This window comes from Euwallacea similis, chromosome 7 (assembly GCF_039881205.1).
Source record: "Euwallacea similis isolate ESF13 chromosome 7, ESF131.1, whole genome shotgun sequence".
Classification (NCBI taxonomy): domain Eukaryota; kingdom Metazoa; phylum Arthropoda; class Insecta; order Coleoptera; family Curculionidae; genus Euwallacea; species Euwallacea similis.
In genome coordinates, this window is record NC_089615.1 from 96008 (window position 1) to 224826 (window position 128819).

The window sequence follows — 128819 nt, forward strand, 5'->3', positions numbered from 1 at the left end:
AATGATTGCGTACCTATACAGGCATGCTTTGATCATTATGTTTTGTTCTAAGTTAGCTTGAGGATGTGTGTATATTAGGAAGATGTGGATAAGGTTGTTTTGGTAAGGTATAGTAAAGTGAAGGCATTCATTTAAAGGATTGTTCAACGCTGGGAGATTTGTTTTTCCTAATTTAACGTTTGGTTTGAGTAATACTGTAGCCCCTCCTCTGGCTTTGCCAATTGCATCGCCATATCTGCAGATATACTGCTAGTCTCTGTAAGTCGATGTCTGTCCTGGTTTAGTTTTGGTTTTTACAAATATAGAGTAGTCAGTATTGTTTCGTTTTATGTAATTATATATAAGGTGTTTTTTCCTATTTAGTCCGCTAATATTAGTTTTAAGTTAAATGTTCTGTATTCGTGGTTGTTTGTTTAAGTTGGTCAAAAGGTTCTGTAGGGGAATTTTTATTGAGACAAAGCATGTCAAACATTATTATATAAATGTGGTTCCCAAAGAAATACACATAGATGTCATTGTTGAAATCTTCAATAAATTGTTTCCGTAATTTTTTGAGCAGCTCCTCTCTGTTGGTGTTGCTTATCTTGTTCAGTTGATTTTTATATTTATTTACAATGTAATCGTGTGTAGTTTTAGGAGAGTGGATTCTGTAGTCTGTCGTAATAGCCTGTGACACCTTGGCTGTTCTCCTATTCAGGCATTTTACTCTAACATTAGGTAGGTGCTATTGTCTTTTAGCATTTCATGCTCTAGGCCGCATAATCGTTTGAGTTGCAACTGGCACATTTGATTGAAAGAGGTGAGGTATATTTGACTGTAAAGTGACTTCCCTAGCATTTACCGCATTGTATTGGTTTTTTGTAGTCTTCTGATCGGTGGTTGAATACGTTATATTTGCTACAGGGTACTGGAAGTTTAGTTTCAACAATACTGAATATGCGTTCCAGAAAGTGTACTGTCCTGTCATTAATAAGTTTTTCATATGTGGTATGGTCTCCGGTAATAAAGCGTATTACTAACGTGAGCACTCCTCGTTGTCGGGATATAATTCTTTTGCACAATCTTATTTCCAATTTGCTTTTCTTTAGATATTCCAGGAACATTTCTTCTGTGATGTCACTGTAGCCTGTAGCCACTACCAAGTATGACGACGTGATGTTGCGATTATTGTTCGGTGAATATGTTGATGTGGTGTTAGTTTTTTTCCCTTTTGTATATTATGATTACGCCCTGTTGTTTGAGAAGATTTAGTGCATTTGTTGCATTGTGCTTATCATTCATTTTAATTAGGAAGTATATATCTTGTTTTATAATTATATCTTTGTTGCTTTTGTTGATTTTTTCCCATTTGATTGCCAATTAGACCCTGATCAATGTCGGTGATGAGAAGGTACAAAATGTCACTTCAAACATTGGATAATTTGCCATCAAATGCTTATCCCATCTGCCCTGGTATTACTCGCCTTTAGCTTTTTCATATTTAGCCTATGATATGATCTACAAATATATTTGAAGCAATCGACATCTTTGTTCAAAGCCTTAACAAATTGTTTCATTAGTCATAACTTGATGTGAAGCGGTGGCAAAATTATTTTTCCCCGGTTTACTGATGGTTCGTTTATGACATTCGCTATTCCTACAGTCATGTTTTGTTTTATTGGCCAATTAATCCTATTCCAATAATCTTGTTTCGCCCTACTATCCCACAAGTAGATAAAACAAAGTGTTGCGTCACGGAACATTTCCTTCTGTAGTACTTCTGTGGGCCGATAGTGTGATCGCAGGGGGGCTGTTGATATTCTGTTTTAGACCCCTTAATGCTGTCTTTTTTTTGCTCTTGCGTGTCCTATCGTCCTTTTCTTCCTTTAATGCTTCTCATGGTTTTCAACTTCACTTCTACTTGGTCACTCGTCCACGTTACTTCTCGATAACGACTAATGTTGTCAATCACTTGTGCTGCTCCAACCTAGCTAATAGTACAGCGTCGTTGCTTGTCTACGTAATCTTCATGATTATTGAAGAGAGAGAACCCTCCTTTCGACCCGTGCTCCGACTTATCCAATTAAGGGTAAGTCCAAATCAGACTAATTAGCGAAACCGGTTAAGATTTATATCTATGATCATCAGGATCCAGAGTGGAATCTTAAGAGCCGGTGCTTCTGTCTCTAGCAGTCTGTCGGTACAACGACGCGGGTATTTGATACACCTACTTTGCTGTTCAAGCAAGAAATTCAACATTTTCAGATCCACACAAATAAAAAACTGATGCTCATTATAGCAGAGTTTCTGCAATAATGAATAATGTTTCCATATTCTTCTTTATGTTTCGTTGAGTGGGCGATAGGAATCGAAGCATATTGGTTACCATTGTGCAGCAAAAAACACTTCAAGCTTCTACTGGAACTATCTATGAATAGTCGCCAATCATCTGGGACAAATCGCTCATCCAAAATTACAAGTTTCTATGTTATAAAAATGAAAAAAATGGTTTTTGTATTATTACAAGATTGTATGTTCCTAAGGTATACTTAGAACTTTGTTTCGTATAAATATAATGCTTACAAAAAATACTAGAAGGAAAAAACCAAAAGTGTATGTTATCTTATAACTTTTGTCTGCCATTACAAAGGTATATGTATGTTCATGGATAGACATAGAACCCTATACAATTTTGTTACACTAGGTTATTGCACAAACTAATAATACAGAGTTCTATGTTACAACATACATCTTTGTAATATTGTTATAGAACTGGGAGGGAAAAATTTTATAGGTTATGCTGCTATATTACTGTCTCTGTCTATATTACAATCTCAAACAAGTTACAGACAATGCGTAAAAAGTAATTATTGAACTGACGTATGCTTAACGAATGCGATTATTAATAACTGTTATTACCGGAAAATGGAATCTAGTGATACCAGCAGCTGTTATGATGGATACGACTCCAATAAAGATAAATAATATATTCCGGAATTAACCCTAGGGAAAAAAAGGTAAGTTAAAAGGGTAATTTTTATAAATTTTCGTTTTATATATATTTTAAATACAATTATAAAACTTTTTATTTACAGGACATTCATTAAAATTAGAGGAAAATATATCAATTTATTTTGCGTCTTACCTCATCAATCCAGTGCTTCTAACTCCGCCCCGATTTGGGGGTGGATGGGGAGGATCAAAAAGTACGCACACATGATGCTGAGTGTACAAAGAAAAGCGCTGCTGAGGGTCATCTGTGCGTATCGTACTGTATCCTACGAAGGAGTGCAAGTCCTAGCGGGCATTCCTCCCCTCGACCTATTACTGGAAGAAAGGATGCAACTCAGCGCTCTTCCAAGGGTCACAGGGGAGGATAGAAAAGCCACCAGAAAAGAAACCATTCGGAAATGGCAGGAACGCTGGACGAACCTGGAAGAAAAGAGTCAGTGGACTAAGAAATTAATCCCTGATCTTGACATCTGGGTCTCGTGTAAACACAAGCGCTTGAATTATTACCTAACTCAGGCACTGAGCGGGCACGGAAGTTTTAGAGCTTTCACGCACCGCATTGGAAAAACGGAGCCGGAATGCAGTACTTGCGGAGTCGAGGACACCGCAGAACACTGCATTTTTCGATGTTCCGTTTTCAATACTCTGAGACACGAGTTGCGAACGTGCGTGAACGCACTAACTCCGAAGAATTTAATCGAGGCAATGCTCGAATCGAAAGAAAAATGGAATAAATGCAGCCACGCCATTTCCGAAATTGTCAAAGAAAAAGAGAGGATGGAACGCGCCTCCCGTGTAGCTTAGTCCTTTGATGGTACTCGGAAAAGCGTAAATCTAAAGGATAAAGAGGGAAAATATCTTCCGCCCTCTTTCAAGAATAAAAAAATAGATTGAAAAATAGACTTATTACAAAATTTCACCGTAAAAACATATGCAACCAAATTGATCAGATAAAAGGGTTTCATTTGCGAATTCTTTTGACATTAATCCAGGCATCGTACAATTGTGGTTGACGATAAAAAAAAAAAAAATTTCTGGCTCTGATGGACGGAAGAACTTGCAAAAAATAAGAGGGGACAGTAAAATGAAATCGCTTTTTTTCGTTTTCTCTCCGTCGAAAAAAAAAATGTTTTTCAAGCTATCGTGTCGGGAAAAAAAAATCGTAAAACACCGAAACCTCCGCCATCATCGACGTTTTATCCCTCGGGAAAGTTCCGGGTCGGCGTAGGGTACGTGGAAATTTCGAGGTTTTTAAGTGGGTAGGCGCAGTAGGCGAATCCCACACTATCCAGCCGTCGAAACAACAGGCTGGATGTCTTTTGAAGATTTTTCCTCGATAAAAAAAAAAAAAAAGAAAAAAAAAGTGCTTCTAACTTAGATGATGACATACCTCCGGCAAAAATCTTAAAACGACAGGATGGAATTACATATATGGTCACTTCCATGATTTTTGTTATTTCTTAATGGCGCATCTTGTACGACGTAGCTGAATCTAGCTCAGCAGTTTCTTTAATTATAAATATTAGATCGCCCAGATGCAAATTAGTCATTAAATTTACTTCAGTGTACTCACTTCAATTTATGTAATAAAGTTTTTTAAAAAGCAAATTTGCATAAAACCAAATCTAACTATGGGTATAGAGGAAATGAGAAAGAGTACGAAGGCCCCGGATGTGAAGAATACAATGTCTCTGGTTAAATAATCACAATAACATTCGAATTCTTCAGAACATAGATATTTCAAAACCATGTTGTAATACATTCATAGACGCTGTGTTTTGTGAGTAGAAAGAAAATGAAAAGTTTAAAACATAGAATGACATTGATATCAATTATAATAGAGGAAGAGATTTAACAGAACAAAGCGCAGTAAAGATAATTGAAATTCTACAAGAAGAGAAGCCTCAGCGTAAAAAAGATGGACTGCGAAGAGCCACCCAAAAAACAAGCTAAAAAGTTAGTTACATGATCGGGATGAGTTTATCTGTACTAGATGTCTCACCCCAAATACAAGGGAGGCAGAGTTAAAAGACAATGCTAACAGTTGATTTGTATGTTTTTATACCTTAAATGATTTTACTAAGGATCAAAGCTTATACTGCTGTGAACGGTCACAAGAAAGGCGCTTGGTGCTAGATTATACTCTAAGTTTATTAAACAAAACGATATACATACACTGCACATTTAAACTAAATTTCTAAAATAGTACTACGCTACTGCGAAAAAAAAACAAGTGACCACCGATTACTAAAACTCTTCGAAATTTTCGGCTTTTGTTAAGTTTTGAGAGAATCGTTATCTATTAGTGGTAAAGGCGAGTAATTGAGACCTTACTAGGGTTGTCAACCAAGAACGAGCAAGTGTGAGAGAGATCTGTTTTGTGTTTTTGAAGAGGCTCAGGTCGTCTGCCCTTTTTTCTTCCCACTGTGTCATCATAAAGAGAAAATTAATTACTAATTTATTTTTTCTAAGCAATAAATTAGTCTCATTGGTTATCTATACTGTAAATGGCATTGGGGTTATTTTCTTTGAACAAATAGATTTATATCACCTATAGACAATGTTGAGTGTTTTTCCAACACTAATAAAGGAATGAAACCCGAAAATGTGGAAAAGTAATCTTAGAAAAGAATGTTATGATCGGGGACAAGAGTATATTTCAGTTCAGAAAAAATTAGTTCATGTAAGGGAAATAAAAATTAAAAGAGGTTGAGTCCATGGATGCAGTTTGAAATGCGCTCGAAAAGTGAGTAATGAGCAGAGAGAAAATTTTCTCCGACTACTACAAATTAAGCGCACAAGAAATGAAATTGTTTATCTTAAATATAACATCAATGATTGTTCCCGAAAGGTGTAGGAAAGGAAATGCTTCTGTTGGATACCCATCCAAACCACCTGTTATACCTTATTCGAATCTAACCGATAACCAACATTCATAAATCGCTCAACTTGTGGGACATTTTGGTTTTACTGTGAAAACAAATAGGTAAAAATATTCTCAAGCACTCTTAACTCACCGTGACTCTGTCGCCACTTGTCAGTCGTTATCAGTAATTTGGCCCTTTGCAGAGTCGCATGTGTTAAGACGTTAATTGAAAAAACCTTTTAAGGTCTGTTTCTTTTCATTTAATCTAAAAATCACAAATTCGTGGGAAGCTACCAAATCTGTGTTCTGATTGATCAATCAGAACAAAATGGGCAAATACTAAATTCTGTTTATTTTCCCTGTTTTCCTTTTTTGATAGATTTAGAGTGGAACTCGAGATGTAAACTTAGATTGAGTATTCCTCCAAAATCGAACAATACCTTGACTTGATATTCGAACGCCTCATGTACAGATAGTCATCATTCCTTCTAATTATAGACTTTGTTGACGTTAACGGTAGTGTTTTTTCTAAACCATCATCCTGATTTTTCGTAGCGGTATCCACGTATAAAATAGTACCTGGTGTCAGAACGTCTTTCCCTGAAGACTCCAACACTTCTAGTAATTCTAGGAAAAACAACTGTTTGAAATATTTTTTTATTGTGGAAAACGACAAGATCCAGGTGTGTAAATTGTTCTATAGCGGAACTTTGTCTATAAGTCTACACTGTTCATAAGAATAAAACAATTTCGAATACATCACGATCAAAAAAACAGGGTAATCGTAAAAAAGTCCACTGTTAAGGCTTATGTAGAGGATAGAATGTCCAATAATTGATTTAATCTATCAGTTCGATAAGTTGTATTCTGCATAAACCTAGAATTAAATCTGTGATTAATATGTAAGGAACCCGTGTGCTACACCTATGAATATTGCACTTTTTTTTGCCACTTTGCCCGTATGACCAGATGTTGGTACGCATTTCGTTTGAACTTAAACTAACTGTGTAATAAAACTTCTCGTCGATCTTTTGTGTGTATTAGAAGTTAGACACGTTCTCGATTCTGGTCTTAACCGCCCTCCAATAAAACCCAATTATATTGTTAAAGTTAGACAAGTTACAAGGACAGATCTAGAAGAAGTGCCGATGATGACTTCCTGGTTTTTGGTACATCTATGTACGCTTATCACTAACTTTAGTATTTAAGATTTTGCAAGAAGAAAAATCGATCTCTTCTTGTGCGTCTCCGTCGACTCTTAACTCCGTACCTTGTACGTTACTCGCACGCGAATACCTTACTCACGGTTCCTATACACGGTTAACTAGTACACTAGTAAGTTATCATGGAAAATTGTTGCTCCTTTGCTAAATTGCACGGATTTGTTGGTGAACAATTAACCTTAGTTACAGTTAAAAGGGTTTTTTTGTTTTCTTCATTTGCACGAACACGGTGTCTCCGAGACCGCGAACTCAGAGTGGTCCTTCACAAGCATCCAGTCCATTGCTAACTAGACGTATCAAGAATTAGGCCACGTTTAATCAACATCTTGGCACCACGAATTCACAAATAAACAGTTTACTTCTGGTGAGAATGCAAAACTCGTAAAGGAACATATTAACATGTTTCCTAAAATTCAATCGCATTATTGTCGAGAGAAAATGAACAAAGAGTACCTGAAAGGGAACTTATCAATACAAAAATGTATGACTTATACAAAATTTTCGTCCGAAAAAGAATGTGTTACTGTCAAATTTTGTATATATAGAAACATTTTTTGTAAAGAATTTAATATAAGTATTAACAAACCTAAGAAAGATCGTTGTGACTTATATGTTCAATATTTTATATATTTCAATATTATACTTCATGTCATTCACGGTGAGTGTCCTATTAAAAGTTTACGGGGTTGTAATATAGCTAATCTGAAATTTTGGATACCAATGTAATGGAATTTGATCTATTCAATTAAAATGTTGGTATCATTGCGACGTTGCCAGATGTATGTATAACTGAACACAACTTTGTTATTTTAAATGGGACAGACAGTATTTTATTAAATTTTCGAATTGCCCAAAAGATTTAAACCCCAGTTTATGCACCATATGCCATAGCTATGATGAACCGTTGTCAAAATAAAGATTTTTTTTGGCTGATTTGGCAACAAATAGCTCTAAATTAAAAAGTACATATCTTTTTAACTATCATAGCTAGAGCGCTGAAATTTGAGCTACAGACTCTTATTAGTTATTTTTATTTTGTAGCATTATAAATTTTTTGTATTTACATACAGGGCGTGGAAAAATTAATGCGATATCGGAACGATATAAATGTGAGTGTTAAATCATAATCTTAAATAGAACATTCTATATTTTTGGATGGCATATGAAAGATCAATAAATTCTCTATCGAAAATTATTATACATCGATACAGTTATTTTCAGTCGTTTTTGAGATATTTGCAAAAACTAGAGTTTTTGAGAGTAAAAGGTACCAATTATTAGTTGATTTTATTAGGAGGAGGCTATAGGTTACTATGGAAGCATTATAAATAAGCAATTGATTTTTTGCAATATTCTCCATATTATTAATTAAGCATTGGATTAGAAATTTCTTGAGATTAGAAATGATTTTTGAATATTCAAATAGTGATATATTAAATTTATTTTACATTCACGGTGAGTGCGACAGATTGACGTTAAGAACATGTAGAAAATTTAATGAAAAATATCCCTACTTGCCTCCAATGATGGAAAAAAAATTCCGAAGATTTGAAAAGAATTTTCGCGAATATAGTTGCATTCATTCCCAAAGAAAACTACCAACACCAGTTACCAATTCTGAAGAGAATAAGACCAACGTGCTCGCGTATTTTCAGACTTTTTCACATGCGTCAATATCATCTGCACAAAGAGATTTGGGAATTTCCTACTTCACCGTGAATGACTCTGTATACAGAGATTAATATAAAAAGAAAGGACAAGAATATATCGAAAGAGCTTAACAATGAATATAAGAAACACCTTACAGAGAAAAAAGCTATGAGCGAAGAAAGAAAAAAGGATGGAGAAGGTGACATTCCAGTGCTATGCTTCGATCTTGAAAACGTATTAAGTTGCTCTAAAGCTGAAATATTTTTTTTTACAAGTCGAAACTTAATGTTTACAACATGACGGCTCATCTATTTAAAACGAAGGAGATATACTGCACTGTTTGGTCGGAGATTTTAAGAGGAAAAACCAGTAATGATATTGCATGCGCCATATACAAAATATTAACTCGTGTCCTGCAGGAATACCCTAATATCGAAGAATTCATTCTCTGGAGCGACAGCTGTGTGCCTCAAAAAAAAAAAATAATTTGGATCAGTTTTGCAATGGCTCATCTTATGCAAAGTTTTCGAATGTTAAAAAAATTACCATGAGGTTTTTGTACCTCGACATTCCTGCACTCAGGAAGTGGATACCGTTTACAACATCGTTGAAACATATTTAATGAAATCGCAATATTTTCACCATTGTCCTTCTGAAGACTGTTGGTTAAGGTGAAGACGCGAAAACCGTATAAAATAATTCAAATGACGGCAGATGATTTTTTAAATTTTAATTCACATTCCGTGAAAATGAATTATAAAGAAGTACCTTTTTCCAAAATAGCATGCTTGGAGATTTCAAAATGTTTTTTTCAAATAAAATATAAAATGTCTTTCCTCAAACTCAACTTTAAGTTAGTTAATTTAAGACCCAGAAGAAACGTTAGAGCCACACACGATACTGCTGACCAAAATAATGATGAAATTTTCTTGTAGTTCTAAAAAAGGATATAACAGAAACTGTATTGCCTCAAAATAAGATTGACGCCCTACGATCAATGGTTCGATGGATGCCGGAAGTTGATACACAATATTATAAAGCTATACTTCTTCAAAATAATATATCCAAGAAGAAAAAAATAAACTAGGTATACTTCAGCACCGATGAAGAATTTTTGTTCAGTTTTGTTTTTTTTTTAACTATAATATTACTTTAGTTAAATTTTCTGTTTTGTGCTATTTTTTCGCATTTTTATCTTATTTTTTTATAATTTACACAGCAACAAAGTTATATGATATTCATATTTGAAAAATAAAGTTTTTGTTGGGAATATCAAAGTTATAAGTCGTTTCTTATCTTTGAAAATACGTATAACCATGATATACTTTTTCATTTTTTAGTGCGTCAACTTGTTATTCAGATTCATTAGAATAAAATAGCATCAAAGTTTTACAGATAAAAAGTTAATTTATAAAAAATACTGATGCCAATATTTTAAAATCAGTTTATCTCAATTCACATCTTATGTTACTTAGAACATTATAATTTTGGATGAGCGAAATTGCATTACCATTTGACAAAAAAGTCCAGGAATGTTGTTACAATAAACAAGTTATTCATCTTCATTGAAATAAGAAACAAGTTCCACCTCACGTTTTCTATAAATTGTTATTCTTATATTTGGCTTTAGATTGTTCTTTTCTTTTTACCTGGATGCTAGAAGTTCAGATGCTTGCTTAGATAGGCCAAGGTTCCGTATTAGGTCATTCAGTTCTTTCTGGGAAAACTGCTGCTGTTTTGAAGGTATTACTTCATATTCACCGCTATTACTAAGTCCTGGTACTCAATTTCTTGTCTTTTGATAGCGGAAAATAAAGCAATATGACATATGCTGGTATCTCTTCGCTATGTGGTACACATCTCCTTGTCTATTCTAACGCAGGATATTCTCATTTGTGTTTGTTGTATCTATTAAAACCTTTTACATTAACGAAACAAAAATAACAATCGTCGTGGTGGTTTTTCGGTTCTCTTCAAACCGTTGGCCCACAAAATTTTAAACTTTTCCGTTTTTGATTTGTCTATTGCCGTAAACATTCGACACAAATTTTGCACATTATATGGGGAGCCCAGAATTTGTCTTAATCTCCAAGCACTACGTCAAAATAAGCTCGATAGGTTTGTCTCACAAAATCATTGATATTCTTTCTGTTTCTTTACAGTGTATTCACCACAAATGTAGCAAAAGATATTGGGATTGTTAAAACAGTTTCTTCGTGAAGAACTCATTTCTGTAAAATACGGGCGCAATTTTTTAAATTAAATTATATGCATGTAGAAGCAAGTAAACAATACTAGAATTGTCGAGAAAAGTAGTTTTCGCATGTATTCTCTTATGAGATCACTTGTTATGGCTAAATTTCTTTAAAATTTATGATATCTACTATCTCAAAAACTAAAGACAATTTGGAACAAAAACTTTTATTTTATAAATCTGCAGACCTGAATTACCCTAAATTCATTTAAAAATACTTGGCAACATTTTTTTTAATTTTGTCGAGCGGTGTTATCCATGAATAGCGAATGTTCATTATTTAGATAGTCTGTCATAAGAATGAATAGGATTTTTTCCGTATGTCCAGTCCCAGATAGCTCGTGATTAGATGATCCTGTATACACGATTATCTTTAACGCAGTACCATTTGATTCACACAGTTGATAAAGTTTGATACCATTTGTGCCTTTTTCCATTCACGTACTGGCAAAAGCTTAATAGGCCTAGCCACAAAACCATGGACTCATCATTGGATAATTCTCTTTTTGGATAATAAATCTCATTTATTTTATTGTTAAAAGCGTCTACAAGACGTTTAATTTTCCCATACTGAGTCCGAGACTCTTGATTATTTCTGTCTCCAAACTGCAAGGTTCTTAAAATAATAAAAAAACAATTACGGTTCATAAAAAAAGAAAAACACTGAAAATTAAACATATAATGTTTCTTCCAATAGTTGTTTATTCTGTTCAATTTTATTATTCGCATGTGAAATAGTAGTTCTAAAAATTTCCTCATTTCCGTAGGTGTAATATCAATCCATCGCGCAATTCTTGGTTCTTCTCCGTCACTCAGTGCAATAAGGTCAATTGCATGATTGTTTACTCGGGTGCAGAGCATATCAATCCATTCGTCTGTCACTAAAAGATTAAAATAATCTATAGGTTCTGCAGAATTGTTCACATCTACCAGCAAACCTGCTTGCATCGTAAACGGATATGCTCGAGATGGAACCTCAGCATTGCTCCAGTCTGCCAAGTCAGCATCATTTGAATCATGTTGCCGTAATCCTAAAGGTAAAGATGATGGAGAAGGGGATTGAAGTGTTGGAGTATGAAGTCGTAAATCAGTTTCCTGTTTTTGATCTGATTCGTTTCAATCGCTCTGAATGTATGGTAATCAGGATCATCCTCACTATCATTTGCAAACGGATCTTCTTTATCTGAGTCTTCTAAAAACTTTAATAACTTTTCATCAGTTAACCCTCGTTTAAATTCATCATATTTAATTCTTTTAGATAGCCCTGGATTATCTCCTATTTTCTGTAAACGTAAATTGAAAATTATTTCTTTATATATGAAACTAAAATATGACTATATAAAAGTTACAACTCACCTTTTTCTAAAAGCAGAAAACAATTTACCAGTATCGCGGCTGTAAAGTGTAATTCAGTTCGGTAACCGTAAAAGTCTTAAGAGAATTTTTTAAGTAGATCAATTATATAGCCTAGAGACGGGGAAAGACCCTATTTATTTCAATAAATGGGAACTTACTATTTGACTTTTCTTGTAAATAATATTCCTTAACTTTAGTAATTTTCGCGGGCAGTTTTTTTTCTTTTTTTGAAAATTTTGGGGGGCAAGGCATATTCAAAACACCAGAAAAACAATTTAGAAGATTCTTTTAAATCAAAACTATAAGTTGATACACCATACCACTACAAATCGTCAGATTACACTGGCATACCAATCTAAATTTATATTAAGTAACATAGAAAAAGGAACGCCCAGATATAATGATCAGATTAACTTTCTTTTGTATAGTTTTATTATTGCTGCTAATTTATAGAATTGATGAAAAAATTAAAGGTTTTATGCAGGAGCTTAGTTGTTGGAGCTAATAATGTATGAATTCACCTCAATTTTGTACCCATTCATTTAGTCCCTTCGGCATTGATTTGATCAAATAATCGATTTCCTTCTGAGGCAATTCATTCCATGCTATCTGGATCTGATGCATTAGTGCTTCCATGGTCAATAACTGTACTGGCAACGATCTCAATCATCGACCCATCATATCCCATACATGTTTAATGGGCGATAAGTCGGAGGACCTTAGGGGCCATGGCAATAATCAAACTTGACGTTCCTCCAAATGATGTAAGGAAACCCTGGCGACATGTGGACGTGCATTGTTTAGTTGGGAAACAAGGACTTCAAGAGTTCTTAGATAAGGTAGCAAATAAGGATCTACGACTTCTCGAATATAGCGTTGGGCTGTCATACTACCTCATATGAAGACTAGAGGTGACCTGCTTCCATAAGAAATAGCACCCCAAAACCATAATTCCCACAGTGCAGTGAACGTGCCTCTTGACAAAAAACTCGGAATTACGGTTTTCTCCACGACGTTTTCTAACCCTAGTGCGACCATCATGACCACCTACATAAAATCGAAATTCGTCACTAAACACTACATTATTCCCCTGAACATTCCAATGCAGTTGTTCTCTGCACCATTCTAGATGGGGTTGACGGTGATGTCTCGTCAAAAGTAGGGCTAAATGTGGTCTAAAAGAAAAAAGTCCAAAGGATCTTATTCTGCGATAGACCGTTCGCGTGTGAATCACCTTTTTATACATATGAAACCACTGATTAGTAACGACGTTTGTAGTGACAAAGCGGTCTCTTATTGCTAGCAACCATAAATAACGATCTTGACGTTCTGTCCTTCTTGCACGGTGTTCTGTACCCTTAGTTCGTCGTTGGCGCTCTTTTATGAACCATGCATGACAACATTTTGTTATTGTGTGCACCGATCTGTGTAGTCTTCAGGCCATTTTCCGAATTGCCAATCCAACCTGTCTCATACGGACTATTCGACCTCTTTCAAATTCAGAAACTTGATGAAAATTAATATATCTTCGTATGGAAGGCATAATAATACTTCGATAAAAATTGAAAAATAAAACACTACAGATTACCAAATAACGCTAAATGAGTGTAAATTATATACTAAATGTATACTAATGCAGACTAACTTATTTTTGTAACAAAATAATACCTGCAAGAAAAACTGCTCCGATATGGTTCAAATTTTCATCATTTTTTTAGGAGTCTTAAAGAATGTCTACACAAATAATTGTTGAAATTAGAAGTCATATACTAGATGATCATTTTTTTATGTCACTTAACATATTTATCATTATATTTCAAATAGACAAGATCGCCTGTCAGACGTTCTAGGCAATGAATGTGTAAGTAAATTTGTATGTACTATATACATTTCAGGGACTCCTTTGTCTGGCGACGTATTATGTGAAAAAGCCAAATTCTTTCATTGCTAATTACTACCTCAAAATGAAAATATTAATGCAAATTCTGGATGACTTCAAAATTTTAAAGACATATTTGGTATCAGACAATTAAGCATTGTGGAGAATCGCTTTCTAGCAACGTTGACGCAGTAGAACCATTGAAGGCGAAACTAGTGCATAAAATTAATGAATTGAATCTTACGTTGAATCAATTTTACAATGCAGATAAAAATGTTTTGTTTTGGACATTACTACCCCACAAAACGTTGGCTCATGGCAGCGAAAAATCTACGCCTGGGTGAAAAATTTGTAAAGAGAGAATAACGTTTATGCCTTGCGCTAATACTTCAGATAGTCACAAAATAAAATTATTTATGATTGGAAAAATAAATAATTCTAGAGCCTTCCCAAACTTTGTTCCACAATTTGTTATAAAGGTAAAAAAAAGGTTGGATGACAAAAAATATTTTTCGTGAATGGTTTCATACTGAATTTGTGCCCTTAGTGGAAAAAAAATGAACTGAGTTAAATTTATCTTAAAAAGCAATTTTGATTTTAGATAACATTCCAGGGATCATCCCAATGATTTAGTGAGCAATGAGAAAAATATAGCTGTTATGTACATACTTCCTAATTGCACGCCCTTAATCCAGTCTATGGATCAACATGTAATCCAAGCCGGTAAGATCCAGAATCGAAAAAAATTGTTTAAAACCGTCGTAGATTCGGAAACCGATATTCCCACAACACTGAAAAATATTAGTTTGAAGAATGTGGTTTATTCACTAGATGAAACTTGACATCCTGTTAGCACTAAGTTGTTGAAAAAGTCATGGAAGAGGTTGCTACCGTAGCTTGAAAATGAATCTTCTAATGAAAAAGATAAGATACCTTTGTCGTTTTTGGCAAAGAGACTGAAATCATTTCGGACTGAAATAAATGACACAGACAACTTAAGTAAGCAAATCAGTGAAGAAAAACTTTCAACTGAAGAGCTAGAAGAATGGGCAACAGGAAGGAATGAAACCCAAATTTTTTTGAGAGATACTGATATGATCAATAAAATTGAAATAGGTTCAAAAGAAGATGAAGGATCCAACTCAAATGAAGAAGACATTCATTCAAATGTTAAACACAGTGAAGCGATTTCATCTTTTAATACTTGCATAAAATGGACAATTGAAAAAATGTGGCATCACATCAAGTATTTTTGCTCTGTAACCTTCGCAACAAAGCTATCCATAAGTAGACGATTTCAAAGAAGCAAAAATCTTGTTGGGAATTTCCCAATATAAAAATACCCCAAATGAATTATTGGACCCAAGCAATTCGACAGTAAAAATAAAAAATACACCGACCGATGTTCAATCGACCATTACGTGCCGAACTACAGATACAGTCATAAGACCCGACCATTTGTGTCACTGCATTTCGGGCTTATGACTAAAAAAGAGCGGTCATAAACCATATTGGAATTTCCGATCTCTCGTTGTAAAAAGAAGCTGAAGGTGGCAACGGGTGTAGTTGGAAAAGAGGGTCGAAGGTCCTAAGTCTCCCACCAGGAAAAGAGGGGGTGTCCCTTTTGAAGGGCTCGGAAGTCTGCATCCAAACGCACTCTAAAAAGAAAGCTCTCCAAGAAAAGTCACAAAGAACTTATTTCGCGATATACACCACAATACCAGATCTCGTGCAACCCGTGCTTAGTTTTGTGATTACGATTCTTGTTCTCTTCTCTGTCTCTGTATTAGAACTATCATGTAGGTAAATGTAGTGTTTATTAGTGCGACAGTGTTTCATTTACTCTTGAGACCTTTGAACCCCATCAATTCATGACGGTAAACCGTCTGGTCCTTCGATAAAAAAGACATCACACTAGCGTAAGTGAATTACTTCGTTGGTGCTTAGTGAAGCAGTCACTACTATTAGGCAGGATCTCAGGAAGCCCGTGGCCTATATAAATCTATAACAGATTTCTTTTCGGTTTTGTAAAATTACTTACAAACGTTATTTATCTTAAGAAAATTGTTAAATAAAATGTCTAAATGGCCGTGATTTTTGTTCGGGGATAGGGGTCTCGTTCCTTGATTGGCGCGAGTGACCACTCTCGTGAATATTGTACGTGATTGCGGGACTCATGGGTAGTAACACTCGTGAACACTTTGACTACACGTTTACTGCACTAATTACGTTAATACGATACGAAACAAAGCATTAAGATTATAAATGTAGGTTTATGCCCGGAGTGTTACAATAGTTACAAGTCGGAAGCAGGACGCGACAGCATTGACGGCAATGAGGTACCGATACGAGAGTCATGTAAAGAGAGCGACTCCCGCCATCCGAAGCTCTTAAGTACTATTCCTAAGAGGCCACCCTCATAGGCATACCCCTGGTTAGAAAGGGCAGTAGTCGGCTCTTGGCCATCTATCATGTTAACACGTAACGTCTCACAACACCATGGACCAAAAAGAAACGTACTTGAGCGTGGACATGGAGACTTATGTGGCAGCAGCATGTAACAAAAGAAGAAAAAAGGCAAGAATGACAAGGGCAAAATATCCTATAATAAGTAGGAAGTCGAAACTGCCTCTGAAGAAAAAGATCACGCTCATCAAAACAGTCATTCAACCATAGCTAACATATGCACCAACGGCATGGGGTTATGCAGCTAGGATGTATTTAAAGAGTCTTTAGACAGTAGAAAACATTGCTCCGAGAACGACTCTGGGCACTCCTTGGTACGTTAGCGACGAAATCATAAAAGAGATCTCAACCACAGACCAATGACTGACGACATCAAAGGCCATACAATCAAGACGTTCCAAGTAATCGAGGAACATCCAAATGAGTTGATCAGAAAGGCAACAGACTACGGTCCGGAAAATGCCATTCTCTACAAAAGACCTAGGCATCAATTGCTGGATAACGGATGAGAAATGGGATCTACCGACATAGGACCAAACAAGTCAAAAGACTTGGAAGAAAAGGAAGACAAATTGCCAAGGAACCATTGCAATGATGAAAGGGAGAACCTTCTGGTATTTCAGACTTATTATCGCAAACAAGTAACTTAAAAGAAACAAAGCTGACGACAAAAGAAGCGCCCAGAAGGGTAGAAGAGGGAAGAAGATTCCTGTCGGTGGGGTGACTGAAACCATAGTTCCAGGAGATAACTCAATCTCCCGTGAAAGGCAAGAAGGAGGCCTAGACCGATAAGAAAGTAAAAAACGATAGTCCCGCTTTACTCTGTTATCTGAAGACAAACACAAAAGTGGCCTAAAAGCACGATAGAGGATTTCGAGCCCGTGCCCGAAATCCTTTACAAACAGAGTTTTTTTAGTAGGTGAAACCCTACATAAACTGGTAGTACGGGTTCCATTATCGTTTTACCGACAGGATTTTTCCTCCAAAGTCGCATCCCCCCCCAAAAAAATACAAGGGGCTATTCTTGGTTTGATTATTCGCTGGCGACTCAAAAACCGTGTCTGCATTCGCAAATTCATAATCCTTTTTCCTGAACTATGACTTCTTTGATAGATATAAGTACCACCCTATATCTACGCTAGTATCAAAACCTGATACTACAATAATAGTCACCAAGCTGAAACTCCGTATAAATTGTAATCTTAAAAAAGACTGACTTAAAATTACAAAAAACTTATACCAATTCAAAAAATGTAAATAATTTTCGATCGACTATTAACATTCACAATAAAAAATAATTATTACTGAATATATATTTAAATTATTTTTTGGTAATACCCAAACTTGCTTAACTTATGCTTGCATAAAAAATGTTTGAAGTAAAAGTTATTTGTCTCTGTCAGAAACATTTGAATTTATAATAGAAACTATACATTGCCAGTACGAAAAATAAAGATCACCTTCAAATAACCTAGAAAACGCTGTTTAAATAAAAAAATGAAAATTGCTATTTTGTCATCCCTAAAAAAAGTAAATAACCTTAAATTGAACGTTTGATTTAAAAATACGCCGTTGTTGAGAATTTATAGTGTCTCAAGATACATTGGCCGCACTGTATATGTATGTAGAATTTCAATCTGCATGAGTTATATCTACTTATATGGGAGATCACTTTTTAAAAACAAAAATTCCGAATTTAATCACTTTCAACTATTTATTTCGACAATACTGTACTAGCACTAAAGACCGGACTAACAGCGGTATAATAATAACAGTAATAATCCTGTTTACAATAGTCCTATCGCTATTTATAATTAAAATATGCTATGGTCAGCAGGAGCGATGTTGGCGTCGTGGGCTTAGAGGACTTCATGGAACTTCATGATGTAATTTATGTAATTATAGGTAGATTAACTGGAGTTACTTGACGTGCTCATTATATGTGTGGATTAGTAATTCTTCCTTGAAACAGAACTAGAGGTACAATGTTTTCATCTCCCTTTCCATGTAATGGGACCAGAATAACTTCTCGAATTTTTAGAATTGCAATAAATGGATGATCGCTTATGAATTCTTTTGTCGTTCTTCTTCCGGCAGATGTTAGTTGTACAAACGATGCTGAAATAGAGAAATGCAATAATTATAATCTAAAATCGTACCAAATGTATAAAACAAACGTCATCTCTAAAGATTGGCATTTTTATTAAGACTTTAACAAGTTTAGGTATAATTAAAAGATTCGTAATCTGGTAAATTGTGAAAAAAGTATTGAACACTACTCGAAAGCAAGATATTACTCCGCGAAATTAAGATTAACATTGGTAGATTAACTAGAGCTATCTGACATGCTGAACAAAATCATTATAGTATGTGTGGCTTCGTAATTCTTCCTTGAAATAGTACCAGCGGCTCAATGTACCCGTCTCCTTCTTTGTCTAATGAGTTTAGAGTAACTTCTCGTAATATCAGTAGTGCAATGAATGGATGATCGCCGATGAATTTTTTTAATGTTACTGACACGTAGCTACACTCCAAAGCCACGATCGCTGAAATAGGAGATTTTAATAATTACAGTACAAAACCTTAATGCTTTTAATAATTGTCTCTTATATTTGGTTATAGGGAAATTTGATCTTCATTGGCGGGCGGGTTCACAGGTAAAAATCATATGAATCAGAACTGAACAAACATGAATAATCAAAATGTACGTTAAGAATGACAAACATTCAAATCATAGTAAAACTAAAATTATGCCGTGGAAAAGTCGGAGGATCTGCTAATTAAGAGTCTATTATGGTTGATTATTTAACTTTAAATGACATTACTAACAGGACTTTATAAGAATGACAAATTCATTATTTTGATGAATACTGGTATGTTTTGTTTATACAGGATGACCCGCCGAAATTTTCTGTCTTAAGATATAGAAAACACAAAGACACTTGAATCTGTCAATTTTCATTTTAAGGGACTCCCTTATTTTTAATTTTAGGTAATCAGTTTTTGATAAGTTAAGGTTTAAAAATGATGTTATTTAAGAATGTAACAAAATCAACACGGAATGTTTTTATAAATAAGTCGCGAAATGCGGCTTAAACTATTATTTCTAACTAAACATTAAGAATTTTAACTAATCCAGTACTTTATTTACTTCTGTAAACTCTATCGTTTTATTCGAAAATGGTTTATACTATTCAAGAAAAAATTGAAATGATTTTGCTTCTTTTTCGAAACAATGATTGTGCCAGAGAATCTACAAATTCATTTAATAAATAACATTCTTATAAAGACGAATCCCACACTTGCGTGCGCAGTCTGGTTACAAAATTTTGAGAAACTAGATCTGTAGAAAACAAAAAAAAGTTGTGCAAAATCCAATAAGAACCGGAGCAGTTGAAATAGCTGTTGTCTGAAAACAATCAGACATTTTCAGGAATGCCAAATATTGGCAATAAACTATGCCGAAAGGGTATCATAAACCTGGGAACCTTCCCATAATGGTGTTCCCTGAAGCAATTTATTGCCGATAGATAAAAAATATACTGCCAAAATTTCCCAAGAATCCCACTGCAGTACATTTGTGATATTGGCTGCAATTGGTCATAGTTATAGAGAAAGTTGTACACTCTGGGGATTTCAAAGAAAAAAGAAAAAAAAAACCTGACTAGAGGCAGACAAAGGATCAATTCCTGGTACAGCGGAGGACGTCCAATTTCAGTAATTGAAAAGGGTCGTTACCGTGCAACATGGGAAGGGTAGTGGGAACTCACTGTTGAGTCTTCCACCCACTTCTTCGCCAGTTCACTCTTGACCTCATCAGAGATTAGAAAGTGGCAAAAATTCTAAAATAACCTTTGAAATCATCATATACCAATCACTTGTAAAACACATTTAAGCTAAGAGCTTTTGTTAATATACATTCACAAAAAGTCAAACAAGCAATTAGTTCAATTCAGTTTCTCCCGGTCTGACAAAAACGACAGTGGTCCTTCGGTAACAAAAAGTTTAGAACCAGCCGCGGAAGCAGAACCCACTAATTCTAACATTGTCCAGGGGAGTGACAGAATTTCCCCCAAGACAGCTGTTTTAGAACACATCATGATGAACCCCACTCTACGCAATAGAAGAAAATTAGATGTATAGATTACTTGGTGTACAATCATCTAGAGGATATTAACCATCCCATAAATCCCCATAAATTTCACCCTTATAAAATTAAGTTAATTCAGGAACTCAACAAAGACGATAATAATCGATGTTTGGAATTTTGTAAGATCATTAATCAATTAATTATTAACAATCAAGAATGTCTGAAACATTTATTTTTCTGATGACTGTTCCTTCTTCTTAAATAGCGAAGTTAACCGCCGTAACTGCGATTTTTGGTCGTCCAACAATCCAAGCCTGTTTCGTGAAGTTCAAACCCAACATCCAGAAAAACTAAACGTTTGGCTAGGAATTTTTGGGGATCCTATCATTGGCCCATTGTTTTTACCTGGAAATCTGAACGGAGAAATTTATTTGGATTTATTAAAAAATACTACTAATTCACCATTAATACAAATAATTGAACAAAATATAATAATTGTCACCATGTCGAAGACATCATTTTTCAACAAGATGGGGCTCCTTCGCATTACCAGGTCCCTGTAAGGTAATTTTTAGACGAAAAATTCCTTCAACGATGGATTCGGAGAAGAGGACCTACTGAATGGCCTGCACGTTTCCCAGATTTGTCTCTGTTGGCTTTTTTTATAGGGCTATTTAAAGTAAAAAATTTATGCGACACAACCTGAATACACCGAAACTTGAGAGCACTTTAAACAATATCTCTTCTACTGTATGGGTGTCATTTTCAAAATGTAGTAAATTGAAATAATTGGTAAATAAAATTGATAACATCGCCTTCAAATCTTAATTTCTCAAAAATTGATAATCCAAAATTGACAAATTAGATAGTTTTGAAAATGTAATTGAATGCCCTCTAAATGATGTATAACATGATACCTCTTTCCATTTAAGATTTTTATGGTGAAAGTCACCCCCTCTTAGAGGTTGAACCTGTGAAAATGATTGTACCAAAAAAATATGACTCCCGAATTTAAAATTGACGGCTCCGAGTGTTTTCGTGTTTTCTATATCATAAGATAGAAAGCTTCGGCGAGCCACTCTGTATAATTCTCGATGATATTACATTACACACAAATTCATGACATACCGTAATTTCGATGCCTAACAAGAAAATGTTACGCACCGGTGTTGCGATATAATGTTTCATCGCATGTCTGTACACGCCTTTGCACGTTCTGCCTTAACCTTCGTTTCAGCTCCATTAACTCTTCCTACGACATACACGTGACAACATACGCACTAACACAGAACAAGTTAAGAGGGTTCATGGGGATGGATACCTACCAATTAATGATTTCGTGTTCGATATGAAATATAGTATTTTTTACTGTTGTAGAAAAAATAACTTTTATTTGCTTAGATAATCTCTTTATTCGTGCAAAGATATATACAGAGGCATACCTATTATGTTTAATTAAAATCTTTAAACACTTGGTTTCGACACTCTGCCTTGAAACAACGGTAGACCCTGGAAGTTAATTCTGGCCTGTCTTTCTTCATCTACAACTGATCCTTGGCCCTTCAGAATCACAACGAATGGATGATCTGCAATGAATTCTCCTGGTGGTAATGGGAGCGGCATGCTGAATGCCTGTATTATAAGCCCTGAAAATCGGTTTCAATCCAGTAGGTACAAAAGAAAACATTAAAACAGTTAATTAATTTAAGAAATAAAAATTGATAATCACGTGATACACCACATCCCAATTGTTGCCAATATGATTGAATAGGAAGCCAACAAAATATCAATTTTCGTAGACGGTGTAATCATCTGTTTAAAACTTAACTAGCTCAGAGATTAGCGACTATGCACTTAATGTTGGCACTAAACATACAAAACTTAAACAAGACTCGAAGCACATTGGTAAACAAAGACGATCAATATTTTCCAAAAATGTTTGTTACATTTTCAGTTACGATTAATATAAAGAAATGGCAGTAATTAAATAAATATAAAAAGCCCGTATTCTTGAAGGTCCTGTGCTATTCGAAGAACATCTTCGTTTTATAAATACATACTACCAATTTTGTTGAATTCATATGGTCAAATCAAAATAACGAACTAAAAGTGTTGGGATCCCGTATCGAATCGAGTAGGAAGCAACTTCAAAAGAAATTTTTGCGGAATATTGTTAATATTCTGTAATACTTTTCAATAATGTTATTAAAAAGAAAATATGTAACTTCGAGTTCTATTATAGTTAAAATTACAGCAATATTATCGGTAATACTTGTACAGTTAGTTCCGGTTAGCACATTCTCGATGATATCACTGTCACTAGACTATATGCCACTAACCCGAACCGACAGAGTAAGATTGAAAGACTGAAACCTATCACAACCTGAAAGAGTATTCTAAAACCTGAAACAACAAACTTTTAAACCGATAGAAGACTAATCGCAACCTCTGATACATGAAATGTTCAGCAGCAGCAAATAGGCAAATTCTGATGGAGTGGATCCAACAAAAGAGGAGTAATGAAATCGGATTTACGTTGTCAATATGATACAAACTGGCTTAAAGAAATCCCAAATAAAGAGATTCAACATATTGTTTTGATGAAAAATATTGATTTATTAAATATATCGATATTTATTGCGTACATAAAAATGAAAACAAAGTGTCAAAATAGTTACAGCTACCTGATTCGTAATGATGCAACTTTACATTATATTAAACTTTTTATTAAACTCATACATAAATTTGTATAGAAGTAGACATTTCAAAAAGGTATACTACTCACGTACACCTTTTCACAAAAAAAATACTCTTACGTAACTAATAATGTAATTTATAAACAATTTTTTCTATTCTAATTTTAGGTTTAATAGCTTTTTAAACATTAAACTTAGACATGGGTAATTTATTCAGTTATCTTTGGCTTTTAGTTTGATGCCACATTGTTGATCTTACTCAATTTAGCTATAAACAATGTGTTTGAGAGCCTGTCCCTTCTTCTCTCATTCATTCTTTCATGAGACTGGATCAGAAAAATGCAGGGATGGTCGACTGTAAATATTTCTTGTCTATGCATCCTTATAGCTCCAGATCGCGCATAGATCACAAACTCTATTAGAAAATGTTTTGTATAAATCTTTGCTCTTGCACACACCGCCTAGTGCTTTTTTAGATACACCGGTTAGGAAGAAAATTACTTAAGTACCAATATTTTGACACGCTGCAGGCGAATTCCCCCGACAAATAGTGAATAAGGTAGTTAAATTTCAGGAAATCTGTGTAATATACCGGATGTCCCATCACTATGTCGATATTTCTTTCAGTGTTAGAGATAGAGCAAAATAAACTGCAACGCATATTTTCTAACTGAAGGAAAATACATATATAGGATATTACGAAAAAGTATGACGACTCTATTTTTTATTTAATTAGATATTTATGAAATAATTAAATGTAAATCGTTGCATTTTTAACAGTGTAAGAGGCTATAATTTGCAAACTATGTATATACAGGATTCGTCATATATATACAGTATCAGTCATAAACTTTGCTTCATATGAGAAATGTTTTTACTTGTGAATTTGGGTAATCTTTGCCTTCGGGTTGAACTTCACAAATGTTGAGAATTGATATATAAATTGAAAAACAAATGACGTCTATAACTGTGAAATTTCAATTTTTTTCAAAAACATTCAAAATTTTTTAAAATCACAAAGAAAAATATTTTCTAACCAAATGCCAATTTTTAACTTTCTCGGATGACTTTCATTAAAAAATTTTTTTGTATTTCTGAATTTCCGAGGTATTTAAATCGGTCGACAACCTTGTAAGCATACAGTATATAAAAGTAATTGTCTAAATAAATATTCAGTAGTTCAATTTATAATAAATACATCTTTTTAAAGAAAATTAAAAATTCATTTAAGACGCCACGTACAATATCGGACAAAATTAATTTGACTAAGAAAAATTTTCTGAAACTTCTTATCTATGAGCTCCTTGTTAAAATGTATTTACGTATCTTGTACATAAATAACAATAGAATGTTTCGAATAAAAAAGTACGTTGTTAGGTTTGGTCCAATAAATATTATTTGCAAATGTTTAAAAGTCCACAAGTCAAAATGTGTAACAAAATTAAATTGACCATTTTAGTTTTCCCATATTTTCTTAAAATTCGCTATCGAAAAATTGCGCGTGAATTTTACACGGTCTTTAAAATGTCTAGTGGAAAACATTTTTCTGTAGATCTCAAAGAAAAAATTATTGAAGATTCAAATTATAACGCCGGAAGAAGTCAAAAATTAATAAGTGAACAATTCAATGTGTTGAAACAAGTTGTTTCACTTATTATTAAAAAATTTAAGCTTCATGATTGTGTAGTGAACCTAAAACGGAGTGGACAAACAAAAAAAACTACAAAAAGGATGGATCGTCGAATAAAAAAATTGAGCCAGTAAAATCCATGGTTATCAGCATCCCAAATTTCAGCCGAATTAGTGAACTCTAATGTGTCATCCAGAACAATTCAGCGACGGTTGGTAGAAGCTGGCCTTCCAGGAAAAAGGCCAGTAAAAAACCATTACTATCCAAGAAAAATAGGCAAACAAGGATAGTATTTGCTGCAATATTCAAATTGGAAAACGGAGGACTGGAAGAAAATTTTATTTAGCGAAGGATGATCAACGAATCAACGAATAATGAATCAAAATTTAATTTATTTGGAATTAATGGCTCAAGATTTGTTCATCGTCCAGCTAACCAAAGATTACATCCCAAGTATGTTTCGACCACAATAAAACATGGAGGAGGGAACATAATGGTATGGGGCTGTTTTTTCGGATTCGACGTAGGTCTTATTCAGAAAATAGACGGAAATATGGATCGATTTCTTTATTGCAATATATTGGAAAATGTGATGTTTCCGTATGCAAAGTGGGAAATGCCTCTTAAATTTATTTTCCAGCACGATAATGACCCGAAACATATCGCCAAATTAGGTAAGAAATGGTTTGTTGACCACAAAATTAATGTTTTAACTTGGTCTGCTCAATCCCCGGATCTCAATCCAATAGAAAACCTTTGGGAAATAGTAGAGAAGAAAATTCGAATAAAAACCATCACTAACAAAGATCAGTTATTCGCAGAAATACTTCTAACTAAATTGGAACTTAATGGATAGTGAAACAATTTGGAATCTCATTTCGTCCATGCCAAAAAGGTGTCAAGAAATTATTAAAAACAAAGGTTATTGGACAAAATACTAAAATAATGATATGTATACAGGGTGTCCTCGAATTGCGTGGCCAAAATGATACCGCAAATTATTTAAGTAAAAATAAGTCGATTTAACTAAATTTGCCTCAGTCCAAAAGTTGATAATTACGGAGTTACAGGGTGTTAAACTTGAAAAAATAAATCGCATTTTCTTTAATATCTTTCGATTTCTTTGAGCTAATTTCACGAAACTTCATATCTGAGGGTGTTTTAAAATGACAAATTCAAATTTATTAACCATTTAGTTGTATTTTCTAGAGGGCACCACAAGCGACCATTAGGACACATTTAAACCTCTGTAACTTTTTTGTGCCATAGTGTATGTCATTTTGACATTAAAAAATCTTTTTTCCTATCTTTTATACTTAGAAAAGGTATACTTTATTGAAGTCGCTAGAAGCAACGGTTTCTGAGAAAACCGCATGTAAATCTGATGATGCATGTAACTTAACTTAAAATTATTTCTCGTTCAAAAAAAAGTGTTCAAGTTTTTTAAAAACAATTATTACTAAAGATAAAATATAAATAATAATTAACAAAGAATCAAAAAATTTTGAACATTTACTGTGATAGCAAATTAAATGAAAAAAAAATGAAATCAAAAACTTATATAAGTTAATTTAATTAATTAGTTAATTTTATTCCTCCTTGTTCCTCCTTGTGTGGACAAAAGTATGGAATATCATAGATTTAAATTTATTTTGCATTTAGTATTCAGTATTGAGTGTTACAGTTCGAAAAAATTTGAAGCCGCAATGGTTAAAAAAAATATCTTTCGGAAGATCTTCGACCACAAATAGTGGAGATGTCAAATAACAGAGCTAATCAGAAGGACATCGCAAAGACATTTAATGTGAGCCAGGGGTGTGTATCGAAAATTTTGAGGAAGTTTAGGGTATTCAACGCCGTAAAAAATCATCCGAAAACAGGACGTCCCAGAAAAACAACAGCCCATACAAACCAACGTATTAAAATTATGTCCTCTAAAGATCCTGAAAAATCATAGCGCTTAATAAAGGAAGAAATTACAACTAATAGTGGTATTGAAATTAGTGATTGTACTATGAGGCGTCGTCTATGTGATACTGGATTGTTTGGACGATTGGCAGTGAAGAAACCATTAATTTCCAAAAAAAAACCGGAAAGCCAGAATTAAGTTTGCACGCTCACATCTGTTTTGGACACCCGAAAAATGGAATACCGTCCTTTTCAGTGACGAAACCAAAATCAAACTGTTTGATTCGAATGGAAAAACTTATGTTCGGCGACCAATAGGGAAGAAATTTGATCCCAAGTACCAAAAGCCCATTGTTAAACATGGCGGTCAGAGTTTAATGGTGTGGGGATCTTTTTCGAGATTTGGAGTTGGCCTGTTAGGCAAAATTGATGGAATAATGGATCGGTTTTTATACAAAAATATCCTAGAGCAGCATATGCATCCATTTGCCGAGGAAGAAATGCCACTGGTATGGCGGTTCCAACAGGATAATGATCCTAAACATTCTTCACGGTTGATTAAAAATTGGTTTATTGAAAACCAGATAGATGTTATAAAATGGCCTTCACAATCTCCTGATTTAAATCCCATCGAACATCTGTTGAACCATTTGAAACGAAAAATTAGACAAAGACACGTGTCAAATACTGAAGAATTGTGGAGGATCATACAAGAAGAATGGAAAAACATTTCTTCCTCAACGTGCCAGAATCTAATTGATTCAATGCAGTGTCGATGTCAGGCTGTCCTAGATGCTAAGGGGTATGCCACAAAATATTGAGTTTACTTAAAATGGCAGACTCCATACCATGATATAAAAAATATTCCATACTTTTGTTCAAGTGTAATTTTTCATTTTCATTTTTCTAAAAACTTTTTAATAAATATTTTATCAAATTAAAATAATATTCCATACTTATGGCCACCACTGTATATCCCTTAAACTATAAAAAAATATTCGTGAAAAAATTTCCATTTTTTATGCAACTAAGATAAGTTTACTAGCATGGAGTACACCTGTACTCTTGTTAGTATTCAACAACATCTATCTTTTACGATGCCATATGCTACCAATAGAGGCACACATGTACCCGTGTTATTGCAATATTGGTGATTCTCTATAAGCCTTGGTGGCGAGGCCGGGGGTTCCCGATTTCATATACATATCAAGGCTTTTTTTCGCTAGTGAGTCAGTGTATTTTCAATTTTCTCTGCACTTGCAAGCATATTTGAAAAAAATGAGTGAAGCAGTAAGATTTCGTAATGCAAATAAACTGACCGAACAAGAATTATTAGTAATTCTAGAAACAGACGATTTTGATGCCGATTGTGATAATGTTGAATTAGAAAATGACATAGAGAACATAGATATCATTGAAAAAGAGGAGGAGATTATTGATATTATAGCCGTCATAAACGAAGAATCTCAGGATAAATCCGAAGATCAAGGTGACCAAATACCATATTATATCTCCAAGGACAATACTCAGTGGGCAAAAATCCCTTTTAGAAATATAAGAAGAGGCAATTGTAATATCATAAAAAAAAAAGGATTGACGACATACAATTAAAATTTTACAAATATAAAAGAAGCTTTTGTGTTATTTTTTTCACAAGAGATAACGGACATAATTTTGACACAATCAAATAAAAGAGCTCAAGAAATTTATACAAAAGGAGGAAAAACATTCAATCATATAATAAAAGAAGAATTAAAGGCCTTTCTAGGCCTACTAATTATATTTGGAGCTTTGCATTCCAATAAAGAGCCAATATATGTATTATGGGCTCAAAATGTATCTTTATGCCGTTTTATAGTTTCTGCTGCAATGTCTCGAAATAGATTTCAACAAATTATGACTTTCCTGCGATTTGATGATGTGGCAACTAGAGAAGAAAGAAAAATAAGTGATAAAATGGTTGCAATCAAAGAAATATTTGAGATATTTGTATCAAATTGTAAGAAATCATACAATCCCTACGAACACTTATGCGTTGATGAGCAGTTAGTTCCATTTCGAAGTGGAGCCCCTTTTAGAGTATATATGAAAAGTAAGCCTCACAAGTATGGCTTGAAAATCTGGGCTCTAACTGATTGCGAAACTGCATATACCATAAATATGCAATTATATTTAGGTAAAGTATTCCTTAGAAATTTTTATCCTTTTTTTCAATATACTACATTATTTCTTTAGGTAAAGAAGGAAATAAACCAGAAAAGGGGCAGGACCAACGGGTAGTTTTAGATTTAGTAAATCACTTGTCTTCAAGATACGGAATAACGATTGATAACTTCTTCGCGAGCCTGGAGCTAGGTGACAAACTCTTAACACAAAATATGACGTTATGTGGCACCTTGCGTCGCAATAAACCCTATAATCCACAAGAATTTCTGCGGGCTGGATCTGAGAAGACATATTCCAGTATGTTTGGTTTCATGGAAGACAAAACCATTGTTTAATATGTTCCGAAAAAGAATTCTGCTGTGATTCTCTTATCAACGGAACATAGAGATGACCATATAGGTGGAGAAGATGTTGACTACTATCAACCACATATAATCTTACATTATAATAAAATAAAAGGTGCGGTGGACACAACAGAGAAACTCGCTAAGGAGTTCACTACACAAAGAAAAACGAATAGGTGGCCAATGGCAATATTCTACCAGATTCTAGATATAGCTGCTCTAAATTGTTTCAAAGTATGGATGACAAAACATCCTTATTGGAACTCGAAGAAACTTGACAACAGAAGACTATTTTTATTAGAACTAGGGGAATGCTTGGGTCAAAAAAATATAAAGAGGCGATACCAAAATGAGAAGAAATTTCAAACCCGAATTAAACAGCATATGCTTTCAGTTTTGTCAGAATTATAAAATACTACTCCAATAACATAAGATGAAACTCCGACTACCTCAAAATCTAAAAGATGTTATTTGTGTACCAGAGAAAAGGACAGGAAATCTCGTAAATCATGTACCTAATGTAATCAGTTTGTTTGCGCAAGTCACTCAAGAAACAAAATAATTTGCTATAAGTGTGATAGTAATATGCACATGGAAGATAATTAATTAAAACGGTTACATATTTAAATCTAGAATACATAATTTCTGTTACTTATAGCAACAAATAGATATGAATTTTTCGTTTTGTATGTTTTTTATACTCTTCGAAATTGTCCAAATAACATTTATATTACCATATTTTATGATTTAATAATTAAATATATAAAAAATTGCGGGGTGTATTTGTACCCCACATGATAATATTTATAACTTTGTCATATCGGAGCTATGAAGGTTCATTCACGACATAGAACAGCTCGTTTGCAGTGGGCTAGGAAACATCGACATTGGATTTTATGGCAATGGCGATATGTGCTATTCACTGATGAAACAAGATTTGGATTAGTAAGCGATGACAATTGTCAAAGAGTATGGAGAGGTTCAGGAAGTCAAGAAAGATTAAACTTTCCACTTGAAGTTGCTCCATATAATTGTGGGACGGTAATGTTTTGGGGTGGAATAATGTTCAATCATCGAACTGCATTAATTCCCATAAATCAACACATGACGAGTCAAGTTTACTTGGAAAGTGTGATTAGGCCCATTATCTATCCCCTACGCGACGAATTCGGTGCCAACTTTATTTTTATGGATGACAATGCGAGACCACATCGTGCAAGAAGAGTCTAAGAGGAACTTGAACAAAGGCAAATTACCCGGTTACCTTAATCAGCCAACTCCCCTGATATGAATCCAATCGAAAACATGTGGGATTTTGTTGCTAGAGAAATTCGTAGACGAATTCATCCATCACAAAATGCTAATGAGTTAGCTACGGCCGCACAAGAAGAGTAGAACAACATCCCTCAAGAAATTGTAAACACGTTGATTGTATCAATGCATAGGCGCCTCGCCTCAATGCATTATTTAATAATAGAGGTCATACTGGTTATTAAATTGTCAATTGTTCCTTATTGGCCCTTAAAAATTAAGAATTGACTGTAATGAAATATCCATTTAAAATACACAATTCCACAAAATATTGTTTTTTAAATACCCTGAAAATTATCCGTTAAAAATTAAAAATTCTTGAAATATAACAGAGATTCCTAAAAATTACTAAACATTTTAAGGTTTACGAATATGTACAAAATATATAGGAGGTCCAAGACTTTTGACGGTGTGTGTACACTTTATGGTATCAGTGCGACGAAGCACCTATTCATAATTCTAGGTGGGTTAAAGAACGTCTTCTAAAAATGTCCTGAGACAGAGTAATTAGACGCAACATAGAGCAACTCTGACCACCTAGATTACTTATTTTTATTTAGTATATAGTTTTTTTATGGGGGTTTTTAAATCAAAACGCTTATTCACAAAAACTTTTTCGCAATGTCGATCGTTTTGACAGAGTTATTTGAGAATGTATTTTAAACATAAGTTCACAAGCCATTAAGAATTTATTGAAGGAGATTACAATTTGTGTTGAACGTGATGAAGGGCACACAGAAAAATAATTTAATTAATAGTTATTAATAGTCCGCTATTATGTTCATGCTGTATTGGCAAACATTAATACCATCTTTAAAAATAGTAATTTTCAATTGCTTTGTTTTAATTTTTAAATATTATTTTAACTAATGAATACTCATTCAGACAATTAAATTTATATATTATAAGTATTTTTACAAAATTGTTGACCCATTTAAATACCTGGGAAATGCAGAACTACAAAAAATGTTTTAAAATTAAAGTTGTCCGGGAAAGTTATAAATTGGCGTATGGGTAGAAAATCAAATACTAAGAAACTTTTTTCTTCGTAATTTTTCACAATTTTGAGAAATAATGACAGATTTTGAATGTTTTCGAAAAAAATTGCGATTTGACAGTTATAGAAAATCATTTGTTTTTCGATATGTATGTCAGTTCTCGTTATTATTTGTGATGAACAACCCAAAGGCAAACTCAAAACTTATCCAAATCTATAAGTAAAAAAATTTACCATATGATGCGAACTTTATAGGTGTCACTGTATATTGAATAATGGCAATAACTTATTAAATAATTTTGCTATAAAAAAATGTTTAAAGTAAAACTTACATAACTCATTTATTTAGACTTTTTGATAATCTTGCACTTTATTTTTATTACCCTATAATATTCTAACGAAGTTCAACATTAATTTTTTAAATATGGCCCTCTATTTCCAACTTATTTTGTGGAATCTATACTTAATAGCGCATAGAGGCATATCAAATTTTATTGGGTTAAATCAGAAAAATTTCGAAAAAAAAATTATTTTTCTTATTTTATTCAAAAAAATTCAATTCGGATAAAAATACCCTTTGTATTTTTTAAACGTCAAGTAAATAGCATTCTGGAAATTCCAATTTTTAGTTAAAAAAAATACGGTATCCATTTTTCACTTCCTATCGGGTTTATCACTTTAATTTAATACATACATTTGTGTGTACTAAAAATGATGCATTTAATGAAAAAAGAAAGAATTGATTTGTTAATAATGGTTGAATATGGTAGTCGAAAAAGGACCCGAGAAGAAATTGTTTCACTCTTTGATAAAGTGTATCCGAGTGGACCGCCCATAATACAATCCTCTGTGTCAAAAGTATAAAAACAAATACATGCACACTGGGAGTGTCCGAGACAAGCAAAACGGGAATAACGAGACGAGCGAAATCTACTACAGTCGGTATTATCGCACTAGCTATCCTACTAGCTGTTGAAGACAACCCTAAAAAATCTTGCCGCGATTTAGACGCAGACCATTCAATATCCAAAGTGTTGATACGCAGGATTCTAAAAAAAGAAAAACTTCATCCCTACAAGGTTCATTTAATACTAGAATTTAGCAAGGATGATTTTGATAGAAGAATTCAATTTAAGAAATTGTGACATGACTTTCTGAAGAAAACCCTAATTTTACAGACAAAATTTTATTCTCAGATGAGCCATATTTAATTTACACGGGACTTTAAATAAGCATAATTATTGCCGTTATTAATCTTGACGTAACTTTCAGTGGATGGCAGAAATCAATACACAAAGACTTCAAAAAATAGATCTGTTGGCGGATATCGTAAGCAATAATTTAATTAGTCCTTTTTTCATAGATGGTAATTTAACTACTATAAGATATCTCCAATTATTCGAATAACAAATTGTATCAATATTACGATATATTTACGGCAACGATATTAATAAAATATGGCTCCATCAAGACGGAGCACCTCCTCATTTTGGTTTAAAAGTTAGGAACTTTTTAAATCTGAACATTCCAAATAAATGCAGTGATCATCGAGGTGAAATAGAGTGGTCATTTCGGTCCCCTGATTTAACTCTTTACGACTTTTCTTTTCGGGGTATTTAAAAACTCAAGTTTATAAGGATCGGCCAAATAAGGTAGATGACTTGAGGGTTCCTATTGTTGGTATAATGGAAACAATCCAACAAGACACCTATATTCAAGTAAGGTCATTCATGCAAAAAATAGCACTGGGTTTAGATAACAATGGAAAAGATTTTAAGCAAATGCTGTGAAAATTAAATAACAATTAATTTTTGTAAGCAGTAATTTGTTATTTTGCTTTACTGGTCAAATAATAATATTTCGAGTTAAATAACGAAAATATATTAATTTTCTCTTCAAATTTTTCTTATCTAACTTCAATAATTTGACATATCTGTATGTGCAAATATGAATAGATTTCATAAAACAAGTCGAAAATAGAGGGTCACATTTGAAAAACTAAAGTTGGACTTCCTTGGAATGTTATGGGATAAAAAAAAACTTCAAGGTCATAAAAAAAAGTGACAAAAAACTAACCTTGTAACTTTTACTTAAAATATTTTTTGATAGCAAAATTATTAAAAAAGTTATTGCTATTATTCCATATACAAGGTAATTCAAATTCCCTGCTCACCATTGAAATATCAAAAAATTATAAAAGCTACGACGACATTTGGTATAAAGTTACGCATCTTAAAGCTTTGTTAAATGCCGTTTTAAAATTAGTAAAATTCCGATTACTTCCGAAGATAATCGAAAAAAACTAAATTACTACAAATGGTTTTTTTTAGTTATTTGAAGATATTTTTTTAATGAATTTCTCTTCCGCATGATTACTTTTGCTTCTTTATAAGGTGATATTAGATTTTAAATTCAACATTTTGGAATTTGGAAACTATCAACTTTAATTTTTGTAATAAGGATCTGTTTTTTTATTGTATTGTTAGAAAGCCTTAGATTTTCTGAATTAAATAATGTGTTACACTTTTAATAAATAAAATAATAAAACACTACTCAGACATACATATGCACGTGTTACCATGGAAACAACAAACTAAGTGTCCATAAGACATCAGTTTTTAGATGTCAAAGTTTATTAAATAGTTTTGTGACACTTACAAAACTTTTAACAGCCTACTAAATTTGAAAAAACATATTATGGATTATATAAATTAAAAATATCGTGACATACTGAGCCTTTACTTCATACGTCACAGAAATTCTATGCGTACCAGTGAAGCATATCTTCACGAATACTCTAAAAGACGGCAACCGCATTATTCGCGTTTTTGCCGGTTAGAAAGAAATTTGGTAGAATATGGTTCATTTAAAAAGCCATGACATAAATATGAAGACAGGACTGACAGAGAGGATACTAATAAGAGTATTAGAACAGGTTTAATTAAACACATTGAGTTTTTCTTAAAAATAAGTCTGATGCTTTATTTCAACACATTTTAGGTTATTGCACACCCCAATATATCCACTCATAAAATAACGTTTCAGTTAAATTTAGCTCAGACAAAACTTTATAAAATATTTAAAAAAAAACACTATAATCCCTATAAAATTCACGTATTTTAGAAGTTACTGTGTGAGGATTTTGAGAGACGTCTAGTTTGGTGCAATTGACTAACACAACGAATTGATTTAAAGGACCATTTTCTCAATTCGATAATATGAACAGACGAGTGTAAATTCACCAATTGTGGATTATTCAATTGGAATGAGCATATTTGGGCTATAGAGAATCTTCACCAGAACATACAAATCAGAAACCAAGAGTGTTTTGTTTTAAATGTGTGAAACGGCATTTTAAATGACGAAGCATTAGGCCTGTTTATTTATGAGAATAATTTAAATGAGGTGTTTTATTGAAACATTCTCGAAAATTATTTATTAAATTACTTAGACAATTTACCAGTCAGGCAACTTTGCTCTTTGTGGTTCCAACAAGATGGAGTACCTCCGCACGAGCAGTGAGATACTTTCTGGACAGAGAATTTTCTAGACAGTGGATTGGAAACCGAGGACCAATTTAATGGTCTGCAAGAACTCCAGATCTATCGTCTCTCGACTTCTACTTATGGGAAATTTTAAAAAACAAAATTTATGCTTAACCTGTAGTAAGTCTTGAGGGATTGCGAGCGAACATTGTTAACGCCTTTGCAACGTCAAGACGTCGTGATAACAGCAGTACTATTACTAATATTCAGCGGCACAAAAAGACGGTATTTTTGAACATTTGTTATAAATTATTTATTACTTTACTGTTGTTCTGAAAACTGACATCTTATGGAAACTTAATTTGTTGTTTCTATGGTAACACTCACATATGTCTGAATAATGTATCATTATTTTATTTATTAAAAATGTATTATGCATTATTATGTTTGTTATTACTACAAATGTAACACATACATCATTTAATCCAGAAAATCAAAGGCTTTCAAAAAATGTTTAAAAAAATATCGTATTTAAATATAGGACACTAGGATGATGTAGGTCCGTATTAAAAAAATTAAATTGATGATGGTTCCCAATCTCCGAAACTTTGAATTTAAAATCTAATGACGTCATGTTATAAAGGAGCAAAAGTATTCATGAGGAAGAGAAATCCATTTTAAAAAATGTCTTTAAATAACTAAAAAAGAATAAAAGCCATTTGTGGTATTTTTTTTCCATTATCTTCGGAAGTAATCGAAATTTTACAAATTTTAAAACGACATTTAACAAAGCTCGAAAATGAACAACTTTGCAATTTAAGTGACCTCGTATCTTTTATGGTTTTCGAGATCCCAACGGTGAACAGCGAATTTGAATTATCTTGTATAGTAGAGAAAAAATATATGTATATATGAACTATTTCTAAAGGAATTTATTATACCCTTGCCTACAAGAAATGTTTAGAACCAGTTAAAAATATTATAACCTTACAATACTTCCTTTGATTAGTAATACTAAAAAGGCGGTATTTGTTGTGCGATTTTAAACAAAGAATTGTTGAATTATTTCAAATGAAATAGAGGAAATCAGAAATTGCGAGAATTCTAAGTGTTCGAAAAATTTAATATTGTGGATAATTAGCCTAAAACTGGTCATCCGCGAAAAATCACCCCAAGGATAGATACAATAAGGATATCAAAGCAAGATTTAAGAAAAACCTAAAGGCAAATTACCAATGAAATTTCAGAACAGATGACAAATAAGATGATAAAGAATCGCTTAATTATTGGAGGTTTTTATGGACGTGTTGCTATTAAAAAAACATTTTTGTCAAAAAAGAATAGGCGCACTCGATTAGAATTTGCGAAAGGTCTTCTTCATAGGATCAAAAAGAAATGGAATTGGGTGCTCTGGAACGACAAAATCAAATTCTGTTTGCTTGTATTTGACGGAAGACATTATGTAACACATCCTAAAAGTGCTGGATTTAAAGCAAAATATCAAATTTTCGCTTTTAAACATGAAGGTGAGAATGTACAGATTTGGGACTGTTTTTCTCGATCAGGAGATGGACCTGTTGTTTGGATCAAAGGGAAAATGGATCGTTTTCAATATAAAGATATATTACAAAACAACATGTTGACATTTGCTGAATAAAATATACCTCTGTGGGGGATTTTTCAGCAGATCACTAATCCCACACATTTTTCCAAAATTGTAAAAGAAAAATTTTTAGAAAATAACATTGCGAAACTTCATTAGTCATTTAAGTCTGCAGATCTGAATCCAATTGAGTATCTATGGGACATTTCGGGGATCATTGGATTTCAAATCATTTGAATATTAAAAACCTAAAAGAACTTTTTCATTCATCATTAAATTCGAATGAACTCAAATTTCTGTAAATGTCTTACAAAAATTAGTTAATTCTATGCCGAAAAGGTGTTAAACGATTTTAAATGCTCCACTAAAAATTCATATTTTTTTGTCACTTTGATTTAGATTAAAACTGACAAGCTTTCAAACTTTTTTACCACTTGAATTAGAATATTCAGTGTGCAGAATCTACTTATCAATAGAATTTATAATTTCACTGATTAAATTAATGACTAATATATTTATTTTGTCATCAAATTTATTACCTTTCTATAGATTTATTATACCCGAATTTTAATACGAAATTTTGAAGTTCCTTTTCTTTTTTCCACTACTGTGTATGACGCACCCTGTATATTTGAGATAGAGGTGAGCGTAGTTCTCCTATCAATGAATATTTTAAATATGAAAATTTTATGTTTTTTGCAATTTTACTTCATAGCATTACAGTCTTCTCAAAACGGATATAAAAAAGTGCAAGTTGAAAATAATATCCTTTTAAAATGGAAAATTTATATTAAATTATTTCAAGAACTGCGAAATAATTTTAAAATATGTATCAACAGTACTTCTGTCGACAAATTTCATATTTAGCCTTTTACTCCTATTGCATTGCCATTAGATGTCGACCGATTAGTAAGTGTTGGGAGATCCTCTACTAATCAAATTGAATTTATAGGTAAACCCTGATCAACTTTTCGGATATGGAAAACGATTATCGCCAACATTTTACAGGGTGCGGCACTTAAACTTTCTTTTTTCTAAAGTCAATAAAAAAAGTACACAGTATATATTTTTATTCATTTTTATTAATTACAATAACATGGAAATATACTTACATAATTTTAAAAGGAATATTTAACAAGTGTGAACCGTCCATTTTGATGCATTCTTAGATCAGTCTTCTAAAGTGCCTCTCAATCCTTTCCAGCATGGTTACCGGCAAGTTAGCCACCACGTCAGGAATATTATTCTGCAAAACTTTCACGATTACAAAACGGTTTACGTAAACAACCGACTTCTGGTAGTCTCACAGGAAATAATCACAGAGAGCCAAATTTAGAGAACGCACGGGCTATAAGATGTCACCTCTATTTGGGATCAGCCGCCCGAGAAAAGTTTCTCTCAAAAGGCGCATTGAAATTCTCGATATGTGAGCCATGGCTTCATCCTGCTGAAATAATAATTTGCCTACATCCATGTTTTAAAATGATGGCAAAAAAAATTATCCATTATTACGACGACATAACATTCAGCATTTACAGTTATCGCGCGATTACTCTTCTCAAGCAAATACAGTCTAATGATTTCTTCTCTTGACAAGGCATACCAAACCGATACCGGTAGCTATGCTTTGGAAAACATTGAGAGGCACTTTAGGGGACTGATCTAAGAATGGATTACAACAAATAGTCAACATTTGCTAAATTTTTAAAACCACTTAAGTACATTTTCAGGTTATAATTAATTAACAAAAAAAAATTCAAATATATACCAAGTACTTTTTTTATTGACCTTTGAAAAAAGAAAATTTTAGTGCCGTACCTATACAAAGTTTCATATACAACTATTCCAATGTTAACATTATTAAGGATGTCAAAATACGTTCTAGCTCATGGCTAATGATTAAGTGATTTCTGTTGTTAATCAAAGTTTAAAATACTTGGTGTATGTAAAAAGGCAATTCGTTAATAGTCAGCACCAACAGCATGCGCTCCCCCGCATAATATGGATTAAACCCAACTTAAAATCTAAAACAATTAGGTATACAATTTGTAATATATATTAGTATATTAGATTTATTTAGCATATTTCACTTTAGAATTATATAACCAACAAGCCAATGTCAAACTCATCGCGACATACAAACATTTTCAACTTTCGAATATGAAAAACGAAACAGCGAATAAAAATAAACTTAAATTCTTAAAAAGCATAAACTATACTCGATTAAGTCTTCCCATAAAAAAAGGATACACTACTTTCTTTCCTTTTTTACGCCTCAAGTTTTGTTTCTTTCGTACCAGTATAATGCATGGACGGTCAAGCGTAAATGTTACGGGTATTTTGTGATGAACTTTCCATGTACGGGCTGTGATATGTGCAACTATTTAAATATCAGAGAAAAAATATTAATTTTATTGAGGAGGTATAAGAATATCCCCGACATGCATACCCACCATGCCATACATTATCATGGTCCCATATTATCTTATGATTCATATATTTACTTATTAACGAGACTTATGAATATGATTCAATAACCCATGGTTAATCGTTTTCTTAATTTAATTTTAACAAACAACTGGTTCAAAACAAACTAACTTGCTCCGAATCTCATGTTAAAAATGATCAAATATTAAGGTGTGCTGCACAACGGTCAACATTGTGAATAAACTCTTGACATTAGAAAGAAGTTACTAAGTTTTAGACATCTTCGTTTGGCCTGAAATTAAACTAAGAACCAGGTGGTTGTAGGCTCTTGTCGTACGTTCGTGAATAAAAACATGAACAGCAGGAGTATTGAATGCTTGAATTACAAACCAGGAAATTGATTTTTGCAGAACGGAGCCTAGTTATTCTAGTACTCCAAGAAACGACAATAAACAGTTGTAATCGTATCTGGAATACGAAAAACACCATTAGGATAAACAAAATCATTGTGGATAACACAGTCTGTCATTCTGGACCACGCTAGTGTCTTAATTTAATTTGTCTTAGTGCTTATTTTATGCTTAATTTATCGAGAAGCACAAAAACTTATATTAATATAAGTAACACAAGATTCGAGCAAACATATTTGAAGTTTTCTTTGATTTGACAATCCATATTAAAATGAATAAATATAAAGCTAATGTTGACCTTTAAAGTATAGATGGTTGGTGTATTGAACAGGAAATATAGAAATTTAATAATAATGTTATATGTATAGTGTGATTAAAAAAATATAAAACATTAAAACAATAGTTGAATAATTTTTGTCTACGATTACTCAGAAATTAATGAAATTCTTCCGGTAAACAAAACGATATCGAAATTATCCTGATTTGCAACTAATGCTACGAGAAATGGATGATCCACCGTAAACTCTTCAACGATCGGTCGAGATCTCATGAATATGACCCCTGCATTAAAGAATACTATTTGTGAATACTGCACGTATATAACTTCTATTCATGTACTAATTCAATTAACTTGTAGAAAAAATAGAACTGGCTACAAGCGGAAAATATGTTACAAACAGTTCTAGGTGCAATGTTGCTATCGGATTTACACATCACCGAAGTAATAAACTACTTAAAACGAATAAGAACCACTTTTAAATTTGCTTATATTTCTTATTGTTTGTTATGAAACAAAAATATTATTTTGTGGTAAAAACGTACATAAACAAACCTATTGGTTGGTATACATTTTTCCCTTTTATGTTGTTATTGTGCCGGATGAATTCTTAAACAATGTATTGCGCAGAATTTCATAACAACACTTTCTAAAAGTTAAGCGTATTTTGTCAATCAAAAGTATAAGGTTTACTGGGAAAAGATAAATGTCGGTGTTGAGTAGAAGGGTACATCGTAAAGTGTTTCTAAATGAAAATGAAGTCACCAGACCATCAATCTAGGAAAGATACTCTAGAAGACGCATTGCAGTCATTATGAATGTGAGTCGCGTCGTTATAAATTCAGCTTGGAATCGGTATATCAACGATGAAATTGTCAGAGGACGACCCTATCCGTAGCGTCAAAGAGCTACAACAAATTGAGAAGACCGCTTATTGCGTCTCTGAGCCATAAGGGAACGTAGTAACACCGCACGAGCGCTCCAAAATCAGCTTATAGTAACTACAGGAACCAAAATTTTTGATCAAACGGTTCGTAATAAACTTCATCAATGTCAGATGCGTGCAAAAAGGCCAGTTAAAGTTCCTCGTTTAAATGTAGCACATCGCAGAACTCGAAGAATTTTCGCTGTAGAATATCACTATTGGACGATAGCAGATTGAAGTAATGTTTTATTTACAGATAAGTCCAGATTCTGTTTACACCATAACAGTAGACGAGTTCGAGTATGGCGACGAGCCAATGAGAAATATTTGGACTCAGCTGTACAAGAAACTATTCGTTTTAGTTGAGGGTCTATTATGGTATGGGATGGAATATGTTTGAAGGGGCGTACCGAACTCGTCGCAATTGAAAACGGTTCTTCAACATTAATGCGTTACATAATGGAGGTCTTAGAACCATACGTAATTCCTTTTGCCAAAAATATGGGAGCAGATTTTATTCTACAGCACGATAATGTCAGGCTACACGTAGCAAGAATAGTGGCAAATTTTTTAAATGACCATAACATTGAAGTTTTAGAATGGCCGGCTAACAGTCCAGACTTTAATCCTATAGAACATCTATGGAATACACTAGGAAGAAGGTTATTAGATCGGCAACCTATACAAACTATCGATCAACTTCAAAATATTCTTATTGAAGAATGGGAAGAAATGCTTCGGGACATTATCAGAAGTTTGGATGAGAGTATGCCTCGTCGTTGCTCTGAAGTTATCAGAGATAGAGGAGAACACACTCATTACTAAAAATTAGTTTTTCAATAAAGTTTTAATTAAAACATGTTTTGAACTTTATTCCATTATTTTGAAAAAAACAATGTTTGCAAGTTTTTACAGCATGCTTACGAAACAAATTAAAACATTTTGTCAACCAGAATGCTGATTTTTATACATTATTGTAACATAATGTTTTTTCTTGTCAATTCAAAACTAGATGAAATATAATAAAATAAAGAAGTGATTCCTTTTTCGTTTTGAGTAGTGTATTGAACCAATTTCAAAGTATGGAATGCATTTAACAATCAAAATATTAACAATGGCAAACTGTAAAACTGAATTTAACATGCTTCATATCATTTTCATCACAATTACGTTCACAGAAGAAGTTAACCACACAGCACAGTTTCAAGCACATATTGTTGTAGTGTAACTTGGATGTACAAATATTGTGTTGTGAAATAATCCGCATTGTTATATCAAGATTAGTGCGAAGGCCTATCACAATGACAATTTCTCTACCGAGTGTAACCCTACTCTCCTGGATATAAAAAATGTGCACAGCTGAATTTTTTTCTTAAAAATTGTTTTGGGTCGAATAAAAGAAAGTATTGTTAATATAAAATAGGTATAAGAGAAATATTAAGTAGTAAACAAATCTCGAGCTGTTTAAAATTCGATTATATATAAAAAACAATGATAAAAGTTTACTAAACAAATAAAAGTTCACACTGTTAATTTTACATTTTTGCCTCAGTCTGAATTAGGTGTGATGTGTTAAAATGTACTCTGAGAATTTAAGAATTCGCGTAAGAAAAGATATTAGTCGGGATTTGAGTTATCAGGCAGTGGGACTGAAATATAACATACCCTTCAGTTCTGTAAAAAAATATTTTAAGTGATTTCAATTGGGCAAAAAAGAAGCGAGGTCCAAAGAAAAAGATTACTAAGCGATAAAAAAAAGGATAGTGCTAGCAGTACAAAAGATGGCTCAAGGCGGAGAAATGGTTACATCAAAAAAGGTCGCTGAAAAATTGAACATTGACGTTTTCACCCGTACTGTGCGGCGAAAACTCAATTAATTGGGATTTAAATATAAAAAAGTTAAAAAACTAATTCCATTGAGTGCTCTTCACAAGGCTAAATGAGTTTCAGTTGGACGTGAATAGTTATCAATGCCAGAAAGCATTTGGTCCAAGACAGTTTTTACGATGAAAAACGGTTTTATAACGATGGGCCTAATAAAGAGTTTTCTTTTATGCAGTACATTACTTAATCACAACAACTTAATCGCAACACTTTACTTAATCGTCATAAACGATAAAACCGTGGAGGTGGCGTCATGGTATGGGGAGCAATCATAGTCTTTGGTCATCACTTACTTTTGAAAGTAAATCATCGTATGAACAGCGTTTTGTTACCATGATTCAGGAAAAAATTCATCCATGAATGTAAACTATTTTTCCTCACAAGGAATTCTTTTTCTACAAAATAATGCCCCGTGTCACAACTCAAGGAAAACCAAAAACTGATTACGAGAACTGAAAATAAATATTTTAGACTAGCCTACCCGCTCACCGGACATGAACCTTATTAAGGACTATTGGTAGCATCTCTCTAGAGAAGTTTATCGATTTGATGAATTTACAAGTGATGAATGTCTTTAGGAAATGATCCAAAAGTCAGCGGAATGTTTTAAAAACTCAAATCCGAATTTGCTGAAGAATTGATGTTTGTCGATAAACAAAAGACTATTAATGATCGTTGAGGGAAATGGAAATACTATAAAATATTAGAGAATAGAAAAATTTATATTTTTAAAAAATATTTGAACAGGTGTTTATATACATAAACAGAATATGTACTCTTTTATTTGTCCAATTAGAATTTTGTGTTTATTTTCTTTATAGTTTTAAGACATTATAAATTACTGTTACATATTGATTTATACTTTTTTGTCTCAAATAATAATTCCAGTGAGAAACAGAATCAACTCACCAAGTTTGTTAAGGACTTTAGGTTATTGCTTCTTGGCGTAGTTTGCTTAGTCAATTTGTTTTGTACTTTCATCCCTTAAGTTACGCCCATGGGCATCGATACGTATTTGAAGGATTCCATCTGGGCGCCAGACCATCGTACCCATCAGGCCATATCGAAGGGCTCTTTATGGCTGGGAAATACGCTACTAGTCAAAGGAAGCTTTCTAAATTGGACCTTTGCCGCGATCCGCAATTCGGCGGATCGCAATACTTCAATGAAAGCGACTTGTATAGGTATTTGCCAGATGGCGGCGATTTTATGACCTTAGGCGCGACCATTGCCCGCAATGGCGTCTGGTATTGGTGCGCCCCTGGGTGGAGTTCCTCGGGTTTAGTACTTAAGGGATGATCGCAGTAATTTTGCTCTCTTTGACCAGTGCTCGCTCTAGACATGTGATCGTAAACGTAACTCGTAATCTTCCCAACTAAGCAAACTCCCACTTCATACTTAGACCAATACTTTACCATTATTTATATAAGTGAAATTTAATACAGTCCACTTTCGTAAACCAAATTGTTGTTTTCGTGGTTTTCGTTTATCGAAGGAACCTCAACATTTTGGTCCTTCGAGCCGGATTCGGGCTCGTGGAAAATCGTTCGTCGTTTATATCGTGCTAGAAGTTGTTCTGTAGGCGTTGGTAGAAATCGCTACACGTGCCAGAACAAGAAAATTGTTCGTCGTTTGTGTCGTGATAAAAGTCGTTCACGTGCAAAACCAAAAGATCGTTCTGTAGGCGTTGGTAGAAGTCGCTACACGTGCCAGAACAAGAAAATCATTCGTCGTCGTGGCTAAGTAAGAAGAAAAGCTTGGTGTGCTTGGATCATCGTGGAAGCTAGGGAGCTTTGTTTGGGAAGTGAGTAAGTCCTTTATCCTTATTTCTTTATCCTTATTGTTTCGTTTGTGCTACTCGTATCGATCAAATAATATCTTGTGTATCACAAATATCGTAGCTGCATATTTTGTAAAGTCTTGAATCGGCCACAAATTGCAACCCGTAGTCATTTGTATTGGTGCTCATAGTAATTTATAGTTGAATATATTTAATTTGTTGAGATTATGGCCTCTGCTGAGGAACTTAAAAAGTTAAACGTGGCTAGGAGAATATGCAAGGCCCAACTTACTATGGTTGGTAAATTTATCGAAAACTTGGATTTGGACGATGGATTAAGTAGCACTGAAATCAATCAATTAGTAGAAAGATTTAATAAATTAGACACTATTTTCGATAAGTTTGAGGCCGCCCAAAGTGAGTTGGAGCTACACGCTACTGATCTTGATGAAGAGGTAAATGAGCGAGCTGAATTTGAAGACCGATTTTATGGGCTAAAGGCTGATGGCAAAGATTTATTAGATAAATTTAGTAAGGCCGACAGATCGGCAAAAGTCAGCAATGCAAATGAATCGATGCCTCCTAGTCCCTTAGCAGGCGTCAAGCTGCCAGTTATTTCGTTACCCACCTTTTCTGGTGATTATAAAGATTGGCTAGGTTTTCGGGATACCTATGTAAGCTTGATACACAATAACCGCTCGTTAAATCAAATTCAAAAATTCCATTACTTGCGGGCGTCATTGCAAGGTGTGGCATCTCAGGTTCTAGAAACTCTGGAATTCACGGATAATAACTATGATGTCGCATGGACAACCTTAAGCGAGCGATACAATAACACGCGAGTACTTGTACATATGCACATGAAGGCGTTACTCGAGATAGAATCGGTAGACAGGGAATCGGCTCATAAATTGAGGGACTTAATTGATAACGTAGGGAAAAATCTAAGGACGTTATCGGCGTTGGGTCAAAAAACTGAACACTGGAGTGATTTGATAGCCTGTCTCGTAGGTAGCAAGCTGGATCGAGTAACGGAAAGGCATTGGGAAGAGGCGAAGGGCAACAAGAAAGAGGTTCCCTCGTGGGAATCCTTGCGAGAGTTCCTAACAAATAGGGCAGACATGCTAGCCGCAATCGAGCGTCAAAGGGGCAGCACTAAGATAGAGAAAAATGCGGGATTCAAACACAATAGGGCAAGTGTTAAAACTTTCGTAGGAAGCGATTTGAAGTGCGTAGTGTGTAAAGCAAATCACCTACTAGTTAATTGTCAAAGGTTTCTGGCTATGCCTCCCAGCGAAAGATTTAACAAAGCCAAACAACTCAAATTGTGTTTGAATTGTTTAAAGCTAGGGCATTTCGGAAAGGATTGTCGCGCAAAGCATTGTGCCAAGTGTACGACTAAGCACCACACATTGTTGCACTTTGAACCTAACAGGGGGCAAGAGGCGATCTCCCATTCGGAGGAGAATTTGGAACATAGGGTTTCGTTGTCTGCACTAAGTTCGGAAAACCATGTCTTTCTGTCTACAGCTTTGGTAGAGGTTCGCAGTGCCGGGGGGGCGTGCTTGAAAGTACGCGCGCTTTTGGATTCGGGAAGTCAGTCGAATTTCATTAGTTCTTCGTTGTGTAAAAGGCTAAAGTTAAAGATGGACAAATTTGAAATGCTAGTCGGAGGATTGGGTTTGAAGGCGTCGGAAATAACACACAGTTGCAACGTCGAGGTGTGTGCTCGACGCAGGGGTTACCAAGCTTCTTTGAAATGTTTAGTTTTGCCCAGGATTACCGGATTCATTCCTGGTGCCGTTGTGGATGTCAGTCGATTAAACATTCCTTCCAACATTACATTGGCGGATCCAGAATTCAATAGGCCTGGTCCCATAGACCTTTTAATAGGTAGCGAATTGTTTTATAGATTGTTGTGTGTTGGTCAAATTAGTCTTGGTCCGAATAGCCCCATCCTGCAGAAAACTAGGTTCGGCTGGGTCGTCTCCGGAGCGATGATGCAGGCTGGCATCTGCAGCACAGTCTGTAACTTGAGCGTCAATTCGAGGCATGGTGGCCGTGAAATCGAATTTGACTTGAAAAGGTTTTGGGAAGTTGAAGAAAACTTTGCTGAGACCAAGGCCTGGTCGGCTGAGGAGCTTTCATGTGAGGAGCATTTCCAAAGAACGCATAGGCGTTCGTCCGACGGTCGTTTCGTTGTTGCTATCCCCTTCAAGCATCCTGTCACTGAGCTAGGTAATTCAAAGGAGAAGGCTCTCCAAAGGTTTTTGTCGTTGGAGCGTAAGCTCAGTAAGGATCAAGGGATGAAGGATGAATATTGCAAATTCATTCGTGAATATTTGAGCCTGGGGCACATGTCTCGAGTGCTTGATGAGGATGATAGTGTCGTCTACTACATGCCTCATCATCCTGTAATCAAATCGGAAAGCTGCACTACTAAATTAAGGGTTGTATTCGATTGTAGCATGCCTTCTTCAACAGGCAAATCCCTTAACGAGTTGCAAATGGTTGGTCCTGTCATCCAGCCCGATTTGTTCGACATTTTGATTCGTTTTCGTGAATTTCGTTTTGTAGTATCGGCGGATATCGCCAAGATGTATAGGCAAGTATTAGTTAAGCCTAAGCAACGAGCGTTGCAAAGAATTCTTTGGAGGGAATCGCCCTCAGCCCCTGTCGAGGCTTTCGAATTAAACACCGTAACATACGGTCAAGCTAGCGCCAGTTTCCTGGCCGTGAGGTGTCTTCATCAAATAGCCGAGGAGTGCGAACTCGATGTAGCATCTATAATAAAATCGTCGTTTTATGTCGATGACTTCCTTCACTCAGTAAATTCGATTGAGGAAGGAGTCAGCGTTTGTAGCAGGGTTTCGGCCGCATTGTCGGGCGGTGGATTCAAGTTGAGAAAATGGATTTCCAACGAACCTGCAATTTTGGGCTCCGTAAGTCAAGGAAGCGAGGACTTCCAGGTGCTAGACTTCAATGGTGATGATAGGGCTAAGATTTTAGAGTTGACATGGCAGTATTCGTCGGACATCACTGCTTGTTGGCGATTCGATCCTCAATGTTTAGCGCCTATCATGGGTGACCTTCCACAAGAGCGCTTAACTGTTGGACGCGTATTTTCAGTGGTAGGAGCGGACTACATGGGTCCTCTCCATATCAGGGATAGAAAGGGTCGCGGCTCGAGGTTGTCCAAGTGCTACGTAAGCGTTTTTATATGCTTTGCAACGAAGGCTCTGCATTTGGAATTAGTGTCTGATCTCAGTAGTGAGTCGTTTTTGCTCGCTTTTCGTCGGTTTGTTGCTCGGCGTGGACGGCCTAGTCATGTTTACTCGGATAATGGCACAAATTTCGTTGGTGCCAATCGGGAACTGTCAGAGCTCGGCAGTTTCTTAATTAAAGAATCTCGCAATTTGGTCGATTCATGTGCTCGAGAAGGTGTGCAGTGGCACTTCATACCCGCCCAATCACCTCACTTCGGAGGTCTTTGGGAGGCTGGTGTCAAATCGGTAAAACACCACCTGAAGAGAGTGGCGGGAAATGCCAACTTAACGTTCGAACAATTGATCACTTTATTAGCACAAATCGAAGCGATTCTCAATTCCCGTCCTCTTTCTCCCATGTCTCAAGATCCCAATGACCTAACTCCCTTATCACCCGCTCACTTCCTGATTGGAAGAAGCACCACGGAGCTGCCCGACCCAGACCTGCAACATGTTCCTGCAAATCGGCTGTCTGTATTCCAAAGAATCCAATTAATCAAGCAGCACTTTTGGAAGCGATGGAGCAAGGAATACATCAGCGAACTTCAGCAGAGGGTGAAATGGAAAACGCAGCAGCAAGACGTCGAAGAAGGAGTGCTTGTACTCGTCAAGGAAGACAACTTTCCTCCCTCAAAATGGCGCATGGGACGAATTGTAGCAGTGCATCCTGGCCGGGACGGAGTGAACCGTGTAGCTACCATAAGAACTTCCAGTGGTCTGGTGAAGCGCTCGTTTAGTAAGATATGTCCCTTGCCGGTAGAGACTGTCGTTGAAGACGCTCCAAGCGCTTCAAGGCGGGGGGCATGTTAAGGACTTTAGGTTATTGCTTCTTGGCGTAGTTTGCTTAGTCAATTTGTTTTGTACTTTCATCCCTTAAGTTACGCCCATGGGCATCGATACGTATTTGAAGGATTCCATCTGGGCGCCAGACCATCGTACCCATCAGGCCATATCGAAGGGCTCTTTATGGCTGGGAAATACGCTACTAGTCAAAGGAAGCTTTCTAAATTGGACCTTTGCCGCGATCCGCAATTCGGCGGATCGCAATACTTCAATGAAAGCGACTTGTATAGGTATTTGCCAGATGGCGGCGATTTTATGACCTTAGGCGCGACCATTGCCCGCAATGGCGTCTGGTATTGGTGCGCCCCTGGGTGGAGTTCCTCGGGTTTAGTACTTAAGGGATGATCGCAGTAATTTTGCTCTCTTTGACCAGTGCTCGCTCTAGACATGTGATCGTAAACGTAACTCGTAATCTTCCCAACTAAGCAAACTCCCACTTCATACTTAGACCAATACTTTACCATTATTTATATAAGTGAAATTTAATACAGTCCACTTTCGTAAACCAAATTGTTGTTTTCGTGGTTTTCGTTTATCGAAGGAACCTCAACAAAGTTTAAATCAATTTTTCAGCTGTGCACTTTTTTATGTCCAGAAATGTAAGTAAGACATGGATTACTTCGGGACTATTGTTATTGTATATATTATGGAATATGTACAAGGTGGCCAACGAGAGATGGCCCTTATATCTTTAAATAATTTTTAAAAATTTTAATCTTTAAATAAAATAAATATTATACTTAAGATTGTTACTTTTTTATTGTTGTGTGTAGATTCAATTTTGATTCAATATTTTATTTCCATTTTCATGAAAAAGAAACAATTTTATTGTTTTAAATGGAATGCCCTATACAGAGTATTTCTAATTCGACCCACACCATTGAAATCTCGGAAACTAAAGGAGATACGAAGAAGTTTAAATGGAGGCAAAGTTACACAATCTAGCCCTTGATCGAATACCATTTTCAAAATTTTAATTTTCCGAGTACTTCCGAGTAATTTGATAGGAACGGTACGAAAACAGCTCAAATGTATTTTGAATTATATCCGGAAATACAATAGCTGCATAAAACATTATTTAAAACTTTGGCTTAACATCTAGTTGAGTTTGGTGCTTTTGAAAATTTTCTTCCATTCTGCTTCCATACTCCATCTTAGGTTTTTCAAAGGCACCAAACTCAGCTAAATGTTCATTCAAAGTTTTAAATAATGTTTTATGCGGCTGTTGTCTTTCCGGATATAACTCAAAATACATTTGAGCTTTTTTCGTAACGTTCCTATCAAATTTGTAATAACGTCTTAACATATCTCGTTTCTTTTCATTTCTGAAGCTCATTTTCATTGAAAATCTGCAAACGCTCTAAACTCGTTTGAAGAGTTCTGTCATATAGCGCAAACAAAAGAAAGTCTTTCGATGGAGTCAAGGTCAACTATGTAATATTTCTTTCTATTTAAATATTTCGGCTTTTAAAAAATAAGTTATAAGAAGTTGTTTATCAATGAAATCAAAATGAAACTCACTACTTTTCTGTCGAAAAATCCAATGTAGCGTTCATATGAAAAAATAAAGTTGATAATGATAGCCGAAAGATGAAACGTCGGATGGCAAATCTGAATATATTATCGTGTAGCTGAGAAAAAGTGGCAATGAAAATGTGCTTACGGATTAACCTTCCTTGTCAAATAACGTTAAAAAAAATAATAATGGATTCTCCAATTTTTAGTTTTTCTCGGATATCTTCGGAAGTACTCGGAAAATTAAAATTTGAAAATGGTATTTGATCAAGAGCTAGATTGTGTAACTTTGCCTCCATTTACACTTCTTCGTATCTCCTTTAGTTTCCGAGATTCCAATGGTGTGGGTCGAATTTGAAATACCCTGTATAAGCATTATTGAACTTTTCAATTTTACCCTATTTACCTTTTAACAATTCTCAACCGTTTTCGAAATTATAATGTGAAATAATTAATAAAATATATAACAAAAAACATTCTCGGAAATAGGTGAAATTAATGGCTTATAGTGATAAATCAAAGTTAAAGACGAATATCTCTTTAGTATTTTATTGCTAATTCTTCCTTAAAACAATAGTAACAAAAACGCATGATACCTATACTCATGAATAAATAAATTCAAATTATTTTTAAATGTATTTAATTATTTAACCCTGGAATACTACTGTATCGTAAATTTTACGTCACGTGGAGTTTTTCAGCCAAATTCGTAATCACCCGATTCCCGATTCGAGTCCAGCGTTTGAATACTTTCAGCGCTAACATTACTCTTACCGTGTGTGAGTAAACATCCGTCAATGCATATTGTTTTATTCGATTTTTATAAGGCCAGTCGTAAATTTTACGAGTATATAATATTAACGTTTGAATTTGGACAAAGATTTTTAAAAGTAAGCATATTATTTGTCTTTTCTTGTGTATCAAACATTTTATTTTATATAATAGAATGGCGTTATCTCGTAAACTACTAACCGACCGTGAATTGCAAATAGAAGTAGAAAAAAAATGAATGAAACAGACGATCCTATTGAGCCTAGCGAAGACATAGAGAGTGATTGTGAAGAAGTTGATGAAGTAGAAGTTGAAAATGAGTTCAGTGATATTAACAAATCAGACCTCGAAGATAATATAAACATTCCCCCTTTTCCGTCAGAAACAAGTCGTCAATTATCTAAAGTTGCAGATAAGGAAAGCAGCACTTCATCTGATGACAATGTGCCGTTATCTAATTTACGCAGGACACAAAAAAAGAAGAGCTTAAAGAGAGCTAAACTTTCCTATCTAAAAGGAAAGAATGGGTACAAGTGGTATACCGAACTTCCAAAAAGATCAAGAAAAACTGCTAAACGCAATTTAATTTATTTTATATCCAGAGCAAAAAACGATGCCAAAAAATGTACAAATATTTTGGAATATTTCCTAAATTTCTTCTCAGAAAATATACTGGATACTACCAATAAGGAGATTACTAAGCAAGCTAATAACTACGCTGAAAGTCAGTCGTTTGTGTCATCGCTGACAAAAAACGAACTACTAGCTTTGTTCGCTATTCTGGTTGTCAACAGTCAAGAAAGACAATCATCTCAACGCCAAACATGTTTGATTCTACAATATCAGGTTCATTCTATAAATCTTGTATGAGTTACCAACGATTTACTTTCCTGATAAACTGCATCCGTTTTGATAACAAATTGACAAGAAAAGAAAGGGCGAAAACAGACTCATTTGCACATATTCGTCAAATATGAGATGCTTTTATCACAATATGCAGAACGTCATACACCCCGTCGTCATACTTGACAAGAGATGAGCAACTTTTAGTTTCTGAGGAAGGTGCTCATTTAGAATGTACATTCCTAGTAAACCGCCCAAATACGGTATCAAAATTATGATGTTTTGCGACTCTTCTTCAAAATACATAATAGACGTTAGTCTTTGTTTGGGAAAATCAACAGACACAAACGGATTATCGTTATTAGAATATTATGTGAAAGAATTAACCAAATCCGTCCACGGCAGCAATAGAAACGTTACAATGGACAACTGGTTTACTTCCGTTTCCTTAGCTGACCAACTTCTAGAAGATCCCTATAAACTGATTGTTATTGGTACCATAAGAAAAAAGAAAAAGGAAATCCCACTAGAAATGTTGCAAGTGAAGGGACGAGAATTACATTCATTAATGTTTTGTTTTGACAAACAAAAAACATTGGTTTCTTATAAACCCAAAAGTAATAAGGTAGTTTTACTATTGTCAACCATGCACGAAGGTGCTGAAATTTCAGAAAATTATGGAAAATCAGCAATCATTTTGAACTACAACGAAACAAAATTAATAGTGGATACTTTTGGTCAGATGTGTTCAAATATGTCTTGCAGTCGAAAAACGAGACGATGGCCGCTCTGTATATTTTATGGAATGGTTAACGCCACCTGCATTAATTCCTATGTCATTTACTGTTACAATAGTGTAAAGGCTAATAAGAACCCTTTGTCACGTTATCAATTTATGATTGACCTAAGCCATCAGCTTGCTAGACTTTGAATGGAACATAGATTAGGCATAAAAAATTTGCGCCGCGATCTTCGCCAAACTATAAGGACAATTTTAAAAATGGAAGTCAAGATAGATAATTATCCCATACAGAAGGTAAACCTATCATATGTTTTTACTATCCCAGCCGATTAAGACGAATAACGACAACATATTGCCCACAATGTAAACATCCAATCTGCAGAGAACACCGCGGAAATCTTCGTATGGTGAGTTTAATGGAGTAAATATATTTTTGTTGTAAGTTGTGTAAAACTATTACAAAAAGACCATATAATAATATGCCAATTTTTTATAATAAAAACAAACTGCAAACATTTTCTTTTTGAATTTTAATAAAAGTCGTTATTATTACGACACAGTAGTATTAAGAGATAAAAAAATTATAGTAGTAATGAAGGGTTAAGTACTGGGTTAAGCTCTGCGTATTTATAATAACAACATTTATTTGCATTTCATATGGTGTTGAGGTTCCTTCGATAAACGAAAACCACGAAAACAACAATTTGGTTTACGAAAGTGGACTGTATTAAATTTCACTTATATAAATAATGGTAAAGTATTGGTCTAAGTATGAAGTGGGAGTTTGCTTAGTTGGGAAGATTACGAGTTACGTTTACGATCACATGTCTAGAGCGAGCACTGGTCAAAGAGAGCAAAATTACTGCGATCATCCCTTAAGTACTAAACCCGAGGAACTCCACCCAGGGGCGCACCAATACCAGACGCCATTGCGGGCAATGGTCGCGCCTAAGGTTATAAAATCGCCGCCATCTGGCAAATACCTATACAAGTCGCTTTCATTGAAGTATTGCAATCCGCCGAATTGCGGATCGCGGCAAAGGTCCAATTTATAAAGCTTCCTTTGACTAGTAGCGTATTTCCCAGCCATAAAGAGCCCTTCGATATGGCCTGATGGGTACGATGGTCTGGCGCCCAGATGGAATCCTTCAAATACGTATCGATGCCCATGGGCGTAACTTAAGGGATGAAAGTACAAAACAAATTAACTAAGCAAACTACGCCAAGGAACAATAACCTAAAGTCCTTAACATATGGTAAGGTAAATTAAAAAAATAATATGAAATTCATCAACTCAGATATAAAATTAAAAAATCTACCAAATAAAAAAAAATATACATTAATATTTAGAAAAAAAATGCGATAGTAAATATACAACTTATCATAAAAATTGCAACACCTAGAGTGAATACTTCAAATTCAACCAAAATTGGTATACGTATTTAGTTATAGTACTAGTACAATTGACCAGATTTTACATATTACGCCATGTGTTACCTAGAGGAAATGTTAGAACCAATAGCTATACCATATATTTAACATATTGGGAACGTGCTTTTCTAGTAAGACAATGGTCAGCCACATATTTCTGGTATAACTATGGCTCATCTATAATATCGTAATGTTAATGTGTTTTCCTAGTTTCCACGCTCTCCTGTTCTGTTCCCCATAGAACACGTGTAGGATATCACCGGTGAAGAGTTGCTACACTGGAAAAGCCATGACGTACTTTAACAGAGTTACGAAATGCGATTAAAGTTACCTGGGATACATTACCTCAAAAAGAAATCGACCATTTTCTTAAAAATATACCCAAGAGTTTTTGAGGGTGTAAATTTACAAGGTTGGTATGCACATTATTCAAATTTTAAAGACTTTCTGGACTTCAGTTTACTCACAAGTTACATAATTTATTTTATTTATTTTGTAGTGTTGTCAATATATTTATAGTATAGTTTCATTAAAATACGTGCATTATTTCTATGTGTTATAATTTGTATGATAAGTAGTATATTTTATTATTTATTATTCATACAAATGCAGGTACTATAAATTAGGTAAAAAAATATATGCTCATAAAAGTAAATGCCTTTATATAAAATTGTAGATACATAAAATAACTAACTATGTATATTCGAATTTCAATTTAACTTCAAGTAACCTAAAATGCAATTAAAAGTTTCATATATCATGTTATTATACATGATAATAAAAGTGAAATGAATTTAATTATGTTGAAGTAATATGTTCTAATCGACCTTTAAACAAAATTTGTCTGGCTCTACCAAATTTATGAATCAAATAAAACATAAATGGATGATCAGCGTGAAACTCCAGAGGTACTCCTGGTATAGAAAGCTTTCGAGTAAAGAATACCATACCTAGTCGATAGAAAAACCGTCATTATCAAATAAACAATTACAACGTTCCACCAGTTTTAAAGCTAATATATAGGGTGGGCCAATGAAAACGACTCAAGGCTGATTTCTGCTTACAGAAAAAAAATCGCTGAGACCTATTGATTTTTACTTCGAAGAAGAAATTATTTGCGCATATTTTCAACCTTGCCACTTCCAACCCTTCATGAGGGTAAGATGCACCACTTAAATCTTAAATGAGATTAGGAGTCAAATGATTCCTTATTTCAAAGGTCATCTTATTCTTTCTTCAACGCTTCCAAATTCCCTAAATTTCATGCAGTGTTTTTCGACAAAACACGTTTATAAAACAATTAGTCAATAAATGAAAACGCTTTCGTCACCTTTAGAGTTAATACGATTTTTATATAAGAAGTGCTTTATGTGTTTTTTTTTAAAGCACACTCGAACCATCTTAGAGCAAGGAAGCATTTAATGTCAGTTCTTTTTATTACTCAATGAAATGCATCTACAATCTCTTTTGATAAGTTTAAAAGAAATATTTATTTTACAGGTTAGCCTTGAAATTATTACCATTTATCAGTGAAATTTTAGTAATTATTTCTGCTATATAATTTCATGTCATTAACAAAAATAAACACAGTAATTTTTTTACCTCCCTTTGGAAATGGATGTAAAGAATTATTTATCTCACATGATGTTGACTGTGACTATTTCGACTGAAAAGTAATCTTTCTTTACTCTAAATGGTTATGGGAACTTTATTATGACCTTTAAAATGAGATATCACTTGAACCCTAATCCCAATTAAGATATAAGTGTTCTATCCCCCCCCCTGTTTTGGAAATACCACGTCAAAGATACATATGCATAAACCATTTCCCTTTCAAAATTCAAATCGATGGATCCCAACGATTTTTTTCCTGTAAGCATTAAATATAAAAAATCGACCTTGTATCGTTTTTGCCCTACTTGTATAGGAAGTGACAATGGTCTGATATAAAGATATAAACACCGACATCAGAAACGTAATTCAACCATTCAATTTGTGATGTGTAATTTAATTCAGGATAAAAAGGGCTTCTTGGGGGAGGCTCTTCATTGGAAATTTGATAACGTAGTTTTTAAATTGCGGTGATAAAGTCTCATCAAGTTTTATCCAAAATTTTTTTTATTAAAACAACTTAAACAGTAACAACAGTATTCCATGTCTCCGAATACTATTTTTTAAATGGAACAACTTCATACTTAATATTTCAACATTTTTATATTGAATGATTATAACAGATGTTACAAATACCAATAATAACCAAACAGACTTTTTTTGTATGTAACAAGGAATTAGTAATGATAGGACTTTCACACAACACCCCGTTGACGATGATATAATAGATTATGAACATTCATTCAGCAGAGCCAACAGTCGGGCAACAATTTTGTACTTGCTTAAAAGCCGAAACAAAAATTATGTCAATTTTCATTTAAATTTGCTTGAAAATTAGTGTAATTCAGTAGAAATCGCAAGAGTTGCCCACTACTGTCGATTCCGCTGAATTCTGCCGTTGTATATAGTGAATGACCCAACCGACAATACCACAAGGTACCCCGAAATAAAATCGCTTTTCAAACAGAATGAATTTATTTTTGAATATATGAATGAAAATATTTTTTATTATTTACCTAAAAGTTATATTTTCTATGAACTTTTTTGCGTTTTCGATTTAGAATCGTCAAAACATAGGTACACAAGAATTTATAAAGCACCATACATTGTAATATTTTTAATTTAATGCAGTTCCTAATGCTCTAGTTGAGTTTTATCTTTAAAATTAAAATTCTTATTAAGTTGCAAATAAAAAGTAGAATAACACTGGTTCACACTTTCCGGCGTACCTATATTTATTTTACCAATATGGCGATTGAATTTCGGATAACCCGTCTAATATAGTGTCTTTCAGAAATTCCGCTTCATATGGGATTTTTTAAAATTATTGTTAATAACGAAAATCAATTGTGGTGAAAGTTTGTGCTTGTTCTTAGATTATAAAGCGTGTGAGAATAGTTGTTCTCACACCACTCGGGCCCTGTCAAATTTTGCATTTTTTCTTAAGAATGACAAAAAATAGCCTCAGGTATAATTTTTTAGAAAAAAACTTTTTTCTAAAAAATTATTAGCAAAAGTTGCTTAAAATTACATTTCACGTATATGGAACTAGTTTCATTGGAAAATAAACATTTTCATATTTTAGCTATTTTTTGTTATGCCATTATCGGGTAAATTATTTTGAGAATTTCTTCAGCAAAACGTATCCAGTACTACACGCAGCACCTTCCAAAGTCAATATAATCTGAATCACAGCTATACAATTTGTGTAATTGAAGAAAAATATTTCTTCGATACTATTCTAACCATTTTGATGCGAAAATACATTTATTTTAACTTCTCAGTCATTCTGACTACTTGGGTGTCATTTTGAAAACAAAAACATATTAACCTTTAACTACTCACACTGGTGTGAAAAGTACACCAGAATTACACCGAACGTTGTCTAATTTTTCTATGGCGTTCCTTACTCCTTCGCAGTCATCTAACCCTCGACTGATATGTCATCATGATGCATCTACAGGGTTATTCACCGAAACCGTTCATTAGAAGTTTACTAGGATCTAAAAGTGATACGAATTTGAAAATTTGGAGTTAAGTTAAATTCGACATATACTATTTTTTTAAAAATATTTTCAACTTGCTATCACTTCCAGTTTAACCGGAAATAGCTGTAACTTGCTTATTTCAAATGAAACCCCCAGTATATTATTTTATTTATAGATTCTACGTAATATTTTAGGTATATTTTCTGTATAATGTTCTATACTTAGTTCTTACCGTTTTTGAGATGTTTGACCTTGAATTAAAAACGTGCCTCTGTAATAACCAATTTTAAAATTGCATATCTCCGCAGTTATTAAAGACATAATCACCATATTTTGCAGAATGTCAATACATAGTCTTAGGTTCACACTTTCATTAGTTTTATGGCTTAGTATTATACAGGGTGTCCAAAATTCAGCTCCTAACATTTACATTTTTGAAGTTGCAAAAGTCGTTTTTTTTTAATGGGACACCCTATAACTTTAAGCAGTATCAAGTAGAAAATGTAATTCTCTATCGAACTGTATTAGGGTTACCTCTACCTATTCCAAACCATTTTCGAAATAATTAAGTTTATGTGAAACTAGTAGTACATATTCATTGTGGTAAATTTTTATTCTTCGCGTAGTTGGCCGTGGAAAAGAAATAATGACAGCTATTAGTAGTTGTTGAAATTTAGTTACAATAATTAGTTTATTAACCTTATTTACTATTATTATGTACTTCTTTATTCAACAATGGTTTAGGAACATTTTTTGTAGCGCTGACTTTCCCGAATTGTAAAAAGTTAGTTTCAATTCTCCTGAATTTTGTCTTGTTCATTGGCGGCAAATGGGGATGTCGTTCATTAAATACACGGCAAATTCTCTCCAATAATTTGTAACATTTTCCGTGAATATAAAACAAATTGAGAATATCAACGTTTATGTATTCTTCCATTTTGATTGAAAATTTCACTTTAATTTTGCTAGTAACAGTCACCGAAAAACAAAAACGTGCAATGCAAGTAATAGCTGTCATTATTTCTTTTCCATCGCCAACTACGCGAAGAATAAAAATTTACCACAATGAATATGTACTACTAGTTTCACATAAACTTAATTATTTCGAAAATGGTTTGGAATAGGTAGAGGTAACCCTAACACAGTTCGATAGAGAATTACATTTTCTACTTGATACTGCTTAAAGTTATAAGGTGTCCCATTAAAAAAAAACGACTTTTGCAACTTCAAAAATGTAAATGTTAGGAGCTGAATTTTGAACACCCTGTATAATACTAAGCCATAAAACTAATGAAAGTGTGGACGTAAGACTATGTATTGACATTCTGCAAAATATGGTGATTATGTCTTTAATAACTGCGGAGATATGCAATTTTAAAATTGGTTATTACAGAGGCACGTTTTTAATTCAAGGTCAAATATCTCAAAAACGGTAAGAACTAAGTATAGAACATTATACAGAAAATGTACCTAAAATATTACGTAGAATCTATAAATAAAATAATATACTGGGGGTTCCATTTGAAATAAGCAAGTTACAGCTATTTCCGGTTAAACCGGAAGTGACAGAAAGTTGAAAATATTTTTAAAAAATAGTATATGTCGAACTTAACTTAACTTCAAATTTTCAAATTCGTATCACCTTTAGATCCTAGTAAACTTCTAATGAACGGTTTGGGTGAATAACCCTGTATAATATCGTTTCAACTTGTTCTGCATGAAGTGAGATATTAGAGTTTTCTTTGTATGGTGTACTGAATACGATAACGCCAGTAATTATGTAAGTATTTTTTTTGATTTCTACTACAGTAAACTCTCGATTATCCGACTCTCAATTAACTCCCCCCGAACTCCCGCCGGATTAATCGATCGGTTCTAAGCCTTTCTTGGCTGTAAATGAAATCCACATTAACCGAGCAACACTGCTGTATTATCCGAGCATCAGTTATTTTCAGCTCTACTTTTACGAGGAATCCCCTACTAGACCGGGGGTTTCTCTGCACTGCTGTGTATACAGGCTATCGCCGCTATCAAGGGGATACATATCTACACTTCAGCCAGCATTCGTTAACGATTAGAGTTGCAGAAGTCGTAGTAAATAAAAAAGTAAAATGAAAAAGAATAAAAGAAAAAGAGTAGTTGTAAGTGTGGAAGAGAAGTTAAAAGCAATACAAAGATTGGATGCCAGTGAATCGCTGGCAATAATAGCAAAACAGTATGGAGTTGGTAAAGTGACTGTAAAAGATTAGAGAAGAAATCGGAAGAATATGGAACAGTGGTGCAGCAAGCAAGTGTTCTCTATTAAGAGGAAATCGATGAAACAAGCAGAATATGAAAAACTAATCAGGTGTTGTTTACCTGGTTTATCCAACAAAGAGTAAAAAGTGTTCCTGTCTCCGCACTAATATTACAGCAAAACGCCTTAATGATTAGTAAGCAGTTTCCTGAACTTTTCCTGAACCAATTTCACAGCCAGTGATGGATGGCTAACCAGTTGGAAGAAAATATATGGAGTGCGCCAATTAACACTATGCGGCGAGAAGCTTTCTGCCGATACAAATTCTGCTGAATATTTTAAGAAAAGTTTTAAAGAGCTAGTGTAGAGTGAGTACTATACACTGGACCAAATTTATAATTGTGACGAGACAGGTCTAAACTATAAATTGCTGCCATCAAAGTCACTTGCATGGCGGGAGGAAAAAGCAACCCGAAGTCAAAAGTGGAGTAAAGAAAGGGTGATTATAATGGCATCTGCAAATGCATCAGGTACCCATAAACTGCCCCTTATGATAATTGGAAAATCAGCACACCCAAGGGCTATGAAAAATATTTGTCCAAATACTCTTCCAATCTATTACACAAATCAAAAGAATACCTGGATGGATACAAAGTTGTGTACCATTTGGTTCAAAGAGCAATTTGTTCCATCGGTGGAAACATTTTTAGATAAAAATAAACTTCCCAAAAAGGCGATTTTACTTATGAATAATACCTCTTCACATCCTGGAGAAAATCTTCAAGTAAGAAATATTTCTATCAAATGTTTCTTCCTAATGTTACCAGCATTTTACAGCCGATAAATCAAAGTGTCCTTGAAAACTTGAAGAAAAATTACAGGTATCTGTTCCTTTAACATGTGTTACACATAACAGAAAGTGACCAACCTACAACATCTCTTCGTTAGATTACCTTGAGAGATGTTATTTATTGGGTTAGTCAAGCATTGGAAATCAATTCGATCTACCACAATACAAAAGTCCTAGATCAATCTTCTGATCTTAGAAGAGAATTCGGAAGATGACTTACAGTCCTGTGAAAAAATATAAACTCAACAGATAAAATTAAAGTATTCACAAATATTTGAAAGTAAATTCGTAGCAAAATAAAATTTTTAAACTAGATTTTATATTATTAAATTGGCTAGAAGCTTCCAAAAGTTATTGATGTATTTGATAGTTTACAAACAACAAATTTTATAAAAAAATCTAGTTTACGTTGTGAATAAATATAAACTCAATGTTGTTTTCAATGTATTGGTGTACTCTTAACGCATGAATACTACTACAGTTTTCTTTCTGCTGTTAAAGAGAGTGTAGATTGTTCGTTTTTGATACCCTATTACTTCGTATCTATTAATAAATTTTTTTAAATAATGACGCGTGGAACTCAACTCACTGAAATTGAGCAGCAAAGGATAATAGACTTGAAAAGAGGTGGGATGACCCAGAGGCAAATTGCTTGTGAGCTAAACCGTTCCCAAGGAGTAGTCAAAAACTTTTTAAAATGTGGTCCAGACAATTACGGCAAAAAGAAAAGAAGTGGAAGGCATCCAAAATTTTCTGCTTATGTGAAACGAGCGGTTTTGAGGGAAATCTCGAAAACAGGAGCGTCCTCTGCCCAGATTGTGAGGCAATTCAACTTAGATTGTGATCCTAGCTTGGTGAGGAAGTGGATAGCTAAATCAAAATCCTTAAAATATTGCAAGATTATAAGAAAACCACAGCTCAAAAAACATCATTTGCAGCAACGATTGCATTTTGCTGAAAAACATATTCAAAATAGCAAAAAATGGCCAAACGTTATTTTCAGCGATGAAAAAAAATTTAACATTGATGGTCCGGATGGTTTAAATTATTACTGGCACGACCTTAGAAAAGAAAAAAAAAATCTGTCGCGAAGGTCGCATTGGGGCGGCGGAGTAATGGTATGGGCTGCTTTTAATGAAAAGGGAAAATCTGAAATTGCATTCACTTCCGGCAAACTAAACGCTGTTAGATATCAAAATGTTTTAGAAGAGTTCCTTTTGCCGTTTATTACCATGTTAGAAAAAGAGGAAATAATTTTTCAGCAAGATAATGTGCCAATTCATACAGCATACTCTACAAAACAATGGTTTGGAAATCACGGACTCAATGTTTTGGATTGGCCATCTCTTAGTCCGGATCTTAATCCCATTGAAAATTTGTGGGGAACCATGGCTAGAGAAGTCTACGACCTTCAGAAACCAGAAATCCATAATATTGATGAGCTCAAGGAAAGAATCATACAAACTTGGGAAAACATACCAAAGGACACTTTAATTAATTTGGTAAAAAGTGTTCCCAAGAGACTGTTGGAGGTGATTAAAAAACATGGTAGAAGTTCTCATTACTGAAACGAATTCAGTTATTAAAGACGCAGAAAACTTTTGAGTTTATACTTTTTCACAGATGTATTTTGCTATTTTGTCCCAGTAGTAGTTAATGCTAGCAATATGATTAAATTGTTTATTAAAATTGTAACTAATCAATTACAATATATAGTAAATAATATCTTGTGCCACTCAGATTCCAAAATAAATGACTTAAACTAATCGAAATAGTTCTTTTCGTCTTGAGTTTATATTTTTTCACAGGACTGTACCTCTAAATGAGGTTCGTGAAAGAATGAAGAATACTCAAAGTGACACAGATTGCAAAAATGAGCTGAGCTTGTTTGACTTAATGAAAAAGTAAGTTAAAAAGATGTAAAGAAATTGCAGAAGACGATGTTCAACAGTGGATTGCTTCTGATGATCATGAATATGAACTATCAATAGAGGAAATTGCTGCCTCTGAACAATCCCAGGTAGAACAAACTTTGGCAGACCAATCCGAAAGTGAAGATGAAGATATGCCATTAGTTGTTCAGCGCATCTTTAATCAAGAAGGGTTTGCTGCTTTAAAAAGAACACTGCAATATAGTATAGAGTAGCAAGCGGAGTCTACGTCTTCAGAAGGGTGTCCTCTAAAAAAGTTGAGAGATACCGTCACAAGGAAGAGAAATTGAACGAAGAGACAAACTTGTATTAAAAATTATTTTGATGTACTTAATAAAAAATAAAAAGTATTAAATAATAATAATATTTATTTTATGTAGTTTATTAATAAATAAAATATGTACTCATACACACAATATTTCAATAGTTTATTGAAGAAAAAGTAAGTCGGATTATCCGAGCATGGGTACAGCCTACATTAGTTCGGATAATCAAGAGTCTACTTTAATTATTGATGGTACATACATATATTTGGCATCAAAAAAGTAAAAATAATTATTATCAAAGAAAATCGTATTCCGGACAAAAAAACTCGGTTATGTAAGCCCTTTACTATATGTATAACAAACGGTTTAGTAGTCGATTTCGCTGGATCATTCTATGGCATTGAAAACGATGCTTTAATAATGAAAGTGGTTTTAGAAAATCCAGAAGGCATAAGTTCCATTCTGTTGCCAAATGATATATTTATTGCTGATCGTAGATTTCGGGATGTCATAGAGAATTAAACTAGAAAAGGTTTCAAAATGTTTATACCAGCAATGAAAGGTAACCGAACTCAACTAACAACGGAGGAACCTAGTATCACATAAAATTACTAAAGTCAGATGAGGAATCGAAGCTGTTCATGGTATTATTTGTCAACAATACATACTTCTACATCATCAAGTTTACAATGCACTTTTGCCTAAAATGAAAATATTATACAAAATTGTTGGTTTTCTATCTAATAAATATAATAAAAGATTAGGTTCAGTTGATGAATTGAATGGCATTATAGTGCAATATACAGGGTGTTAAAAAAACGTTTAAATATTTAAGGGGCATATAGTACAAACGAAAACAAGTAAAAAAGTCATAATAAACATAGGTCCGCAAATGAACCGTTTTCGAAATAAAAACGATAATCTCTTTTCTTTGTGCAAAGTGTTAATTAGGAAGTTACACAGTCAGATACACAGTATTTTTTGCGTGTTTACATTTTTAACAGAAACATTTACTTTATCAAACAGTCAAAGTTTTCGTTTTGCAATGCCATATTCAAATGCTGAATTGGCCAATAAGGTTTTCATGTATGGTCGTTCCAATGGGAATGCTTTAGAAGAACGTCGCTTGTACAACGACGCTTTTCCCAATCGTCAACTACCTTCGCACGTGATGTTTGGAAATGTTTACCAACAGCTGAGGGATAGTGGCTACTTTACAAAATGTGCTTATGACAGTGGACGTCCAGGGACTGTTTGTACGGCGGAGGTTGAAGAACAAATTTTGGAAATGGTAGATGAAAATCCAAAAATTAGTGTGAGAAGAATTTCGGATGGACTAGGCGCTTATTTGGAGAACTCTCCACCAACAACTCCTGCATCCGTACCATATCCAACGGGTACAAGCTCTTACTCCCCATAACTATCAAGCAAAAATGATATTCTCTCAGTGATTCTTAAGAAATGCTACTGAATACCCAAATTTTACTTCTAACATCCTTTTCACTAATGAAGCTGGCTTTATTAAAGATGGGATTTTCAATTATCACAATAATCACGTTTAATCGGATGAAAATCCACATGTTCGTGAATCCAGACATCAACGGCGTTTCACTCTGAATATCTAGCTAGGCATTTTAGGCGACTAATTATTAGGACCAGTTGTTTTTGCCACAACGTTTAACAGGTCCTGTATACCTTGACTTCCTGATGAACAGTTTGCCCGCCCTTTTAAAAGATGTACCTTTAAATTAAAGATTGAATATTTGGTTATGCAAGATGGGACAACGCCTCATTTTACGCTCGCTATTAGAGAGCACTTAAACGAAACATTTCAAAGGAGATGGATAGGCCGAGGAAGTCCTATTCTATAGCCTGCTAGATCTCCCGATCTAAACCCCTTAGACTTTTGTATTTAAGGTTTCCAAAAAGTTTAGTATACGCCACACCTGTAAATAATCCCGATGAATTGCGGCAACGAATTGAACAATATTGTCAAACAATTCGACAACAACCGAGATTTTTCGAAAAAGTGCAACACTCTCCTTTGAGAAGGTGATCTTGTGTCGAAATGCAAGGAGGAGATATCGAACATCTATTATAATATTTATTTTGTCTTTTTGTATTAATTATTTCTGCTGAAAAAAACTGTACAAAGAAAAGAGACTATCGCTTTTATTTCGAAAACGGTTCATTTGCGGACCCATGTTTATTAAAACTTTTTTACTTGCTTTCGTTTGCACTATATACCCTTTAGATATTTAAACGTTTTTTACACCTTGTATAGCTAACAGATTAAACATGTCTAAAACATTGAATCAAGAAATTTCAATAGAAAAATGGAACCGCAAAAAATCTAAATTCAAACAGCTCAATGTAAATGACCTTGATTTTCCTCGCTTAAGTGAAGACCAGTTGAAAATGTTTTTTACTAGCTCATATCAATTTACTATAGTTATCTCTTATTTGGCCGAGTTGATGGATAATATTAATCTATCAATAAACTACGTAAAAGAAGCACCTAACATACTAAAAACAGAAGTTAAATCACGACACATAAAAAAAATATTGTATTTAGAGTGATTATGTTCCAGATGGGACATACTATGAAAGTATAAGGTGTTATTGCTGTGATTGTTTTAATGGCAACCATACTGTAGGACGTTGTTCCCATGTGGCGGCTATTATTTACTATTTATCTTATGAACGATATCTATCTCATATTTTAAGATCAGCCGCAATTTTATTTTCAATTTTTGAAAAAACTAAGACTCTGGTAGTTATTAACCCTAGAACGGGTGCGTCAGATCTGGGAGACTGAAGAAAACTTAATGTTGCTGTATTTTCTTTCTGTTTGATACAAGTGGCCCACCCCACTTGTACCTTCCTAGGCATCAATTTACAAACCAGTGTCGAATGATTAGCGGAACCGATCGAGGTGAATAGATTTATCAAAATATTTGATCTCAGAGACGGACGCGCCTATCGGTGTACTATTTTTAACGGTAGATTTTAATTATTTCATACTCGTAAAAGTAAATTCATTTTAATTTGATTTTTATTTATATTCGTTAAATTAAATTTTATATAATTAAAAGTAAAGAAGTTATAATTTTGATGCGATATTTCGTAATATTTCAGTCATATGTGAATAAGAAAGGGAGCAGGAGCGACTAAGACATCTAATGGAAATGGAATTGAATGAATAGCAGAATGAAACAAATGATGATGAGTTAGATGACGAAATTGATATAGTTGAAGATACGAAGGAAATAAAACCGAGCAAGATATATTGGATCATGAAGCAGATGGTACTAATCATGATTCAGCCTTTGTCTTAGAAAAAGATAAAAAAATCAAATGGATGAAACATTTACTGCCTAAAAAAATTAGAACTAGAAGTGAAAATAAAGTACTGCATCTTCCAATATCGAGATTAGCTACGCGTACTTTGGAAAACCCAAAAGATATTTTTTAATATTTTATAGATAAAGAAATGCTGAATATTTTTGTGGAGAATACCAAAACCTATATAGAATCCATATGATATATCTTTGAGAGGGAAAGGGACGCAAGGCCAACGAATATCATTGAATTGCAAGCCCTTTTGTGCTTATTATTGTACTTAGGAGTTTTGAAGGCAAACCGATTAAACATTGAAGAGTTGTTCCAATCAAATAGTTCCGGAATAAAAATCTTTAGATTAGCTATATCAATCAAGCGGTTTCTATTTTTATTGCGTTGTCTAAGATTTGACAGAAAGGATGTTAGAAATGCAAGAAAGGCAGTGGATAAACTACCCCCCATCCGAGAATTCTTCGATTTATTTGTGAATAAATATAAAATTGGACACAGTTTATCGAAATACATCACCATTGATGAGAAATTGGAAGATTTTAGAGGCAAATGTAATTTTAAACAGTATATGTATACTTTCCAAGCCAAATTGATACGGCATTAAAATGTTTGTGCTATCCAATGCCAAAACTTTTTATACCAGTAGTCTAGAGGTATACGTTGGACACTAACCAAAAGATTCATATAAACTAAGCAACAATCCAGATGCAATTGTGCAAAGACTTTGTGATGTAATAAAAAGTTCTGGGAGAAATCTAACCCTAGATAATTGGTTTACCAGCGTGTCTCTTGTTGAAACCCTATTAAAAGATTTTAAACTTACGGTAATAGGAACTACTTGTAACAATGAAAGGGAGCTTCCTATAGAATTCAACGAATCCAACCCATCCAGTTGGAGCAAGCATATTTGGATTTACAGAAAATTACACAATTGTTCCTTACATTTTCAAAAATTTTTAAAATTTTTGCTTGTCTCATCGTTGCATTATGATGACAACATGTGTAAAATTACTGGAAAACTAGAAATTATTCTGGATTATAATTGCACCAAAGGGGGTGTTGATGTTCTTAAAAGACTTTGTGCAAATTACAACGTGGCTCGAAATACGAACAAGTGACCAATGGTAATATTTTATTCCATTCTAAACTTGGCTGGGATTAACTTATTTGTAGCATTTTCTTCAAATAATCCAAATATCACTAAGTCAAGACGATCATTTTTGAGAACTTTAATTTTTTAATTAGAGCTTAAACAGCCACACTAATCGGCTTATGCAACCCAGCAGAATATTCCAAGAACTTTGAAAGACAGACTGCGTGAAATTTCTGGATGTCATGCAATTTCATAATAATGAGATAATCGTGTGACTCAAAAAAAAGCAGGAAGATGCGTTTTTTTTTTATTGAAAATGTTTTAAGTTTCTATGCCTAGAACACGCAGGTATTATTTGTAACGATTGTTATGAAATTTAAATTAAAACATTGGACAAAGTTAGTAAGTATTAAGAATTTTTAGTTCAAAATTTAATTCAGTTTGTAAAATTCTCAAATAATGCTATTTTAAAAGTTTAATTAAATTAAATATTTATAGACCAAATTATAATTTTATTTCAACCTGAAAAAGTATTGTTTTTAAATTTGGTCTGCAAGACAGACGCGCCCGCTTGTTCCAAAATGTGTCACGCACCTACTCTAGGGTTAATGAAGATAGTGAGGAAAACTAACTATTCATAGTTGACTAAATTGTAGAATAGAATAATAATACAGTGAAACCTGTTGTTACGAACACCTCTAATAGACAGACAACTCTCTTGAACGGACGCTTTTTTTTTGGCCCCGATTTTGCTATATTGATTTCTTATATATTCAGGTCTCTCTTGAGCGGGCACTCTCTTGGATGGATGCAGACACCGAAATCCAGTCCTATGAATCAGTAAAGCCATCTCTTGAGCGGGTGGAAAACAAAATTTCAAATTGCGTGCAGAAATAAACAGTCGGGGTTTTTTAGGATTTAATGGGTAGTTTCTCGCCAGGGCATGAGGACCTATTCGCGGAAGCAATAATAATCATTTGTAATTTTGTCTGTGGTGTTGTAACATTGCCGACATGTCGCCAAAACGAAACGTTCTACTAACGCTTAAACAAAAAGTCCATGTAATTGAAACATTCGATAAGGATAAACTTGGTGTCCATGATTCAGTAAAACGCTTTGAAATTGGAAAAACACAGGCAGCTAATATCATTAAAAATAAAGAACATTTATTAAATAAATTTCACTCAAATATAAACGTATGTGAAAAACGAAGCTTTTTAAAAGAAGAAGGTAGAAATATCGATAGGTTGTGTTATGAGTGGTTTATTTGGACTCGTAGTAACGGTATTCTATCATCAAGGATGTTCATTAGTTTAATTTAAAGTGATTTAACGTAAATAAAACTTTAAATATACAGTGAAATCTCTTATAACGGACACCTCTCTTAAACAGACACCCCACTTGAACAGACACTTTGTCCTGATCCCAAAAATTCGTTAAACTACCTTAGATGAATTTTTATCTTAATTTTTTTTTAATGTGTATACATGTTTGTTTATTCTTTCAATAAAAAAATCCTTAATTTAAATACATATGTACAAGTTTTCTTGATGATTTTATATGATAAAAAAATCTAATATCCCTGAACTTTTTTTCTCTTTGAGCGGACACTTCTCTTAAGCGGACAAAATTTATGGTACCGTCAGTGTTCGCTTAAGAGGGATTTTACTGTATATATATGTTTTCAGGAGTATTACTAAAAACAAAAACCAAAGAAATCGCTGATGGATTAGGTTATAATAATTTTAGTGCTTCAGAAGGTTGTCTGAAAAAGTTTCATATCCGACACAATATTGCTTTCAGAGCCATATCTGAGGAGGCTGTGAGTATAAATCCCAATGATGTTACGACATTTTTGGCCAAAATTCTTTCAAATTATAAACACATATTCTCCAGAAAATATTTATAACACAAATGAAACCGGGCTATGTTTTCGTGCACTTTCCAACAAAACATTACATCTGCAATGTGAAAGATGCACTGAAGGCAAACTTTCGAAAGAAATACTTAGATACAATACTGTTTTATGTAAATATGGCTGGCAAAAAAGAAAAACCGCTAGTAATAGGAAAAAGAGCAAAACCAAGAGCTTTCAAACATATTAATCTAAATGATTTGCCGATTACTTAGAAAGGGAATAAAAAATCAAGGATGACTGGTGAAATAATGACAGAATGGTTGGTGCAGTTTAATAAAAGGATGAAACGTGAGAAACGAAACATTCTGTTATTTCTTGACAATGCGTGTTCTCATCCAAGAGACATAAAGTTAGAAAATATTGAACTGATTTTTTTCCCTCCTAACTGTATTCTGTATGTTAGCCTTTAGATCAGAGCATTATTAAAAATTTCAAATATTTTTACGGAACATTTATTGTGAAAAAACTTTTAGTAGCCATTAATATTGCTGTATCAGCTCAAAAATTATCAAAGAGTATACACGTTTTAGATGCAAGTTATCTTATTAAACATGCATGAGACAAAGCAACAGAAAGTACAATTCACAATTGTTTCTACAAATCTGGAATTACCCACTCTACTAACCATGAAAATGCACCACATAATCTATAAAATTCAGATACTGAAGATGATCTTCCATTGTCACTTTTAGCTGAAATATTGAAACGTAAAAATGATTTTGGAATTGAAAATCATAGTGATATAGGAGACTTTTACACCGTGGAGGATAATATCTTATTCGAAGAAATAGATGATTCTGCATGCCTGGAACTTCGCTTGCAAGAGTGTCCGATGATTCAGATGATGAGCATACAGCAGAAGAAGAGGATATTAAAACATATCAACAGGCAATTGATTTGACACAGCAAATAAAACGCTTTGTTGAGACACATGGTGATTTATCAACTCTAAATTTAATATCTAAGCTGGATCTCCACTTCCAGGATACTTTAATTACCAAGAAACCTCGATAAATGACTCTGTAGGAATATTTTAGACTTTATTAAAAATTTTAAAATATGTAAATAGTTTAGGTTTCTTTTTAAGTTATATAATGTATGTAATATTTTTTACACGTTATGCCATTTTCTATGTACAGGGTGATCCAAACTTGGCGCCCTGGACCTATTGTGGTAAAGCGGAAGCCGAAATTAAAAATCTAAATAAAGATTCTTAAATAAGGTCCCCTAAGGTCTATTTTTAGTTGGAAACTAGATTTTTCCAAATGTGGGAAAATGGCATCTGTGACGTCATCAGCAATTTTTTCTCAGAAACATACTTTTTTTTCTATACCAGGAGACTTTATATTATTCTAAATAATTTTTGTAGGAACAATTTTTTTGTACCTCTTTCTGTTTCAAATCTACAGTGTGTTCATGATGAACTTAACTATATTTGACAATTTCCTTATTTTGCATTTTTCTTTTCAGCAACATTCTTTTTTTATTATATTGCTGCAAAAATCATTTAATTTTTAATATATCTTACCTTTAAACTCCTCTAAAATTATACGGGTTTTTCTCAGACCAATTATTATTTTTCAACTAAAAGCTAACAGGCTGAGGAAAATGCAATATTTCGGATTCGATATAGTTATTAATTCACATACATACTTCAATTGTTTTCTGTTGCTATGTTTTTTTTGTTTGTTTGTATTAAAGGGAATATAAATTGTAAAATTAACCTTAATCTTTTTCATTTACAGTGAGTCTCATTTAAAATTGTGCAGTCCATTGGTATAAAAACTCTAATGGATTAAAGCAATAAAATGCGAAATACCTTTACCTTTTTTATTACTAGATTGTAGATAAATCTCTAATTAGATAACTCTATGAATATTTTATCAAGCAAAATTATAGAAATTCAAAAATTGAATATTTTATCAATTTGTTGTCAAAAAATAGTCGCACTAAAAATCGTGCACTTCAAAACGTTTATTAAAAATTAATCATTTTTATCGTTTAATGTTTGCGTTAATACTTCGTTGGACAATCCTTATTATTTTAAACAGCTTTTAGTCTATTAAACATCGACCTAATTAATTTTTTTGTAAAGCTTGCATCAATTTTAGTCCACTCTTCTTCTAAAGGTTTCCTCAAGTCACTTCTATTAGAAATATGATGTGTGCAAACTCACCGATCCAGTTCATTCCGTACATTTTATACGACTTTCATGTCGGGAGATTGTGGAGGTGTTTTTATGACGTGTGAGCAATTATATAACAACCATTCTTTAACAATATTGGCGCTGTGCTTCGGATCGTTATCTCGATAAAAATGAAATGTTTCTGGTATTCCTAATTTTTCAGCACTTAGTTTCAAATTTAGCTTTAAAATCCTCAAGTACCCGAATTTATCCATATTTCCTTCTATAAAATGGAGGTTGCCAACATCTAAAGCACCTACACAATCCCACACCATTAGCGATCCGCCCCCATGTTTGACTGTTGAGCGAAGATTTTCCATTTTCAGTTCTTCGTTAACTTTTCTCCATACCATAACTTTACCATCCGATCCAAATACGTTAAATTTGCTTTCGTCAGTAAAGATAACGTGTTTCCAAAACTCATAGTCTTTATGCATATACTTTTTAACAAATTCTAAACGTACCTTCTGATTTTTTTCACTAACATAAGGCTTCTTTCTTGCTATTTGACCATTATAGTCATTTTTTTGTAAAACTCTACGAACATTTTCCGCACTTACCACTTTGTTTAAATTAATTTCAATGTCAGTTACAAGTTTAGGAGCACTAATTTTTGGATTATATTTGACTTGTCTCAATATCCAACGTTCATCTTGCGCTGTTAACTTCTTTTTATGACTGATTCAGGCCTTATTGGATATGCAATTAAACTTTTTGTACCGTTCTATTATTGACTGAACAGTAGTATTGCTTTTGTTAAGTATGTCGGAAATTTTTCTTTGACTTTTGCCTTGATCATAATGAAAAATTACAAAATTTCTTTCTTTGATGGTCGTTTGCTTTTTTCCACTCATTATTTAGATTCTCTTAACAAATTTTCAAAAAATTCTCAACGATTGGCACTTAATAAACTAATTTAATTGAATTTGTAAGTATAACAAATATACCTATAACTTAATCACCGAACAGATCAACTGCACGATTTTGATTGAAAGTTAACAAAAGCAAGTGATAACTTTTTTTTTTGTCGAAGGTAACTTGATGTTTACGGATTTAATTGATACTTTTAAAAACACAATAAAAGGGTTATCAATAGTCATGAAAATAAGCATTGTTTATTTAAAGGTTTATGATTTTAATAAGAATACATATAATTTAAATGTGTTTCACTGTATAACTTTATTAAGTTAAGTTATCAATAATTTTTGAGTTTCTGTTTTATAAAATAATATTTTCCCACGACGAAAAAGTGAATATGCTGTTAATTTACGGAGAAGCCCGAAAAATGCATTATAGGCAAGAAGATTATATGCACTGAGATATCCCGAAAGAAATCTTCCGAATCACCAAATATTTTCCAAATTGGAAAATGTTTTTCGTCAAAATAAGAAATAATTTTTAGTTAACAAGGTGAGACAATGAACTGTCATAACTGATGAAAATGTAGCAATTATATTAAACCATATTCAAAATTATCCTGAAGCGTCGATTAAAGAGGCTATGAGAGAGTTAAATTTGACATATAATGCAGTTCAAAGAATTTTACAAATGAATAAGTTTCATGATTATAAAATACATAATATGCAAGAGTTATGTCCTGGAAATTTTGAAAGGCGAGAAAATTTTATTACTCAGTTCTTAGTTGCATTAAATGATTATCTTAATTTGTATAATCGCATTTTGTGGACAAACGAAAGTCATTTTATTAGTCATGGCATTCCAAACCGAAAAAATACTCATCACTGGTCCGACAAAAATCCACATAATACTAAAGAAGTTCAAAGGCAGGGTCACTTTGGCATCAACGTACGGTGTGGAGTTGTAGGACGCCATTTAATAGGACCATATTTTTATGACGGTGTCTTAACAGGACAAAGATATTGCAATTTCCTTGCGAATGAGATTCCTATTCTCATGGAAAATGTGCCTTTTTAATTTAGGAGACACCTATGGTTTCAACTAGACGGAGCGCCTGCATTGCTGCAGTTGTTCAAAATTATTTAAATTTGCATTTTGAAAATAAATAGATAGAGATTAATGATTCTTTAAAGTTTCATCAAAGAGCCCCAGATCTCATTCCTCTTGATTTTTTCCTGTGGAGAACCTTAAAAAATAAGGTATATGAAACTAAAACAAATAGTATTGACCATTTGAAACAAAAGATTACTACTGGTTGTACTGAAATACGTGGCAATGTTTTAAGAAAAGTAACGACCCATGAACTGCAAAAACGTTACGAGTTATGTTTAAATAATAATGGCGCTCACATTGAACATTTATTAAATCATTGAGTTTTGAGTTCATTTAATTTTCTTATTCTGTTTACTTAGTTATTGTTTTTCTATTTATTTATTTCAATTGAAATTTTTATTATATAAACTTAGCAATTGATACATTACATACATCACAAATTCACAGGAGAAATGCCCATAACTTTATAAATAATTCAAACATAAAAAAATGTTATGTAGAAAAATATTCAAAATTAAGATTTTTGCAGCAATTTAATAAAAAAAAGTATGTTGCTGAAGAAAAGAATTTTTAAGTATCGCGACGCCTAACGTCGCAAAGATAATTATTGTATTTCTACACTGGATTCTGGTCGAAGTAAGTAAAAATGGAATGCTTTTTTAAATCATTTATTTTTTTCGACCGTTTCCCAGAAAAACTCATTTCTCCAGTTAAATCGATCACCCTGTACATACTATATATTATTTTTAGTTAATAAATAATATAATGTTTTACTATATTCGCTTTTTCGTCACATCCCTCTCTTAGACGGACACTTTCCCGGGATCCCGCAACTGCCCTTCCAAAAGAGGTTTCACTGCATCTTTTATTAGCTATTAGTTATTATTTTTTATTTGTATTTGTACTAGTTATTATTAGTTTCTATTTTATACTCGTAACATTAATGAATACAAATAATTGGTGACGCACCCTCCGTTTTTTATTTATTTGTATGTGTTGCGACATTTTTTAAAATTTGAAATTTTTACAGGAGATGGTATTTGAACCTTATTATGACATATATTAAATTTGTGATTGTCACTTAAAAACCGAAATGAAAAAATAACGCTTAAAAGGTTTTTTAAAGTTTTTGAAAATATTGCGACCCCCTAAAAATTATTAAAAAAAATATATAAATATTCTTCAGAGTCTCAGTTACAAATTCATTTTTGTATCTCTTTTAGTTCCTGAGATATTTGAGTTTAAAGTAATAACGGTATTTACGCGACCTTTTAGACATATTTCAAAGCCACTTTGAAAAATCTACCCAAAGTCGAAAGAAATATTGTTTTTATAACTGAATACATCTATTTTACACGAAAAATTTGAATTTCCATCTACAGGGTGTCACTAACAGGTGCGGAAAATATGCTACCACAAATTCCTCAGGCTAAAATATGATAATCTAACCCAACTTACCTCAATCCAAAAGTGGACGATTTCGGAGATACAGAGTGTCAAAAGTTCAATTTAAAGATCTTAAACTCCAGCTGATAATGGAATACTTTAGTCGCATGAGGATTTTCTTCAGCATAGACATATTCATTGTGCACATTAATTACTCTGCGTGAAATAGGCCTCATCTGTGAATAAAATTCTTCGTATAAAATTCATATCTTGACTTCTGTGTTTTTGGATAAACCGGTAAAAAGCTAGGAATGGTAACAGTATCTTTACTTACCCCTAGCTGTAAGCCCAACTGTCTGCTGCTGAGTTTTGGATTTTTTTTAATGCGATTCAGAATATCTTCCTCAACCTCTGGAGTTCTTACTGTACGTGCACGTCCATAATTAATAGAAACGGGCGCAAACCTACCCGTTTCACGAAGACATCTTTCAACTGCCACGAAAGTTTTATGGTTTGGTGAGCAACAATTCGGAAATCTTTCAGTGTAAACTCCGCGAGATTGTAAACTATTTCTTTGGCAATATCCAAAAACCAATAACATATCGGTCATTTCTTCATTGATATACTGTGCAGTTATGATGATAATTAAATTCGCAAATTGTTTGATGATTCACCGATGCTTGCTAATTCCCTTTCACGATTTTTCAGTACTACTTGCAATTTAAAACATAAACACCGGAAAAAAAGCAATAATGTACCAAAAACATCAACAACAACACTGCTCACAATCAGAAGCCTTTCACGAATTTTACGAATTTCACTTACCAAAAGATAGGCCACAATTCATCCTATTCTGACCAAAATAAACAATAACTAAACATTTTTAAAACCATATATCTCAAAAACGGCCACTCAAATCAACTCTTACCAGGTATACTTTCTTTAGGTAAAAAATGTTGGAGAATAAGAAATTTTATTCGGAAATAAAATACAGTATGGCTCGAAAAAGTTATGTCGTTTTAAATGTGTGCAAAGTACCGCAGGTGACGCCCCCTACATTTTACAATGAAAATGAAAGCAAATTTCAATTTGTCACCTCAAAAACCCCCCCTAGCCGAATATTGTGATAATACACCAGTTATAAAGAAAATTTTTATGAAAAACTAAAACCAAATTGAACTTTTTACACTCTGTATCTCCGAAATCGTCCACTTTTGGACTGAGGTAAATTGGGTTAGATCATCATATTTTAGCCTCAGAAATTTGTAGTAGCATATTTTCCGCACATTTTAGAGACACCCTGTATAAGCTGATTCGCCATACTTATCCTGCTGTACCCTTTGAAAAAAGAGCTTCAAGTTTTTATTGGAATTTTTTTACTTTCCTGTTATGGAAAATATTCAAACAGGCGCTTATATTGGTCAAGTGAAGATGATGTATCACGGCTAATTCAAAATAGCATGCGACTAAAACGTTTTGAAGGTATTTTACGGTTTATTCACTTCAACAATAATTTAAAATTGGTAAAAGAAGAACGCCTTTATAAATTGATACCCTTTCTAGAGAAGCTAAGTAAAAATGTTCGAAATCATGGTGATCTGGAAGAACATCTTTTCATTGATGAAAATATGATTCCAAATTATAATAAACACTTTGCTAAGCAATATACAGTCAGTCATAAAAGTATTCGTACCCACTAAATTTCCCAAAAAACAAAGAAATACTAATGTAAAAAAAAAGAAAAAGAGCTACATATGAGATACCCTAAATGTATTGATTTTCAATAATTAAAATAAAAATTAAAAAATCAATGCGACAAAAAATAAATTAAAATGTACTTTTAAGCGATCACGAAAGTATTCGTACAGCGCGTCCCATTGGTTATTTTTCGGGTTTTACAAAAAAATTAGCGGTAACAATTTTTTCCTATTGTTGTTTATAGTAGTTTCTACGATATTAAAATTGTTGAATACACATTTGAAGCATTTAGTAAAAATGAGGCGTAAATGACAAGAGTGTTCTCAAGATATTCGAAATTTAATTATTAAACTCCATAAAGAAAGAAAATCCTATTCCGAAATTAGTAAAATCGTTAATAGAAGTCGATCTACGATACAGTATATTGTGAAGAACTACAAAGAATCGGGAAATGTGTATAAAAAGCCAAGATCTGGAAGAAAAAGAGTTTTAAATTTACGCGAAGAGCGTTTTCTTTTTCAAAAAATCAGAAAAAACCCGAAGACAAGTGCTCCAATTTTGGCTAGTGAACTATCAAATATGAGTGGTAAAAATGTGCATCCAAAAAATGTCCGAAGGATTCTACGATCAGCAGGATTTCACGGAAGAATGCCCAGAAAGAAACCGTTTATTTCTAACGCTAATCGGCAGAAACGACTCGCTTTCGCGAATAAATATAAAGACGAGGACAAAAGTTTTTGAAAAAGGATTCTATATACCGACGAAAGCAAGTTTAACTTGTATGGATCAGATGGGAAAGGTAAAATTTGGCGTCAGAAAAACACACCATTAGAGGCCAAAAATCTATGTTCTATCATTAAGCACGGCGGTGGCAGCGTTATGGTTTGGGGAGGAATGTCAGCGGCTGGGGTTGGAAGTTTGGCATTTATTGAAGGCAAATTGGATCAGTATCAATATATGAACATTTTGCGTGATAATATACCATTATGTGCGGAAAAACTGGGACTTCAAAATCGGATTTTACAACAGGACAATGATCCAAAACACACCGCTCATAACGTAAAGATGTGACTAGCCTACAATGTGCCGAAACTTCTTTATCATCCACCTCAGTCGCCTGATCTAAACCCCATTGAACATCTTTGGGATGAACTGGAAAGAAAAATTCGACATCCTGATGTTCGAAAAAAAATTACAAGTCAAGAAACATTAAAAATAGTTTTACAAGAACAATAGGACAAAATTACACCCGAAGTCACTGTAAATTTAGTGAATTCAATGCCTAGAAGGCTAAATGCTGTAATTTTAGCCGGAGGAGGACCTACAAAATATTAGTTCATTACCCAAAACCCGAAAAATAACCAATGGGACGCGCTGTACGAATACTTTCGTGATCACTTAAAAGTACATTTTAATTTATTTTTTGTCGCATTGATTTTTTAATTTTTATTTTAATTATTGAAAATAAATACATTTAGGGTATCTCATATGTAGCTCTTTTTCTTTTTTTTTACATTAGTATTTCTTTGTTTTTTGGGAAATTTAGTGGGTGTACGAATACTTTTATGACTGACTGTATAAAAGGCAAGCCCATTCGATTCGGGAACAAAAATTGGGCTTTGTATTCAAGCACCGGATATACAGTAATGGACAAAAGTATATAGACAAACAAATATTTGCGCCTAAAATATTTTAGTAAAGTATCAATACATTTCCTTATATTCTAAAAGTTGTAAATACCAATGAAGAAAGATATATGAAATTTGTGCCTGATGTTAAAAATAAACAAGATGGCAAAACAAAAAATGTTGAGGTTCCTTCGATAAACGAAAACCACGAAAACAACAATTTGGTTTACGAAAGTGGACTGTATTAAATTTCACTTATATAAATAATGGTAAAGTATTGGTCTAAGTATGAAGTGGGAGTTTGCTTAGTTGGGAAGATTACGAGTTACGTTTACGATCACATGTCTAGAGCGAGCACTGGTCAAAGAGAGCAAAATTACTGCGATCATCCCTTAAGTACTAAACCCGAGGAACTCCACCCAGGGGCGCACCAATACCAGACGCCATTGCGGGCAATGGTCGCGCCTAAGGTCATAAAATCGCCGCCATCTGGCAAATACCTATACAAGTCGCTTTCATTGAAGTATTGCGATCCGCCGAATTGCGGATCGCGGCAAAGGTCCAATTTAGAAAGCTTCCTTTGACTAGTAGCGTATTTCCCAGCCATAAAGAGCCCTTCGATATGGCCTGATGGGTACGATGGTCTGGCGCCCAGATGGAATCCTTCAAATACGTATCGATGCCCATGGGCGTAACTTAAGGGATGAAAATACAAAACAAATTAACTAAGCAAACTACGCCAAGAAACAATAACCTAAAGTCCTTAACAAAAAATATATTTTTTCTTGGGACAAAAGTATAGAGACAACATCCTCTAAGAAATATTTTGCATCAGTTTAGTTTAAACATTGATGTTTATTTGTTGTGTTTGTTGTTTGAGGTTTTGAATCCGATTTATAGTTTGAAATATTTTTGAATTATTTGAAATAATGCCGCGTAGTAAACAAATTTCTTTTGATTTGAAAACAAAAATTATTGATTTATTTAAAATTGGTCAGAGACAAATTGGTATTGCAAAAAATTTTAATGTGAAACGTAAAGCTGTTTGGGCCATTATTAAGAAATATCAGCAAAAAGGAGTTCTTGAAACAACAAAGAGAAGTAGATAGCCAAAAATCAATAAAGATGTGTATTGCAAAGACATCTTGGAAACTGTAGTACTTCCTTGGGCCTAACAGTACTTTAGCGATGAAGAATGGACATTTCAACAGGACTCAGCGGCAGCTCACAGAGTAAAAACCACAAAAAATTGGTATAAAGCACTTTTTCCCAATTTCATTACATCCCAAGAATGGCTACCATACTCACCGGACCTTAATTCCTAGGATTATAGCATTAGGTCGATTTTAGAAGCAAAGGTCTATGTTACACGTCATAGCAGTTTGAAGTCTCTGAAGCAAACATTGCGTCAAGAGTGGGATCGAATAACAGTGGAAGAACTGTGGCCCAGAGCCGAGAATTTCATGAAGCGATTGAGATTGTATATTCGTGCAAAGGATAGCCACTTTGAAACTAGTTAACAATAACATTATTTGAACATTGTTTTATTGCTTTCTATCGTTTGTTTTTCATTTTCATACATTATAATTTTTTTGTCCTAAAAAATGTTGTATACTCTTATTTTTTGTCACCCTGTATATTTTGACAATTACTTCACCGGTTTACGTTTACTTGCTCATTTGACTGACATGAAATACTGTGGCACAGGCATAATTTGGGAAAACAGATTGTAAAAATTTCCTGTAAAATCAAAAACATTTTGAAATAAAGAAAGAAGGGAAAGTTTTGCATTTTATACAAACGATAAAGTTGTATTGGTACAGTAGAAAGACAATAAGGTTGATTCAGTGGTATCGAATTATCATAAAAATTCCATTGGGTCTGTTTCGCGGTGGAATCGAATGTCTCGAGCAAAAAAAAATTAAGTCAACCGACAATTGTAGCTAGCTACAATAAAGGTATGGGAGGAATAGACAAAATGGATGGCCTAATGGCAGTTTACAGAACTAGAATTCGGCAAAGAAAATAAGACTGGCTGTTATTCTCATATTTTCTGGATGCTTCTGTAATCAATGGTTAGCTTCTAATGAAAAAAACAAGGATGAACGATAAAAATGCAGAAAGTTTGATGACTTTTAGGAGATACATAGCCTTTGTATTGCTGAAATTATTCGGAGTTAAGGCTTAACAAGGATGAATATCTCAGCCTATTACCGATGTCAGATATGATAATATTAAACACATCATCATATACGATAAAGCAGATAGATATTGTGCGATATACGGAAAGAAAAGCAACTTGATATGTCATAAGTGTCAAATTAGCTTACATCCAAAGATTTGCTTCTTTAAATACCATAATAAACATTCATTAAAAGTTTCTAATAGTTTGAATTTTAAAATAACCCCTTTAGACAGTGTCCCTTGAGAGAGACGGCATAACATCACATAATGAATATATTTTTAAAAAATTTATCACAATTTTCATATCCATGGAATTCGTTGTTATGATAATACATGAAAAAAATTTGAAAAAATCATAAAAATATACTTTGCCTACTAATAGGTTAACAAGCAAATTGTGCTGTTAAATTAATTAATTTAACCCAACTCACCTTAGTACCAAAATCGATAATAACAAAGATACGGGGTGTAAAAGTTGAAAAAATAAATCATATTTTCTTTAATATCTTACAATTTCTACCAGCTAATTTTGTAAAATTTTATATCCGGAAGTTTTTAGAGATGAGGGAAAAAGGTACAAAGTCTGATAATACAATTTCCGGAAAAGCACCATCGCCTCTTACATAAACGAATTTAAGTCGAACTATCGCACTTGCCATGATCTTATGTCTCTACTATTGATCTGATTAATGGAAACAAAATAAAGTTATTAGCTGTCAAGTTATAGCATTAGTTACACAAGACCATTTTTTCTGTTGGTCGCAAAAAATGTTTGAACAGTGCATTAATATCAAATTCTATGTTAAATTGGGCAAAAGTACAACTGAAACTTTAGAAATGCTAAGAGTAACATATGGCGAAGCTGCTAGGAAGAAATCTGCAGTGTTTGAATGGCATAAAAGATTCAAAGGGTGGGAAAACGTGAAAGATGATGAAAGATCCGGACGTCCGAAAGCTCATCGAACGTGTGAAAGTATGGAAAAGGTACGACAACTAGTGAGATCTGATAGACGGCTGAGTACACAAATTATTGCAGAGGAATTAAATTTAGACAGGGAAACAGTAAAAAAGATTTTGACCGAAGATTTAGAAATGAGAAAAATGTTAGCGAGGATAATTCCAAGAATTTTGTCTGCTGAACAAAAACAGCGGCGATTTGACATTTCATCTGAACTTTTTTCCCATTTAGAAGTTTTTGACAGAGTGATTACTGGAGATGAAACTTGATGCTTCCAGTACGACCCAGAAACAAAACAACAGAGCATACAATGGAAAACAAAAGGATCCCCAAGACCGAAAAAAGCAAGAATGTCACGATCGCGCATCAAAATCATGCTGATTTTTTTTTTTTTTCATCACAAGGACATTATTTACTTTGAGTTTATTAAACAATGGCAAACAGTAAATCTACATTGTTACTTAGAGGTGCTGACAAGATTACGCAATGCTATTCGTAAAAAACGCCCCGAACTTTGGCCGAACAATTGGCTCCATCATGACAACGCTCCAGCACATGATGCCCTAACCATTCGCTCCTTTTTAGCTAAGAACCAAATCACAAAGTTGGACCATCCGCCTTATTCGTCAGATTTGATGCCTTCCGATTTCTGGCTTTTCCCAAAAATGATAAACGCAATGAAAGGATGCCGATTTTCTGATATGTCTGGCATTGAAAGACGTGGCCAGAATACTGAAGAGCATTCCGGAAGACGTGTTCCAAAAATGTTGTAAACAGTGTCAGCAGCGTTTAACAAAGTGTATCGCTGCCCAAGGGGAGTACTTTGAAGGCGATCATAGAAATTAGTTTGTATAAATGCAAATAAAGTGTTTACGAGTTCATTCCGGGAATTTTATTGTCAGACCTCGTATACTTTATTAAAGTCACTAGAAGCAACGGTTTCCAATAAAAAAAAACGCACCTAAAGCTAATTATGTAAAAATAATTTTAGCATTTATTGAATTTCTTTGTGCCCATTAATAGTATAATCCTTAAAAGGACCGTTATCTGTTTCCTGTAAAAGTAATACTTACTTTATTCTAATCTTTTAAGGTATTATTGAAAATGATGCCCTCTTCTTCTAATACAAGCATGGGCCCATTTTCTAATTTCTGCATGAATAACTCTAACCGAAAATGTTTGTTTAAAAGTTACAACAGCTTCTTCAATACACTGTATTAATTGCTCTCTTGTCTGTATTTCTTGAGGATAAACCATCTCTTTCATCCTATAATCAATCCATATCGCAAGATACTCAAGAAAATATGTTTTATTTTTTCAACTTTGACACTTTGTATTTTTTGTTATTGTTGGTTTTGCCAGTGGATTTTAATGAAACACAGTTGAAGAGTAAATGAAAAATGTAATAAATGAATAGTAAAATAAAAGGTAAAAAAAAAAGGAAGAGACAACGACCGAAATCTCGAGAGGCACGAGGGTGACTAACTTTTCTTAATCGACGATTACCATCCTATCAAAGCATAAATTGACTGTTTACATTATAGACTCTCGGTATATCGTTTGCTGTCTTCATAAACTAAAAGAATGAACGACTATTGAAATAGCATTTGGAATATTATTTATTTCAACAGTTATTATCGGCTTTGGTATTAAGGTAAGTTGGGTTAAATTTAGTCCTTACCTCATGCTCTATCACTCCCTTAAATGAATGTATAGAGTTACCAAACACTCTGTAGATGTTTCCGTATTAATAGAAAAAAGTTATATTATTGTTTTTCGAACAATTTTTATTTTTCCGAACATTTAGTTATTAGAGCTTATATAAACAGGGTATAAAAACCATAAAACGTCGCTGAGAAAAGTGCGTCAATCTCAAAAGAGGTTATATTGAGAAAAAATAAAATATTTTCAATACTTTTTCTTTAAGTGTTAAGTTGGGTACTTCTGAGACTATCCACATATACATATTTGTTTTAGCCGTTTTAAAATGATTTGCATTTTCAAACTGTGAATGTGAAATAATATTTTATGTATGATTTGATTATAGAGGGCTGCCCATACCAACCTATTGCTTCCCATACATTATAGGTACTATCACAATCTTTTAGTATGGTTACTTTAAGGTGACAATACATATTTATCCATTTGAACGAAAAAAAACTTGATACTAGCCCCTCAAATGAGGGGTAACATTTCGGTTGGAGTGGAAAAATTATGTAAAATAGAAAATAAGAGAACCCGTAATATTTCATTTTTTCAGCAAACCGTAGACTCTCCTAATGTAGAGTATATTACAGTTAAACATTCCATCCTGTATAAGGAGTAACCTATATGGTATTCCCAAATACAGTATTTTACTTAGATGTATTAAAAAGCACTATCTTTCGAATCCAAAAAAAAACATTATAAGTAACAGAAAATTCATAATGTGGTGCTACAATGTGATTTTTCGATCTAAATAATAATGAGGTAGTAACCTAGCATTTAATAACTGCAAAACAGACGTCACCATTTCAACGCCTCACAATTCATCGTGCACTTCGTCGTGCACTTCAAATGATAAAGGTTTCACAATTTTACCGTAAAATAAGACGCTTTTGAATGATTCACCTTGAATCTGATGTATTAGTGCATATACATAAGGCCTATCCACGAAAAATGTGTTCGGTGTGTTAATGGACCTCCGAGTACGAATCGCAGCTACAAAAAACAAAAAAGTTAATTCATAAATACACATAATTATAAAAAATATTCTGCAAATATAATGTTAAGAATACTTACATTCATAAGTTTAGTATTTGCACAGCCCACTAAAATGTTTATAGTCCACGACACACTATTGTACTTGATTGATTCTACAGTCTTAAATGACATGTTGCACTATTGCTAATTTCAAAATGGTCAAAGGTACAGAGTCTCAAGAAAGAGTTTCCAATGTTTTAGCTCTTTAATATGCTAATTTCAGGGTTGCCAAAATGTTTTTGAGTTTGGAGATATTAACGAAAATTGAAAATTGTCCGTAATTTGTAGTACTTTATAAGTCTGATGAGAAAATGCTTAAAATATAAAATTGCATATTTATTCCATAAAGCAAGAAGAATGCGTCATTTTTTCTTAATAAGACTGAACCCCTGAGATATCAGCATCTCATTTCTTTTAATGCGGACTTCGTTTTACGTTGTCTAACTTGGTATCCCTTACCGCTTGAAACACAAAATTAAAATTACATTGTGTTTGTAGCACACTGTAGAATAATGTAGAAAATACAGGATATTTTTTATTTATTGGTATTTTTTTGCAAAGAAAACAGCCAAATAACTCTTATTTCTGTGCAAGTACATAGATACAGAAATTTTCACATTTACGTGATAGTATTGTATCGCACAGTACTGACCAGTTGAATCTAGCTCAAAATATTTTTATAAGCTAAAACTGTCCAAAATCTAAACTTTTCAGAAATGTAAAGTATTGTGTGGATAGAAGCAATATTTATTGTCAATTTTGTCGAATTCTAATTCCCTATACCTGATTAAAATATGTTTTACATGAAGGAAGTAAGCATCTACAAAGACATCAATATTTTTAAAAAGTTTATAGTCCGAGTAGGCATGTTATTAATTACTGTTAAAAATGAAATACCTGCGTCGAAAATGTTCTAGAAATATGTAGCAATAACAAATGTTACCCCTTGTTACTTCTGCGTAGAGGGGTCTTTAAAAACGACTCGATGAAAGTTTTCTAAACCTGCAAAAATATTTTACACTCTTTTGTATACGCAGATAAAACAGAACCTTTAGGTCTTCCTCAATAATCGCTCTGCATCCATAAAGCCTAGCCGTTATCTCATAATAAACTACTAACAAGGAAATGCTAACGTGTTCCACTCAGGGATTCGATCCATACTTTGCAGATATGTAAAGGAGTATATACATATATACAGGATGATTCACGTAACTGTTTCATTAGAAACTTTTGTACTTGTAACTAATCTAAATTTTTCATATTTGGGAGTTAAACTAATATAGATAGACTCTACTTTTTAAAAATATTTTGAAGGTCATATCACTTCCAGTTATACCGGAAGTCAAGGTCAACTTCCTTATTTCAAATGGAACACCCAGTATATTTTTGCATTTTTGGAATCTAGGGATTAAGCTGATTAAATTCTTATTAGGTACTCCTACACCTAAACCTAACCGTTTCAAAGATATTTTGGTTTAAAAGAAAAATCTGTCTAAAACACCATTTCTATAAAATTTAAAATTCTCAGCTATTATTGAAGCTGGCTTTACGAAAATTTGCTGACATGTTAACTAGATATGGTAGATTAGGTTAATGTGAAAAGTTTTTATAAATATCATACAGGGTGTCCAAAAAATATGTCATATTTAAAGAACTTTGATAGCAAAAAAGTCGCTTATTTCAAATGGAACACCCCATATATTTTTATATGTTTGGAATCTAAATTTAATTCTGAATCGATTACTATTAAGCATCCCTATACCTAAAATGAACGCTTTTGCTATAATTTGCGATTTTTTAATATTGTACACTAATAATTCCAAGTATCATAGTTGGCTTTGAAAAGAACATGGCTGCTTCCGGTAAAATGCGTTAATGTAATTGTCAATTTAATAAGTTCGCTCAGCAGTTTAGAATCATGAACTTTAATAATACTTATTCAAATAATGATATTTTAAATTTATTCTTTATTCATGGAGAGTGTAACAAAGTTTTGGAGAGAACTTGCCGTACATTCAACGAAAGATATCCGCATCTTCCGAAAATCACAAAGAACAAATTTAGGATATTGGAATCAAATTTTTTAAGACATGGAAAAGTCGAAACTAAAAAGAAAAAAAAAATTAAAAAGCTTTTGAAGACCTTCGCCCCATTACAATTAATAAAGTGACACAACATGAAGTTAAAAAAATAATTTTGAAATGTTTAGAAGTTAATGGAGGTCATATTGAACATTTATTTTAATTTAATTTTCTTTGTTTTGATTTATTATTTTTTTATTTATTGTGGGTCTAGAATAAGACTTTTTAGTTTCGACTTTTCCATGTCTTAAAAAATTTGATTCCAATATCCTAAATTTGTTCTTTGTGATTTTCGGAAGATGCGGATATCTTTCGTTAAATGTACGGCAAGTTCTCTCCAAAACTTTGTTACACTCTCCATGAATAAAGAATAAATTTAAAATATCATTATTTGAATAAGTATTATTAAAGTTCATGATTCGAAACTGCTGAGCGAACTTATTAAATTGACAATTACATTAACGCATTTTACCGGAAGCAGCCATGTTCTTTTCAAAGCCAACTATGATACTTGGAATTATTAGTGTACAATATTAAAAAATCGCAAATTATAGCAAAAGCGTTCATTTTAGGTATAGGGATGCTTAATAGTAATTGATTCAGAATTAAATTTAGATTCCAAACATATAAAAATATATGGGGTGTTCAATTTGAATTAAGCGACTTTTTTGCTATCAAAGTTCTTTAAATATGACATATTTTTTTGGACACCCTGTATGATATTTATAAAAGCTTTTCACATTAACCTAATCTACCATATCTAGATAACATGTCAGCAAATTTTCGTAAAGCCAGCTTCAATAATAGCTGAGAATTTTAAATTTTATAGAAATGGTGTTTTAGACAGATTTTTCTTTTAAACCAAAATATCTTTGAAACGGTTAGGTTTAGGTGTAGGAGTACCTAATAAGAATTTAATCAGCTTAATCCCTAGATTCCAAAAATGCAAAAATATACTGGGTGTTCCATTTGAAATAAGGAAGTTGACCTTGACTTCCGGTATAACCGGAAGTGATATGACCTTCAAAATATTTTTAAAAAGTAGAGTCTATCTATATTAGTTTAACTCCCAAATATGAAAAATTTAGATTAGTTACAAGTACAAAAGTTTCTAATGAAACAGTTACGTGAATCACCCTGTATAGTACATCCCTGGAATATTAACCGCTAACTCTCAAAAAATAAGGAAAAAATTATTTATACCTAATTCAAATTTATAAAATGATATGATTTTTAGACATTTCAACTTTTATATGTTTTGTGGAATTTATTAAACATTTTATTTTTATTAAACAACCAAAAAATATAAAGATAATGTACAATTCTTAATTGTTATAAACTTCAGGATGATAATTATCATAAAAACATACAAAACATAAAATAACTCAACACCTACTACAACATATAAACAAATCATTTTTACATACACATGGAGTTTTCAATTCTTCAATTGGAAAACATTAATCATTAACATTAGAAAATATCTGTCGTTCTTCACAGAACTTTGAAGCAAACCAAGCATATTGTATCATGTTGACGAACATTTTGCTTTAAATATTCTTTGAAATAAGTGAATATACGAAAAAAAATCAGAAATTCATTAAAAAAATCGACTAACACAAGGTTCGAACCCATACCTGCACTATTCACAACCATTGATATTTACCACTAAACTACACTTACTAGTATAAAAGTATTGAACTTACATGGAATATGAGGCAACATCGAGATTTCAAACGCGTTTTTCTCCTTATTCTTTGAGAGTTAGCGGTTAATATTACAGGAATATATTATATATATACTCCTTTACCGCATCCGCAAAGTATGGACCGTACCTCTGAGTGGAACACCTTAGGATCTCCTTGTAAGTGTTACAATTGAATTCTTCAAATGCACTGGTATTACTTCACGAACGATCTTGCCGTTAATGTACACCAACAGTTTCATATGAGTAATTTTGGGATTTTTGCCAACAACAAAATATTTGTAGGCATTATAACGTAGGCGCTATAAACAGCTTGAATAATTTCTTTAGATCTACAATTTAGGTATACTTTATGGTATAATGTTAGTGTAGGTGTGTATCCATTAGTAAAGCAACAAGATGGTACAGCTAATAGGAAAATAGATACTCCAATCTTTAAGCAAGCATAAACATAAGCTACACAAAACAATAAGCTAAGCTGTGGCACTCAGGCATTCTACTGACATTGAAAGCAATGCACTTTAAGATATTCAAACATACCAAATTACAAATTGATATCTACTATTCTTGATTTATGTATCAGCTAACTGGACATATGTAGTTTGATATAAAATTGTTCTTTAAAAGCTGATATGGATTGAATAAATCAACACTAAAAATTAGCCTAATCTGTATGTACCTATCATGTATCATATTCATGATATGTCTAGACTTGCTGGAAATTATTCTATAAAACCATGTTTTTTTTAACACCTATTTATAACGGTTCTAGGACAATAATCAACTGAATTGTCAATAACCAAGACAAAATATTAAACAAGTTATTCATACAATTTTCAAGATTTTAACTAATTAAATAAAACTGGCTAGTTGTGTATTGCTTATATGTACATATATCTTAAAGTGCATATTTGCTAAATACATTAAAAAGCAAAATTGAAACTATTTGAAACTTACCGGTGGCCGCAGCAGCTTCAGTACCTTCCTCGTTAACCTCAATAAACGCTTTCTGGATAACCTCGCTGACAAATAATTGTTCCGGACTTTCGAGCATTCCAGAAAAGTTGGCTTTATTGGTGAAAATTTCCCCAAGGCCAATCTAAAAACATTAGGATTTTAATTTTAAACAGTTTATATGTTTAGTTTCAATAGATTTAGTGAAAAATTAGTAATAACTAAAATTCATTTCCCAATTTTTCTCTTAATATTTTAAAATTCTTTCCAAAAAATTAGTGACATACCATTTTTTCCTTTAAAAATATTCAATGATATGTTGGTAAGTGAACTACTGGTTGAACTGGAAATAGGTTTTTAATTGGGGAATATGTGTACACATTAGTTACCAACACTAGCAAATTTTCATTTAAATTTAAAGCAGTTTCATATAAATTAATAAATATTTTTCTACGTATATCTAGATGGATAATAACTTGGTTTCAAGACTTATAGCTTTCAATTAATCATTTATTATTATAAATTTAAGTAAATAAAAAACAGAAAATTACATAGCTAACTTACCTTTTCCAGAGGTTTCTTCAAGTCGATAGTAGTTTCAATTTTAAACTTGGGCAGTTTCACTACAACTTCAGGCTTAAACATGTTCTCTGTAATTTTGGTCAAATCTGTCTCAGCGAGCTTCTTTTCAAGATTGGCAATTCCATTCCTTTTGTTTGGCAAAATCACTAGCAAACTAACGTCAGAATTTGAGTATGGCAATTCCAAAACCTTTGCATCTAAAGTTTCATCCTCTTTATAAAAGTACTTTCCCTTGGCATTCATCATTTGCACCTCGATTGTATCATTGTCATTTAAATAAAATTTTTCTTTTTGGGTTAATTCTTTATTAAATTTTGATGCCCAGGTTCCCTTAAAGTAGATTGCATTTACTAGTACTAATCGAGTAGCACTGTTTAGAAGGTCAGGAGTTATTAAATCTTTAATTTTCTCTTGAGTTTTGTCTTCGACCCACTGATTAATGGTTTTTGCACTAGCTTCAGATTGACTAAAGTTGAGGGACTGAACTTCAGAGAAAAAATTTTTCTCAGTAACTTCTTTAAAGGTTGGATTTAATGCACATCCTTCCATGATATAAACCTTATTGGCCATAAGTAATTGAACATCTGACACATTATTTAGATGTTTCATCACATCCTGGTAACCAACAGCAGCTTCAAGATGATCTGACACTCCCAATGTCTTGCCAAAAGCAGCACGCGTCGTTCCGTCAGCACCTTGGTAAGCCATTGATAAAACTGCATGAGCACTTATCGGTGAGAAAAACACATTTCCTGGCTTTTGGGCCAGCACATTATATAACTGTTTAGTAAAATGGCCATTGCCTTGAATGACGCTTTGTAGTTCTTGCTTTCCTGCCATTACTTGTGAACACATCGTTAGGAGCGCTGTAAAAATGATCCCTACAAAAAAAAACATACTAAATTAAAATATAAAATACAAACTGAGAAAAGTTCAAAATGAATAAATCCTAGGATCCAATGCTTAATAATCCTTTCAATGATCTTAGAAAGGGTAAACAAAAATGATATAGGTTTAAAGTTAGAGCCACTCATATCGCCAGCCTTAAAAAGTGAAATCATATTAGCAACCTAAGAGTATGAGGAAACTGACTACTACAAAATAAAACATTGATAACTTGTAACAAAATTTAAATAATTTCCAGCGATAGCTGCTAATAAATAAGTTTTCTTAGTGTTAACTATAGTAATTCTAATTTCTGGAAGATTATTAAAATAGGCTGGTTATCCCATTACTAGAAATGAACGATTTCCAGAGATTGCAAGTCCAGTTGTAAGTAGTATTGTTACATTAACTTTACAGTATTGAATATAAATAATATTTCTATTAGCATTAAACATTTTTAAATGACAAATTTAGCTCAAAATTAGTTTATTATCATGCTACATATGTATCCACATATTACATACTAAACATCAATTTTTTAAAGTCAACTTTTTATTGTGGTTGAGACATTTCACAGCAATCAAATGAGATAGACTATACAAAATCTAAATTATTAAATTAGGACTATTATAGCAATCAGAAATCTACCACACTAAAAAGTTTAATTCGCATTTCATTAGTTTCCACTAGAAAGTCGATCTAAATTGTTAGACTTTCAGTTCAACTATTCAGTTCTCTCTGGATTCCACCAAACGCGAAAACAGAAGGCAGGATGTTCTATGAATTTCATATTGATTACACATGAAAAGTAATTACATGGGTTAATACATACATATGTACATACATATTTTGGTTAAAAAACAAGTATTGTTACCTTACCAGAATCCCAAATACTCTGTTGAAATTTGGAAACTGAAAACGTTTTTCTGCTAAACTTCATAAACGCTATTTTTAGATTATATAAATCAAAATATTAAATACAAAATAAGATTCAATTCCAAGAAACGCCCTAAACTATGGTAAACCCTTTCCTTATCGATTTGTTTATAGTTGACATGGACCCACAAGGGAGATTTAATTATGGTTCAAAGTTCACTAATCATTCGATTTAAAAAGCTTAACTCATCAAATTTTCTCTCAATAATGTCCTGCTATGAAACGAGAGCAAAGTTAAAAGTTTGTCGTTGAACGGCCCACCAGTAAAAAGAGTAAATAATAAAAAAACATAACCTAAAACCATTCAACAATGTAGAGATGTTGGAGGAGCATCGATACTTGTGATCGTATCGGTGCTCAGCATCGAAATGTTTTTATTTATGAAAATCTCAACAAAATATTCAATTTCCTATTTTTACTCCCCGGTAGCAGTGAGTAAGGTGATTGCATGAAACTTTACAACAAGAAATAAGAGTACAAAAAAGTAGTTTCACTTTACATAAAACTTATCGCTGACTAAATTACCATTATGAACCTTTTGAAATTGCGGTAATCTGAACTAACCTGGGTACCCTGTCTAGTTTCTATTCTGAGTTAACATTGTTATAATCTATATTCATCATATGATTATATTTTGAAAGTCAACATCACAGGAAATCTCGATACAAACGTTCATTATGTGATAAACCATTTAACCTTTCCTTGATAGTTTAATTTTGGACATGATTAATTTGTATTAAATTTGTGATATCCGTAAATCAAAATACTTATTGAAGGAGGAATCCTTTTAAAAGCTTATTGCACCTGTCTATTTACTGGAACTGTTTAAATGTTTAATTTTGGAGATAATTAATTTCTATTAAATTTATGATATCCGTAAATCAAAATATGTACTTATTTGAAGATACATTTTTAGAAGCTTACTGTTCTCCAGCTATTTAATTGAAATTATTTTAATATCAGGTATATTTGGGGATCACGGACATATGGATATGTACATATGTAAGTGGAATGTATTCTTTCCAAATATCATAATATTTCTATTAAAAATAATGTGTTTGTTGTATTAATCATATGTAAGTGACCTCAAACTATCATAATACCCATGAAAAATTTAATTAAATCTTAAAATTTTATTATTTTCTTTAAGTGAATCAAACGATTTTCTAAAAACTATAATGTCACCCAAAATTAAGAAAAGTTTACTTTTTAAGGAACTCATTAGGCTCACTCATAGAATGTAGTCAAATTTTCTGTAATTTTTGAAATATTTATTTGAGAAAATACGAAAAATAACAAAATCATCAATCCTCTTTCTTTCGTAAACTATTTAAGATTATTATTTTCATGATTAGAAAATAATTATTTCCACGTAAGGTTCACAATTCGAAAGTACAGCGTGTCATTTCGCTAGCCGAAATTACTGACCTCGCCTGCGGCTCAGTCAAAAACTTTCATCTTGTTTGTAACGTGCTTCTTATCATTCTAGTAACATAATATAATATTATGAATGGTCTAAAATCTCCCAGTTCAGATATCGAGTTTTAAAAAATCAATCAATTTGAGTAATTTCGCGAATAACCCAAAAAGGTGTTTGAGACTTTAAAAGGCTGCACAAAAGAGCTTTGTATCTCTACCAAAGTAACTGAAATTCAAACGAATAATTAAAAAATGTAAGTGAAATCATTGGTGTATCCATAAAACTTGAATATGTTTTATTTCCTTAACGAAGCATTTTTTAAAAACAGCATAATAATATTATTTTTCATTGTAGCATACTTGCACAGAAGATCATCAATGTTATTGCAGTCTATAGTTTTGTTAATTACTGACAATATGGCAAATGAATAATGTCGGAGAGATAATATTTATGATTCAAAAATTATTAGTACGTATTTTCAATTATCGTAAATTTTGATAGCATACTTACACAATTGCTCTTGCATACTCCTTATTTAATAAGTATATTCGTAAAAGGCACTTAACCAAGATCGTGTAACAGCACAATCTCCGAACTAATATAAAACTAACACTGTACTGAGAATAATTGAGTCCTGACGATTCAAATTGAGTTGTTTAAAGAAATTATTACAAGAATTACTAGCGATAACACGTTGTAACGTTCTGCTTATTCCATGTCGTAATTTCTTAGTGTTATCTGCAATACTATACTGCTGTTTACAAATACAGTTCACTTCTATTAAAAATAATATTGTTTTATTGATCACTTATGCGAAATATATAGCATAGTAGTAATCCTCCATACAAAGTTCTAGGTACTAAGTGTTTACTACCTCTTTGCACAATAACATACAGGGTATTCTGTGAAAAATGCACCAAAAAGGAATTTTTTAATCTAGATGTTAAAATAATAAGATTTAACCCAACTCGCCTTATGAAAATGTTATTCCTTTATACAGGGGGTTAAAGGTAATTTTTGTTTTTGAATATCTTTAAATAAATCGAGTAGTCGATATATGAAGATATTTTGTCCAAATTTTGTATCTATGTTTGTTTTAAGACCGGTAAAAGGAATAATTCATGAGATTTTAATTTCAAAAAAGAGGGCGCTAGTTGCAGCCTAGAGGGTGCCTATTTATGCCTCCATTTTTTTCCAATGCAATAATTGTGATTTAAAAGTATTATCGATAGATCTATTATTTCTAAAGATAAAAGGTATACCTCACTTATTTCATTAATCCAAGTCATTTTCGAATTATGGCGAATTTAAATGTCCGTAATGGGTCTAAGTAAGTGCATGATATTAGCAATAGATAATTAGATAGTAAAAACAATTTATTGATAACAGTTATTAATTTACCGAAACAGTATTTTTAATTTTAGCAAGTGTACAAAATGTCCACCATTTACTTCGATGCACTTTCATACTCTTTTTATTAAGTGTTGTCTTATTCTAAATAAATATCCTTCATTATTTTTAATCACTGTGACGGCATCCTGGATGCGTTGAAATAATTGGTTACGCGTATTTACCTCTGTATCATCAATTAAGGATTTCATGTATCCCCATATCCATTGGGTTGAGATCTGAGCAACGAGCTGACCAAGGTATGTCACTTCCTCGTCTAAACCATCCATTATAAAATTGTCTATTCAAAAAATTACAAAGTACAATGGGGTAATGTGGAGAAGCGCCGTCATCCATAAAGATGATATTTTGTCTTAAATTATATAAAAGGTGTTTCAAAACATGTGTCGGAAAATGAAGAGTGTGATTCTTTAGTTCATTTCAAGAAAAAAAGTTCTTATTAATATGGGTCCATAAACACACCGTTTTCGAGATACGGGGTATCAAAAAACTGTTTTTTTTTCAGTTTTCTGACAATATCTCAGATATCGTTTGAGATGCAGAAGTCACATTTTGTAAACCTATTATCGTTAATATTATTATACTTACGTTTTGAGCGCTACTTCAATTTTTCCCCATATGCCAGAGGCAGAGATTTTAGGGTTACGTGAGATTTTTTGCCCCTAATTTTTATGCTATTGGGAAAATTAGCATTTTGAGGCACGTTTTATACCGCCAATGTGTTCTACACAAAAAAGGTACTCATGATCAAAAGCTTTAATGCGAACCATTGTCGAGAAAAATTACATTTTGTGATAAAAAAATATGTAAAAAATTAGTAATATGATCAAGAAATTATTTATACAAAACTAAGAGATTAAACAAGAATCATAACAATTGCTGAAAATGATCTCCTACGTTAATACAGGTCTCTAACCTATGTCTTAGTGACTTCTGTATCTCAAACGATTCCTGAAATATCGTCAAAAAACTGAAAAAAACTGCTTTTTTAACACCCTGTATTTCGAAAACGGTGCGTTTTTGGACCCATGTTAATAGGAAGTTTTTTCTTAAAATGAGCCAATGAATCAAACCCATAATTTTCCGACACATGTTTGAAACTCCCTGTATACAGCCATAGCCAAAAATATTAAGCACTCTCGAAATGTGTTTAAAACGCTTTGTAAACTGAATTAAAAGTAATATTAATTGTTTTAGAGATAAATATATTACAACAAAATGACTTAAAGTTAATATGTAGGTATTTCGTGGGTTCACCTTTTGCGGCTATGATTGCTCGAATTCTTTTAGGAATACACTCTACTAATTTTTTGCATACATCAGCAGTTATTTTGTTCCAATCTTCCTCTAAATAAATCTTCAGATTTTCTTTTAAAGTTATTTGATGTTTCCGAATCCTCTTCTTCAAAATAGTCCATAAATGTTCAATAGGGTTTAGGTCTGGGGCTTGTGCAGGCCATTTTAACAATTCTATTCCATTTTTTTCAAACCATTGCGATGGTCTTGATTTGTGATATGGAATGTTGTTGAAATTTTACTCCGTTTAAGTTAATATCACCGAACAAAATTGAGAAGGACAAATGTAGTGACGATTCTAACACATTTACGTATTTTTCACTATCCATTCGTCGTCCTTTACAAACCATGTTTTTCTCTACATTATTGGCTACCATACATCTTCAGACCACAATACTGCTACCGCCATGTTTCACAGTCGGTACTACATACTCAGGAAGGTACTCCCCGCCTCTTCTACGCCTCACAAATGTGACACCGCTTGTTCCATAGACTTTTAGAAATTTAGAAGTAAATTTTAAAATGGGAGTTTTTATTAAAATAGCTTAAATCTAAATTGTTTTAGTTATATGCTTAGAATTTAATTTACTAAATAATAAAATTTACTAAATAATAAAATTTACTAAATTAATTTACTAAATAAAAAAAAAAAAATTACTAAAAAAATAAAACATCATCAATTAATCTTTACCTCAAAATTAGATTCATCAATCCACACAAAATTAGCCCAATCCTCTTTCGTAATTTTATTGTGTTCCAAAGCCTATTTTAATCGAACGTTTTTGTTAGCTTTGTATAACTGTGGCTTCTTTTTGGCCTTACAATCTTTCTATCCGACTTCTAGAAGTCTTCTTATCGTTCGTGCAGAAAGCTAAGAAGGCGTTTGTTTGTCTTCTATTTGTCAAGGAAGAACGTATTAACAATCGGTTCTCTTTGCTCGATGTCAGGCGTTTCCGACCCGATCTTCTCAAATTCTCATTTGTGCTAATTAATTTGAAACGATGTATTGTGTTTTGCACGGCGCACCTCGAACATTTTATTAATTTTGCAATTTCTACTTGATTGTGACCTTGTTCATATAAAAATATAAGTTTTGACGGATTTTCACTACTAAGGTCTCTTGTTTTCGGCATATTTCTGTCAAGGTACTCTTCATTAGACTACTCGAATAAACACCATTCTTTTATTTATTAAGAGCTAGGTGTGAATGAAATACGGAAATGGTTTCTGGAAAAAATATTATCAAATTTAATTCTATATTTATGACGGATTATAAAAAAATAATTTTAAAAGGTTTCATCTGTACAATACATGTTTATGCTACAAATAATCAATAATTACTATGAATGATCCCAGGAAAAGCATATTTGCTTGAATATAAAATAATGGAGGCTCCTAATAATTTTGGCTCAGGCTGTAATATTAATCATAAGAATTATATACAGGGTATTTAAGATAAGGAGGGCCACTATGAAGATCTTCGAAACGGTAAGAAATATAGATTTGGTTAAACAGGAGAAAAGTTGCGTAATCAGGGGCCTAAAAAAATGGCGTTTAGAAATCGCTGAAATATGTTTTGATTTTTGAGATATTTGGGAAAAATTGGATTTTCCGATTTTACATATTATTTTTTTCTGGCGGTAATATTCTACCTAGTTCAAAACTGAAGGTTCTTCTCTACAGCAACTTTTAATGCGCTTTAACATGGCATTATCAGCTTTTTAATCCGACGTTTCGTCATAGCGGAACCATCATTAACTTCATTTTTTTTTTAATGCGGCCCGAATGTTCTGATATCAAATTCTGAAAGACCTTTTTATTCTGAATTCAACAATGTATGACATTTTGCAGTTTAATTGCGTTTTAGTCTTTTTTTTTTGCCCTAAACAAAAAAAAATATTGCACACCTGTACATAGTTTTTTAATTTTAAAAAATAAATAATTAGCTATATTAATTAACAGTTTATGTCATTAGGTATATTATAATTATTTCCTATTATTTGTTTTATAGTAGATATTTCCCATTTAGTTTTTTTTTGGGGTACCTTATAAAATTATATCTTTTAGCAACGAAGAATATGCTGATATTGTTCACTGTTATAGAAGAGCTGATGGAAATGGCAATGCTGCTAAGTGTTTGTATCAAGACAAATTTTCTAATCGTTGAATTTCTGTTACAAAAGTATTCAGCAGGACCTTTCGTCACCTTAGAGAAACTGATTGAGTACACAATCCTTTTGACCATTTGACTAATCGTAATGAGCCTGAAGAGGAAGAAGATATTCTTCTTGTTTTTGAGGAGGAGCCTACAACTAGTATTAAAAAAGTAGCTACAGTTCAGAACACCTCCGCTTGGAAAGTTTGATCGGTATTGGAAACCTGAAAGAAAAGCGTTTTCCATTACACTGCGGTACAGGGTCTGAAACCTGGAGATCTAGATCGACGAATAACTTTTTTCGTTTTTTGTTAAACTCAGATCTAGAAGACACAACGTTTTTGAAATATATTCTTTGGACGGACTAGTTTAAATTTACGAGAGAAGGAATTGTAAACTTTCATAATTTACATTATTGGGCTGATGATGTTAATATATGAAGAGGAGTTATTGGTGGCCATTTCGTAGGAGTACATATCCTACCAGAAAACTTAAACGGGGACAACTATTTAGCTTTTTTACAAAATGATCTACCCGTCTACCCATCCCTGAATGTACGACGAAATATGATCTTTCAACAAGATGGGTGTCCTGCTTATTACTATCTAAGATTAACTCAGTACTTAAATGAAACATTTGCTGGTTGATGGATTGGCAGGAATGGTCCCATTTTATGGCCTCCTAGATCTCCCGATTTAACACCCCTCGATTTCTTTGTGTGGGGACATATGAAAGAACTAGTGTATCAAGTGGAAATTCAGAATCGAGGTAATCTTATTACTAGAATTCTTCAAGTGAGTGAAACACTTAAAAATGAAATGCGAATTGGTATCACAACTCATATTAGAATTAGAGCTCGCAAATGCATTCAAAACAACGGTTTACAATTTTTACATAAATATTAATAGTTTGTAGATTCGTTGGCAATTATTATGTTTTGATTGATTTTTATTCTTCTTAATACAGCGTTTGATTTAAAGATACTCAATTATTATTTTATTCTGGTGGGTTTACAGCAATAGGAGTTTCAACATTATTCTACATTTTATCTAATAGATTAAGATGAGCTTTATTATTTCTAGCAGATAAATTACTTAACAAAGAAGTTTTATAATAGTTTGAATTATTAGAGCGCAAACCATTTTTATTTCTTATTTCGACTTTCTAATCAAGTTATTTTGATCCTAACGTGATGTTCATGTACAATAAGCTAATTATTTCATGTAGCTCACAATAATTTGAGATAAATTGTTATGGGATGTTTTACTATTAATCTTCTTAAAGAAAAAATGTTCATATTTAATAATGTTGACTGTTTCAATTTATTTCAATGCACCGAAAATACACCAATTATACAGAACAATTGAAAAACAAAAAATCGTAAATATCTCAAGACCGATAACACTTTGTGTATAACTAAGTTTGATTAAATCAATTCAGACTGATCTATTTTACAATCTTGTTCAGTTTTTTCCACCGACTACCAAACAGCCTGTATATATGTATACATACATATACATATGTATATGTATGTTAGAGTAATTAAATATTTTACCAATAGAATTATCGATTCGATCGCATCGAAGTCGATCGCATTTTCTTTTTCTGATTTAATACACTGGGTCGACGGCCCAGTGTAACCTGATATTAATGATGTTAACCTAAACAAGGAGCTTGATTCAAGGGAAAAGAAGGAAGAGCAGTTAAAAAGATGATTTTGTTCGAGCCTCTTGGCTCCAGATGAGTTTTTTCAGTTTTGTTCTCTTTTTGTTGGAAAGTGAAAATAAAGAGTGCTGTCTGCGGAATAGAGTGTCTCATTTTTAATCCGCTTAATAACATATATAGCATTTTCAAAGGCAAGTTGGGTTAAATCTTATTATTTTACTGTTTAGATTATAAGATTCTTTTTCGGTGCATTATTAATGGAACACCCTGTATAAGTAACAAATTGTACTTCTGTCTAGTACATACCTACACATGAAAGTTTGTATTGATTTTTATATACTTTTTTGCCGTTATGCAAAATACAAATTCTGTCAAACAACGTTTTTGCTTTTTTGAATACTGAAAAGTCAACAGAGTTCTGAAAATGTCAAGTCGAATACAAAAAATCATCGCCACCAGTAATTTCGAAGTTCGTCGAGTAGAACCCTTTTCGTTGTACAGGGTGTGCAAATAACGGAGGACGTCGGCTGTATCTGGGAAACTACTCATTATCGGATCAGGAGAAAAAAAGTACTATAGCTAAATAGGCCATGAGAAATCGCTGGAAAATATTTTCAAGTTCCTAACCATACCGTTAGGGGGCGTTTTTACATGACAAATCAATAAAAGACGATTTTTAGTAAAATTTATCTGGAAAATGTATATTTTAAAAATTAAATATCAATTTTTGAGATAATATGTCACAACTATACAACCATAACCTTCAAGACAAAGACCACATAGACAAATCGGCATACATTTTACAATACGCGGATGACACGGCGCTCACCGTACATGACAAAACCACCAAGAAGGCTGTAGAAAGACTCCAAACACTTACTAACCAAACAATGGGGTGGTTTTACAAGTGGAGGCTGACGCCAAATGCTGGCAAAAACCAGCTTCTACTATCAAACCACCGAATTAAACCCAATTCCCCAGCAATAATAGCGGACGGACAAGCAACGGAACCAAAAAACGACGTAAAATACTTAGGAATGATACTTGACTCCAAGCTGAAGTTCACTAAACATGTAAAGACCATGAGAACAGAAACAATCAGAAGGGCAAAACATTTCTGATCACTAACATACAAAGACAAAGGGATCAGTACAAAGACTGCAACAAAAATATACCAATCCATATGCAGACCACTCCTGGACTACGGACATATCCTAAGAGCAAACGCACCAGAAAAGACCATAAAACACATACAAACAACGGAACAAATCGCCCTACGAACCATCACAAAAATAAGAAACCCTAGAAACCCACTATACAACCCATCTAACCAACTATTGTACGAACGCGCACACATGATAAGAATAACGGAACGACTACAGCACATCCAGACAAAATGGAAAAACAATCCTCACAATCTAGCACTACTGATCCCACTGTGCCTAACAAGACAAACTAGACAGTCGCGCTTCCATTCTCCCACAAACACCCTCCTAGAACACCTCCAAACATAAATCCTATCCTAATATCTTACTCCCTTACTCCCTGCACTGCTCCCGCTTATACCACACATAGTTTAGGGAAAATTGTAAATGATTAGATTCTAAAATGAAATGTACACACTCAAGGGCAGAAAGACCAAAAGGTCGATAGCCTATTTCGTATGAAATAAAGATTTTGTATATATATTAGGTGTACAACTTTGCTTCCGCCGTTTTTTTTCCGAATTTCGCGATTTTATTGTAAAAAACTAATTATACCTTTAGGATCCAAAGTATTGTCCATCGCTGGCCACTACTTTCTCCCATCTTTCGGGCAGCATACGAATCCCGTGTTGAAAAAATTGGACATCTTTTGAAGCGATCCACGATTCTATCCAATTTCTTACTTCTTCATAAGACCGGAAGTGTTGGTCAGCTAGCCCATGTGCCATGGATCGAAACAAGTGATAATCAGAAGGAGCTAGGTCAGGAGAATATGGCGGGTGGGGTAGGACTTCCCATTTCAATGTTTCCAAGTATTTCTTGACCACTTGCGCAACATGGGGTCGAGCATTATCGTGCTGCAAAATCACTTTATCATGTCTCTCGTTGTATTGCAGCCGTTTCTTTTTCAATGCTCGGCTCAAACGCATTAATTGGGTTCGATAAAGAGCACCTGTGATTGTTTCAGTTGGTTGTAACAGCTCATAATATATTACGCCGAGTTGATCCCACCAAATACAGAGCATGATTTTGGAACCATGAATAGACGGTTTGGCCGTCGACGTGGAAGCATGGCCGGGATATCCCCAAGTCTTTTTGCGTTTGGGATTATCGTAATGAACCCATTTCTCGTCCCCAGTCACAATACGATGCAGAAATCCCTTCCGTCTTTGCCTTGCAAGCAACTGTTCACAAGCGAACAGACGCCTGTCAATATCTCTTGGTTTCAACTCGTACGGCACCCAATATCCTTGCTTCTGAATCATTCCCATGTCTTTGAGGCGTTTTGAGATTGTTTGTTGAGTCACTCCCAATGATTGTGCCAATTCTTGTTGACTTTGACACGAGTCTTCGTCAAGTAATGCTTCCAAGTTCGCATCTTGGAAAACCTTCTTTCTTCCACCGCTATGTTGGTCTTCGACGTGAAAATCACCGTTCTTGAAGCGCTGAAACCACTCACGACATGTCCTTTCACTAATAGTGGCTTCCCCATAAGTATCTGAGAGCATTCGATGAGCCTCAGCAGCAGATTTCTTCATATTGAAGCAGAAAAGTAAAACCTCCCGCAAATGACGAGAATTTGGCTCGCATTTGGCATTTTCAATTGCGAATAACTTTATGATGAAGACACAAATAGACTAATATTTTTATGAGGTTATGTTAACAGGTGCCCAAGGCTCCTGCATGCCCACATGGGGTTATTTATTTCGATCATTACTTACCGCTACATACATCTATTCAAAAACGGCGGAAGCAAAGTTGTACACCTAATATATATGTCACAACTTTTGTAGGAAGAGTTTTTAAAAATTTTTTGAAACTGAAGGGTGAGGGAAGCTTCTAGGTCAGCTCAAAAACTTCAGTTTTATCGACATTAGTTAAACATAAAACTACATTGTAATACCTCGTTGGAAAGGTCTTTTTGCAAGCTATGACGTGACAATTATCTCACTTCATGTTAATGTGACACAAATGCCGTTAGGGGGCGCAATTTGAAAAATATGGTAATTTTTCAAGTTATTTCAGAAAACTTAAATGGAAGGGTATATGTTTTGTTGTACCAATCGAAAGAGCGTTAAATTCTGCTTAATATAGTCAAAACCCGATGCAAATATCTTTATAAATTATTGCAGTTTGAAAAAAGGGTTTTCTTACGCATGAAACAAACCAGCTTCGCTTATGAATCAAATAGGCCATTATTTAAATACGGTTTAATTTAATCCTAATAACTTCAAAAAATAACTAACATTAAAAGAAGAACATTAATATTAAAAAATAATTAATTATTTTTAAGATGCTGAAATTGTTTCCCATTATTTTCAATACACAATTGAAGTCGCTCCTTTGTAGAAAAAATTGCAGTTTGAATTTCTCGTAAGGTGATTGATGTTACGGCATTGAGGATTCTATTTCTCATGTCTTCTTTTGTAGTTGGTCTTCTTTGAAAAACTAAGTCCTTTAACCTACCCCATAAATAAAAGTCCAAACACGTAAGATCTGGCGACCTCGCCGGCCATGGAAATAAACTTCCCCTGCCTATCCACTTCCCGAGAAATGTAACATCCAGAAATTCTCTCACATTAAGAGCAAAATGCGCTGGGCAACCATCGTGCTGAAAATATATTTCCCGTCGTGTTTGAAGATCAATTTCTTCCAATAGCACTGGTAACTCATTATGCAAAAATTGCAAATAACCAGTGCCATTTAATGTTTCTTCGAAAAAATAGGGTCCGATAATCATTCCATTAACTATCCCACACCATACATTAATGCTCCAATGTCCTTGATTATGCACTTCTTGCATCCAGTGTGGATTAGTTGGCGACCAATAGTGCATATTGTGCAGAGCATATTGTGCAGATTCACACCACCATTACTTCTAAATATTGCTTCATCTGTCCACAAAATCTTTAAAAGAAAATTTTGATTCTCTTGGGTCATTTTAATTAACCAATGACAAAAATCCAAGCGTCTGTCAAAATCTTCTTCTGAAAGAGTTTGATGTAAAACTACATGATATGGATGTAATCTAAAAGAAATTATAATTTAAAAATACCTTGTAACTATGGCAAAATAAAAAAATTAAGACAAACCTGTGATCTTTTAGAATATTATATACTGATCCAGTAGAAATCCCCATGTCTCGGGATATGGTCCTAATGCTAATATGGTTATTAAGTTCTGTGCATGCTAGCACATTTATTATGTTTTTCTCATTGCGACCTTTTCCTTGACGTCGGTGCTTTAGGGATTTGACACCATGATATCGCAAACGAAAAGCTAAATTCTTAAATGCCTTAGATTTATAACTTCTTCTTTCTGGATATTTTAACGCATATATCCTTGCCACTACTGTTGAATTTTGTAAATATTCAAAATAAACTGTAAGCATATCAAAAGCTTCCTTGTTCGAAACTGGCATTTTTTTATCACGATCAAAAACGTTTACCAAAATCAATGTCGATATAATAATCTTATGGATAAAAATGGTGTTTATTGAAATGCCTATTCATTTGTTTTAAATTTCTGACGTAGCGATCATAGATACACTCGCGGCCTACTTGATTCACAAGTGAAGCTGTTTTGTTTCATGCATAAGAAAACCCTTTTTTCAAACTGCAATAATTTATAAAGATATTTGCATCGGGTTTTGACTATATTAAGCAGAATTTAACGCTCTTTCGAATGGTGCAACAAAAGATATACCCTTCCATTTAAGTTTTCTGAAATAACTTGAAAAATTACCATATTTTTCAAATTGCGCCCCCTAACGGCATTTGTGTCACATTAACATGAAGTGAGATAATTGTCACGTCATAGCTTGCAAAAAGACCTTTCCAACGAGGTATTACAATGTAGTTTTATGTTTAACTAATGTCGATAAAACTGAAGTTTTTGAGCTGACTTAGAAGCTTCCCTCACCCTTCAGTTTCAAAAAATTTTTTAAAACTCTTCCTACAAAAGTTGTGACATATTATCTCAAAAATTGATATTTAATTTTTAAAATATACATTTTCAAGATAAATTTTACTAAAAATCGTCTTTTATTGATTTGTCATGTAAAAAACGCCCTCTAACGGTATGGTTAGGAACTTGAAAATATTTTTCAGCGATTTCTCATGGTCTATTTAGCTATAGTACTTTTTTCTCCTGATCCGATAATGAGTAGTTTCCCAGATACAGCCGACGTCCTCCGTTATTTGTACACCCTATACATACATATGTATGTACAGACTGGACCAACTAAATGGAATAAATTCAGTATCTGCATATTTTGACATACGCGAAAAAAATACCGACAAACTTCAACTTAATATTCTGAAATTACATCCTGTAGCGTAAAAAATTCATTCTTAAATTGAATCCCTTTGCGTGACAATTGCAGTCCCCAAATTTTTAAATTGGAAGTATGAATTTGTAATACCGCATTTGAAAGGTCTTTTCATTCTCTATTCAAAATTGCTATGGTTTTAAGTTTAATTTGAAATAATAATAAAAAAATCAATTAATGTAATTGATGAAATTGTCTTCAATAAACTAAAAACTTATTAACTAATACCACTTTATTATTGATAATGTAATGAAATAACAAAACAAACCAATCTCAATGTACTACAACTTAACTTTTTCAAATTGGTAAATAGGGGAGCAAGGATTGCTCATATTACTCTATTAAGAGTTTTTCTCATGGGGTATATGAAGAGTGTGATGTATACAAAACTAAACTACGCAATCTAGCCGACTTAACAATAAGAATAATGCTTGCGATTAGATCGGTTACAGCTCAGATGTTGATTAATGTTAAAAGACATTTTTATTTACGGTTAAGATACTGCCAAGAAGGTTCGACCATTTTGACCATATTATAGAAAATTAATATTAATTTGTTTTATTATTTTATTACATCATCAATAACAATGTGGTATTAGTAATCAAGTTTTAAATTTATTGTTGAGAATGTCGTTAATTACATTTTTTTTCTATTATACGTTGCAATAAAGTCTAAAATCATAGCAGTTTTAAACAGAGAATGAAAAGATCTTTTAATTGAGATATCACAAGCCCATATTTCCAATTCAAAAATTTGGGGATTGTAAATGAAGAGCAGATTTGAATAAGGGGCAGAAGAAATCGCAATTGTCGTTTCCTATTGAAGGGGCTAAGTACCATTATTATTATTATTTCGTTTTGTAAATAAATAACAATTTTTTTCCTTCATGATCCATTTTGCAGTGTTTATTCTCTTGAAAGTATTCTGTGTGTGCGATTGTGCCTGAGTAAAGAACAAAATAAACTTAATAAACAATGATACTACCATGAAACATAAATACGGAACTGGAATAAAGTTTAAGATCCAACAATCACTTAAAGTGTCCGGTAAAGAATATGTGTCTCGTAAAGGAAAGAGTGTTTCAGCAAAAATACTACCACAGCTCTAATTTTATGGCTAGAAAGTATTTTACTGATTTAAAATCTTTTATTCTAGATATGTAAATGTTATAATGATGGTTGCAAAAAGATCAAAGGTGAAGAAAAAAGGAACCTTTTTGATCATTTCTACTCTTTGGATCTAAACGCACAAGGACCATTTTATATGTCCCATATACATTTAGGACATGCGGTCACAGTTACTTACCAAACGATCGTCATTTCGCACAGATTGAAAGAAGAAAAAGACTTAAAAAATGCTTTGTATCTGAAGGCATCGAACAACTCATAAGAGAAACTAGATCAATACAGCCATATAAAGTTGTAAAAATAGATCTCAGAAACTTTTTAAATATACAAGAAGCCGCGGATTCTTTAATATCTACTGCTAAGCTTGCAATATGTCACAAATTCGAGTTACGAAAGATAACCCAGAATTCGTGTTTATTAAGAAAACACACAGTGATATAGACCGTTGGGAAAAAATAAAAGTTCTAAAGAAAAATATATCTGGAGGCCAAATAAAAAACGTCCAGATAGTTGGACAAGAATCTACACCACAGCTTAATGCAGTTAAAAAGCAAAATTTACGTGCTATGATTCCATATCTTCATTTACCAGAGCACCAGGAGTTCCACCAAAAACTTACAGCATAGTCGGTAGCACTTATCTTCCGCAAAAAAGCTATTGATACTTAGCCCGTTTCTATTTTTTTTTCATTTTCATTCATTTATATTAAAAACATTCTTAACATATCAATTTTTTTCTTACTATGTATATAATTTAAATTCCCAAATAAAGAGTTTTGTCAAATTATAATGGTTTTATTCATAAAATGGTCAAATTAATCATTTTTTGATTCTCCTGAACATTTTGCTTTTTGGCACTTAACCCCTTATTCAAGTCTACTTTTCAGTTGTTTCGCAAAGAGAGTTGAATTTAGGGATGAAATTTTTACGTTACAGGGTGCAATTTTAGAATCTAAAATTAACGTATTTCGATATTTTTTTTATCTATTTCAAAAAATGCAAGTAGATATGCAAAGGGATTTCTACTCGTACGATCAATAGCGTTATCGTTAGCGTGTCTGATTGTGCGATATCTCTTTATTGGTCGTATACAAGGGGGCACCTGTTGCTAATAGCGTTAGTGTGTTTCGGTGGTGCGATAAGTGTCTATTAGTTGGTTCTTATCAGTACGATCTCTATGAGAGAATTGTGGAGTAGAAGGGAACATAGGTTCGTTGGGTGAAGAAAGGTTTCTTGCATATACCTGCCTGAGCAGGCTGGCAATGTTAGCATTGCATTTCTTACTGTCAGCACCTTTAGTTAACAATAGTATATTTTATATACATTGATACAGTCGAGAATTATTTATATGTTTTGATAAGTCAAATAACACCTGGCTAGCTACATGAAATCGAATGACGCCCATAAATAGGGATATTCTATCTTTGTCTATTTCCATACCCAGAAATGCAACGCAATATAATATACGGCTCTTCTATCTAAACTTGACTCATGGAGATTCGAACTGGAGGAATTTGTCAATGATGGTGGTTCTAAAAAGTGAGGAGAATAGTTTAAAAAAATATAATGTCGCCGAATCTTCCATAAAAGCAAAAGAAGAACATAGAATTGAAAAATATTTGTTACTTTACTACAATGCTGTATTTGTATCGCTATTATTAGCTATACAAATTTTTAGACGAAAAAGGGGAACGAATAAAACTCCTTAAAAATGATTTTTTATTACATTTTAAATTAAGTTATTCTACCAACGTCTCTCTATCTCTTTTATCATATACGTTAAAAATTAATTATTTTGTATTATTATTACTACTTACTAATAATTATTACCAATTAGAATACAGTAATATTCGCTTATAACGAACTAATCTATGATATACGAACTTAAGTACAATTAAACGTATGTTATTTTTATCACTTATAACGAATACGCCGAACCTTTAATTTTTAAAAGAATAGAAAAAATTTGCGATTATAACGAACTTAACACAGGATTTTACCGAAGCACGTAAACAATTCACGGGGAATGTCCAAAATCATGTGAAGCAAATTGCTGACACAAACGACACAGTTATTTCATTATATTGGTTGAACTAAAAGAATTATACAATCATGAGTGATATCTTAAAAAAAAACAAAACGTAAAACTTTAACTTTAAATTGTAAATATGATATTATTAAATGGTTGCAGAAACATGCCAAACAGAGCAAAATTTGTTCGGAAATGGGATTAAGTAAATCAACAGTAAGAACAATACAATATGCAATATTCGTAGGTATTTTTTTTTTGTTATTTCAGTAATTTTCGAGCTTTGTAATAAATTAATTTGAGATATTAATATGAATTAAAATTTGAATATATAATTTTAAGCTGCAACAATTTGAAAAAATAAAGAAACAATCATAAAAACCTTCAAAAGAGGACAATATTCAAATGTAAAAAAAATCAAAAAGCCCAATAATTATGAAGTTGATGAAGGAGCATTAAAATGGTTTTCTCAACAAAGAAATAATAACGTAATTATTAACGGTGCTATATTACAATCAAAAGCTGAAGATTTTGTAAGTAAGTTGTCTGTTGAGGTTCCTTCGATAAACGAAAACCACGAAAACAACAATTTGGTTTACGAAAGTGGACTGTATTAAATTTCACTTATATAAATAATGGTAAAGTATTGGTCTAAGTATGAAGTGGGAGTTTGCTTAGTTGGGAAGATTACGAGTTACGTTTACGATCACATGTCTAGAGCGAGCACTGGTCAAAGAGAGCAAAATTACTGCGATCATCCCTTAAGTACTAAACCCGAGGAACTCCACCCAGGGGCGCACCAATACCAGACGCCATTGCGGGCAATGGTCGCGCCTAAGGTCATAAAATCGCCGCCATCTGGCAAATACCTATACAAGTCGCTTTCATTGAAGTATTGCGATCCGCCGAATTGCGGATCGCGGCAAAGGTCCAATTTAGAAAGCTTCCTTTGACTAGTAGCGTATTTCCCAGCCATAAAGAGCCCTTCGATATGGCCTGATGGGTACGATGGTCTGGCGCCCAGATGGAATCCTTCAAATACGTATCGATGCCCATGGGCGTAACTTAAGGGATGAAAATACAAAACAAATTAACTAAGCAAACTACGCCAAGAAGCAATAACCTAAAGTCCTTAACATTGTCCGAAAACCAGAAATCGAAAGGTTCAAAGGAAAGCATAATATTACGAGTGGAAGAATTGCTGGAAAATCAACTGCAGTTGATATGAACATTGCAGACGATTGGCTGAAAAACATATGGCCAATAATTAGGTCAAACTTTAAGGATGAGGACATCTTCAATGGAGATGAAACCGGTTTATTCTTCAAGCTTACGCCTGATACGATGCTAAAGTTCAAAGGGCAAACCTGTGAAGGTGGAAAGCTTTCTAAAGAAAGAATTACTATATTTATTGTAGCGAATTTCACACGATCCGAAAAAGAAAGTTATTGATAATTGGAAAATCTAAAAACCCTAGATGTTTTAAGAATATTGTACTATTGCCATTAACTTAAAAGTCCAATAAAAGGGCATGGATGAATTTAGATATTTTTATAAATGCATTACATGAATGGGATGAAGAATTACGCCGTAAAAAAATAAAAATTATATTATTAGTGGATAATTGTCCAGTTCATCCCGATGTTAAAAATTTGATGTGGATTACGTTAGTGTTTATGCCACTAAACACTAGTTCTAAATTACAACCTATGGATCAGGGTGTTATCCATAGTTTAAAGAGTCATTATCAACGACTCCTTCTCTCAGAAATAATATCTTGTATGAACAGTGGTAGGGAAAAATGTATGATTACTTTTTTAGATGCAATACGCTTTATTCATATGGCACGGCAAAAGGTGTTAAAACAAACGATTAAAAATTGGTTTCAACATGCCGGTTTTTTTGAGAATGAGAATTTTGATTCATATGATGACCTACCATTAATCGAATGGCTTTAAAAAAATCAATGCGAAAATAATATCGATATTCAAGAGGATTTTCTTCAAACCGTCAAAGATTTTGATGAATTTATTCATGTTGATGACAATCTTGTGAGTATTGAGTTTTTAGATGATAATGGCATTATTGTGTCTGTGTCTTCTGTATCTGACACTTGTGATGATAGTGAGGAAGACGAAGATGCAGCATATGAGAATAATGAAATAATATCCGTTCCTACAACCTCAGAAGTACTTCAATATGTTACTAGTGTTCGTCAATTTCTTCAATCGCGAAATACTCCACAAACTGTTCTGGAAGAAATACCTTACATATGTGGAATTATATATAAATGAAATTTATTTCACCAAAATAAAACAAACCGAAAATAGCGATAAAAAAATTCTTAAAAAGTGCTGTTAAAAACAAATATTATTTAAATTGGTTACTATTAGTTGAAGAACGTTACTTGTTGATTTTTTTCAAATATATAAATAAAGTACGTTATATATTAATTAAAAAAACAGTCATATCAACATTTATTGCTTATAGCAAACTTCGGTTATAACAAACCATTTACTGCGATTCCTTGAGATTCGGTATAAGCGAACATTACTGTATATTTATTGCAAGAGCCAATTGTGGTTTTCCCTACAATTGGCTATCGCGCACACATAATTTTTTTATTCCAAATATTCTAAACACATTGATTGTGTGTTGTTTGTTAAGAGCTCTCGCTGAAATGCCCAGTCAACCGAGCAGATGTTAACCAATTCAGGTTTAGCCACAGTTTTCCAGAATTTCTTCCAGAAAATTCTTCAAAGCACCACCTTTAAAGTACACCAAATCACATCTGCATAATTTGTCCAAGATAATCTCACAAATTTCTTGATGACACACATATCCCGTACAGTAACGCAGTCCGTGTACTCTGCATGTAACTTGGTTAACTTTCCTTTTCTTATCAGCCGAGAGGAATGAGTAACTTCGAGGTGGTTTAAATATACAGTGTGTCCCCGGGTTGAGTTGACAAGAGGAAAAAGTTTTTTATTTTTGATTTTACAAAAAATATCATTTTCCTTAAAAATTTCTGCTTGCCAAAAAGATGGGTATAGAATGTAAAAAATTTACTTAATATGTACAGGGTGTTTCAATTTGGAGTGTTTTCACAGGAAAAACCTATTTCCTGACTAGATAGAAGAAAACTGATTTAGGTGTCACGGGCTCGATTTTTGAGAAATGTTTAATGCCAAAAACCGTTTCTCAATATCGTCACAGCCCACTAAGATACAGAAGGTTTTTCGATTTTTGGCCATTTTGAAAATCGCCAATAACTTCCTTATTTATTAAAATATTGGTTTTGCGTAAAAACATTACTATAGCACTTTTTTAAGAAGAATCTAATAGAGTACTCAAATTTTTTCTGTTGTTCGCCGTTTTCCTACAAATTGCTACAACTTCATTTTTTCAAATATATATCATAGGCGGTCATGGCTTAACAAAATAGACAATTTTAAACCCTTTTCAACGATATATATACTTTAATATTTATTATCACAAATGACGGAAATATAACGTATTAACTTTTTTGACATAAGTTGGCTATGAAAATTGCTGTCAAAGGCCTTGAAACCTAAAAAAAAGATCATTTTAATGCCTTCTAATGAACTGAAATAAATTTTAAAACATACTTTCAACGTAGCTGTTCAAACTGAGCTCCTCCGCTTTGAATACATTGCAAACATTTTTTTCGCACAGAATTACAAGTATTTAACAGTTCCACAGCAGTGATTCTTGCAAAAGCATGTCCGAGTGGTTTCTTCTAATTCTGCTCTTGTTTGAATATTTCTTCCCTTGAAGATGAGATCTTTTAATCTCCCCCATAAGAAGAAATTCATAGGAGTGAGGTCACCGGACCACAGGATATATATATATATATATACATATATATATATATATATATATATATATATATATATATATATCGATGAAATAAATTAATATATATATTATATATATAAATTTATATATATATATATGTATATATGTATATATTAACAATATTTATATGTATGGTATACAGGGCGATACACGTATCTGTTTCATTTAGAAATTTTAGGACTTGTAACTATTATTAATTTTTTATATTTTGAGGTTAAACTAATATAGAAACTCTATTAAAAAAATATTTTGAAAGTCATATTACTTCCGGTTATACCGGAAGTTCAGGTCAACTTCCTTATTTTAAAAGGAACACTCGGTATATTTTTACATTTTTGGAATTTAGGGATTAACCTGATTAAATTCTTATTAGATATTCCTATAGCTAAACGTAACCGTTTCGAAGATATTTTGATTTAAGAAAAATCGTTCTAAAATACCATTTCTTCAAAATGTAAAATTATCAACTTATTGCTTATTGAAGCATATTGAAGCTAGCTTTATGAAAATTTGTTGACATGGTAATCATATTAACATAGTAGACTAGGTTAACGAGAAAAGTTTTTATAAATATTATACAGGGTTTCCAAAAAATAGTGTCACATTTAAAGAACTATGAAAGCAAAAAAGTCGCTTATTTTAAATGGAACACCTCATATATTTTTATATGTCTAGATTTTAAATTTAATTCTAAATCGATTTTTATTATATTAAGTGTTTTTATACTTCAAATTTATGCTTTTGCTGTAATTTGTGATTTTTTAATATTAGACAATAATAATTCAAAATATCTTAGTTGGCTTTGAAAAAAATATGGATCCTTTTTGATAAAATGCGTTGATGTAATTGTCAGTTTAATAATTTCGCTTAGCAGTTTAGAATCATGGATTTTGATAGTAATTATTCAAATAGTACTATAATAATAGCGTTTCCAAGATCACTATACTGTTCATCATTATCTGGGACGAACTGTATATACGTATACGGACATGCAAGAGTCAATCAATTACAATCAGTGCAAACATTATCTCAACATGATATTTTTAAAAAGAATGAAGACCATTGTAATTGAACTCAGAGCTTTTACTTAGGTTCTAGGTAGGACAACGAGTTTCACCTAAAAGAACTGGCCACCTAAGGCCACGTACGAACCAGCCACTATGCAGGATGTCTCGTATTAGTAGACCAATTCGCTAACCGGAGGTACCGCGATATGCGAAAATAATTAGACATTCCTTATGGCACTTTTTTCTTTGGCGCTTTATACTTAGTGTATAGAGTGTTAAAATTAGTAAAAAAATACTTTTGTTAATAACTTGGGTGTTTCTTAACGTGTTTTAATAAAATTTTACAGTGGTGTACAGTTCGATTAGGCACACGTTTCCTAGGATCGGGGTAAAAAAAAATTAGTGAAACGATGGGAAAAATGGGGGGTGGTGTACACATTTTCCCCAAAATTTTTTTACGCACGTCAATGGTGCATTTGTTTAGTTATTCAAATTAGTTCTTTTTTTATCTGGATTTATTAATTTTTGTAAAATTTTGATTTACAGCTTATTTTAGAAGATATTTTAGCTTATTGTCCCCCAATACGTGGCTTCTATTTTTTATTTATGTCGAAAACGTAGTTCCAAAACACACTTGATTGCTGTTTTAGTACTTGGTGTATATTGCACTGATGCGAAGATGTTTTGTCAAGACCTTGTCAACATGATTACTAAATTATTTTACTCATAACATGACATTTAAGGTAGATCTTACTCAATCACATACTTATTTGTATTTATCTAATCGGACAAACGAAAATGACAAATAGACAAGACTTTTTATCGTTTGCGGAAATGATTGACATAATTTTAATGATGAGTGAGTCTACAAAAAGCATGGCTTTGGTAGTGCTTTAGAACTACGTTCCCGACATAAATAAAAAATGGAAGCCACGTATTGGAGGCAATAAACTGAAATATCTTCTAAAGTAAGCTGTAAATCAAAATTTTACAAGAATGAAGAAATCCAGATAAAGAAAGACCTAATTTGAGTAACTAAACAAATTCACCATTGACGTGAGCAAAAAAAGTTTGGGGGAAAATGTGTACACGAGCCCCCATTTTCCACATTATTTCCCTAAATTTTTTTACTCAGATTATAGGAAATATGTGCCGGATTGAACTATACATCACTGAAAAATTTCATTAAAATACGTTGAGAAATACTCAAATTGTTAACAAAAATATTTTTTTTACTATCTTCAACACCCTGTACAATGAGTATGAAGCGCTAAAGAAAAAAGTGTCATAAGGAAAGCCTAATTATTTTTGCATAAGGAGTCTCAGGCTAGCGGATTGGCGTATTAATACGAGACACCCTGTATATTTAAACGACCTCAAAGTTATTCATCCTTCTTGGCTGATAAAAAAAAGAAAAGTTAACTAAGCTACATATAGAGTACACGGACTACGCTACTGTTCGGGACATGTGTGGTCAAGAAATCCGGGGATTATCTTGGACAAAATTCTGGGAAACTGTGGCTAAACCCGAACTGATTAACATCTGTTCGATATACCGGGCGTTTCAGCCAGAACCCTCAAAGAACAAAAGACAATTAATGTGTTTAGAACATTTAGATAAAAAAAATTATCCTCAATTTTTGGAACCACTACAATTGATAAATTTCTTGAATTCGAGTTTCCATGAGTTAAGTTAAGATAGAATAATCGTATCTTATACTGCATTGCATTTCTGAATACAGAAATGGACACAAATGGAATATTCTCATTTGTTGGCAACATTGGATCCCATGCAGCTGGCTAGGTGTCATTTGACTTATCAAAACATATAAATATATTACTTCTCGACTGTTTTGAGGTTTATGTATATAAAATACATTATTGTTAACTAAAGTATAATAGTAAAAAATGCAATGCTAACATTGCCATGTTGCTGGGGGAGGCAGATTCAATAAATACTGAAGAAACATCTTTTTACATCTCTTCCAACAACTACACACCCCTCAACAAGCGCAACTTTGGCTAGCCGCCGGTGGAGGCAAGTGCAAGAAACTTCTTTTCACTCAACAAACCCACATTCCCCTCAACCCCATAATCCCACACACAGATAATCCTGATAACAACTTACTGATAGACACTTATAGCACCATCGAACCACGCTAACGTTATTGGCGGCGGGCGCCCCCTCGTATACCAGCAATAGAGAGTTATTGCACAACTAAACTATGCTAACTATAATGCTATTGATCTTAGAACTCCCTTTGTATATCTACTTATGCAAATATTAAATTTATTCCATTTGGCTATTCGAGCCTGTAGGTATACCATAAATAACTGTTACTCTATATTAAAGCGTATTTTTTTCCTTGGATTGTTAATGTATCAACCCATTTGCGGAAAGAAAAGGAACACTTGTTTCTCTTTATTTACTTACCGACAGATTCAAATTTATAGAAATATCTTACATAACAATTTTAAAACAACTATCACAAGCACCTTCGCGACACTAAAAGGAACTGTAAGATAAGTCAAAAAAACTAGCAATATAAATAGTCTGTGATTATTATCACGGAATTTGTCAGCCGGGAATGTAACAATTAAGCAAAATTTATTATCTAATTGTATACTTAGTCATCCGTATCTATTTTTGGGCATTCATCATTAAATGTCTAAGCAAAACTTTGATGTACTTATTTTTTTACAATGCTTTGCAGGTAATTTTAAAGTATAATCTACAGTAGTCGAGTGCTTATACGTACATACAGTATCGGACAAAATTAGAGAGACTTTTTATTTGTTTAAACTACTCATGAAATATGTGTAATATAAATGCCTACACTACATTAAACAGTAACTTCGAAAAAATAACGTTTATGAAAATTAAAGTTCAAAAAAATATGTACATATGTTCTAAGAAAAAAAATATACAAGAAAATATTGCGTATCCGACGCGACATAATTAGAGCGACCGCTGTGATTTTAGGTAAATTAATATTAAAAATTTAGTATTTTGTCCAGTATCCTTTATTGGCAATGACTTGCTGACATCTGCTTGGCATTGATGCAATTAGCCTAGATATTGTGTCATCATCAATAGAATTCCAAGCATTTTGGACTTCTTGCCACAGCTGATCCTTATTTGTGATCTTTTTGGTTCTAATTGTTCTATTAACTATCTCCCAGAGATTCTCTATCGGATTTAAATCCAGTGACTGAGGTGGCCATTGCAAAAGTCGAATATTTTTTTCAACAAACCACTGTTTCACAATTTTAGCCGTGTGCTTCGGGTCATTGTCATGTTGAAACACAAATATTAGAAGCATTTCCCATTCGGCATATGGAAGCATAACATCCTCTAATATAGCTCGATATAAAAACCTATCCATTTTATAGTCAATTTTATGAATAGGGCCCATACCATGAGCCGAAAAGCAACCCCAAACCATGATGTTGCCACCGCCGTGCTTCACAGTGCCCGATACGTACTTGGGATCCAGCCTTTGCATAGCAGGGCGATGAATGAACTGTGCACCGTCACTGCCGAATATATTAAATTTGGATTCGTCGCTAAATAGCACTTTGCTCCAATCCTGGGTAGTCCAGTGTAAATGGCGAGTTGCAAACAACATGCGACTATCACGATTTTTTTTTGTTAGCAGTGGTTTCTTAGCTGGTCTTCTTCCAGGAAGTCCCACTTCTACCAGACGACGCTGGATGGTTCTTGAAGAAACACTGGTGGCACCTAGCTCTGCTAAAATTTGATTTACAGACAGCTTTGGACATCTCTGACTAATCCTTTTTATTCTCCTATCTTCTTGTTTGCTCGTTTTTCGTTTTCTTCCTCTTCGTTTTATATTTATAACCCTACCACGAAGCTGGAAATTTTTGATACTTCTTGAAACAACCTGTTTTGTTACCCTAAATTGGTCTTTTATTGTTTTTTGTGGTATCCCAGTTTTATAGGCCTCAATAATTTTTTCTTTAAGATCAATGGAGTAACGTTTTCCTCGAGGCATCTTGCACTATTCGGATGTATTAAACAACGGTATATGCGAACCACTATCCACAACAGGCAAACAGAAAATTGCAAGGTCGCTCTATTTTTGTCGCAAAATATATTCATTGGTATTTAAAAAATGCGGGTAAGGGACGGCATTCCTAGATAAACTCAAAATAAATATACAAACGCATATACCAGATGGGGTTTATAAAGTTCTTATTTCATTTGTATCATGGCATCAACATAAAAAAAATAAAACCAAATTTTAGTGAGTCTCTCTAATTTTGTCCGATACTGTATGTATTTTTGTAAATATCTGTTTGGAGATGATCAATCAAAGTAATACAAATGATGAAGTAGAAAGGACAGCTGAAGAACGATGTGGTTTTCGTATTTTCGCCAATATTTTTTTAGGAACGCCTGTCATTTTTTACAGTCATTAAATATGAAAATTAATTCCGTCTAAAGAATAATGCAAAGATAGCACGCAGAAACAATTATTTTAAATGAAATGTTGCTTTGGTGACAATACAAATTAAAGCTTCTATCCCATTCATTCCTCATTCGATGATAGAATGGTTTAAAATTGTTATAATATCATCAATTAATCCGCAATGAATAGCAAATAGAAGATAAAGACACGCGATAAGTAGCAGATAATATTATTAAATGCGTTCATGTCTACCCAAAGTCACATCGTACGGCCTTGTATATATATATATATATATATATATATATATATATATATACGGGTTATTCACGTCATGCTACACGGAATATTGTGGCTAAAGTATTCAATATTTCGAATTTTACTTTTATACAGGGCGTTGTAAATAAGTGAAAAATATCAAAGTTCTGTTTTTTTAAATGGAACACTCAATATATTAGTACCGTTTTAGGTTCCTTGAGAAAAATAAATGTAAGTTTCATTAAGGTTTACCTACCCTAAACCTTAAGGATTTTGAAATAATTGAAATTTTGTAGAAATGTAATGCAAATTTAAAAACTTTGCTTTAAAGAAAGTTTAAACTGGAGTAAGTCGAAATTCACATCAAGCCTCAGACATGAGGCATATTTCATGCCATAGTTATGAAAATTTAGATATCTTATACAGTGTGTGCAAAAAATAAATTGGAAAATGTATTTACTTTCAAGGGTATTAACTTGCTTAATTTAAATGGAACACCCTATATTTTATTACTCCAAGTTTCAGATTGAAATATTACCGATCGAAAACTATTATACTATCCTATACCTAAATGTACAAGTTTTCCTTGAAAATTAAGATTTTTAAAGAAAGTAGAAAATCCTATTACTTTCTGCATCAGTTGCCACAGTGACATCTGATCATCATTTCAAAGTATTCTCAATACTCTCGACTGTCTTACGTTTTCGGTTAGGAAATTAAATGAAGTCATCATCTTTCTATTTTTTGTTTTAGTTGCCATAGTTACGTTTAAAATGTCAAGCGTTTTTATTGTATTGTATTGATCCATTAGTGTAAGAAAAGTTTTTCTTATAACATTACTTTGATTTCAATTTAACTAATTTTGTTACAATGCAGCGTTATTTAAAAGCAGATCGAATCAACATGATTTTTATACTTGGGGAATGCCACCAAAATGCTTTACTCGCATCACGAGTATATGCTCAAAGATTTCCTGACCGAAACTATCCACAGAGTTTGATTTTCAAGCTACTGTTAAATCAATTCAAAGAAACTGGAAGTGTGGCTTATAAGAAAGCTGAACTTTATGGGACTGATTTTCAAAAAAGAATTGAATTTTGTATGTGGGTAATCGATCGAGTAGCGGAGAATGAACATTTTTTTGATTTAGTACTATTCAGCGATGAATGCACATTTCATAACAGTGGTTTAGTGAATAGATATAATTTTCATTATTATTCGGACAACAATTCTTATCAAATTAGAATAATAAATAAGCAACAGAGGTGGTCTGTAAATGTTTGGGGTGGAATTATGGGAAGAAATGTTATTGATCCTTACTTTTTTGAACACCATTTAAATGGAAGATCATTTCATCAGTTTTTAACCAATAATTTATCAATTTTATTAGAAGCCATTCCATTAAATATAAGGAGATCTATGTGGTTTCAAATGGACGGTGCCCCTCCACATTTCCATCGTGAAGTCCAAGAATTTCTCAACATTAATTTCCCTAATAGATGGATTGGAAGAGGCGGACCTCAAAACTGGCCAGCAAGATCACCGGACTTAACTTCGCCAGATTTCTTCTTATGGGGTTACATAAAAGGAATCGTTTACAATACTCCACCCACAACACCAAAGGATATGAAAAATAGAATCAGGGAAGTGTTTAAAAGTATATCTTCAAATATGTTAAGGAAAGTTGACAACTCATTCCAAAAGAGAGTCCAATTGTGTATAGAAATGAATGGTCATTATTTCGAACAACATCTGTAAATTTATTTAAGTCGTTCTTTCTTCACAAAATTAAATTTTTTCCATTTTTTTTTATTTATTATTAGATTTGATTAAATATGAAAGTTGTCTTGTAAGTTACCCAAATAATATTGAAAATATCATAAATAAAGAATTATCCGAAAAAAGAATGCACAAATATGACTCTTTATATTGACATTTTAGATGTCACCGTGGCAAAACTTGTACATTTAGGTATAGGATAGTATAATAGTTTTCGATCGGTAATATTTCAATCTGAAACTTGGAGTAATAAAATATAGGGTGTTCCATTTAAATTAAGCAAGTTAATACCCTTGAAAGTAAATACATTTTCCAATTTATTTTTTGCACACACTGTATAAGATATCTAAATTTTCATAACTATGGCATGAAATATGCCTCATGTCTGAGGATTGATGTGAATTTCGACTTACTCCAGTTTAAACTTTCTTTAAAGCAAAGTTTTTAAATTTGCATTACATTTCTACAAAATTTCAATTATTTCAAAATCCTTAAGGTTTAGGGTAGGTAAACCTTAATGAAACTTACATTTATTTTTCTCAAGGAACCTAAAACGGTACTAATATATTGAGTGTTCCATTTAAAAAAACAGAACTTTGATATTTTTCACTTATTTACAACGCCCTGTATAAAAGTAAAATAATTTGAGAGTGTACCTCTATATGAGTTCTACACATCGCAAAAAAGAAAAATTCGAAATATTGAATACTTTAGCCACAATATTACGTGTAGCATGACGTGAATAACCCTGTATATATATACAGGGTGTCCCGTAAACCTTCGACAATACTTCGCCTGATGAAAGGCCCATCCTTGAGAAGTCAGAAAATGAAAAAATAGCATTAATGAAAATAACATAGATGTCGAGATATTTACACTTTTTTCAAAATCGACAAAAACTGACATAACTTGATATTTCGTATTATCACTGTTACATCACTCCGTATAGAAAAGCAAAATTTCTCTCAAAACTACTCTCATACGTACCTCAGAATTCAAGCCTGAAGTTTGTGTGAAGAACATACGTACATATGTATATGAACATGAGAGATTATCGAAGTTTTGAAGATAATATCTCTTATTTGATAAATCCTTTTAATACGGTGAACTAATGTCGGTGAAATGCATATTACTATATCATTACACCCTTTTTTATGTTTTTTCACTGATGAGATTCAACGTGTCCATTTGTCATCATCTGTTGGGTGGACGTTTCACGAAAATTCTCGACGCTAAAGAATCATCAAATCTGACTTATCGTTTCATTCTCTGGTTTATGCCTGTGGTGTACTTGCTAATTTGTTCTGTGTATTTCTTGTCTCTTGTGATTCTACGTAGTAATTTCTTAAGTAGATAGTAATTGACGTTGAAGAATTCGAATACATAAGTATTAAAAAGAATTAAATATATCGTTTATAAACGTTTAACTTTCAAGAGCAGCATATTGAATCAACAAAGTAGTGTTAAGAGAAAGTTTCGTAGCATCTCTTATTACAATTTAGCATAATACTTTAAGCAACACGGGAGACAGTTCTCCGGATATATACAACCTACACCCTGTATAAATTTGTCATTCTTTCTGCTTTACACGAGCCTTCACAAGTAGATTCGTTAAACCTTCTTTCATTAGTTAAATTATCACCAGTCTGTTGAGATGAAACAACTTGACTTAAGCACTTGAATATTTAAGAGTAATTACCTAATTCCCTAGTTAAATTTTCTTAACGTGACTAAATTAAAATTAACATGTTGACCCTAGTAGTGAGTTAACATTAACTCACCCACGCTCAGTGAAGCTTTTTTCCAGTTTGCAAAAGTTTAACTAGATTGAATTGAAATGACAAAGTTATGGCAAATATATAGGCTAATATACTACGTGACAAAGAAAGGTAAACACCCATTAAAAACCATTTTATTTTGATAATTTTTTGCATGTTGACTTATCTTAAAAAAAGAAAGAAATGATCAAAATTTCAAGTTTATCTGTTAATTTTTTTTTTAGTTTCCATGGGTCGTTCCTTAAAAAAATAAAATTTTGTTTAAACATTTTTGTTCACATTTACATCGCAACTTTTGTGAAGTGTGTTGCAATCAGTCATAATTTTTACTCGTTATGCCTAGAGTGCGTAGAATTGAACAGATCCGTCAGCTTAGTGACTTTGAGAGGGGGCGGATTGTTGGGTTGCGCGAAGCAGGTCTGTCGGTCAGAGAATTGTCTAGAAGAACTAACAGATCCTTAGGAACCATAGTGCGGTGTTACCAGGCGTGGACTCAGGAAGGCTGTGGGCACAGAGGCAGAGGCACTGGGCGACTCAAAGGAACCACAGAGCGCGAAGATCGTCGATTGCGACTTTTCACTCTTAGAGACCGATTTAGCAGTAGTCGAGCTATTGCAAATCAGTGGTTTGAAGAACATGGGAATAGGGTTGGTATGCGTACAGTATATCGCCGAATACGAAGTTTTGGCCCTTTGTCCTATCGTCCGCATTGGGTGCTGCCTCTCACTCGCGAACATCGATCTAACCGCTTACAATGGTGTAGAGAGAGGATTCAATGGGACCAGGAATGGACTCAGGTGATCTTTAGTGATGAATCCCGCTTCTGTTTGGGGATGAACAACGGTCGGGCAAGGGTGAGAAGGTGACAGGGTGAAAGGCGAGATCCACAATTTGACAGAGAGCGTCATGTCCACCGTACTGTAGGCGTTATGGTATGGGGTGCTATCGCATATGGTAGCAGGTCACCCCTAGTTTTCATCAGAGGCAACATGACTGCCCAACGCTATATCCAAGAAGTGTTGGAGCCATATGTGATTCCATATTTTCGAACTATCCCGAACGCTATTTTCCAGCAAGACAATGCTAGACCTCATGTTGCTAGGCAAACAATAACGTTCATGGATCAACATCAAATCAACCGTTTACCCTGGCCACCTTGATCGCCGGATCTGTCTCCTAATGAACATGTCTGGGACATGATTGGCCGCAGACTCTTGAATTTACAGCACCCTCCACAGGCTTTAGCAGCCCTTACTCATGAAGTTCAGATTGCCTGGAATGAGATACCTTAAGAAGACATTGACAATCTTATTAGATCCGAGCCCAAGCGTATCAATGAGTGTATAAGGAACCGTGGATGCTCAACACACTATTGAAAAAAAAAATGAAGTTCTTCCTCTGATCTTGCTGAAAATGTAATCATTGAATAAGTATGTGGTACTGATCACGTACAAAAAAAATTATCAAAATAAAATTATCTTTAATGGGTGTTTACCTTTCTTTGTCACGCAGTATATTAAATGAAGCAAACACCGACATCGTACTTTTCAAAATTAATTATCCCTTGAACGAAATAACGAATACAGGGTGGTCTAATAAAAACTTTTCACCTCGATTTTCAATATTTAAAATAAAAATGCGTAAAAATGCTCGGACTCGTCGATTTTTGATTCGAGGGGAACAATTTTTCATTGCATACTCGACCTTTTGAGTTCAACTGTTGAACAAGGATGACAGTTACGATTAAAATTTTTAAAGAGAAGTGGTGTCGAGTGATACCTCATTTTAAAGATAGTTGTATCCTGATTATAACCTCCATTTGAAGAAGTTGCTGCCATTATCCCCATTGAAATGACAGCTTGTGAAAGTTTATGGGGAAAAAAGCTATTAGTTAATAATATCATAATAAGAGCTGTAGATTTCAAAATGAGAGTAGGAAGACTTCTAAAAGTGAGATATTACTGAATCGTTTTTATGGAGGTGAATTTTATCCCTCACATTTAAAAAACAATATTTCTTCATTTGTAAATTTTTATTAAAAAAGGTGAATAAATGAAAAAGTGTTCACGTTCCTTTTTTTGTCAATTTATTAAATGCTAGAAATGACCACCATTTACCTTCATACAATAAAATGAATTTTGTTTAATACATTGTCTTACATTATGTAATATTTAGGGTGTGGATTCATGAATTATACGATTAATGGTAAAACTTATCCCTCCTATATCTTAGCGTTTCAGTGATATTTCACGTTTAAAGATCTTCCTACCCTCATTTTGAAGTCTGCAGCTTTTATTATGTTAAATTAATTTTTAACTAAAATGTTTTTTCCTCACAGGCTTTGACAAGCTGTCATATCAACAGGGATAATGGCAGTGACTTCAAACTTGGAGGTTACAATTAAGGTGCCTTTAAAAATAGTTATCATTCTACACCTCTTTCTATTAAAAATTTTGGGGGTAACTGTCACTTCTATTCAGCGTTTGACTTTAAAGGGTTGAAAGTACAATGAAAAATTGTCCCCTTCGAGTCAAAAATCGACAGGTTTTTACACATTTTTATTTTAAATAACAAAAATCGAGGTGTAAAGTTTTTGGTTGGGCCACGCTGTATATTAGAACTACAAACAGTAAAAGCAAGTTTTTATTCTTATTATTATTGTTAATGTCCTGTCACTCCCCTTTATACGGGAGGAAATCACCTCATCCCAAATACCACAGGCATCAAAAGGTTGAGATTCGGTAGGACTCGCATAGTGGTAGCAGATCTTAGCTGGCACGGTGTCTTGCCTCCTTTCCTAGAATTTTGCGCACAGTAAGAGCTGTTGTTAAGAGCACCTTTCTCTGTATAGACCTCTACAGATTTTCGTCGACAGGATAACTGGTATTATGCGCATATTCCTTATTCCTCATTGGTCCCCGATCTGTTCCTGATCTGAAAATCTCTGTATTTATGAATTTTTTCATTATGCTTTGTCATCAGATTGGTGTTGCTTGGAATAACAACGTCAATTAAGGTGGTATGTCCAAGTGTCTTATTTACAAGTATTATGTCTGACCTATTCTGAGCTAACATGCGGCTTGTCAGAACTGTATGGTTTTAGTATAGTCTATGGCCTTCGCTCTCTAAAACAGACTCCGGTACGTACTTATAATAGGGGATCTTGCCCACTTGAAGGAGCTCCAGCTTATCAGCCAGTTCTCGATGCAATATCTTGGCTGCAGAGTCGTGTTGTATCTTATACTTCGCCTCCGCAAACGTCTGAGATCCTCCGGAAATGTGCTAAATCGTTTCAGATGCATTACATGCATATCTACATTTATTGTTCGTTATCATGGTATCCCCAATGACATGCTTTAGATAATTCCAGATTGGCACAATTGGGTCTTGTATTGCCATCAAGTGACCCTCGGTTTCAAAAAAGAGTTGTCCCGAAGTTAGCCAATATTTCGACGCTTTAGTGTCCACTTGTTCTTAATTAAACTTATTTGGGTGTCTTCATGCAATGGGTTTTTCTTCCCAGATCTAAACCTTTTTGGCGCTGTCAGAATGTCTGGGCTGAGTGTTCGGTTTTCTCAATATAAGTGGTGTTTTATTATCCGCCTAGCACAGGCTCCGTTGAAATGCAGACGTCTTAACTTGTTTATGGAACAATTGTCTCAAGTTGATTTTTTGTTGGTCTAAAAGTTTCTTGAGATCTGTCAACTCTTGTCCTCCTATTGATCAAGGGGAAGTAACTCTCTCAACTGCACTTTTCGGATATTATTTTTGTGTTCTCGTCATAGAGGTCCTCACTTTACCTTCAAAGTTATTGATGTCAGTAACTGACCACTTCACTATTCCAAACGAATAGGTATAGGTGTTAAGTGCATGAAACAAGTTTTTGCTGTTGAGATTAGATCGTAACAATTTCCTCACCCTCCTGAGGAATTCTAAAATAAACTCGTTTCTCATAGTTTTATTATCAATACGCTAAGCCTCCAGGTACCTATCTGTATCTCCTCGTGGTATCGTCACTATATTATGTCTATCACGAGTAGCGTAGATAGTCTCCTTTGACCTTTCCCCGTACTATTCCAATGGTGCGACATTTATTCAAGCCGAATGGCACCTCAATATCATCTGAGAATGTCTTCACGATGCTACGCATTTCACCGAATTGTTTCATAACAGCCATAAACTTTAAATCATCTATATACAATAGGTGACTCACTATCAGAGTCTCCACGTTATTATTTTTAATGACGAACCCGTATTCACTGGAGTTTAATTTAGAGAACGAGGGGTTTATTGCTATGCAAAACCACAGAGGGCTCAGTGAGTCACCCTGAAATATGCTCCTCCTGATTAGTATAACTTCTGTGGTGATAGTATCAGTTCGGTTAGTTAGGTAAATTCGGATACACCAAGTTTTCATTACGTATTCTAAGATATTAATAATAGTCAGATTTAATCTGCAAATGTCCAAAATTTTGATAAGCCACTCGTGAGATATCGAGTTAAAGACATTGTAATGTATATAAGCTATATAGAGGTTCCTGTTTTTAGCGTTTACCTGATTTGTGATAATGGAATCTATAAGAAATTGTTCCTTGCATTCCCTTGCATTTTTTGTGCAGCCTTTTTGCTCAATTGCTATTATGTTATTCCTTTCACAGTACACGTAAATTCTCTGAGTACTGTATAAAATTTCATATAAAGTCGATGACAGGCAGATGATAGGTCTATATTTCAACGGATCGTGAGTATTGTCTGTGACCTTGGGCAAAAGTGATGTCATTCCCTGTGTAAGGAATTGTGATGTCACTGGGGTCAGGAATGACTTCGTATGTATATTGTATGTACTATCGGCCACAAAAGTGATCGACCAGTTTCAAATCAAAATCGCTTGCGGTACTGTGGGTCGGATACCTTTTTTTGTCACACTTGACCTATATTACTTTTTGTTGGATCCTCCTTTTTGTGTATATACATCAATATTTTGCACAAAAACATGTATTGCTGGCCCAATTCATTGAGACAATTTTATTTTTTGGTATTTTCTCAGTTTATCATTAAGGCGCAATGGCTCCGAATCTGAGCAAAGACATTAAAAGTAATATAGTATTTTTATATGAACAAGGCCATAATATTTCCGAAATTAGTCGTGAGTTGAATATTACGGTACGTAATCACATTGTCTTTTTTCAATTAAGGTAACTTTATCACTGGCTTAAATTTGGGGACGTTTTTTTTTATATTGTTACTTCTGGCAAGAATTTCATCTTGAGTTAAGCGAAAAGTCTGTGAGATGTCGGCTGTGTTATACAGAATGTTTCAAATTCGATGTGCTATTATTGCTATCTCTTAAACGGGAAGAGTTACAGAGTCGGTTAAATTGGAAGAAATGTGCCAAATTTAATACTCTTCTAAGAACCGAAAACAATGTTGCCGAATGATTTTTAGTTTCTGAGTTGTGAGTGTGAAAAAACTAAAATTAGGTCGAATTTAATTTTCTAAATGAATCGATAACTAAAGGTTTTTCATCAAAACGTTTGATACAAGAACTTCGTAGTTTTCTTATGTCTACAAACCAGTAAATTTCAACATTTTAATTGTTCCTTAGCTTTTGAGATAATGAGACAACAACTTGAGTTTTTCAAATACGGACCCGTGCATGTTTCGGAGGTTTTTAAAAGTTCTTAATAACCCCTTTACAACGGTGTATCACAAGATAGAATTTTTTGTCTTAGTTTAAAAGAAGTAATTCTGCATTTTTCTCTCAATAAGCTAGGCCGGTCTTGGAGTGCCAAGCAAAAAATGCAATTATTATGCCTCAAAAATTTATAATCGTATAGCTTGATTGATAATTAATTTGCCTGCATAACATTTTTGAGTCCCGGCGAACTGGCAAGTTTTGAAACAAGGGCAAATTCTATTGAGTACGTTCGGATGCTCGACGAAGTTATGTTTTCTTCTGTTCGTACTTTGTATCCTGTGGCAGAAATGCCTGTCATCAATTATGTTGATGACAACTCTAGGATATATCGCGCAAACATCGTGAAGGACTGGTATCACGAGCATCCAGACATAAATAATCTTCCCTGGCCTGCATATTCACCAGACCTAAACCTCATAGAAAATTTATGGGGCCTAATGGTTCAAAGGTGGCACAATAAAAATGAACGTACTACCGAAGATTTGGTGGCACATTGCAACCAAATCTGGAATGCGGTTAGAGATTCACCCTTGTGTCAAAACCCTGTAGGTTTAATGGGCCGGAAGCTACAAGATGTCATCGACGCCAATGGGGGAGTAATCCGCTATTAGAATTGTTTATTTTTTATTTTGTCATTTATTTATATAAATTTTAAGTTTATCTTCTCTGGATCGTAGTGTATTTCCGAAAAAAATGTGTCTTGAACTTTTTCCTTTTAACGTACGCATTACAAAAAACGCCATTTATGTCATCTTTCGTCTAAAGAACTTTTGCGACATAAAAATCACTTGATTGTTAAGTGAGAGGTAGGAAACAGTCAGACTAGTTAATTTCTAATTCCCAGCAAAATATTATTGTTAATAAAAGTCTTGAAGTTTAGTAAGTTGTTCTACAATGTTTTGTAAATTGTTGGTCTTGTTTATAATTGAATTTAACATGTATTTTTTTAGTTTTCATCTTAAACAATTATATAGCCATATCAACTTTTGCAATTTACAAAATTCAATGTTAATATAGTGATGTTTTCATACAATTACTAACCGAATTGATTTATTTGAAATTAGCAGCCTGAAAATATCCTTGCAAACTTGATATTAGATGTAAAATTCTAAATTTATTTGCTCGACACAACGTTTTTATTGTGGATCATTTTTTGTGAACTGATAAGGCGCCTTCGCTCGGAATACGCGTCAAGCGATTTTGAACCTTAGCATGGTCGACCATTTTTGTGGCCGATAGTACATACATATGAGTTATGTTGAGTGTGGGGTTTTGAATTGAAAAATGAAACCTAACGGTACAGTAAAGAGATCTAATGACAAAAATATAAGATGTCTGTTCACAAAGCAAACGGAATGAGTTGTGGTCTTTTTTAGAGAGCCGATTCGTTATCGAAAAAAAAAATACCCGAGTACATAATCAATACACCGAATATCCTATTCAGCGTCTAGCAAGATGTGTGGACGTTGTTAGTGAATGTTAGCCTTTCATGGGAAGAAAAGAACTTTTTTAGCCAAAAGTTCTGTACTCCGTCTGAATAGGGTGCTCTCCAGTTGTAAGACTGCTTAACGGCGCTGGAGATTTCCTCGACGATAAACGGGGTACTCGGCATTTTCTCACGATCCTGATAGACCGTCTTCTTTTCATTTACCCATATAGATTGGACCCCACACGAAAGCGATGTGAACAGCTGACCCCTGCAGTATTGGTCATTGTCATTCCTAGAAGAGCAATTCCCAGATTCATTCTCGTCCTTTTCGAGACTTTTATTTAATGCTTTTTCCGCTCGTCTGAATAGTACTGCTTCTTATTTCTATATATTTCTGCTTTCTATTGTTACTGGTTTTATAGCTACGCAGCCTACCGGAGAGCACTGAGAATCTTTGTTTAAGTGTGTCCAGGTACTGCTGTGAAGCAACGTTGATCAGATCTTGTTTTGAGTGGATACATATTTGTTGCAATATACTTTCCAATTTCTTTTGTAGTCTTTTGGATGTTCGTTCGGCGATATGCTGTGAAAGCTGTCCTATTCTCTGCCGAAAGTCTTAGATTTTGGTTTTATTATTATTATTATTTATTCATTATTTCTCTCTATAGGGGACTTTCACTTGTCTCAGTTATCTCATATAACAAAGGGATTTAGCTCTGAAGGAACCCTTTCCATGTTATCGGGTCTTTTATGG

The 128819-nt window shown here is 33.3% G+C and overlaps 2 protein-coding genes and 3 pseudogenes across 9 annotated transcripts; 3 read left to right on the plus strand and 2 right to left on the minus strand.

Annotated features, from left to right (window-relative positions):
* The first annotated feature begins 5596 nt into the window (after positions 1–5596).
* On the plus strand, positions 5597–9817 carry LOC136410067 (uncharacterized; annotated as a pseudogene).
* An 8685-nt stretch (positions 9818–18502) lies between these two features.
* On the minus strand, positions 18503–115214 carry LOC136409892 (antichymotrypsin-2-like). Of its 8 annotated transcripts, none has more exons than XM_066391733.1 (4): positions 91115–91266; positions 89333–90231; positions 88772–88913; positions 18503–18803 (listed from the first exon to the last, which is right to left on the minus strand). In XM_066391733.1, exons 1-4 carry the CDS (start codon positions 91173–91175, stop codon positions 18622–18624), a joined length of 1284 nt encoding a protein of 427 aa, XP_066247830.1. In that variant the 5' UTR covers positions 91176–91266; the 3' UTR covers positions 18503–18621. The 8 variants fall into 8 exon arrangements, with proteins under 8 accessions (XP_066247830.1, XP_066247831.1, XP_066247829.1 ...); XM_066391734.1 differs by lacking the exon at positions 18503–18803 and adding an exon at positions 22163–22421 and having other exon boundaries at positions 91115–91264; XM_066391732.1 differs by lacking the exon at positions 18503–18803 and adding an exon at positions 23499–23886 and having other exon boundaries at positions 91115–91260.
* Positions 68372–69369, plus strand: LOC136410058 (tigger transposable element-derived protein 4-like; annotated as a pseudogene).
* Positions 69393–70323, plus strand: LOC136410060 (tigger transposable element-derived protein 6-like; annotated as a pseudogene).
* On the minus strand, positions 95681–96662 carry LOC136410092 (uncharacterized). Its single transcript, XM_066392060.1, has 4 exons — positions 96639–96662; positions 96120–96457; positions 95989–96060; positions 95681–95777 (listed from the first exon to the last, which is right to left on the minus strand). Exons 1-4 carry the CDS (start codon positions 96660–96662, stop codon positions 95681–95683), a joined length of 531 nt encoding a protein of 176 aa, XP_066248157.1.
* Positions 115215–128819: the final 13605 nt, after the last annotated feature.

Excerpts from the sequence above, each read along its gene's own strand:
- LOC136409892 (XM_066391732.1), bottom strand. The coding sequence starts at position 91,175 with ATGAAGTTTAGCAGAAAAACGTTTTCAGTTTCCAAATTTCAACAGAGT. Across the intron at positions 90,232-91,114 it reads ACAGAGTATTTGGGATTCTG|GGATCATTTTTACAGCGCTC; the intron begins GTAAGGTAACAA and ends TTTTTTTTGTAG. Across the intron at positions 88,914-89,332 it reads TGAAGAAACCTCTGGAAAAG|ATTGGCCTTGGGGAAATTTT; the intron begins GTAAGTTAGCTA and ends TAATGTTTTTAG.
- LOC136410092 (XM_066392060.1), bottom strand. The coding sequence starts at position 96,662 with ATGCTTTTCCTGGGATCATTCATA. Across the intron at positions 96,458-96,638 it reads TTTTCCTGGGATCATTCATA|TCTAATGAAGAGTACCTTGA; the intron begins GTAATTATTGAT and ends TTATTCGAGTAG. Across the intron at positions 96,061-96,119 it reads AGAAGTCGGATAGAAAGATT|GCTTTGGAACACAATAAAAT; the intron begins GTAAGGCCAAAA and ends CGATTAAAATAG.